Genomic DNA, 144,179 nt, shown 5'->3' on the forward strand with positions numbered 1-144,179 from the left:
GGACCGCCACAGGAAAGGAAGACCCAGAGGTACCTCTGCTGCAAAGTATACGTTCATTAAAGTTACCAGCCTCAAACATTGCAGCCCAAATAAATGCTTCACATAGTTCAATTAACAGACACATCTCAACATCAACTGCTCAGAGACTGCATGAATCAGGCCTTCATGGTTAAATTGCTGCAAAGAAACCACTACTAAAGGACACCAATAAGAAGAAGAGACTTGCTTGGGCCAAGAAACACGAGCAATGGACATTGGACCAATGGTCTGATGAATCAAAATTAGAGATTTTTGGTTAAAACCGCCATGCCTTTGTGAGCCAAAGAGTACGTGAACAGAAGATCTCTACGTGTGTGGTTCCCACTGTGAAGCATGAAAGAGGAGGTGTAATGGTGCTTTGCTGGTGACACTGTTGGTGATTTATTTAGAATTCAAGGTACAGTTAACAAGCATGGCTACCACAGCATTCTGCATCGATACGCCATCCCATCTGGTTTGCGCTTAGTGGGACTCATTTGTTTTTCAACAGGACAATGACCCAAGACACCTCCAGGCTGGGTAAGGGCTATTTGACCAAGAAGGAGAATGATGCAGTGCTGCATCAGATGACCTGGCCTCCACAATCACCCGACCTCAACCCAATTCAGATGGTTTGGGATGAGTTGGACCGTAGAGTTAAAGAAAAGCAGCCAACAAGTGCTCAACATATGTGGGAACTCCTTCAAGACTGTTCGAAAAGAATTACCGGTGAAACTGGTTGAGAGAATACCAAGATTGTGCAAAGGTGTTATCAAGGCAAAGGGTTGCTATTTTGAAGATAAAATAAATTATATAATATATTTTCATTTGTTTTAACCCTTTTTTTATTAGTACATGATTCCACATATGTTATTTCATAGTTTTGATGTCTTCACTATTATTCTACAATGTAGAAAATAGTAAAAATAATGAAAAAACATTGAATGAGTAGGTGTGTCCAAACCTTTGACTGGTGCTCTATATACACTACCGTTCCAAAGTTCCAAACTTAGATATGTCCTTGCTTTTGAAAGAAAAGCTTTTTTTTGTCCAGTAAAATAACATGAAATTGATCAGAAATACAGTGTAGACCTTGTTAATTTTGTAAATGACTGTTGTAGCTGGAAACGGCTGATTTTGAATGAAATGTCTACATACTGTAGGTGTACAGAGGCCCATTATCAGCAACCATCACTCCTGTGTTCCAATGGCACGTTGTGTTAGCTAATCCAAGGTTATCATTTTAAAAGGCTAATTGATCATTAGAAAACAATTTTGCAATTATGTTAGCACAGCTGAAAACTGTAGTTCTAATTAAAGAAGCAATAAAACTGACCTTCAGACTAGTTGAGTATCTGGAGCATCAGCATTTGTGGGTTCGAATACAGGCTCAAAATGACCACAAATAAACAACTTTCTTGTGAAACTTGTCAGTCTATTCTTGTTCTGAGAGATGAAGGCTATTCCATGTGAAAACTGCCAAGAAACTGAAGATCTCGTACAACACTGTGTACTACTCCCTTGACAGAACAGGGCAAACTGGCCCTAACCAGAATAGAAAGAGGAGTGTGAGGCCCCGGTGCACAACTGAGCAAGAGGACAAGTACATTAGAGTGTCTAGTTTGAGAAACAGACGCCTCACAAGTCATCAACTTGCAGCTTCATTAAATAGTACCAGCAAAACACCAGTCTCACCGTCAACAGTGAAGAGGCGACTCCAGGCAGCTGGCTTTTCATTCAAAAACAAGGACATTTCTAAGTGACCCCAAGCATTTGAACGGTAGTGTATTTTGTAATGTCATATGTTTAACCTGGACTTACTGGCCATCTGGGACAAACCGCTAGTAATCAGTGTGTGTGGCCCCTGTGACATCGATCAACTCTTGTTGTAATTAGACATTCTGAGGCATTTTGACCTTCTTCTTTTGGCCAAAAACTGTAAGGTAAACGTTTGTGTAAATGTTGTTACTCGTTATCATGGCAGACTGTGGGAATTCAGTTGTAGTCTTGACCTTGGGCATTGCTAATCTGTATCTACCAGTCCCAATGTGACAGACTTATGTATGAAGACTATTATGATGCCAATCCTAGTGAATTTAGAGAGGGTTTCCTTTCAACTGTGTAGTTATTTAACAGTAGTCTAATACATATGGATAGACAACAATAAGCTATTTCACAACTCTATTTCATTACCTCAGAGCTGGTGTTTTATGGTTAAAATATATTTTACAAATAAAAAAATATGTGGGCCAGGGCTGAGTAAACATATAATAAATAATTTACCAAGTTGAACTAAAAAGGTGGGGTCAAAGAGGATAGCTTTGACCTTGCGTGGGTGATCACATGATCAAAATAGAATGTGGAGATGGGAGTGGTCACAGTTTTTTTGTTTTGAGCCCTTATTGATTTAATTTTATAATCAAATTTACCAATCACATCTATCACATATGAGAGAATCTGCTTCTATGTTATGTCATACTAGTACATAGTCACTCAATGGTCTCTCTAGGTCACTTCCAGGCAGGCAGGCAGTCCTCAGCTCCCAGATCGAAAGGCCTAGTTAATGATTAACAATACCAGTCAGATTTATTGTGTACAGTGATGCTGTCAGGAAGCATTTCCTTCTCTAGCCTGTCCGGGAAACACACACTCTACAGACACACTCTCAGGCTCTCTGCCTGTCTACATCTACCATACCGACACTTCTTGCTCTAGATCAGACAGCTGCCAGATGAATCAGACCATGCAACCCTCCCACAGCTCTCATCCCAGGTAAGTCTTCTTTTCTCTGTGCATAAACAGAGGATCTATACCCTCTCCTCTACACACCACCCACTCACACACTGCAGAGACTGCTAGTGGATGTGTGGTTGGGTGATTCATGTGTGGGTGTCAGAAAATGTGGGTGCCTGGTACATAGACTGTAACGGTCTGATATTTTAGGATTTTCACGGTTAACTAGTTTGGGTACTTGGTATAGGGGAACATAATGGGGCATCTACAGTAGTATCTAGTTACTGGCTTTTATACAAAACTAACTAAACTTGCACTGGGTAGTTAGCCATAAGATCCCAGTTTTGATTCCAATTATTTTTTTGAAGTATTCAGACCTTTTACTCTGTACCTTGTTGAAGCACCTTTTGCAAGCCTCAAGTCTTCTTGGGCATGACGCTACAAGCTTGGCACGTGTATTTGGGGAGTTTCTCCCATTCTTCTCTGCAGATCCTCTCAAGCTCTGTCAGGTTGGATTGGGGAGGGTCGCTGCAAAGCTATTTTCAGGTCTTTCCAGAGCTGTTCGATCGGGTTCAAGCCGGGCTCTGGCTGTGCAACTCAAGGACATTCAGAGACTTGTCCCGAAGCCACTCCTGCGTTGTCTTGGCTGTGCTTAGGCTCGTTGTCCTGTTGGAAGGTGAACCAGGTTTTCATCAAGGATCTCTCTGTATTTGCTCCATTCATCTTTCCCTCGAATCTGACAAGTCTCCCAGTCCCTGCCGCTGAAAAACATCCCCACAGCATGATGCTACCACCACCATGCTTCACTGTAGGGATAGTGCCAGGTTTCCTCCAGACGTGACGCTTGGCATTCAGGCCAAAGAGTTCAATCTTGGTTTCATCAGACCTGAGAATCTTGCACTGTGGAGATTGTTGTTCTTTTGGAAGGTTCTCCTATCTCCACAGAGGAGCTCTGGAGCTCTGTCAGAGTGACCATCGGATTCTTGGTCACCTCCCTGATCAAGGCCCTTCTCCCCTGATTTCTCAGTTTGGCTGGGCTGCCAGCTCTAAGAAGAGTCTGGGTGGATCCAAACTTCTTCCATTCTTGAATGATGGAGGCCACTGTGCTGCAGACATTTTTTGGTACCCATCCCCAGATATGTATCTCGATGGCTTTGTTTTTGCTCTGACATGCACGGTCAACTGTGGGACCTTATACAGACAGGTGTGCGCCTTTCCAAATCATGTCCAATCAGTTTAATTTACCCCAGGTGGACTCCAATCAAGTTGTAGAATGTAGACATTTCATTCCTCGCTAAACTTCCTTCCGCGCTAAGGAGACGGCACAAATTCAGACTCATGGCCTCGTTGCGGCCAGACAGAGGCCCGCAATCTTCTGTCCAACATCTCAAGGATGATCAATGGAAACAGGATGCACCTGAGCTCAATTTTGAGTCTCATAGCAAACGGTCTGAATAGTAATGTAAATAAGGTATTTCGTTTTTTTGTTTGTAATACATTTGAAAAAATGTCTTAACCTGTTTTTTCGTATAGGGTATTGTGTGTAGAATTATTTAATCCATTTTAGAATAAGGCTGTAACGTAAAAAAAAATGGGGAAGGGGTCTTTGTAGGATTTTGAATTAATTTATTTGCAAATTATGGTGGAAAATAGGAATGAATAAGTATAAGTAAATGTATGTAAACAGACCATAAATGTCTCAGATTTTTGATTTCATATATAGCTGTGAGTGCTATTGTATGATACAATATCAGTACTTGTTGCATTTACAATTGACAACTAGTCCTATCATGAAATTATTTGAGCCAGTGCATGTATGCTTGTGGATTGACTGCATTGTTGGAATGTAATGTTGACATATTGTCAGTTAATTAAAAACATTTATGGAATCATTCCTCTAAAACTGCCTGGCTAGCTAGCTAACACACATACTGTACAGTGCAGATCAATTTTTCACATTCATTGTTTTACACAATATCTTATCACAGCACTGGCAAACTGTGGTAGACCAACTCCCTGACCAACTACTGACATTTGGACCATTAGAAAGATGTTAATGTTTGAGTATTCTCATTTCTAATTACATGGCCATACATGCCTTCAAACCACCATAAAACCCTTAAATGATGCACTTACCTAAGGAAATGTTTGAGAGGTTCGATGCAACACCCTTACACAATTCCCTTTGAGAAGGGGAAATTATACTTTAAGGTGAACCCTTAAAGGGAAATGTCAAAGATGTTCAACTTCATATTCATCATCTTCAGCACCAACATACTGTACATGAAAATAAGATGTTTCTATGTTTTGTAGTCAAAAAGAGAGGAAGATAAATGTTTCCAATGACATCACCAACTAACTTGTAGACAATACCCCCCCCCCCCTTGGAGTCATTAAATCTCGTTTTTCAACCTCTCCACAAATTTCTTGTTGTGCATCTACTTTGTGCATGACACAAGTCATTTTTCCAACAATTGTTTACAGGCAGATTTATAAACTAATAATTCATTGTATCACAATTCCAGTGGGTCAGAAGTTTACATAGACTAAGTTGACTGTGCTTTTAAACAGCTTGGACAATTCCATAAAATGATGTCATGGCTTTAGACGCTTCTGATAAGCTAATTGACATAATTTGAGTCATTTGGAGGTGTACCTGTGGATGTATTTGGATGTGTACCTGTTTCCTCCAGCATCTTCAAGTTCTACCTTCAAACTCAGTGCTTCTTTGCTTGACATCATGGGAAAATCAAAAGAAATTTAGCCAAGACCCCAGAAAATAATTGTACACCTCCACAAGTCTGGTTCATCCTTGGGAGCAATTTCAAAACGCCTGAAGGTAACACGTGAAGGTACCATCTGTATAAACAATAGTACGCAAGTATAAATACCATGGGACCACGCAGCCGTCATACCGCTCAGGAAGGAGACGCGTTCTGTCTCCTAGAGATTAATGTGCTTTGGTGCGAAAAGTGCAAAACGATCCCAGAACAACAGCAAAGGACCTTGTGAAGATGCTGGAGGAAACAGGTACAAAAGTATCTTTATCCACAGTAAAACGAGTCCTATATCGACATAACCTGAAAGGCCGCTCAGTAAGGAAGAAGGCACTGCTCCAAAACCGCCATAAAAAGACAGACTATGGTTTGCAACTGCACATGGGGACAAAGATCGTACTTTTCGGAGAAATGTCCTCTGGTCTGATGAAACAAAATATTACTGTTTGGCCATAATGACCATCATTATGTTTGGAGGAAAAAGGGGGATGCTTGCAAGCCGAAGAACACCATCCTAACCGTGAAGCACGGGGTGGCCGCATCATGTTGTGGGGGTGCATTGCTGCAGGAGGGACTGGTGCACTTCACAAAATAGATGGCGTCATGAGAAAGGAAATTTACGTGGATGTATTGAAGCGACATCTCAAGACATCATTAAGGAAGTTAAAGCTTGGTCGCAAATGGGTCTTCCAAGTGGACAATGACCCCAAGCATACTTCCAAAGTTGTGGCAAAATGGCTTAAGGACAACAAAGTCAAGGTATTGGAGTAGCCATGACAAAGCCCCAACCTTAATCCTATAGAAAATTTGTGGGCAGAACTGAAAAAGTGTGTGCGAGCAAGGAGGCAATAAACCTGACTTACAGGTTACACCAGCTCTGTCAGGAGGAATGGGCCAAAATTCACCCAACTTATTGTGGGAAGCTTGTGGAAGGCTACCCGAACCGTCTGACCCAAGACTAAACCATTTAAAGTCAATGCTACCAAATACTAGTTGATTGTATGTAAACTTCTGACCCACTGGGAATGAGATGAAAGAAATAAAAGCTGAATTAAATCATTCTCTCTACTATTATTCTGACATTTCACATTCTTATAAAAAGTGGGGGTCCTAACTGACCTAAGACAGGGAATTTTTACTAAGATTAAATGTCAGGAATTGTGAAAACTGAGTTTAAATGTATTTGGCTAAGATGTATGTAAACTTCGAACTTCAACTGTATGTTGATGTTGGGGTGGTGCTGGAGATTTTTTAAGTGTCCCTTTCTGGATAACACTTAAGATGTTTTATGCAAATGCCATGAAGGGTTCTAAGCCCTAATGTGACAACCAATACAATCACACGGCAGTGTCAATCAAAAGGTACAATAGACACTACAAGATGTTGATCATTTTTTGTACACTCAGTGCATATCCATTTAAAAGTGGCTACAATTCATGACATTTTGATGACGTTAGTATGATAAACTAACGGAAACGTACATTTTCATCAAAGTTTCTTCATTTTTATTTTTACTTTTTCTTAATACTAATATTAATGGACCAAAAAATCTCTAAATGAACTGATAACTCTTACTAATTCATGTTATTAGTAATGCTGAGAACAGAGGCAGTCTGGAGTGAAGGAGGAGATTGTAGAGCTCCATCCAGCTGGCAAGCTAACTTAGACCTTGATCATTTCAGAGCTGATATTTCCTTATGATGAGGTCCACTGTGATTTATAAGACATTGGCTTCATCTCTTCTCAGGTGTTTGTTTCTGTTATTGTCTTGCTATTCCAGGGGGGTGTATCTCATGTTCATGCGAGAATCTGTCTCCTCACCACGCGCTCTCACCACTGGTGTCCCCCAGGGCTCTGTTCTTGGCCCTCTCCTATTCTCGCTATACACCAAGTCACTTGGCTCTGTCATAACCTCACATGGTCTCTCTTATCATTGCTATGCAGACGACACACAATTAATCTTCTCCTTTCCCCCTTCTGATGACCAGGTGGCGAATCGCATCTCTGCATGTCTGGCAGACATATCAGTGTGGATGACGGATCACCACCTCAAGCTGAACCTCGGCAAGACGGAGCTGCTCTTCCTCCCGGGGAAGGACTGCCCGTTCCATGATCTCGCCATCACGGTTGACAACTCCATTGTGTCCTCCTCCCAGAGCGCCAAGAACCTTGGCGTGATCCTGGACAACACCCTGTCGTTCTCAACTAACATCAAGGCGGTGGCCCGTTCCTGTAGGTTCATGCTCTACAACATCCGCAGAGTACGACCCTGCCTCACACAGGAAGCGGCGCAGGTCCTGATCCAGGCACTTGTCATCTCCCGTCTGGATTACTGCAACTCGCTGTTGGCTGGGCTCCCTGCCTGTGCCATTAAACCCCTTCAACTCATCCAGAACGCCGCAGCCCGTCTGGTGTTCAACCTTCCCAAGTTCTCTCACGTCACCCCGCTCCTCCGTTCTCTCCACTGGCTTCCAGTTGAAGCTCGCATCCGCTACAAGACCATGGTGCTTGCCTACGGAGCTGTGAGGGGAACGGCACCTCAGTACCTCCAGGCTCTGATCAGGCCCTACACCCAAACAAGGGCACTGCGTTCATCCACCTCTGGCCTGCTCGCCTCCCTACCACTGAGGAAGTACAGCTCCCGCTCAGCCCAGTCAAAACTGTTCGCTGCCCTGGCCCCCCCAATGGTGGAACAAACTCCCTCACGACGCCAGGACAGCGGAGTCAATCACCACCTTCCGGAGACACCTGAAACCCCACCTCTTTAAGGAATACCTAGGATAGGTTAAGTAATCCCTCTCACCCCACCCCCCCCCTAAGTTTTAGATGCACTATTGTTAAGTGACTGTCCCACTGGATGTCATAAGGTGAATGCACCAATTTGTAAGTCGCTCTGGATAAGAGCGTCTGCTAAATGACTTAAATGTAAATGTAATGCATGAGGGCCACAGTGTCCAATCACTCTTTTGTGATCAATTAAGTGCAGAGGAGAAACAGAAACCTGTGTTATATTTATCTCTAACCGTACCAATGTACTCCTCTTTCTCAAGGACACCTCTCAGTTCTGTCCATCTGCGGGCCACAGAGACTGGCTCTGTCCTGTGTGTCTGCAAACTGCCAGCTTCTCTGTACAGACCAACTGGGGCCATGTATACTGTGGTAAGACAGAACCACACACCATCCCCCGAAACCAGAATTTGATCGGATTTATCTATGGGTCAAGAGAGACTTGTACAGATAGAAAGAGGTCTTCAGGGCCCAGAAGCTAGCATATTAACATTTACATCAAATCAAATCCAATCAAGCTTTATTTATCCAGCACAGTTCAGACATGGAATGCAACGCAATGTGCTTCCCAGGAAAATAAAAAAAATATTTATTTATTACACAACAAATGTAAGAGGATAAAAAACTAAAGAAAAACAATAAAGACTGAATGACTAAAAATCACGCTAAGGAAAAGCAAACCTAAAACGGTGTGTTTTAAGATCTGGTTTAAATATAGTATGTCCACAGTTTCAGCACCCCTCAGGTACGCTGTGCCAATTGTGCGTCGCCCTATGGGACTCCCGATCACGGCCGGTTGTGATACACAGCCCGTGATCGAACCTGGGTCTGTAGTGACACCTCTAGCACTGCGACGCAGTGCCTTAGACCGCTGCACACTCGGGAGGCCCACATCTGGCATTTCTAATTGCTATGAATGTGCCAAGTTGCTCTCAGAATATCATAATGGAGCTGCCACTGACTTTCTCCACTTCCGCTCTGCCTTTCTGCAATTTCTCTTGAATTGATTAGTTTCCTCACTCATCTAAGGTGCTGTCTGTTTGGATGTGGCCTTTTTCAACCTTACTGGAGCTATGGTATCAATGGTTGTACTTAATTTGCTACGAAAGTGATCAACTAAATCATCACAAGAGGAAGGCAGAGTAGGTGATCGAGTATTGTTCATACACTTAATAAAATCTGTAGCCTCTTCAGAGGTAAGATGGCGTTTCTAAATAATGTGTTCAGTAATACCCTGTGTTATGGGCAACAAGGTAGGACAAAATACACAGTGGAGATCAGATAAAGCAACATCAACTATAGAAGATATGTCAATAGAAATCCCCTTGGTAATAACAGGTCCAGAGTATGGCCACTGTTATGGTTATTCCCAGTAACATGTTGGATAAAGTCCATAAAGCTCAAAAGATGAAGAAATTCAATGGCTTTGGAGTCAGTGTCTTTGTCAACATGTCATTATTTTATCATTGTTCTCAAGCACAATAGACAATAGTTTAGAGAAATCAGTGAAGAAAGTGGGGCAGTGCTGTGGTGGACAGCACTGGTGGCTGACATTGAAACAGTATGGCATGATGCTCAAAAGACCCAAAGTCGCCAAACAAAATGCCCTTACAGCTGAGAGCAGTAGTTAAAATAGATAAATACTGTAAATACTGTAGTGCTGCTCTTATTGAAGCCTCCCCCTGGATTACAGCTGTTCCCCACCCTTTTCCCTTTTCTGACAGAGTATAAAAGCTGTAATCCAGGAGGAGGCTTCAATAAGAGCGGCACCACAGTCTGAAGACAGCCATGTTTCAGTGAGAAACATGCAATCAACTTTGAGCTCTGTAATGAGGTCATTCATGAGAAAGGTTTTACTAGTGATTGCTGGAACATTTAACAGCAACATATTCAATGAGTGTGGGCCACTCTGCCCCTGGGGGCAACTGCCTCAAGGTAACCAATGGAATAACAACCAAATTATTAACGTTTCAACCACATTTTCTGATAGTCTCCAATCTATCAGAATGGTAGGAGATGACAGTTTGCATAAACTCACTAGAAGGCAGAGTTAAGGGAACATGAATGAAGTTACTCAAAATAACCCTAGAGCCGTTTCTGCAGGAGTTGATGCTTTCCAAATCCTCTGTTCCTTATTCTGTCAGGGAGAACTAGAGCACTACCAGACCCTGTCGGTCTGTCTCTAAAACAGTTTGCAATGACGCTGGAAATATTCCTGGAACCCCTGCGGTTATATTAAAAAGTGCAGGGGTTCCCAAACTTTTTGAATCGGGGCCCCCCCTTCCAGCATTGGGGATCCACGTCTATTTCTATGAGCAAAAGCAGTGTTCATGACACAAACTGTTCATAGAATTTTGCAGGTTTAAAGCTTATTTCCTGCAATTCTACACATTTTATCATGGCGTGCAAAAATCATTTTGTAGTTTTTAAAGCACATTTTCTAATATGTATTTGAATGACTCAAAGATTACAACAATATCTTGACTACAGCAGCAGGTCAATCTCGTCTCCCTCTCCTTCACCATTGTCTGTGTCATCATCACGTGATGCAATAACTACTCCACCCGACCTGCCCCTCTTACCCATGCATCCCCCTAAGAGAGAGAGAGGAGCTGCACTTGGTTAATTAACATTCAGTAGACAAGGTCATGTCACTTGTACAAAAGCTTCTCATGCTGCCGTCAGCATTTTGCTCATACCCGCATTTTGCTCAATCCCACACTAACACATTACACTAACAATATGACAGTTTCCCTAATGGTGAATCATAATTTTTGGGGTACAAATATTAATGGAAAGAGTAGTGATTGAGTACTTATTTATGTTACCTTGTTTCTCTGTCTGCAGCTCCCTGTCTGATCTCGTACTGGAGACTTGGGTCCTGGCTGGATGCCATCAGCTGCCCTCTGTGTAGACAAAGGGTAAGAAAGACACACCCAACTGTAGAAACATCCATTATTACACTTGTTATCCGACAAGAAAAATAGCAAAATTATGTTGAATAAAAGTGACAAATAATGGTTCAGAATTGATTGAATGTAACTTGAATGGATTTTCTCTCTCTCTCTCTCTCTCTCTCTCTCTCTCTCTCTCTCTCTCTCTCTCTCTCTCTCTCTCTCTCTCTCTCTCTCTCTCTCTCTCTCTCTGGTCAGTGTCCTGTGTCGTCTATTTTGGCGAGGGTCGGTCAGACAGAAAGGAGAGGGAGGTTCTGGGAGAATTTACAGACTACAACAAACGTTACTCAGGAACCCCTCGAAGGGTCTGTACCACCATCGACCATATATTAATTACATTGTTCTATCTCTATGAGTACCACACACAACGCTTATTAAAACATGCTACAACCACACTACAACCTAGTAACACACAAAACCTTCAGATAATCTTTACCAATTAAACCATACAACACATTCTCAAGGGTCTTTCTGCAGGTATTTTTTGCACGCTAGACTAGAGCTTCATAACCTTTGTTATACTGTAGATAGCTTGACGTCTCTGGCGTTTTATGAACATATCAGGTTCTGTGATTGAATTTTGACCTTGAATGTGGCAGCAGATAAGATGGCAGTATTTACATGATAATAAAGGTGAGTTCCTTTCCCATCCCTCTGATAATGGTTTTGTAACTGGAATACTGCTTACGCAACCACCGCCTAGAGACTGTATTGTACGAGGACAATGGAAGGATATCACACTAAAGTAGAATACAATTCTCTCTCGCTCCTGTGGTTGATACTGTTGGGTACATCTCAATACTCTAAAGTGGCCACCTCTCCTCATTTTCTTTACTTCATCTGGACTGATCTAAAATAAGAAAACGTTACAAAACCTGTTGCTACATTATGCTCTAGTCAAGTGAACACGAGCCAGATCTCTATCCTACCTGAAGCCAGGTGAGGTGACCGTGACACCCTCTACTCACACCCTCTATTCACACCTGTGCCCCTGTCTTGTCTTCTGTCCCTAGGTGACAGACTACTTGTGAGACATGCCCCTGTTCCTGCAGCTGCTAGCTCGCGGGCCTGGGTGCTATGGGGGGGGGGCTTCTTTCTCAGAGTGGTGCTCTGCTGTCTTGGGGCCATGGTGTCCCTCTCCTCTGCCCCCCTGGACACTTCATCCTCCCTGTCTGGCCTCCTGGGGGTCCTGGATGTCCTGGTGGTGGTCTTCCTGCTGCTCACCTGTGTTATCAACATCAACCAGCAAATGGCGCCAGAGAGTGGGAACTCCTCAGCACACACAGCCACACAGGGAGTAGGTCTGCTCAGTAACTCGCCGTAGCAGCAGAGATGACAACCTGCAGTGATTTATTTAACCTTTGTTTCAACAGGAGATCTCAAGGTGAAGAAACTATTTTTTGATTGAGACCTGGCAAAATGTCAGCAGTGCCCATCTGCTGGTTTTCATCCTGATGTTAGCAGGTGATGAACTCACTGTAGCACTAGCATAGACAACCTTTAGGTTTACAGCTAATTACAGGCGAACAGCAGGCAGTCTAACCAGGGGCCCAGTTTATGCGTTGATGAATGTATGCTGACGTATGTGTCTCAACTGTCTCACACCTTGCCTTCTCTCTTTCCTTTATGACCAGTGATCTGGTGAGATGGTGAAAGCTACATGGTGGAACCTACACAACTAGTTTCACCATGCGGTGTAGGCCTACCAGTGGAGGCTGGTGGGAGGAGCTATAGGAGGACAGGCTCATTATAATGGCTGGAATGGAATGGTATCTAACATAATTCCATTCTAGCCATTACAACCAGCCTCCACTGAGTCCTACTCAACTCATTTGAGAGTGGGCATGTTTGATGGATTACGATGTAGCATTTTATTTTTTTATTTTTTGTGTAGTGGTTTTTTGTGTAGTATTTCTACTCCTACAGTATATACAGTACCTGTAGCCTTTATTTTGGAGACAGTTATGGTTATCACTGGCCTTCAGTGGTTCAGTGAGACCCGGGGTATGTTCAGGAAGGTGCAGATTAAATGTAGGCCTATTGTGTTGCACCCTACTGTAAAATTAAACTGGAAATACTTTATATTTTACCAAGGCGTTGTTGAATACTTGCTTCTGATTGGCATTCTAGAACGTGCATTATGGGATAATCAAGGGGGCTATGCTTTCTTTGGAAAATAATGAACACGTGGAAGGTGTGTTCCACGACACACCACTAGCAGAGTGGAACTGACCTTCCTTGGAGTTGTATTATTTTCTGGAGAACGCAAGTTGATTATCTCTTTTATACCATGGCTATAAATTAACATGTGTTCTTTGCTGGGAGAAATGTGCTTAACATACACTGAAGTAGCTAGCTAGCAACTTAACTAGATAGCTACAGTAGTTTCTGTGGTAACCGAACAAACAGACTTGCTAGTTTAGCTAACCAAACCATCAGTCCTAACTTGCTATTATGAATTTTGAATTCAACATTAGACTTTTGCTTTCAAAAGCAATGTTGTGGAAATTCTTACACAGGGACACTCAAAGTAAATCTTAAATGAATCATTGTTTATTGTCAGCTTGCTGGAGAGGTTCCAACCAACTCAATGCACCATAGTACACATGTCGATCAGGGTCTCTAATGTGGCAGTCCCGTTAGTTCTTTTATATACTTACACAGAAAGTAATACTTGCATGATTTAGCCTGTTCATTATTTATTTGCTATCATTCATGTGACAGATTGCTATCCTTCATGTGACCGACCAATACTGGTTCATACATGTGGCAGACCAATACCTCATGAGGCTTCTTCTCTCCAAGCTGAGACCTTGAAACTGGGGGTCTGGGCGTACTTCCAAATTTCAAATACTACAGTGAGGATTTCTCCCATGTATTCATTCAGTCACTTACATGAACACATAAATTGGTTATCAGAAAAGCACAAACAGAACACAGAAATGGATTATTTGAAAAGCACAAACATTTCCATCACAGCAGCTCAAACAAAACATGTGCAAATTCACTATAGCCATTGAACTCTACAGTGAAAATATACTGTGCGCTGTAGGGAAATAATGCACACTCTAGAATGCCCTTCAAGCCAATTAGAAAAGACTATTCAACAATTCCATGGTTTAGGCAATAAGACATGAGGGGTGTGGTATATGGCCAATATACTACGGCTAAGGGCTGTTCAAAGGCACAATGCAATGTTACCAACTGGTTACCAATGTAATTAGAGCAGGTAAAATAATGCTTTATCATATCTGTGGTATACTATGGCTGTCAGCCAATCAGCATTCAGGGCTTGAACCACCCAGTTTATAATTAAGTGATAATGCCAGAGAAGCATTGGAGGATATTTGGAGGATATATTGGCAGTGTTTGGAGGCTATATTGGCACGGGTGTTGTTAAGCCCGAGACTAAGTCTGTTCTCAATGTTCCATTGCCATACTGGCTGGCAACGTTCTTATCCCTTGCTTGCTAGCTGGCCAACTATGGCCAACTTACATTCACACCAAAAAGGTGCAGCCAAAGTAACTGCATTTGCATTTGTTTAAGCTGTTTTCTAAAGACCTTGAATGTGGATTCATCCATAACAATGAACTAATAATGTGCGATTTCGCCTGGCATAGAACATTTGCCCTCTCGCCAGGCCACTGTTCAGAATAGATAGCCAAATACACAGCTAACACAATCATTTCAAACTGAAGCTGAAATGAAAGCAAACGAGCTACATTTCGTGTTTTTATTTTCATTGTATATATCCAAAGAAATTATGCAGATTCATGATTTCGACTGGCTGAGAAAATCTGCAAGCCGGTCTTTCTCGAGACGTTCATTACCATAGGACAGCTGGAGATTGAATTTTATTACAAATCTCCGCTGTTGAAAGACAAATGCTAGTCTAAAAGAAATGGGAGATAATGTCTAGATGTTTTTTACAATGTAGATCTAGTAAATAAATGGCCTGGCTGAACTGATTATCCAGTCAGATGCACAGTCAGATGGAGTAAATAGGTATAGAATTAGCCTGTGGTCATTTGTGAATTATAAACTGGGAGGTTCGAGCCCTGAATGCTGATTGGCTGAAAGCCGTGTTATATCAGACCATATACCACGGGTATGAAAGCCCGCACACTGTTAAAGCTCCCAATTCACAGATTTATTGACAACGTTTCGATCTGAAACTAATCTTCGTCGGGTCAAATAAACTGAGTGCTCACATCCCAAAATATACACATTTCACCTCACATGAACATTGTGGACATGACGCATGGTGGGTGCAAAAACAATGTGTATCTCTAATCATTGAATAACAATAAGATGAGTACATGTAGTAGTTCCAGAAAATAATATATATTTACAAAATGACCAAGTGGGTAACCTGGAAGGAAAGGACAAATCAAAGTGACATATTCACTTTGATTTATCAAACTCTTGGTTCAGACCTCGAGGAGACATGGTACACAAATGTTGAATCCAGTACAATTCTCTTCTCAATAATAGATTATCAGTATCTCCCCCCCCCCCTTCTAGGAGTCTTAACATGTTCGATGCCAATGTGTCTCAAAGAGCTAATGTTGTGACAAGCTTCCACAAAATGCACAGCCACAGGGTTTCTCTGGTCAAGGGTCCTGATATTACTCCTGAATTCTGCTATCCTTGTTTTCAGAGCTCGTTTTGTTTTTCCTACATAGCATAGACCACAAATACACTTGATGTAATGATGCCCATATACTACACCCCCTCGTACCTGATTGCTTAAATAGACACCACCTGGAATGCGGTTTTAACCAATCAGCATCCAGGATTAGACCCACCCATTGTATAATTCCATATAATTTACAGTAGAATTCAATGGATATAGTTCATTCTTACATGTTAAGAGTGTCTTGATAAGATTGTCTGCTAAATTATAAAATGTTATACAGTATGTTTCAACTGCTTTTGCCAGCAGCATACCACCCTGCATTCCACTGCTAGCTTGCCTCTGAAGCTAAGTAGGGTTGTCCTGTCACCTGGTCGGTCCCTGTATGGGAGACCAGATGCTGCTGGAAGTGGTGAAGGAGGGCCAGTAGGGGGCACTCTTTCCTCTGGTCTAAAAAAATATCCCAATGCCTCAGAGCAGTGATCGGGGACATTGCCCTGTGTAAGGGTGCCATCTTTCGGATGGTACATTAAACGGGTGTCCTGACTCTCTGTGGTCACTAAAGATCTCATGGCACTTATCGTAAGAATAGGGGTGTTGTTAACCAAGGTATCCTGGCTAAATTTCAAATCTGGCCCTCATACCATCATGGCCACCTAATCATCCCCAGCTTCCAATTGGTTCATTCATCCCCCTCTCCCCCCTGTAACTATTTCCCAGGTCGTTGCTGTAAATGAGAATGTTTTCTCAGTCAACTTACCTGGTAAAATAAAGGTTAAAAAATAAACAAATAATTGAATGCCAATGTCAAATTGAAAGCATTGTTGAATTTGATTTTCAAAGTGGTGTTACGTACTTAAGTACAAATATTTAAAGTACTACTTAAGTTGATTTTTTTGGGTATCTGTACTTTACTATTTATATTTTACTTCACTACATTGCTAAAGAAAATAATGTACTTTTTACTCCATACATTTTCCCTGACACCCACAATTGTCCAATTCAGACTTTAAGAGAACATCCAAGGTCATCCCTACTGCCTCTGATCCGGCAGGCTAAATGAACACAAATGCTTTGTTTGTAAATTATGTCCGAGAGTTGGAGTGTGCCCCTTGCAATCCATCAATGTAAAACAAAAATCAAGAAAATTGTGCCGTCTGGTTTCCTTAATATAAGGAATTTGAAATGGTTTACTTTGACTTTTGATACTTAATATATTTGAGCAATTACATTTACTTTTGATACTAAAGGATACTCAAGTAGTATTTTACTAGGTGATTTAACACTTCTACTTGAGTTATTTTCTATTAAGCCATCTTTACTCAAGTATGACAATTGGGTACTTTTTCCACCTCTGGATGTTCATAATGTCAAGCCAGGTCCGATGGTTTGGGTACCACTGCAAGTATTGTAGCTATCTAGTAAACTTGTTAGCGTCTAAAGTAAATGTTAAATTATAGCCATGGTATTAAAAGGATAATCAACGCTCTTTCTCTGGAATATAATGCATCTCCCTGGAAGGTCAGAACACCTTTCAAGTAGCTTGTTATTTTCCATAGAACACCCCCACGTTGATTACCCCTTAACATTGTGAATACTTGTAAAACACTTATAATTCTATAAATGTTGTATTTATTGTTCTAAAACTTTGTTCCTTGTCCTTGAGTGTCAATTATTGCATCTCCACATGTATTTATTGAAATGTATTTATTTAGTTCTCCATTTGAAAGAACAGTTCATAAACCATTTGTCAATTTGTCAGTAAATTACACGATAACTAATCTTCCAATATAATTGAACAGTACCAGTGATAGACAGCGGACCAATCAAACTCTGTGTTAGTAGTAGAGTGAACATTGGAACGTTAAAGACAGCTCAAGTGATCTCCCGGGCTACGCATGTTGACTAGCACTGCTGCCTGGTGTAGTCATCAACAGTGAGAGTTAGCTAGACAATACAGCTCCCTCACACTGGAGTCCAACTTCGGCTTGGATGTCTTTTTCACTTCTGAAATGGTAAGAAACATTCATATTACTACCCCGCCCCACACTACATGTTACACTACTGTAGAATAATAGTGAAGACATCAAAACGATGAAATCACATATGGAACAAATCAAAATATATTTTAGATTCTTTAAAGCAGCCACCCTTAGCCTTCATGACACCTTTGCACTCTTGGCATTCTCTCAACCAGCTTCAACTGGAATGCTTTTCCAAAAGTCTTAAGAGTTCCCACATATGCTGAGCACTTGTTGGCAGCTTTTCCTTCACTCTGCAGTCCAACTCATCCCATATGTTTAATTTCATAGTTTTGATGTCCAATATTATTCTACAATGTAGAAATTAGTCAAATAAAGAACCACCCTGGAATGAGTAGGTACATCCAAACTTTTGACTGGTACCAACTAAATCTTAAAATATATAACATTCCACCATGGTCTCCATGGCATTAGAAGTAGCCCAAAAACCCACAACCAATACATTTTCACCTGCAACATTGTTTAAGCAGCCCAAATATTCTGGAAAACCGGACACTGGCACAACACTCTCCATCACACACTGACACTAGGAAGACTGCGCATGCATTACTTGTAGTGTAACCATTGCTGGTATGGCAAAAAATTTTTTTGATAAATTGTGTGATTATTCAGTGATGTAAATAAGATGACATAGCTCACAAACCCATCCATTCCAAGGTTTTCTAAATGCCCGAATCAGAACCTTTAATTGTGATCTTGAAAATGTTACTCTTCTTCGCTTTGGAAAATGAGAAAGATGACCATGAACATGTTGAATTAATACAGATTGGTGCCCTAGAACTGTAACAGATGTTTCATGTAACATGTTTTATTTACATTACATTAAAACACAGACCTAACATAGTGGCCAGTAGGAAGTGCCTGAAAGTGTTTAATGGACACATTCGCACACCAGAAGTGCCGTCTTAAGATATATTTAATAAATTAAAACAAAGTACAAAAAAGAAATAATGTACATTTTATCCCCCCCCTTCCCTCACCCACTCCTCCTCTCCTCTCTCAGTGACAAACATATTCCCAGACTGTACCCTTAGGCGTTGGATGAAGTCAACACTAGACACTGATCTAAAGTCAGTCTTGCATCTTCAGTCAGTAATGGTTAAGAGGATCCACGATCTGTGTCTAAGGCCAACTTCGACCCAGATAATTTTCTCAGTGTCACACTCACAGTATTTCACAATCACCCACCCCCTTACCACAAACACACACACATGCTACATGTCTGCAGGCACCTAGAGTGACAGAAAGAGAGAATGGACCCAGTTGATGTAATAAGGAACCAGGAAATAAACAAGGGAGCCGGCTGCACCAATCGTTTCATCCGTCTTAAATGGTACCCTATTCTGATCTCCATCTATTCTCAAAGTAGTGCACGTTGGTTTATTTTCAGACACAGTCTCAATTCCATTCACTGAGAGGAGTTCCATTTCATCTGGCGCCCAGTGCAAATATACTTCCTGAATAATCTTTCTGACATCAGTGACTACCCCCCTCCCTCTGGTTTCAGTCTAGGCAGGCAACCGGTTGGTTGATAAGACACTGGTTGACAGGCACCGGTTAAGAGCAGTATGGTGTGCGGTTTGTTCTACTGGTTTATAGATCATATGGATGAGTTCATCTAGTTGTTGGTTAGGACCGGTCAGTCAATCCAGGCCATGTGGAGGTTAGTGGACTGTTGTATTATTTTGGTCTGTGTGGCAAGCGGAGAACATTGAAGTAGAGTACTCGGGACATGTGCTGTATGTATGGGAGGACTAAGAGTGTCAAATGGGAGGGTGGGGTCTGTTTCTAAAGGGGGCGGCGCCATGGGGAGGGGGGGTTGGTATGTGAAAGGGATGTAGGTCCGATATAAGTGCACTCAATAAGTGGGGAGGCAGACATCTGCACACTTGCGCAAAAACATGCGCCCATACACACACGCACAGAAATGTTCAGTAATATGACTGTTAATACGCACAACATGATTAATAGAGTTGCACAATTACAGTGACTGTAGTCCACAGCTAGGACAACATACCCCTCTCCTACACACCCCCATCGATCCCCTCCCAACATTCATCATCTCTTCTACCTCTGTATCACTCTCTCCTGAACTAAATACATTCTAGATTCATGAGGAAACTACAGTTTTGTGACCGTGTGTGAGTGACTGGGTGGGTGTGTGTGTGTGACTGTGTGTGTGTGTGTATGGCAGGTGCAGGAGAGCAGAGTCTATAATCTTCTACTTAGTCAGTGGTTCAATCTTCAATCAATCCCCTCAAAATTTCCCCATCAAGGCAACTATCAAATACACAAAATAAAAGACTAGTTCACATGACGTTCCACAATAATTTTGGCAGACGTAAGAGCAATGGGGGTGCGCGAGTCAGTGTTGTACGATATACATTATGCTGAAAATGTGTCTATCCACAGAATGCTGTCCTGTCATTGGTCCCTCTCTCTTCCTGTTTAGCAGCAGAAGGACTGGCTGTGTTTCGTTACATTAGGTATTTATATGTGTGTGTGTGTTCATATATATATATGTTTAGATATATATTTATTTTGATTCTTTCCAAAGATACAAAGGACAACTAGCTAGCTACGTACGGTAGGTACAGTACCACTATCGTCTCAGATGCTAAACAACCAGGAAACAGCAGAGAAACAGCCTTGGAGCCATGGAAGATCGTAACCAAAAGTCAAAGCGAGACAAACAGAGGGCATGCTTGTAATTGAAGTCACAGAAATGGGGGGGGGGGGGGTTGAGCAACCTTCCTCAGACCGCTGTGGGGTGTGACATAGCTCCATCATTGGCAGACCTTTATGGGGAGCTGTTTTCTGTTCTAGGGGGGAGGGTCTTGTTTCTATCGTCCAATGGAAACTCCAGTTTTGAGGGGTTTATGGGTACTGTAGTAATGTGGCGTCCTGCCTGGGGGTCATGGCAAGGTCAGGGGTCAGAGGCAGTATTCAGCAGCATACTCCGTCCCGTGAAGACCTCTGCAGACTAGTGTAAACTCCTTCACTATGTCCTTCATCCTCCGCTTATTCACTCGCTCTCTAGAGTAGGAAGAAAAGGGAGGAGAGAGAAAGGGAGGAGAGAGAAAGGGAGGAGGGAGTCAGAAAGAGCCAGACAAAGACAGAAAACCAATGTGTGTATGCATGTCTGTGTCTATACGTGCATGTAGTACCTGAGTATCTGTTGGGTGAAGGTGTCTTTCTGTTCTGTGGTGACCCTAGTAGAGGGGAAGCCTTGTGCCTGCAGCGCCTCTTTCAGCCACACCGTGAGCAAAGGGAAACAGTGCTTATTGAGACTGAACAGCACCTCAGCAAACTGTTCCATCAGACTACGAGATGAACCTCCACCGATTGCCTGGGGGGGCGAGAGAGCGAGAAAGAGCGAGGGGGCAAAGACCAGTCAGTAAGGTGATATGTTTCAGTATACAGTAGGACAGGTAAAACACATTAGCGAGGATGTGAGTATGTAGGTTTTACCTCTAGTACGGCCTGCAGCAGTAGTTTTCCGTTCTCCTGCACCACTCTGGCCACTGGGGGCACATCTGAGCAGCGGGGCAACAACTCCGTCTATGGCACACACAGGGAATATCAGAACAAACCACAACACTAATATCACATCAACAAGATTCACCTCTGTTACCCTAAAATGTGTGTGTGTGTGTACTAGGGATGTGATGTTTAAACAATCATTTTTTACATTTTATAAATCATAGTGCAGTTATCACAAAACTACCATAAACAGGTCCCGGTCATTATCATCATCAAAAGGCAAAAATAAAAATGTAACAAATATCTAATGCAACAACGCTGCAAATAGGAGATATACGGAACAAAAATGTAAAAACAAAATGTAAAGCGTTGGTCTCATGTTTCATGAGCTGAAAGGAAATATTCCGTACGCAAAAGCGTATTTCTCCTGTGTTGGGGACAATAAAAGGCCACTCTAAAATGTGCGGCTTCGTCACACAATGCAATGCCACAGATGTCTCAAGATGAGGGAGCATGCAATTGGCTTGCTGACTGCAGGAATGTCCATTTGGCAGTACGTCCAATCGGCCTCACAAACGCAGACCAAGTGAAACCAGGCTAGCACCCCAACATCAGGCTTCTTCACTTGCAGGATCATCTGAGACCAGCCACCTGGACAGCTGATGAAACTGAGGAGTATTTCTGTCTGTAAGAAAGCCCTATTCTGGGGAAGAACTCATTCTGATTGGCTGGCCCTGGCTCCCCCAAGGCTGCACCTTTGCCCAGTCATGTAAAATCCATAGATTAGGGCCTAATGAATTAATTTCAATTGACTTATATGAACTGTAATGCAGTAGAATTGTTGAAATTGTTGCGTTTATATTTTTGTTTAATATATTTGCCACGGATATAAAGCGCGCCCCACGTCATCGTTGTTAACAGTAAGAAAAATGGCGAAAAAAAGCAAAGTCCTGTATGGCAATACTTTGAGAAGTTAAATGAGAAGCTAATGAGATACAAACTTTGCGAGGTGGAATTGAGCTACAGCGGCAGTACAGGTGCAATTCTGAAAGGAGGCACCGCGAGACCCAACCCATCGCTGGGCAGCAGTGCGATAAGGGACGGAGTGAGAAAATCACAGAGCTGATTATAGAAATCATTACAGTTGATATGCAGCCATTGTCAATTGGCTTATCTAGAACCAGACCACGAGATGCCATGTGAAAGAAATCTGACGGCCCTGATGGACGTATATGAACAAGCCGTCATAAATCACTGCGATGAGCTTTCACATTGATGAGGTACGCACTGACAACTAAGGACATGGAGGAGAGGCACACAACAGAGAACCTAAAATGGCATTAATACCATCGTTGCTGTGTGAGTGGGGGACAGCAGTAAGGTGAGCTGGGTTTCCACTAGTTACCACAGTCACAAAGTCAAAATGGGATATATTGTAAAAATTTTGAAAACAAAAATGATCTTTTAGTCTTAATTTAAGGTTAGCAGTGTGGTTGGGGTCTAGGTTAAGTTTAAAAATCACATTTTAAGAAGATAAATTGTAGAAATAGGCAGGCTTTATGACATTGTGGCTGTGGTAACTAGTGACGACAGGTAGCCAGGTTTCTCGTAGATTGAACTGCAATGCCCCCTAGCGGTCAAACGCAGTACCATATCAGGATATTTTATGAAAAAATAAATATATATTTAAACGCTAAAGAAAATAGCATTTTAAACGTTAAGAATATTTGTACATTTTTCACATCCCTAGTGTGTACACTCACAAAAAACAAGCAGGTAGACTTGACTGTTGGAGCCTCAGGGAATTTCAGTGACAATAGTCCTACAGAGAGGAGAGAGAGGGGGGAGGGGTATTAGAAACATCCAAATACACATTTCTATTTCAATACTAACACTTTTGCTCTTCCGATGTTTCCAGCACAATCTCTGTGGATCTCAGAGGCACGACAAAGTGTGTGTGTGTGTGTGTGTGTGTGTGTGTGTGCGTGCGTGTGTTAAGAGAAACGCGGCAACACATACAATGAGCAGTGTGTGTGTGCGGGAGCAAAGCAACACACACTTACCACAATGGAACACAGCTTTCACGTCAAGACTCTCAGACAAGAAGAGATCTGGCTTCCGTTTGAGGGCCTACAGTAGGAGGCAGACAGAGGCATGACACAGGGCAGGAGTCTATTCCCCTACTCCAGGGGTACACCCCAACTACTACCTCCCACCCCGGAAAATACTGAACCCCCCACTCTCCTAGCCTCGTAGACAGAACTGTGTCTGCTTTAGATAACTCATTTGTCATTGTCATGTTCAACTGTTTGCCCACAAGGTCAGGAAAAAAATTCTGGGACATAGATATGACAACAAAAGCCAAATACTGATTGTCCCCCTTCTCCCTGAAGTGCGATCTCGTTCACTCCCCCTTGGCGATTTAACAGTATTGGATTGGTATAGACAGTGTTTCTTACACCAATCCCAATGCTTTTCAATTCTTGAGAAGGAGGGAATGAGAACTGGGCTAAAGGAGTCATCTCAAGCAGATAAACAGTGGAGGCTACCAGGCTAGACTAACTGACTCCCTCCCTCTCTCTACGATAAACTATCACTCATACAGTACACAACTTTGCTCCAATGAAAACTCAGCAAGCAAACTGGAGGAAATCAAACAGAAATTATTTCAAACTTAAGTCAAACTAAAGGCAATGATGGTTCTGTAGCTGCTGTTTGTATCCATTTCATTCTGATACACAATTTTTTCTCCCTTTTTTTGGCCTGGTTGGATTGAATATGCAACATAAGGTACATGAACGGATAAATACAACTGATACTGTAATGAACTCATTCAGGATGGAGGAAAAGAGCGGGAGCGAGGGAAGAGGAGAGGAGAGATCAGCTCTATCCAAAGATAGAAATTAAAGGAAGAATGTAGAAGGAAGACAAAAACAAACAAAAAACAGAGGGCACCCAATTCGCCGGAATTGATTAATTAATGGAATATTAATTAATTTTGGCTTTGATTGGCTATGGGTTGGAATGACATCAGAAAAGGGGCGTGGCTAGGGGATTCTAACCATTGAGGTCACAGGGAACTACATCCCAGGGTCATGTTCAGAAGACAACCGAACATGAACATGTTTATTATTGGACACACATTCTGGTAGTCCCTCCTCATTACAAAGCATTTTGTCATGTTTTGTGCCTACTGGACAAGACCTTGGTGAACGCTGACCCTTACTCCCTCATCAGAATGGTTACAGCCCTGAGTATTGAAGGAGACAGAGTCCATCCTTCAATACCACCACCTACTGTCTATTCTCTGCCATGCCATTATGATGGGTCGCCCTCAGACCCTTTAACAAAGAACAAAGAGAAAGAGAGAGCTTGAGAGAGTGTGTGTGAGCGAGAGAGACAGACAGAGAGAGAGAGAGAACGAGAGAGAAACCCAAAGTGAATGAAATAAGAAACCAAAAACACACCTGAGCTTGGAGTTGCATAAATGAATCAACAATATCAGGATGATCCCTGGGTCCTAAAATATAATAAAGATGAAACTTAACAAATCATAAAGAATAAAGAGAATAATAATATACAAACAGCAACTCAACCGATTCAACAGTCATGTGGAAAGAAAAGAGAACAGAAAAGATCTCATTGAAATAATTGTCACACGTGAGTAAAGCACAAACAAAGGGGGATATAGAGGGAGGAGGGGCATGTGAAGCTTTGGAAGAGTCTTGGGAAAAACAGTGAGCGGTTGAACGAACAGAAAACAGGCAGAGAAAGAGGAGACATGGGTTCCATTTGGAGATAAAAAACGAAAGAATAACGAGATAAAAACAAAACCTAAAAATAACAAAAAAGTGGTTTTGGAGTGGGGAACCCAGGAGGCAACTGTTACTGTAATGCTTCAGAGAAAAGGGGCGTCAAGTCCCAAATCAATCCCTCGCCCCTTGGACTAGCCACCCAAAGCCCTAGGCATCTCCTAGACCCTAGGGGCTTGCTAATAGCTCCACCGTGTAATACGATAGGCAAGGTAATTTTTTTCTGTGTGGCTTACAACCACCTAGGGGATAGTACCACTGACCATTAACCACCCCCCAAAAAGATGAACACTTACGAGGCAACCCTTCCCTGTTCCTAGACTTCAAACAAAACCCATCCCTCAACTCCCCATACACACCCCCACCTTACAGGCTTATTCAGTGGGGCGCCACCCAGATAGAAATGCAACGAATAGAGCCCACACAATTCCCCGTTCTGTAAAAGACTGTTCTACACAATACATTTCTATATGAACGTTGTTCTGCAACCACATTCTCTTGTGTTTTGTAACATTGCACCATATTGTATAAGATACTGGCCACAGAGCAACATTGAAGGACACCTGCTCAGAAAGAAAGTAACAAAAAAGAAAAGGAGAGGCAGCCATTATCAAACACAGACAAAGCAGAAGAAGAGGGAGAAGGGTATGAGAGGAGAACTGAAAGGGGAGAAGAGCGGCAGACAGTATTCAGGTAAGACCCACTGGATATTATCAGCTTCAAAAACCAAAACGTTCTTGTGTAATTCTTCATAACGGCACAGGAGGACAGAGGATGCATTTCAACAGTCTAACGTGGCTTCCTCTCCTTATCTCCTCCCCTTCATCTGCCCTCATCTAAAAACACAGGGCAGGTGAAAGCAATATGAGAAGACAAGGACTTTAGACTATCGAGATGCAGCCATCCCGGTTTCCCCTTGTGTTATGCAGGTATTAGTTGACACACACAAATAGCATTTATCATGGAAGCCATGTTCATTCTCCATGTTCCTTGTTTTCCTGTGAAAGCAGGAGTGTGTGCAGGTTTGTCTGTCAATCAAAATCACCCAAAACAAAAACAGGCAGATATTACCCCCCCCCCCTCCCCTGCAGGACCCCCTACCTTGCTGGAAGATGGAGAGTGTTACTGAGGTGACCAGCTCAAATAGAGCCTTGATGGGAGGGAAGTGGTCCGTCTCTCTGGCAAATATATGGACCATCTGTCAAACACAACCACAGACGCTTTCACATCGGTGCGCCTCTGAATGTATGCATGTGAGTGTGTATGGTGTATGTGAGTGTTCTCAAGAGTGTGTGTGTGTGTGTATGTACCTGTCGTGTGAGGTCCAGTGCTGAGGCCTGTGGTATGGTACTGTACATCTGTCCTAGCATCTCACTGAGCTGAGACACCATGGGGGCAAAGTCATGGAGGAGAGTCTTCACTGACTTCTCAAAGATAGCACACACGGCCTGGGAGGACGGCGGGAGAGAGATGGGAGGGCAGGGAGCAGGGAGTGAAATGGGAGTAATTTCAGCTGGTTCAGGCTGGATTCTTTTAATGTTTCATGAACGTGCAGATCATGTATTGAAACTGTTGAGTCAACGCATCACTTGTTGTTGTTGTTGTGTGTTCATGTCTCACCTCCACCACCTGAGAGTCGTTGAGCCACTTGCTGAGGACCGTCTGAATGAGAGCAAAGACCTGCTGTAGGACCACCACCACCTAGAACACACAGGTTAGTTAAGACAACACTAGCTAAATGAGGAACAAATTATGAAAACTGGATGAACGTTCCCGTTAAAAGAGGTTGCATCAGTTCTGATGATGATAATAATGCTGATGAAGTTGCATCTCACCGGGTTAGGCCCTGGTGGGAGTGGGGCAGTTTTGACAGGGGGAGCAGTGCTCTCTCCTGATTCGTCCTCCTGTTTGCTAATGTCCAGCGTAGTGAAGAGATTGGACAGCAGACCTAGAATGTGGATTATCGCTAGTTTATTGGACGGGTTGGGCTGGAGAGGGAAAGAGGGACCGAGAGAGTAAGTCAATAGCTTATCTGTTGGTTTTTGTGAACGAGTTAACAAGTGAAGCAAAAAGACAGTGAAAGACAATTAAGGGAGGGATCAGTGAAAGACTGGAGTCTGTCTGTCTGTCTGTCTGTCTGTCTGTCTGTCTGTCTGTCTGTCTGTCTGTCTGTCTGTCTCTCTCTCTCTCTCTCTCTCTCTCTCTCTCTCTCTCTCTCTCTCTCTCTCTCTCTCTCTCTCTCTCTCTCTCTCTCTCTCTCTCTCTCTCTCTCTCTCTCTCTCTCTCTCTCTCTCTCTCTCTCTCTCTCTCTCTCTCTCTCTCTCTCTCTCTCTCTCTCTCTCTCTCTCTCTCTCTCTCTCTCTCTCTCTCTCTCTCTCTCTCTCTCTCTCTCTCTCTCTCTCTCTCTCTCTCTCTCTCTCTCTCTCTCTCTCTCTCTCTCTCTCTCTCTCTCTCTCTCTCTCTCTCTCTCTCTCTCTCTCTCTCTCTCTCTCTCTCTCTCTCTCTCTCTCTCTCTCTCTCTCTCTCTCTCTCTCTCTCTCTCTCTCTCTCTCTCTCTCTCTCTCTCTCTCTCTCTCTCTCTCTCTCTCTCTCTCTCTCTCTCTCTCTCTCTCTCTCTCTCTCTCTCTCTCTCTCTCTCTCTCTCTCTCTCTCTCTCTCTCTCTCTCTCTCTCTCTCTCTCTCTCTCTCTCTCTCTCTCTCTCTCTCTCTCTCTCTCTCTCTCTCTCTCTCTCTCTCTCTCTCTCTCTCTCTCTCTCTCTCTCTCTCTCTCTCTCTCTCTCTCTCTCTCTCTCTCTCTCTCTCTCTCTCTCTCTCTCTCTCTCTCTCTCTCTCTCTCTCTCTCTCTCTCTCTCTCTCTCTCTCTCTCTCTCTCTCTCTCCTCTCTCTCTCTCTCTCTCTCTCTCTCTCTCTCTCTCTCTCTCTCTCTCTCTGGAGCTGTGGAGTACAAGGGAGGAGTCATGTGGCTGGGCTGACGACCCTTCTCTTAATGAGCAACGGGTCATGTTGCAACTGAACACACGCTCATTTGAGATGGGTATGTTCAACTTGGATTTATGCCTTAATCATTCAGAGACATCAATGGGTGAACATTTTAGTGAAGAGCACTGTATTTAAGTCAGAATTACCACCCTAAATGCATAAAAACAGACATTGCTTGTAGCTAATTACATAGTGGAGGTGCAGTTTCATCTCTTGCCTTAGGGTGCCAGTGTTTGTTAGGCTACACAGACAACCCCGATTCCATAGTCTGATGTTATGGCTATACATCAGACAGAGCGTGTGAGAAAGTGAGCACAAGAGAGAAAAAGAGATGAAACTCTTCATTTGAACTGACATCTCTGTTCACCCAGACTCTCAGGTCTCTGCTGACTCCAGAACAGTAGATCAGGAGCTTCTTTTTTTTTGGAGAAAATGTCAAATCCTTATTTTTAGCTCCGATAAAGCTTGGATTCATTAGACCTGACATTTAATAAAGAACGTGGTGTGTGTGTGTGTGTTATGGCCCTGTGATTCAGTAACCAATGGTGTAGTGATGAAGCCAATCTGGTCCCACAGAGAAATGTTCAACTGCAGTGGAGTCACACAGATACAACGCCTGTTCATATGGACACAGTCCAACAGTGAGAGGGGGAAGAAACAAAAGAAAGAAAGAAAGAAGAGTGTGTGTGTCTGTGGACGCAAGCGTGTGTGTTAGTGTGTGGCGCATCCATGCAGACACACAGTCTGTTCATATGGCCGCAGTCCAACAGAGGAAAATATGTCACTGTAATAACACTGTTACCACAGTGTGTGTGTGTGTGTACCGTCTCATCAGCTAGTTTCTCAAGTTGTTGGATGTAGGGAGTGATGAGAGAGTGCAGGTTCCTCAGTATCTCCTCCACATGCAGAGCAGACAGCAGGAAGCCCAAGGCCTGCATCAGCCACATACACTGACTGGTCTGGAGAGAGAGAGGAAGGGAAGAGGAGGGAGGGGAGCAGGAAGAGGGAGGGGGAGCAGGAAGAGGGAGGGGGAGCAGGAAGAAGAGCGAGAGGAAGAGGAGACAACATTGTTACACATTTCCAGGACTTTTGAAAGGTTGACTCCTTGTGCTGACTCCTCACAAGCATTCCACTACACTCGCAATAACATCTGCTAACCATGTGTACGTGACCAATAAAATGTGATTTGATAAGTGGTCTTTTGCTAGCTACCATCCAGTCTTGTCACCAGCTCTTACCTTGCTTTCGTGACTGAATGGACTGACTGATTCTATGGTCTGATGTACTCCCTGTGGTTCATTTGAATGTAATGAATATGCTCATTGTTGCATGTACCAAATGCACAGGCAACACAGATTTTGAAAGTTTGACTCTGAATTTCACTACAAATTATTCTCCAGGATGTTGTAAACAGTAGAGTGGGTCCAGTGAGTCGGGACATTGGGGTTATGGCTTGCATCATCTCCAGACAAGACTGGGACTGACCTTGTGAATCTGTTTGCTCAGCACCTCCTGTGAAGAGAGAGGATAGCAGAAGCAGAAGAATAAAATATTGACATACATGTAATAATTTTATTCAGAAAACACTAATTTAGACAAAACATATACGGTACACGTACACGTGATACAGCCACTATATTGGAGGCATAGGGTGGCAGGTCGTATTTGCACTCTCGGCAGATCTTCTTGAGTGTGGAGACTGAGGAGATGGAGAGGTCTGGGTTCCCCAAGGCCTGGAGTACCAGAGGTAAAACACTACTCAACATCACCGGGTGGTCCGCCAACCACTCTGCTAAAGCTCCTACAGGGAGGAGGGAGAAGAAGAACACAGTGGATGAAAAGACTGAACACTTTATGCTACAGGAGACAAAGGAGACGCGTGCTTTTCCTGTTCTCTTGTACAATTAGTTTCTCTTCTTTTCCAGCTTATTATTTCCCTGGATGAACAACGCACAACAAAATGACAGGTATCACTGTATTAATACTAGAATTCGACCGATTATATTTTTTCAAAGCCGATATCGATTATTGGAGGACCAAAAAAGCCGGCACCGATTAATTGGCCGATTTTATTTTATTTTATTTTTTAAGTATTTGTAATAATGACAATTACAACAATTACTGAATGAACACTTATTTTAACTTAATATAATACATCAATAAAATCAATTTAGCCTCAAGTAGATAATGAAACATGTTCAATTTGGTTAAAATAATGCAAAAACAAAGTGTTGGAGAAGAAAGTAAAAGTGCAATATGTGCTATGTAAGAAATCTAACGTTTCAGTTCCTTGCTCAGAACATGAGAATATATGAAAGCTGGTGATTCCTTTTAACATGAGTCTTCAATATTCCCAGGTAAGAAGTTTTAGGTGGTAGTTATTATAGGACTATTTCCCTTGTATTTCATTAACCTTTGAAATTTGGATGTTCTTATAGGCACTTTAGTGTAACAGTATAGCCTCCGTCCCTCTCCTCGCTCCTCCTTGGGCTCGAACCAGCAACACAACGACAACAGCCACCACATCGAAGCAGCGTTACCCATGCAGAGCAAGGGAAACAACCACCCCAAGGCTCAGAGCGAGTGAAGTTTGAAACGCTATTAGCACGCTAACTAGCCAGCCATTTCACTTCTATCAACTCCCGAGATGAGGTTGGTGTGACCGGTTTGAAGTCATAAATAGCGCAATGCTTGACGCACAACGAAGAGCTGCTGGCAAAACGCACGAAAGTGCTGTTTGAATGAATGTTTACGTGCCTGCTTCTGCCTACCACCGCTCAGTCAGATACTTAGATACTTGTATTCTCAGTCGGATTATATGCAACACAGGACACACTAGATAATATCTAGTAATATCGTCAACCATGTGTAGTTAACTAGTGATTATGATTGATTGTTTTTTTATAAGATAAGTTTAATGCTAACTAGCAACTTACCTTGGCTTACTGCATTTGCGTAACTTGTGGAGTGCAACGAGGGAGAGGCAGGTCGTTATTGCATTGGACTAGTTAACTGTAAGGTTGCAAGATTGGATCCCTGAGATGACAAGGTGAAAATCTGTCTTTCTGCCCCTGAATGAGACAGTTAACCCACTGTTCCTAGGCCATAATTGAAAATAAGAATGTGTTCTTAACTGAATTGCCTAGTTAAATAAAGATTAAATAAAGGTGTAAAAAAAAGTAATATTATCACTATTTTATTTTTTTAAATTTAAAATTGGCAAATCGTGCAAAAATACAGATTTCCGATTGTTATGAAAACTTGAAATCGGCCCTAATTAATCAGCCATTCCGATTAAATGGGTCCACCTCTAATTAATACCTATCGTGAACACGTATGAGCGTATCAGTACCGATAGTGAACATGACGGTGTCGGCCAGTTGGACGTTGTTGATGTTGATTCTGAGGAGGAGTCCGATCAGGCCTGGGATGACATCAGAGTAGTTGACATCTATCGTCTCCGCTATAGACTGGAACCCATACAGCAATGCTTCTGTATGCTGGAGGAGACAATTAGAAGCTTCAGACAGTGTATTCAGTGTGTGTGTGTGTGTGTGTGTGTGTGTGTGTGTGTGTGTGTGTGTACCGTACCTGCCATGACGAGGCTTGTTCTGTGTTGGTCAATATTCGTCCTAGTTTCTCATACAGGTTACTGAGCAGCTCAGCTCCTAGCATCTCATACACATACATCAGAGTGTCTGAGATATCCACCCTGGGACACACAAATGTGTTAAGTCTTGGAATACAGGAGTGTAATGCATACCACCAACAGAAAGCAAGGTTTTGTTATAGAGGTGGAACAATCAATGCTGTTGGGGGGGGGGGGGGGGGGGGGGGGGGGGGGGGGGTCACAAGGTTCAGTTTTTGTGTTTACACCTCAGATCAAGTGAAATAGAAGGCGCCATTTAACTGTGGAGGGACGAACAGCAGGGCATCACTTTATAATGTACTGTTAGTAATGTGCTTCTGAGCATCTGATGACTCAAACATTATCATCCAAAATGTGTGCCCTCTCAGCTGCCACCTCACTTACAGGCTGTTACAACCACAAACACACCCAGCAACAGACCTGTCAGCATACTGCATTTCACTCGCTCACCAACACAACCCCAACTACACTCTTGTACCTGTAAATCCTGAACTGCTCCTTCTCATCTGAGGACCATGATGCGTACTCCTGGTCAGAGGGGAACTGGGCTTTATGCAGCAGAACATCCACCAGCTGGAAATACACGGGTCTATAAACCTGCAGATACACCGCCTGTCTCTCACAGTCAAACGACATGATGTCATCCTGGAGAGAGAGCGAGAGTGTGTACTGTTAAGTGTTGTTATTCTGAACAGGGTAGTTGGCTTTAGGGTGTAATGTTAAGTGTCCTGGGTTACAGTGTTAGGGTGTAGAGTGCATACCTGTAGTGTGTACCAGAAGGTGAGTGTGAGGGAGCTGGTCGTCTCGTTGACTGGATAGTGTCCTGGTATCCCAGTGCAGAACATGATCATGTTGACCAATGCGAGAAAGCCCTGCCAATGCTCTACCTGCTCCAGCAGAGCCCTGGGGGGGTTGAGATCAAGAGATGGAAAAGGAGAGAAAAGAAAAAGGGAGAGAGTAAGTGAAAGGGACACAGAGGCGGGAAAACTAGGTCAGTGCGCAGGAAGAGTGAGGTGAGGTGGGACAGGCAGGGCTTTTTCTCTAGATAGAGTGTGACAGTTGAAGGGTTCAGACTGGAGCCATTGACATACACAGGGAGACATGACGCCTCCGGAGACAGAAACACACAATAACAAACAGCTTGTTTACCAGGATGGGCCTGAGCTTGAAACTGAACACGTCATCTGATCTGATTATTTGTTGATTGGTTGTGTGAATGAACCCAGCAGCATCAACGTCGTCACCAAGCAGTGTGAGGCGGGGAAGTGAAAGGATTGATTGATGTGGGGACAGCGCACGCACCTGGAGTGGTTTTCGCCCAGCGCGACAGCGATGCGACAGATTCCGTGTGACGTCTCCATGTCTCCGTTCTGGACGGCCTCTCTTAGTTGTTCCTGCAGGGACAAGACCTGTGGCACCAGCTTCAGTAGCGTGTTCACATATCTACACACACAGACAGGGAGACATAAAGAGATGGGTTAGTTCACATACCAGGGGAAAAGTCTCTACTCAAACCTCCATGCGCGCACAGAAAAAAAAAAAAAACACTTTTTACCAGCTTCATCGCTCAGTTTCTTTGTTTCATTTCTCCAGTTCGCTTGAAGGCTGAAATTACCCTGGTCTGTTCTTCCTGCAGTCTCAGTCCTTTCTAATAAATCTATTGGCTTTTTCTCCAGAAGCACCAATACATCTCTCGTTTAGACACACAGACCCATTTAATATCGCCCCACATCTATCCGTCTGTCTGCATTATACATGTTCACACACGCTGTGGGTCTATCACTCTCTCTCCACCTCCATCTCTGAGGTATTTCAGGGTCGTTCATTGGGAAACTGGAACAGTAATGTCCATAAAATAATGTTTTTTATTTTACCCTCTAAGAGGGATATAGAGATTGGCTGGAGGTCGGACACAATGTGAACAGAATACAGAAGCAACACTCCCACGCATGTACACACACCCCTGTCCTCCTGTTCTGCTATTCTGATTAAGCTCAAACTGCCATTCTGTCATCTTACCCTACAATTGACACTGTGTATGATGCAGGTGTGTGTGTGTGTTCCCAGATCCGGACAACCTTCCAGTATCATTGGTTCTGACTTCTGAATATTTACAGTGCCTACATAAAGTATTCACACCCCTCAACTTTTTCCACAGATTTTGGTGTCACTGATCTACACACAACACCCCGTAATGTCAAAGTGGAATTTCGTTGGTAAAACATTTAAATGTATTAAACTTTAAAAGCTGAAAAGTCTGGAGTCAATGAGGATTCAACCGTTTTGTTACGGAAAGCCAAAAATAAGTTCAGGAGTAAAAATGTGCATAGTAAGTTGCATGGACTCATTCATTGTTCAATAATAGTGGTTAACATGGTTTTCGAATGACTCCCCAATCTCTGTACCCGCACACATACAATTATCTGTATGGTCCCTCAGTCAGGGAGTAAATTTCAAACACAGATCTAACCACAAAGACCAGAGAGGTTTTTCAATGCCTCGCAAAGAAGGGCACCGATTGGTAGATGAGTAAAAAATTAAAAGAGAGAGAGTGAACATCCCTTTGAGCAGAGTGAAGTTATTCATTACACTTTGGATGGTGTATCAATACACCCAGTCACTACAAAGATAAAGGCATCCTTCCTAACTCAGTTGCTGGAGATGAACGAACCTGCTCAGGGATTTCACTTTGTCATGAAACCAAAATTATAAAAACAATACCAGGCCAAGTATCATGTATTTGTATTTCATATACTTTTGACTATTGGATGTTCTTATAGGCACTTTAGTATTGCCAGTGTAACAGTATAGCTTCCGTCCCTCTCCTCACCCCTGCCTGGGCTCGAACCAGGAACACATCGACAACAGCCACCCTTGAAGCATCGTTACCCATCGCTCCACAAAAGCCGCGGCCGTTGCAGAGCAAGGGGAACAACTACTCCAAGTCCCAGAGCGAGTGACATCACCGATTGAAACGCTAACTAGCTAGCCATTTCACATCAGTTACACCAGCCTAATCTCGGGAGTTGATAGGCTTGAAATCATAAACAGCTCAATGCTTGAAGCATTGCAAAGAGCTGCTGGCAAAACACACGAAAGTGTTTATCTTAATTTACCGAGGTTAGCTAGCCAGCTATTTGTCGTCCTTAACGTAGGTGACTCTGCTAGCTAGCCAACTCTGCTAGCTAGCCAACAGCTAGCCAACGCTAGCCAACGTCTTCTGTATAGAACTCAACTACCTGGTCGCATTCACAGGTTGTATCACTTTTTCACTTCATTTCATTACAGTACAACGGTTTGATTTGTTTGATCGTAGCTAGCTACTTAGCTAGCTACATAGCCGTCTTTGTATCAAAGATAATTGTGTAGTCTAGAGCGATTTTCTAGGTTCGCTAGCCATCTATCGTCGTTCTTTTAACGCAACGTAACGTAAACAACACTGCTAGCTAGCCTGCTAGCCCCCGAATAGCAACACTGCAGAAACTATTACACTCAACGGAACGACTTGATTAGTGTAGTGTCAACAACGCACCCACTGCCAGCTGGCCTACTTCAGCAGTACTGTATCATTTTAATCATTTTAGTCAATAAGATTCTTGCTATGTAGCTTAACTTAACGTGTAGTCCACTTGTCATTCCAATCTCCTTTGCATTAGCGTAGCCTCTTCTGTAGCCTGTCAACTATGTGTCTGCTTATCCCTGTTCTCTCCTCTCTGCACAGACCATACAAACGCTCCACACCGCGTGGCCGCGGCCACCCTACTCTGGTGGTCCCAGCGCGCACGACCCACGTGGAGTTCCAGGTCTCCGGTAGCCTCTGGAACTGCCAATCTGCGGTCAACAAGGCAGAGTTCATCTCAGCCTATGCCTCCCTCCAGTCCCTCGACTTCTTGGCACTGACGGAAACATGGATCACCACAGACAACACTGCTACTCCTACTGCTCTCTCTTCGTCCGCCCACGTGTTCTCGCACACCCCGAGAGCGTCTGGTCAGCGGGGTGGTGGCACCGGGATCCTCATCTCTCCCAAGTGGTCATTCTCTCTTTCTCCCCTTACCCATCTGTCTATCGCCTCCTTTGAATTCCATGCTGTCACAGTTACTAGCCCTTTCAAGCTTAACATCCTTATCATTTATCGCCCTCCAGGTTCCCTCGGAGAGTTCATCAATGAGCTTGATGCCTTGATAAGCTCCTTTCCTGAGGACGGCTCACCTCTCACAGTTCTGGGCGACTTTAACCTCCCACGTCTACCTTTGACTCTTTCCTCTCTGCCTCCTTCTTTCCACTCCTCTCCTCTTTTGACCTCACCCTCTCACCTTCCCCCTACTCACAAGGCAGGCAATACGCTCGACCTCATCTTTACTAGATGCTGTTCTTCCACTAACCTCACTGCAACTCCCCTCCAAGTCTCCGACCACTGCCTTGTATCCTTTTCCCTCTCGCTCTCATCCAACACCTCCCACACTGCCCCTACTCGGATGGTATCGCGCCGTCCCAACCTTCGCTCTCTCTCCCCCGCTACTCTCTCCTCTTCCATCCTATCATCTCTTCCCTCCGCTCAAACCTTCTCCCACCTATCTCCTGATTCTGCCTCCTCAACCCTCCTCTCCTCCCTCTCTGCATCCCTTGACTCTCTATGTCCCCTATCCTCCAGGCCGGCTCGGTCCTCCCCTCCCGCTCCATGGCTCGATGACTCATTGCGAGCTCACAGAACAGGGCTCCGGGCAGCCGAGCGGAAATGGAGGAAAACTCGCCTCCCTGCGGACCTGGCATCCTTTCACTCCCTCCTCTCTACATTTTCCTCCTCTGTCTCTGCTGCTAAAGCCACTTTCTACCACGCTAAATTCCAAGCATCTGCCTCTAACCCTAGGAAGCTCTTTGCCACCTTCTCCTCCCTCCTGAATCCTCCGCCCCCTCCCCCCTCCTCCCTCTCTGCAGATGACTTCGTCAACCATTTTGAAAAGAAGGTCGACGACATCCGATCCTCGTTTGCTAAGTCAAACGACACCGCTGGTTCTGCTCACACTGCCCTACCCTGTGCTCTGACCTCTTTCTCCCCTCTCTCTCCAGATGAAATCTCGCGTCTTGTGACGGCCGGCCGCCCAACAACCTGCCCGCTTGACCCTATCCCCTCCTCTCTTCTCCAGACCATTTCCGGAGACCTTCTCCCTTACCTCACCTCGCTCATCAACTCATCCCTGACCGTTGGCTACGTCCCTTCCGTCTTCAAGAGAGCGAGAGTTGCACCCCTTCTGAAAAAACCTACACTCGATCCCTCCGATGTCAACAATTACAGACCAGTATCCCTTCTTTCTTTTCTCTCCAAAACTCTTGAACGTGCCGTCCTTGGCCAGCTCTCCCGCTATCTCTCTCTGAATGACCTTCTTGATCCAAATCAGTCAGGTTTCAAGACTAGTCATTCAACTGAGACTGCTCTCCTCTGTATCACGGAGGCGCTCCGCACTGCTAAAGCTAACTCTCTCTCCTCTGCTCTCATCCTTCTAGATCTATCAGCTGCCTTCGATACTGTGAACCATCAGATCCTCCTCTCCACCCTCTCCGGGTTGGGCATCTCCGGCGCAGCCCACGCTTGGATTGCGTCCTACCTGACAGGTCGCTCCTACCAGGTGGCGTGGCGAGAATCTGTCTCCTCACCACGCGCTCTCACCACTGGTGTCCCCCAGGGCTCTGTTCTTGGCCCTCTCCTATTCTCGCTATACACCAAGTCACTTGGCTCTGTCATAACCTCACATGGTCTCTCTTATCATTGCTATGCAGACGACACACAATTAATCTTCTCCTTTCCCCCTTCTGATGACCAGGTGGCGAATCGCATCTCTGCATGTCTGGCAGACATATCAGTGTGGATGACGGATCACCACCTCAAGCTGAACCTCGGCAAGACGGAGCTGCTCTTCCTCCCGGGGAAGGACTGCCCGTTCCATGATCTCGCCATCACGGTCGACAACTCCATTGTGTCCTCCTCCCAGAGCGCCAAGAACCTTGGCGTGATCCTGGACAACACCCTGCCGTTCTCTACTAACATCAAGGCGGTGGCCCGTTCCTGTAGGTTCATGCTCTACAACATCCGCAGAGTACGACCCTGCCTCACACAGGAAGCGGCGCAGGTCCTAATCCAGGCACTTGTCATCTCCCGTCTGGATTACTGCAACTCGCTGTTGGCTGGGCTCCCTGCCTGTGCCATTAAACCCCTTCAACTCATCCAGAACGCCGCAGCCCGTCTGGTGTTCAACCTTCCCAAGTTCTCTCACGTCACCCCGCTCCTCCGTTCTCTCCACTGGCTTCCAGTTGAAGCTCGCATCCGCTACAAGACCATGGTGCTTGCCTACGGAGCTGTGAGGGGAACGGCACCTCAGTACCTCCAGGCTCTGATCAGGCCCTACACCCAAACAAGGGCACTGCGTTCATCCACCTCTGGCCTGCTCGCCTCCCTACCACTGAGGAAGTACAGCTCCCGCTCAGCCCAGTCAAAACTGTTCGCTGCCCTGGCCCCCCCAATGGTGGAACAAACTCCCTCACGACGCCAGGACAGCGGAGTCAATCACCACCTTCCGGAGACACCTGAAACCCCACCTCTTTAAGGAATACCTAGGATAGGTTAAGTAATCCCTCTCACCCCACCCCCCCCTAAGTTTTAGATGCACTATTGTTAAGTGACTGTCCCACTGGATGTCATAAGGTGAATGCACCAATTTGTAAGTCGCTCTGGATAAGAGCGTCTGCTAAATGACTTAAATGTAATGTAATGTAAATGTAATGCTGTTTGAATGAATGCGTACGAGCCTGCTGCTGCTTACCATCGCTCAGTCAGACTGCTCTATCAAATATCAAATCAGACTTAATTATAACATAATAAAACACAGAAATACGAGCCTTAGGTCATTAATGTAGTCGAATCCGGAAACTATCTTTTTGAAAACAAAACGTTAATTCTTACAGTGAAATACAGAAGTGTTCCGTATTTTATCTAACGGATGGCATCCCTAAGTCTAAATAGTGCGGTTACATTGGACAACCTTCAATGTTATGTCATAATTATTTAAAATTCTGGCAAATTAATTACAGTCTTTGTTAGGTCTTTGTTAAATGGACTTCACACAGTTTGCAATGAGCTAGGCAGCCCAAACTGCTGCATATACCCTGACTCTGTTGCAAGAGAAGTGACACAATTTCCCTAATTATAAGAAATTCATGTTAGCAGGCAATATTAACTAAATATGCAGGTTTAAAAATCTATACTTGTGTATGGATTTTAAAGAAAGACATTGATATTGATGGTCAGGTTTGGTGCGACAACAGTGCTAAATCATCACCCGTTTGGCGAAGTAGGCTGTGATTCGATGAGAAATTAACAGGTATCGATTATATGCAACGCAGGACACGCTAGATAAACTAGTAATATCATCAGCCATGTGTAGTTAACTAGTGATTATGTGAAGATTGATTGTTTTTTTAAAATAAGTTTAATGCTAGCTAGCAACTTAACCTTGGTTTCTTGCTGCCCTCGCGTAACAGGTAGTAGGCTCCTTGTGGAGTGCAATGTAAGGCAGGTGGTTAGAGCGTTGGACTAGTAACCGGAAGGTTGCGAAAACAAATCCCCGAGCTGACAAGGTAAAAATCTGTCGTTCTGCCCCTGAACAAGGCAGTTAACCCACCGTTCCTAGGCCGTCATTGAAAATATGAATGTGTTCTTAACTGACTTGCCTAGTTAAAAAGGTTTAAAAATATATATTTAAAAAATTTAAAATTGTCCAAATCGGTGTCCAAATACTTATTTCCAATTGTTATGAAAACTTGAAAATCGGCCCTAATTAATCGGCCATTACAATTAATCAGTCAACCTCCACTTGGAATCATTGTTCTTCCTTTGTTAATCATGGTAACCTGCAAGGAAACAAGTGCCGTCATCATTGCTTTGCACAAAAAGGGCTTCACAGGCAAGGATATTCCTGCCAGTAAGATTGCACCTACATCAACCATTTATTGGATCATCAAAAACTTCAAGGAGAGCGGTTCAATTGTTGTGAAGGCTGCTTCAGGGCACCCAAGAAAGTCCAGCAAGAGCCAGGACTGTCTCCAAATGTTGACTCAGCTGCGGGATCGGGGCACCACCAGTAGTACAGAGCTTGCTCAGGAATGGCAGCAGGTAGGTGTGAGTGCATCTGCACACACAGTGAGGTGAAGACTTTTGTAGGATGGCCTGGTGTCAAGAAGGGCAGCAAAGAAGCCACTTATCTCCAGGAAAAACATCAGGGACAGACTGATATTCTGCAAAAGGTACAGGGATTAGACTGCTGAGGACTGGGGTAAACAACATTGATGAATACGCTGATTCGCTGAGCGAGTTTATTAGCAAGTGCATCGGCGATGCCGTACCCACAGCAACAACTAAAACATTCCCAAACCAGAAACCGTGGATTGGTGGCAGCATTCGAGCCAAAATGAAAGCACGAACCACTGCTTTTAACCAGGGCAAGGTTACTGGAAACATGACCGAATACAATGTAGCTATTCTCTCCGCAAGGCAATCAAACAAGCTACGAGTCAGTATAGAGACAAAGAGGTATGTGGCAGGGTCTACAGTCAATCACAGATAACAAAAAGAAAACCAGCCCCGTCGCGGACCAGGATGTCTTGCTCCCAGACACACTAAACAACTTCTTTGCTCGCTTTGAGGACAATACAGTGCCACTGACACGGCCCGCTACCAAAACCTGCGGACTCTCCTTCACTGCAGCCGAAGTGAGTAAAACATTTAAACGGGTTAACCCTCGCGAGGCTGCAGGCCCAGACGGCATCCCCAGCCGCGTCCTCAGAGCATGCGCAGACCAGCTGGCTGGTGTGTTTACGGACATATTAAATCAATCCCTATCCCAGTCTGCTGTTCCCACATGCTTCAAGAGGGCCACCATTGTTCCTGATCCCAAGAAAGCTTAGGTAACTGAGCTAAATGACTACCTGTCATCATGAAGTGCTTTGAGAGACTAGTCAAGGACCATATCACCTCTACCCTACCTGACACCCTAGACCCACTCCAATTTGCTTACCGCCCCAATAGGTCCACAGACGACGCAATCGCAACCACACTGCCCTAACCCATCTGGATAAGAGGAATACCTATGTGAGAATGCTGTTCATCGACTACAGCTCAGCATTTAGCACCATAGTACCCTCCAAACTCGTCATCAAGCTCGAGACCCTGGGTCTTGACCCCACCCTGTGCAACTGGGTACTGGACTTCCTGACGGGCCGCCCCCAGGTGGTGAGGGTAAGTAACAACATCTCCACCCCGCTGATCCTCAACACTGGGGCCCCACAATGGTGCGTTCTGAGCCCTGTCCTGTACTCTCAGTTCACCCACGACTGTGTGGCCATTCACGCCTCCAACTCAATCATCAAGTTTGTAGACGACACTACAGTGGTAGGCTTGATTACCAACAATGAGACTGCCTACAGGGAGGTGGTGAGGGCCCTCAGAGTGTGGTGTGAAGAAAATATCCTCACACTCCATGTCAACAAAACAAAGGAGATGATCGTGGACTTCAGGAAACAGCAGAGGGAGCAGCCCTCTATTCACATCAACGGGACAGTAGTGGAGAGGGTACTGCATACACATCACGGACAAACTGAATTGGTTCACCCACAGGCAGCGTCGTGAAGAAGGCGCAGTAGCGCCTCTTCAACATCAGGAGGCTGAAGAAATTTGGCTTGTCACCAAAAGCACTCAAACTTTTACAGATGCACAATCAAGAGTATCTTGTCTGGCTGTATCACAGACTGGTACGGCAACTGCTCCGCCCACAACCGTAAGGCTCTCCAGAGGGTACTGAGGTCTGCACAACGCATCACAGGGGGAAAACTACCTGCCCTCCAGGACACCTACACCACCAGATGTCACAGGAAGGCCATAAAGATCACCAAGGACAACAACCACCCGAGCCACTGCCTGTTCACCCTGCTATCATCCAGAAGGCGAGGTCAGTACAGGTGCATCAAAGCTGGGACCGAGAGACTGAAATCAGCTTCTATCTCAAGGCCATCAGACTGTTAAACAGCCACCACTTGAAAATAAAAGAGAGCCGCACACTCTTGGAGCTCAGATGCAAAAATGTAATACCAACGTTTCGACAGCCAAGCTGTCTTCATCAGGGTATAATCAAACACTGCGGGATGACTTGTTTATATAGTGTCAAAAGACACAGGTGTCTGTAATCATGGCCAAGAATGGCCTAATATCATTGGTTAATAATCAAATATTAAAATGTCATACAAAGAACAGCATACAAACAACAAATGGATAGCATACGATCATAGATTAATTTGACTACACAAGTTTACAAACAATTACAATAGCAAACAATTACAATAGCAGAGTCACAATAATCACAAGAATGGCTTAAGATCAAAGTCTACGTTGAGACCGAAGGGCGCAAGGGTCTTTAAATTAAAGATCCAGGCAGCCTCTCGTTTTAACAATAAATGATCAAGATCACCCCCTCTCCTAGGGAGGGTGACATGTTCTATGCCAATATAACGCAGAGACGAAATCGAGTGGCCTGCCTCCAAGAAGTGGGCCACAACTGGATAAGTAAAGTTTTTACACCTAATGGTGCTACGATGCTCTGAGATACGTACTTTCAATTTGCGCTCTGTTTCACCTACATAATTTTTACCACAAGGACAAGTTATAAGATAAATAACTGCCTTAGTGGAGCACGTAATAACACCTTTTATTGGGATCGATTTCCCTGTTTGTAGGTGTTTGAAGAATCTACATTTATAAGTACATTGGCACATCCTAAAATCCGATGATAGTCTCGGTAATGTGTTTTCGGACCTTCCCTTGGTCGTATTCTCGCGGGTCAGAAATCTCAGAGACCAATTGGTAAACTCTGATTTACCACCCCAAGATATTCCTGAACAACGTCTATTTGCACCCCTACTGGATGGAAATGACAAGTGTAATGGCTGTGCTCAATGCAATGGCACTTATAAATGTAGATCCTTCAAACACCCACAAACAGGGAAATCGATCCCAATAAAAGGTGTTATTACGTGCTTGAGTTGAATCATTAAATCACAGCACATATTTATGGGTACATTTCCTGCTTTTACTTCCAGCTTTGCTCCTATGGGTACACTAGCAATGTATGCCAGTCCAATCACTATGCCATCATTTACTTGAACGGTGCGCCCATTCCATGCATTCTATTTCTATGGCAGCACATGCTGTCAAGAGCCGAGGAAAGGAGAAAATGTGGGTAAAAAAAATGAAATGGGTTGCTATTCAAAACGGTTATTACAGAGACTGCGGTCATTTGGCTAGCCAATTACCGTTAGCCAAAATTCCAAGACCAACACAGCCCTGTGTGTGTACGCATGTTATTCAGGGGGTAATGAGTATTTGAGTGACTGTGCATTAAAGAGTGTGAGTGTCTATCAATGTTTCCAATAATTTTATGGGGTAACTGAGCAAATTTTAGGTCCTGTGAGTGGAAATTGAACATGGTGAGAATTTTGTGGAACTTCCAGCGAGTGTTTGTAGTGAACACTGAGGCTGTACCCTTACAGTTTTAGACAGTAGCCAATAGGCTATTGTGGATATCTGAGCATAATGTAGACCTACCAATAAAACCACTGGAGAAACTCCCATAACATTTTCACACAGAAATCAAAAGCTATTTCCATGATATATCCTAAAGTAGCCTATACAGTGCATTCGGAAAATATTCAAACCTCTTTTCTACATTTTGTTATATTACAGCCTTATTCTAAAATGGATTATAAATATAAATATTTCCCCTTATCTACTTAGAATATAACATAAAGACTAAATGAAAACAGGATTTTAGAATGTTTGCAGATTAGATAAAAATAAATTAAATAAATACCTTATTTACATACAGTTGAAGTCGGAAGTTTACATACACTTAGGTTGTTGTCATTAAAATGCGTTTTTTAACCACTCCACAAATTTCTTGTTGACAATCTATAGTTTTGGCAAATCGGTTAGGACATCTACTTTGTGCATGACACAAGTAATTTTTCCATCAATTGTTTACAGATAGATTATTTCACTTATAATTCACTGTATCACAATTCCAGTGGCTCAGAAGTTTACATACACTAAGTTGACTGTGCCTTTAAACAGCTTAAACAGCTTTAGAAACTTCTGATAAGCTAATTGACAATTTGAGTCATTTGGAGGTGGACCTGTGGATTACAGGTCGACCGATTAATTAGGGCTGATTTCAAGTTTCAGAACAAATCGGAAATCTGGATTTTTGGACACCAATCTATTTTTTTATACCTTTATTTAACTAGGCAAGTCAGTTAAGAACACATTCTTATTTTCAATGACGGCCATGGAACCGTGGGTTAACAGATTTTTACCATGTCAGCTCAGGGATTCAATCTTGCAACCTTACGGTTAACTAGTCCAACGCTCTAACCACCTGATTACGCTGTTACGTGAATGCAGTAAGAAGCCACGGTAAGTTGCTAGCTAGCATTAAACTTATCTTATAAAAAACAATCAATCTTCACATAATTAATTACTTAATATTGCCTGCTAACATTTCTTTTAACTAGAAAAATTGTGTCACTTATCTTGCAACAGAGTCAGGGTATATGCAGCAGTTTGGGCTGCCTAGCTCATTGCAAACTGTGTGAAGACTATTTCTTCCTAACAAAGACTTCCTAACAAAGACATTTGCGAAAAAAGCACAGTCATTGCATGACTGTACCTAACCATAAACATCAATGCCTTTCTTAAAATCAATACACAGAAGTATATTTTTAAACCTGCAAATTTAGCTAAAAGAAATCCAGGTTAGCCTCTTGAAGCTAGGGGGCACTATTTTTATGTTTGGAAAAATAACATTCCCAAAGTAAACGGCCTATTTCTCAGGACCAGATGCTAGAATATGCATATAATTGACAGATTCGGATAGAAATGTCTAGCCTCCATTTAAAGGGATATCAACCAGATTCCTTTTTCTCTGGCTTCCCTAAGGTGTCAACGGTCTTTAGACAGTTTCCGGCTTTTATTTTGAAAAAAAGAGCGTGAAGGATCGCATTGCGTAAGTGGAGAGGTGGGGGCTCTGAGTGAGTTTGTGCGCAATTCCCTAAAGCCGCCATTGTTTCTCCCGCTGTTACGGGAAAAAGCTACACACTCGGTTGATATATTATCGAATATATATTTTAAAAACAACCTGAAGATTGATTATAAAAAACGTTTGACATGTTTCTGTGGACATTGTAGATATGATTTGGAATATACGTCTGTGTTGTGGTGACCGCTCTTTCCTGTGGATTTCTGAACATAACGCGACAAACAAACGTTGGTATTTTGGGTATAAAAATCATCTTTATGGAACAAAAGGAACATTTGCTGTCTAACTGGGAGTCTCGTCAGTGAAAACATCCAAAGATCAAAAAAGGTACACGGTTAATTTGATTGCTTTTCTGATTTTCGTGACCAAGCGTCCTGATGCTAAGTGTACATAATGCTACGCTAGGCTATCGATAAACTTAAACGCTTGGATTGCTTTCGCTGTAAAGCATAATTTCCAAATCTGAGACGACAGGGTGATTAACAAAAGGCTAAGATGTGTTTCGCAATATTGCACTTGTGATTTCATGAATATGAATATTTGTTAGTAATATTATTTGACTGTTGTGCTATGTTATTCTGTGGTTGCTGACGAAAATGATCCCGCTACAGGGATGGGTAGCGTCAAGAAGTTAGCAGGCAATATTAACCAGGTGAAATTGTGTCACAGAGTCAGGGCATATGCAACAGTTTGGGCCAAACTAATTTGCCAGAATTTTAAGTAATTATGACATTATGAATATTTAGACTCATGAATGCCACCCGTTAGATAAAATACAGAACAGTTCTGTATTTCACTTAAAGATTGTTTCCGGATTTGACCATAATGACCTAAAGCTCGTATTTCTGTATGTTATTATGTTATAATTAAGTCTATGATTTGATATTTGATAGAGCAGTCTGACTGAGCAATGGTCGGCACCAGCAGGCTCGTAAGCATTAACTCAAACAGCACTTTGTGTTTTGCCAGCAGCTCTTCGTTATGCTTCAAGCATTGAGCTGTTTATGACTTCAATCAAGCCTATCAACTCCCGAGATTAGGCTGGTGTAACTAATGTGAAATGGCTAGCTGGTTAGCAGGGTGAGCGCTAATAGTGTTTCAAATCATTGTCATCACTCGCTCTGAGACTTGGAGTAGTTGTCCCTCTTGCTCTGCAAGGGCTGCGGCTTTTATGGAGCGATTATATCAAGTTAAAATTAGTGTTCATTCAGTATTGTAGTAATTGTCATCATTATTATTATTATTTATATATATTTTTTTTTCTTTTTTTAAATCAGCCAATTAAATCAGTATCGGATTTTTTGGTACTCCAATAAATCGGTATCGGCGTTGAAAAATCAGAATCGGTCGACCTCTACTCAAGACATCAGACAGGAAGTTAAAGCTTGGTCGCAAATCGGTCTTCCAAATGGACAATGACCCCTAAGCATGCAAGGACAACAAGGTCAAGGTATTGGAGTGGCCATCACAAAGCTCTGACCTCAAACTTCTAGACAAATTGTGGGCTGAACTGAAAAAGCATGTGCAAGCATGGAGACCTAGTTAACTGACTCAGTTACACCAGCTCTGTCAGAAGGAATGGGCCAAAATTCACCCAACTTATTGTGGGAAGCTTGTGGAAGGCTACCCAAAACATCTGACCCAAGTTAAACAATTTAAAGGCAACGCTACCAAATACTAATTGAGTGTATGTAACTTCTGACCCACTGGGAATGTGATGAAAGGCTGTAATAAATCATTATTCTGACATTTCACATTCTTAAAATAAAGTGGTGATCCTAACTGTCCTAAAACAGGGAATTTTTACAAGGATTATATTCAGGAATTGTGAAAAACTGAGTTGAAATGTATTTGGCTAAGGTGTATGTAAACTTCTGACTTCAACTGTAAGTATACAGGCCCTTTGCTATGAGACTCGAAAATTGAGCTCAGGTGCAACCTGTTTCCATTGATCATCCTTGAGATGTTTCTACAACTTGGAGTCCACCTGTGGTAAACTCAATTGATTGGAAATTATTTAGAAAAAGCACACACGTCTATGTAATGTCCCATAGTTGACAGTGCATGTCTGAGCAAAAACCAAGCCATGAGGTCCAAGGAATTGTCCGTAGAGCTCCGAGACAGGATCGTGTACCAAAACATTTCTGCAGCTTTGAAGGTCCCAAAAAACACAGTAGCCGCCATCATTCTTAAGTGGAAGAAGTTCGGAACCACCAAAACTCTTACTAAAGCTGGCCACATGGCTAAACTGAGCAATCGGGGGAGAAGGGTCTTGGTCAGGGATGTGATCAAGAACCTGATGGTCATTGACAGAGCTCCAGAGTTCCTCTGTAGAGATGGGAGAACCTTCCAGAAGGACACTCATCTCTGCAGCACTCCACCAAATCAGGCCTTTATGGTAGAGTGGCCAGATGGAAGCCACTCCTCAGTAAAAGGCACATGACAGCCCGCTTTGAGTTTGCCAAAATGCACCTAAAGGACTCTCAGACCAGATTCTCTGGTCTGATGATACCAAGATTGAACTCTTTAGCCTGAATGCCAAGCGTCACATCTGGTTGAAACCTGGCACCATCCTTATGGTGAAGCATGGTGGTGGCAGCATCATACTGTGGGAATGTTTTTCAGCGGCAGGGACTGGGAGACTAGTCAGGATCGAGGGAAAGAAGAATGGAGCAAAAAAGTACAGGGATATCCTGCTCCAGGGCGCTCAGGACCTCCGACTGGGGCAAAGGTTCACCTTCCAACATAACAACCCTAAGCACACAGCCAAGACAACGCAGGAGTGGCTTCGGGACAAGTCTCTGAATGTCCTTGAGTGGCCCAGCCAGAGCCCAGACTTGAACCCGATCGAATATCTCTGGAGAGACCTGAAAATAGCTGTGCAGCGATGCTCCCCATCCAACCTGACAGAGGTTGAGAGAATCTGCAGAGAAGAATGGGAGAAACTCCCCAAATCCAGGCGTGCTAAGCTTGTAGTGTCATACCAAAGAAGGCTCGAGGCTATAATCGCAGTGTAGATTGATGAGGGGGGAAAAATAATTTAATCAATTTTAGAATAAGGGTGTAACATAACAAAATGTGGTAAAAGTCAAGGAGGTCTGAATCCTTTCCGATTGCACTTTGTCGAGAAACGTGCCTATTTTCCTCGAAAGTAAGTAATGTGACGATTCCAGACCTACATAATTACAGATAGCAAGTTAACTACACCATACATAAATCGGGAAAAGATTTGTAATGTTTTACTTCTCGTTGATGAAATCCGTGCTAATGTTGGATTTCTGAGCCAGCGCCCAATAGACTCCCTTTCATTCCTCGAAGGAGAACGTTCCTTGTCCCAAAATCGCCCAGAATGCACCGACCGTGCAGCCCATTGACATATGAAACGTTGCCCATGCTCTCCCCTCAAAAGTATATCAGCCATTGTGAATGCCAGACTCTACTCTGAGGCAAATTGATCTGGAGGTTGAACATATTGATATTGTAGACTCTTAAATTGATAGTGCAGTTTGTTTAGTCAATTTTACAGCCAACTAGCTACTTTTTTCTTATTATTGTGTGGAGCTGTTTGCTTGCTAGCTAGCTACCTAGCCCATCGAGGGAGAATTGCACTGTAGATTTTGTTGTCGACATGAGCAGCAACAGATTTCCACAACGATTTCCCATGTTGCTACCAACCTTTTTATAATGCTAAAATGAAAAATATTGTTCTCAGTGTTATTTAACAATGTAAACGAAAAGGAATGAGTGGTTTTGGGTGGATTTTTCTTTTAAAAGCACCTAATTTCACCTCCCTCTTTTCCTCCCTTTCCCTCCGTTTAAACACATTACAGTGAAGTCATTTGGGAGGATGCTATTGGTCCACCGGTCTTGTTGCCAGGCAACTAATTTCCCCTGTCCAGTAATTAAGTAGGAGGAAAGTGGGTGAAAAGGGTTATGACAGAGGAAAGGGAGAGAAAGAGAAACATTGCACACGAAGGAAAGAGGAAGGAATGACAAACAAACACATACAAAAATGTACACAACCATCAAATGTTGAGTGTTTCTGCCTCAGGTTGGATGACACTATGATTGAGAAATATGAGGTTCATATTCATTCCTCCTACAGTCATACTGGCCTTACTTATAGATCAATAAAAACAACATGCATGATGAGGAGACTTGAGAAGTTGAACAGAGCAGTAATGTGTGCTGTGAGTGTGAGAACAGGCCTGTCAGCAGAGTAATCATAGCTCCAACCTGCCGGGTGGATGTTGCACCTCTTCCTCCCTTGCTCATCTTTCTTTCCCTCCCCGTCTCTTGGGAGGGGGTACTGGGTGCCTGCCATCGGAGCCAATCGGAGCATGATGACATCGCTCCCCAGCTTTGTAACCATGGCAACACCAACCAGCCCGAGAAATGCCCCTCCCTTCCTGGCAGTCAACTTTCCATGTACTCCCTCCGTTCTCTCCCCCAGTAAACCTATTTCCTTTCATCCTCCCCTCAGCTGTCAACTCTCCCATGCCTGTATTTCTCTCTGCATCCCTATTTCCCCTACCCTCTCTCAGATGCCCTTCCCATACCCGCACTGTCCTCTTGGCTGTCATCTCTCCCTGGATGTCTTTCTTGCTCCCGTCCCATCTCTTTGGTTGGAAATCCCGCTCAATCGCTCACGAAGCGGAGCTTGCGCATCGCTTCGGTACTACATGTCCTTTCCAACACCTCCACTAAAAACCACTCCACGCTCACAATGGAAAAAAACTGCTGCTCCAAATTCACTCCATTCATTAAAATCACAATTTAACCACACAATTATTTGTGTGACTTCCTGGACCTACCAAACATATGGATTTGAATGAAAAGTATTTGAATAAACATTAAAAGGTGAATGTAAGAAGCCCAGATCATAAAAAAAAGGCTACATGACATATTAAAACATCATATAAACACTAAATAGGTCAGTAGCCTAAGACTGAGCAAAAATGAAGGCTATATTGTTTTAATTATTTCAAGGCCTACAAATAAATACATTGTGAAGCATTTGAGAGTGTGACATAATAGGCTGGTAGGAACATAAAGCGCTCAGCATTTAAACATTTTGTTGTATTAAAATCATTATAGTCTATAAAATGCGCATATCTGCTGTGATTTACTTAGAATTAAACACAAATTAAACAAAAAATGACCTCCGTGCCTTTGAAACATGAGTTTGGCCAGTCTGTGGCTTCAGGCTCATGTGATGTGCCTTGAGAGCAAGTCAGCAGCGAAGAACATCCTCTCCACACTCGCAGAGCAACTGGGAATTCTAAACACCCTTTTGGCCACTTTTGCCAGGCTGGGGAGATGCAGAGTTGTTTTTTCTCTCTCTTGTATTAGGTAAGCCTAAAGCCTAAACGTTTTTAGGCAAAATAACCCAATAAAAACGTAAAGCTCGTTGGACGTGGGAATATGCCAGGTCTATTGGGCCAAAATCAATTATGGCCTATTGTACAGGTAATAGGGAAAAAAACGAGACAGTTATCTACCCACCTCGTTCCTTTCTTCTAGCATGTGCACATAGTAAGTGCACCTTCATGCAGTCGGGATACATGTCTTTTCAGATTCAACAATGATTCTTTAGTTGTGGACACTACATCACCACACTCCCTCTCTTACTCACCTTGATTTTGCACCTGTGTGCTTGGTCAGTTTCTTTATGGAAATATTTAGTTAACTCCATGACAGTAGCTAGAGCAAGGGGCTATAGCAGAACACAAGTAGATGCAAATGCATGTTGGGCCTGGCATGCCCTGAGCTCGTGAAGTGAGCGCTACTGGAGTGAAATTAGAGCAGGCGAGAAGGCCGACGCTCCAGCCTTTTGACTGGAGCGCGGGGCAAGATTCCCATTGGGCACACAAACTCGCTCCACTCACATACTCTGGATGACACACCCACTCACACACCCACTCAACCTCCCCCTGGCCCAGACACACCTCTGGGAGTCGGGTTGTGATATGGCGTTGACAATAGCCTCCACAGCGGTATCAAACAGCTCGGGGTCTGGTAGAGCAGTGAAACAGTCCTCTACCAGTCCTTCACTCTCACTGAGAGGGACGTCCAGCAACACCCAGGAGGACAGACAGCGCAGGACACGAGCCTTCACTGCCCCGGGACTGTCCCCTTGACGCAGCAGCTGCTGCAGCAGTGGACACACTGACCCCCACTCACGACCCAGAGCACCTCGCACCTACAGACAGAGAGACACAAAGTTACAGGAAATACTAACCCGGCCCCCACTTGTCCTTTTGTGTGTGCATTGGTGTGCCCGTCTGACCTTTTTGTTGTCCCCATTGGCACTATTCAGTCTCCAGCACCCCCTCACCTGTCCCTTGCGGTACTGCGGCATGCGGCTGGTCTGGAACTCTTCAGGCAGGACGGTCAGAAGCTCCAGCAGGGCCAGACATCTGGCCCGGCCATCCACCCCCCCTCCCTCCTCTTGGAACACACGCACCATTTCTGGCACGGCGCCCGGCCACACCTCTGGCATGGTGTTCAGGGCCAAGGAGGCCAGCGCCACACACAGACGCGTTAGCACCTTGGAAACAGGACCACAACATCTTGTAAGTAAACGACTTTACAATTGTGTTTATGCTTGATGGTTTTTAAGGCACGTAGCTACCGCCAGTTATATGTGTTTTTTAGGGATGTAGGATATATCGGAATCGGATGATATTAGCTAAAAATGCCACCGTTGATATTGGCCCGATGTCTACTTTAACGCCAATGTGAAAAATGTCAACGTTGACATGCATACCTACATAGGGTACATGACGTAATGACGCCACGTAAAACTTAGAGCTAAACATGCAACACAGCATTCCTAACCTAGCCCACAATGTCTGCAGTGTGGATCGAACAGTCAACAAGTCGAGCAGTCATTTGAAAGAGTATGAATTTCAGCGAGACAACTCAAAGGCGAAATCCATTGCCCTTGACAATCAACCGTTCCCTGTCGTGGGTGATGTTGGCTTTCGTGACTGGTCGAGTACCGGTACATACTAACGTTACCAAGTGCGCTATTGTTCAGATGTTGCCCTACCGGAGTTATGCAGTAATAGCATCACTGCTATTAGCTTCACAACATACTATTGAACGCCGTTTGGGCCTTTGGGTGTCAAAAAAACACTATTTGACACATCAAATAACGCAGTTCTATTACAGAATGTTGTGTGTTCTGAATTTGCACGTGCAAGCCAAAGCACCACGACTATTATCAGTCGCACTGTCAAAGCTGTACAAAAATGTCTGCAAACACCGGCCTTGAACGGTGTGTTTACAATACCGCGTTGGTAATAAATCATTTTGACAGCATCTTCTGGGGGTAGCTAGCTAGCTTTAGCTTGGTACTTAGCTAGTACCAATACAACCAGCCGATGATTTAGGAATCCTTGCGAGTAAGTATTAGCAGGTAGCCACTTGTTGTTCGCCTATTGAAATTTAACTTCAGTTCATGAAAATAAATTGCTAGCCAGCTACTTAACCCTGTTGGCCAAAGTTAACGTTATAAGCAGCCAGCTAGCTTCATCTGGCTAGTGAGGCTCGACCTGACCGGGTTGTGTTGTTAAGTCAGCCACAATAGTGGAATTTGCGGTTTGCCTTCAAAATAAAAGTACCTCTTTGAAAGTGATGCAGACGGTTTCAATTGGTGGAATCATGCCACATTTAGACTAGATAATGTTAAACAAGGTTGGAATGGGAAGCAATGAGATGGGGTATCAGTCTACTCAGTGACACCCACAGAACACAGCTGTGAAGAGATTACGCAAAAATTAGCATTGTAGCTCTTAACGCGGAACTGTGAAATCACCTCCCCAATCAGCCTATTGGGTGTATTGACATTCATATTCCACTTTACAGCTTTACCTAAGAATTGGAGATGAATGAAATGGGGTAACAGTCTACTCAAAACCCAATATATCTTTTCCCAACGTCCTCAGAGTTATCAGACTCCAAAACATACACGCAGTATTGATTTTCTTCAGGAATAGTGTTCAATACACAAGGTGACAATAAATGTGGCTCAATTCACAGCTGTTTCAGAGTCCTGCAATAAGAGCTATGATGCTGTTGGAATCGGCTAAACTTTGAACATTGAGATGTTAAATAAATGAGACGAAGCCTTGAGTATAAAGAATCTGTAGCAACCCAGAAGGCTTTGGAATGTGATTGAGTGTGTAGGTGACGGAGGGGTTGAGGTCAGGATGTGAGGGGTGAGGTCAGTTCCCCTTAAGGGAGTAATCAGGGTTAGTATCTGGTTACCTTCTTTTTCTTGGGCATAAACTAAGGATGGAGAGAGGGAGTGTCTTAAGTAGGATGTATATAACTGTGATGTCTAAAATGTTTTGCTGTCTGATTACAGCTGTACAGAACCTTTGGGAATGATTAAACTTGGTTAACGCTTCTCTAGTGTCTGTGATTTATTTACTTAACAATCAGAACCTAACAATGCTAATGTTCTCTGGGTGTCACTGAGTAGACTGATAACTCATGTCATTGATCCACTATCCATAGGTAGGGCTGTATGGTGAAATAAGTATGCCCCCAATGCAATTCTAAATTACACTGCTCAAAAAAAATAAAGGGAACACTAAAATAACACATCCTAGATCTGAATGAATGAAATATTCTTAAATACTTTTTTCTTTACATAGTTGAATGTGCTGACAACAAAATCACACAAATGATCAATGGAAATCAAATTTATCAACCCATGGAGGTCTGGATTTGGAGTCACACTCAAAATTAAAGTGGAAAACCACACTACAGGCTGATCCAACTTTGATGTAATGTCCTTAAAACAAGTCAAAATGAGGCTCAGTAGTGTGTGTGGCCTCCACGTGCCTGTTTGACCTCCCTACAATGCCTGGGCATGCTCCTGATGAGGTGGCGGATTGTCTCCTGAGGGATCTCCTCCCAGACCTGGACTAAAGCATCCGCCAACTCCTGGACAGTCTGTGGTGCAAAGTAGCGTTGGTGGATGGAGCGAGACATGATGTCCCAGATGTGCTCAATTGGATTCAGGTCTGGGGAACGGATGGGCCAGTCCATAGCATCAACGCCTTCCTCTTGCAGGAACTGGAATTTGCCAATCTTGGTGTTCTCTGGCAAATGCCAAACGTCCTGCACAGTGTTGGGCTGTAAGCACAAGCCCCAACTGTGGACGTCGGGCCCTCAAACACCATCATGGAGTCTGTTTTTGACCGTTTGAGCAGACATGCACATTTGTGGCCTGCTGGAGGTGATTTTACAGGGCTCTGGCGGTCCTGCTGCTGGGTTGTTGCCCTCCTACGGCCTCCTCCACGTCTCCTGATGTACTGGCCTGTCTCCTGGTAGCACCTCCATGCTCTGGACACAACGCTGACAGACACAGCAAGCCTTCTTGCCACAGCTCACATTGATGTGCCATCCTGGATGAGCTGCACTACCTGAACCACTTGTGTGGGTTGTAGACTCCGTCTCATGCTACCACTAGAGTGAAAGCACCGCCAGCATTCAAAAGTGACCAAAACATCAGCCAGGAAGCATAGGAACTGAGAAGTGGTCACCACCTGCAGAACCACTCCTTTATTGGGGGAGTCTTGCTAATTACCTATAGTTGTCTATTCCATTTGCACAACAGCATGTGAAATTTATTGTCAATCAGTGTTGCTTCCTAAGTGGCCAGTTTGATTTCACAGAAGTGTGATTGACTTGGAGTTACATTGTGTTGTTTCAGTGTTCACTTAATTTTTTTGAGCAGTGTATATATATATACATCAAGTGTGATTTCAGATATTTGTCAAATTGACAAATTAGTCTTTTGTTGATTCCATATAACATTCCAACCTCATTTAGCATGATCTATTAAATTATGACATAACTCTACTAGCTGTATTCATTTGCGTCACTGTCAATGACATACTTTTATTTTGAAGGCTAACTGCAAAGTCTACTATTTTTGGCTAATCCTTATCATGGCTAGCTTCACATAGATTGGTTGACCACCATTATTCAAGTAAGAACTCTTATAAATTAGGGTTATTTTAGATGACACCTAGCTATATAGTTAGCTAGCTAACGATAGCTACTGAAATAGATTGTTTGCATCCATGAGCTAGCTAGCTTTCTTAATGACCAGAACTGTAGGTGCGCGAGACAACTTTACCAGCATCATAGCATACGTATCGATGAATCGGTGTGACATACAAAATACGAGTGATAGTGTAATAACTGTGTAAAACATGTATGAACGCGTTCATTTATTATGTGACATATCATATTCAGGACCTGATTAGTGAACATGCTTATTTGACGTGTATCTTTTTTGACACGCAAAGACCCAAACGGCGTTCCATAGAAATCCTGGTTGAGAATGAAATGACTGAACAAACGAACAACGAAACAGCACAGCAAGTAAGTGAAAGAAATTGATTTTGATTAGGTTTTACTGGTAATGGGGACATATGTAAACGCCAACAAAATTACTTTTTGGTCAGTGTGGTGTGTAAGCTTTATTTAACTCGGCAAGTCAGTTAAGAACAAATTCTTATTTACAATGACGGCCTACCCCGGCCAAACCCGGACGACGCTGGGCCAATTGTGCGCCCCCCTATGGGACTCCCAATCACAGCCGGATGTGATACAGCCTGGATTCGAACCAGGGACTGTAGTGACACCTCTTGCGCTGAGATGCAGTGCCTTAGACCGCTGCGTCCGTGTGTGATTTAAATATTTAACTGCACTAGAATGCTTAAAAGACCTCTAAAATGTTAAATAATCGATTTTTGGTATCAGGTCATTTGGCAAAGAACATATCTGATATCGGTATTGGCCAAAATTATAATAATATCGGTGCATCACTAGTATTTGTATTGATCTAATAAATCCAACTGTCCATCCATTTACCCACCATCTTGGATCCGGAGGAGAAGCAGGCGATCTGGGAGAAGAGTTGAGTCTTCAGGGTCTCATACTGGTCAGAAGGGATATCAGACCAGTAGCGGGATATCTTAGTGTGGAGGGCACTAGCCCCAAAGTACTGGATTTCAGGAACCTAGGAAGAGAGAGAGAGGGTTATGTATAGGTGTGTGTATTTGCATGTGTGCGAGCGCATGTGGGAATTTCATACCTTGTCAGGGCTGAGCAGAGCCCAGCAGAACTGCCAGGCCTGAGGGGAGACCTGAGCCTGCATCAACCACTTCTGGGCCAGGTTCTTATTCTCAATGTTAGGGTCATAGTACAACTGGTGGAGCCCCTATAGATAGCGAGAGAGAGATAGAGATGGGAGGGAGAGTCAGTATAATTCCTGCAATGCAATTATATGTCATTTAGAACAGGAACGTTGTTTCGAGACTCTTGTATGACTGACTGCTGTTAAAGAACACCATCAATAGAGACAGTATCAAGAGGCTCTCCAGTGCTGGTATGTAGATCAACCCTAGCGCCCTGACCAAGAGCTCGTGTGGTGGGTGGCTAGTTGACACATTGTCTAATGGAAAGACATGTCTGTGCAGGGTCCCTTTGTTTCCTTTTGAAATCACCTCCTAGAGTGGAAACACACACAGTATGAATAGGTTCAGGTTGTGTGTGTCATATGGTAGAGATCACAGCCTGAATCATATTCCAGGAAGGCCATAAAGATAATCAAGGACAACAACCACCCGAGCCACTGCCTGTTCACCCCGCTATCATCCAGAAGGCGAGGTCAGTACAGGTGCATCAAAGATGGGGCCGAGAGACTGAAAAACAGCTTCTATCTCAAGGCCATCAGACTGTTAAACAGCCACCACTAACATTGAGTGGCTGCTGCCAACACACTGACTCAACTCCAGCCACTTTAATAATGGGAATGGATGGGAAATTATGTAAAATATATCACTAGCCACTTTAAACAATGCTACCTAATATGTTTACATACCCTACATTATTAATCTCATATGTATACGTATATACTGTACTCTATATCATCTACTGCATCTTTATGTAATACATGTATCTCTAGCCACTTTAACTATGCCACTTTGTTTACATACTCATCTCATATGTATATACTGTACTTGATACCATCTACTGTATCTTGCCTACGCCGCTCTGTACCATCACTCATTCATATATCTTTATGTACATATTCTTTATCCCCTTACACTTGTGTATAAGACAGTAGTTTTGGAATTGTTAGTTAGATTACATGTTGGTTATTACTGCATTGTCGGAACTAGAAGCACAAGCATTTCGCTACACTCGCATTAACATCTGCTAACCATGTGTATGTGACAAATAGAATTTGATTCCTCGGTTGTTCCTTATTGAAACGTCTGTCTGTCTGTCTGCGTCTGTCACACAAATGCTTTTGTTATTAAAGTCTAACAGTGTATCTGCCCAGCTCAGGAAAACCCCCTTCACAGAGGCAGCAGGTACGCTAGGGGTTAGAGAGGTGTTGCCAGTTCAAATCCCGGGTCCGACAGGAAAAATATCTGTCAGGAAGTGAGCTGGCAACCAGAGGGTTTGCTGGTATAAAATCCTAGATGCCATTGCCTGCTGTTATGCCCATGAGCAAGACACTTAACCCCATACAACAGCAGCTCCCTGGGCACCCAGTGTGGCAGCAACCACACACCTCCCAATAATACACTGCTCAAAAAAATAAAGGGAACACTTAAACAACACAATGTAACTCCAAGTCAATCACACTTCTGTGAAATCAAACTGTCCACTTCGGAAGCAACACTGATTGACCATAAATTTCACATGCTGTTGTGCAAATGGAATAGACAACAGGTGGAAATTATAGGCAATTAGCAAGACACCCCCAATAAAGGAGTGGTTCTGCAGGTGGTGACCACAGACCACTTCTCAGTTCCTATGCTTCCTAGCTGATATTTTGGTCACTTTTGAAAGCTGGCGGTGCTTTCACTTTAGTGGTAGCATGAGACGGAGTCTACAACCCACACAAGTGGCTCAGGTAATGCAGCTCATCCAGGATGGGCTGCACTACCGGCAGGGTAGCCTAGTGATTAGAGCGTTGGACTAGTAACCGGAAGGTTCAAACCCCCGAGCTGACAAGGTACAAATCTGTCATTCTGCCCCTGAACAGGCAGTTAACCCACTGTTCCTAGGCCGTCATTGAAAATAAGAATTTGTTATTAACTGACTTGCCTGGTTAAATAAAGGTAGAATAAAATAAATCAATGCGAGTTGTGGCAAGAAAGTTTGATGTGTCTGTCAGCGTAGTGTCCATACCATGGAGGCGCTACCAGGAGACAGGCCAGTACATCAGGAGACGTGGAGGAGGCCGTAGGATGGCAACAACCCAGCAACAGGACCGCTACCTCTGCCTTTGTGCAAGGAGGAGCAGGAGGAGCACTGCCAGAGCCCTGCAAAATGACCTCCAGCAGGCCAGAAATGTGCATGTGTCTGCTCAAACGGTCAGAAACACACTCCATGGTGGTATGAGGGCCCGACGTCCACAGCTGGGGATTGTGCTTACAGCCCAATACTGTGCAGGACATTAGGCATTTGCCAGAGAACACCAAGATTGGCAAATTCACCACTGGCGCCCTGTGCTCTTCACAGATGAAAGCAGGTTCACACGGAGCACGTTGACAGACGTGACAGAGTCTGGAGACGCCGTGGAGAACGTTCTGCTGCCTGCAACATCCTCCAGCATGACCGGTTAGGCGGTGGGTCAGTCATGGTGTGGGGTGGCATTTCTTTGGGGGGGCTGCATAGCCCTCCATGTGCTCGCCAGAGGTAGCCTGACTGCCATTAGGTACCGAGATGAGATCCTCAGACCACTTGTGAGACCATATGCTGGTGCGGTTGGCCCTGGGTTCCTCCTAATGCAAGACAATGCTAGACCTCATGTGGCTGGAGTGTGTCAGCAGTTCCTGCAAGAGGAAGGCATTGATGCTATGGACTGGCCCGCCCATTCCCCAGACCTGAATCCAATTGAGCACATCTGGGACATCATGTCTCGCTCCATCCACCAACGCCACGTTACACCACAGACTGTCCAGGAGTTGGCGGATGCTTTAGTCCAGGTCTGGGAGGAGATCCCTCAGGAGACAATCCGCCACCTCATCAGGAGCATGCCCAGGCATTGTAGGGAGGTCATACAGGCACGTGGAGGCCACACACACTACTGAGCCTCATTTTGACTTGTTTTAAGGACATTACATCAAAGTTGGATCAGCCTGTAGTGTGGTTTTCCACTTTAAATTTTGAGTGTGACTCCAAATCCAGACCTCCATGGGTTGATAAATTTGATTTCCATTGATCATTTGTGTGATTTTGTTGTCAGCACATTCAACTATGTAAAGAAAAAAGTATAAGAATATTTCATTCATTCAGATCTAGGATGTATTATTTTAGTGTTCCCTTTATTTTTTTGAGCAGTGTAAGTATATGTTTGTGTATATGTATGCATGTGTGTCTTTCGAAGGGTGCAATTAACCAATAAAGTGATTTTTACTGAGGAGCGGTGTCTTTACTGAAGTGTCTTTACTGAAATGTCTCCCTCCAAGAATATGATTTCCCAGAGTTCAAACCAGGTCATTACCTCTGTCCACCGTGTGATCTAAGGAGACTTCTCTTCCCGAGACACACTCCAGACTGAGCAAAACCTGGGGTGTGAGACCCATCTCACTACAGTCAGCCAAATGCAAATCAACTAACAGCTCAAATGTTTCATTTGCCACCAGAGATCAGATATCCTTTCTGTTCAGGGCAACTAGTGAAACTGCTGTGGCTGTAATGTGCCAGCCTACTGCTGAGCTGAACAACCTCCCTACCTGCAACTGTGGACCATGTTGGAGCTCCTGGTATTGTATTTTGTATTTATTAAGGATCCCCATAAGCAGATCCTCTTCCTGGGGTCCAGTAACATTACCCCAAAATACACCAAGTTGTATCAAGTTGGCTGGATGTCCTTTGGGTGGTGGACCATTTTTGATACACATGGGAAACTGTTGAGTGAGACAAGTTTTATCATCATAACAGTGTTGTGCTTTTAAGTGTTTGATGTGAGTTTCGATTTAATTTGCATTGACGTCAGAGTGGTTAGAGCAGGCCTGGGCAATTATTTTCCATGGGGGGCCACATTAGAATATATATTTGACATCACAGGCCAGAATCATATTACAGGATTATATCTACTGTAAATCACATACAGATATGCTACTTCTTTTACTTTAACATGCACAGAAATAAACCACATCCATGTTCTTTTTTTGGTAGGTATTTTCATTATTAAACATGCAATGAACTACACGGAGGGAAAAGTACAGAAATCTTAACAGGTATGCACAAAACAAAACAAGAAAGAGGGCTCAACATAACATTTAAACTACTCAATCAGTTTGAGGAGTGAAGTCTCTGATTGGCATTGTCTAGAGCAGTGAAGTCAGGTATAGTTTCTGACATCGCTATGCGCAGGATTGCTGAGAGGTGAGAGTCAGTAAGAGATTATCTGTGTCTTGACTTGTTATATTTCATCACTGAAAATGTCTGTTCACATACATAGATTAACCCAAACAGTACAAAAACATCTTCTGAGCATGACTCCTAATCTTTGGAAAGTTTTGTTCATCGAGAGATGCATAGAACCTCAGTGACATTGTTTTGAATAGTTCTCAAATCACTGCATCAGACTGAAGATCGATAAGCTCAAGTTGCAGGTCAGTGGGAGCGTTATCCACATTGAAGGTGAAAGTGTCATTTCCCAACACTTTAAAATACTCAAACCGACGAGAAAACTCACAGTTCAAAGCACGCAGCAACGATGTATACTTCTTCCGCGGGTCATCTGATAGGGAACAGACTAGTAGTATCATCTGATAGGGAACAGACTAGTAGTGTCGGAAGGTGGGTGAGATTGTTGGCTTCTACTTGGCAAGTCAAGGAGTAATTTTCCCTTGAATGCTTTGACAAGGCTGTACATCTGATGTGCAAAAAGGCCCTTCCCTTGCAGTTGGTAATTCAGTTCAATCATGAGGGCCATGATGTCCACGGTGAAGGCAAAATCAGACAACCATTCTTTAGGTTGCAGTTGAGGGAAATCCACATATTTTCCTTTGATTTGCAAAAACTCAGCCATCTCCGACTTCAGGTCTCACGCCCTTTTAAGCACCTTCCCCAAACTCAGCCATCTCACGTTTGTGTGGTAGGGGAGAGCTGTATGATCTGAATGTCTCTTCTAACAGTGAGACAAACTGCCGGTGGTTAAAAGATTTTGCTCTTATGAAGAAGTTTACCACTTTAGTGACTGTATCCACAACACGGCTCATTTTCAGAACACTTCCTGATGAATAATGCAATGCAGAAAAATTATTTTGTGGTATCCAATTACTAGTTACAGTCGTCTCATCGCTGCAACTCCCGTATGGCCTCGTGAGAGGCTAAGGTTGAGAGCTGTGCGTCCTCCGAAACACAACCACGCCGCATTGCTTCTTGACACAATGCCCGCTTAACCCGGAAGCCAGCCACAACAATGTGTCGGAGGAAACACCATACACCTGGCGATACATCTTGCTGGAACACCCTACAAATCAGTCTAGTTTCCTTTTCTTGTAAATATTTGAGAAATTGCGCAATTTCTAGCTAGCTACCATTTGTAACTGTGACGTGTGTGTGTGTGTGTGTGTGTGTGTGTGTGTGTGTGTGTGTGTGTGTGTGTGTGTGTGTGTGTGTGTGTGTGTGTGTGTGTCAGCCTGTCAGTCACGGTCTGTCCTCTTGCAGTTGCTATTTATACGTGCCTTCAAAATAAATCTTCCACAAGCGGTGGGAGTTAAATTATTACACAAAGGCGAGTATTCATTGGGCTTTTCATTTGAATAACAAATACATTTTTCATAACTTTACTATGGCAAATTCTATGTGATCTGAGCCTGATTCCGCGGGCCATATTGAATTAGGTCACGGGCCGCATACGGCTCCCAGGCCAGCCTTTGCCCAGGCCTGCCTTAGAGGGACAAAAGAGCACTGAGCACCAGGCCATTAGAGACCTGATGGTTGCTCGATAGTTGGGTACTACTGACTCATGTCCAGACTACATAAAAGGAGATTACCATGACTCAACTGTCACATGGACTTTTACTGCTGTCATGACTCATGACTGCTGTTTTGGCATCAATGTGGTCACCGCAATAGCCCTAGATGTGATTCCATTGTGGGATCAGAGACTGTAGCATCTGCAAGGTCCTCTAGAAGTGTCGGTCCTGTCCCATTTTCCACAGACAGGGGATCCTTCCCTGGTAAGAGGCCCTGGTGAAGCACTGGCCAGTCAGTCAAAGAGTGCTGACAGGGCGGTGATACTCCCCATATCGGGATGACATCCAGCCTGATGTGTAGAAAAGGAGAAGATAGGTGGTCCTAGTAGTTTGCCTTCCATTGGGTGCTCCCTCTGGGGAGCAGTATGCAAATACTGCGCAGGTGTAACCAGCCACATAGTAAATCTGCTCCTAACTCTGGTACTGTGAGGGTACCAGATAGCTGACAGGATACTAACTGAACATCATTATTGATTAGATCCATGTCCTCTTATATCATAACTGTTCATATTAATATTCATGATGTGAAATGTAGATTAAATAACAAGCAGAGGAAGTAGGAGATTTGATGAATGAAGCGGGGACAGTATGTGTGTGTGTGCGCGCGCATGTGTGTGTAGGGTCGTTTGTAGGGGCGTGGGTGGTTGTTGACTGTCTGCGCAGAGATATAAAAAACAAATACTAATCCCATGTTACCAATTTAGACAGAAAACCATGACAGTTCACACTCTCGTCAGCAACAATAAAACAACCTGTCATCACACACACACACACACACACACACACACACACACTGAATGATCATCATGTGGTTGCCATCGAGAAGATTGATGACATCAGATATGAGATAAGGTACTAGCCCCAGGCACTAAAATAAGAAACAATCGATAAGGGAAAGAGAACTGACGCCGTGCCTTATTCTGTCAACTGGAAGTGCTCTACCTCTCATATCAGTCATGTCTGAAATAGCCTCGAGTCTCTCCAGTGTTTCCCACAAGTACATAGAGCAGCTAACCAAATAGAAAAAGCAGTAGTGGAAAAAGTACCCAATTTTAATACTTGAGTAAAAGTAAAGATACGTTGACCTAAGTCATTTAAGTTAAGTCACCTAGTAAAATCCTACTTGAGTGAAAGTCTAAAAGTATATGGTTTTAAATGTTAAGTATCAAAAGTATTTAAAATGTCTTATATATATTTTAAGCAAACCAGACCATTTTTGTTTGTTTTTTAAATGTATTTATTTACGGATAGCCAGAGGCACAGTTCAACACTCAGACATTTACAAATGTTTAGTGAGTCTGCCAGATCAGAGGCAGTAGGGATGACAAGGGATGTTCTCTTGATAATTGTGTGAATTAGACCATTTTCCTGTCCTAATTAGCATTCAAAATGTAACGAGTACTTTTGGGTGTTAGGGAAAATGTAAGGAGTAAAAAGTACATTATTGTCTTTAGAAATGGAGTGGAGTAAAAGTAAAAGTAGTCAAAAATATAAAAAGTACAGGTACCCCAAAAAACAACCTAAGTAGTACTTTCAAGTATTTTTACTTTACACCACTGAGAAAAAATATCCAGATCCCAAGGATTCAACAATTTTTGCTGAAGAGCTCAATTTGGGGGGGGTCAATACAGTTACATATAGAGTTGTCAAGATACCAACATTTTACTAACGATACGATACCAGGCCAGGTATTGCGTTATGCGCATGTTCTGCACAAAGAAACTGTCACTGATTTTCACATTTCGACTCAACACATTGAATTTACCTTCACACTGTTCACTATAATAGAATAATACATAGTATGGCATATTTGCTCATATTTGCAAAGGCCTACCTGTGATTTGGAATGAATAGGAGGAATGAATATACATGGTCATGATTGGCATGTCACTGTTGCAATAAGGGGAAAACAGTATAAAACCTTTACTCTTCAGTTCTAACACACACAAACACCACTCTCCCACGGTCTCCCTCTATCACAAACACACACCACTCTCTCCAACAAACACACACACTGCTCAACGTTTAAAACATGAGGCAGCAAACAGAACGTAAGAAGCACCAGAAAGATATAGATTTTTGATATAGTTTAGGCTTACATTAGGCCTGTATGAATCCTACCTTTAAAATAATATCAGCAGACACATTTCCTTTCTTCCAGTGCCAATCAAATTTCCCTAGACCTACTGTCAAGTTACTAGATTGTTAGCTAGATAGGCAACATGACTGAACAACCTAGTTTGGTATCAAACCATAATTATCGGCCGGGGATTCGTTTAAAAACGGCCAGCGACATGGTTTGTGAAATTATATCAAATCCACAGGAAGAAAAAAGGTAGCTTGTATAGTTCGGATTTTTAAAAACCATTTGAGGTAGAGATGTTTTCTGTAAAGGTGCACGCATGCCTGTCGTGAAGCTGTCTTTCCTCTCGGCAATGCTGCGTGACAGTGAACTTGCAAAGCCTACTGGCCTGTGCACTTGTTATGCCAGGGATGAAATTATATTAAGGCCGACCTCATTTAGTCGACTGTTTGGTCAATAGGCTGTTGGTCGACCGAGAGTTATTTAGTTGAGCAGGAGCAAAACACAATAATAATTATGGTGTACAAGACAACTGTCTAAAACTTGTCTGTCAGAATGGACTAATCCATTGTGGAGGCTGTGGGGGTGGCACAGTCCAGCCGTCTAAGACATGAAATTGTATATAGTTATATTATGTAGGAACAATAGTGCAACACCAATAAAAACTATATTATATAACAGACACTCTTTCTCGCTTGTTGGATAGCGGTCGCTGTCCTGAAACACATCAGTGCGCTGTTGAATTGATGCCTTTTCCTAAACCATGTTGCAACGTGCATAATAGCAACGTTAACCAGCATATTGGTGTTGAGAACAAATCGGCGGAGACGGCAGCAGATTTAGAAAATGAAAACAGCCCTTGCCTTAATTGTCTAAGAAAAATGAGGAGAGAGGAAAACAAATTAATTAGGTCTATAATCAATAGCGTAACTGTTAAATGTGCCTGGCTTTATAAACCCTCAAATACATCTACAGAAATAAGAAAGCTCCTGTTGCCCGTTTGACTGTTTAATAAGCCTACTGATTCCATGAGCTTCAAGCCTGACGCAACCACATGTCGGAGAAAACATTTCACAAACTCGGCAGTTGTAATAAAGGCTTTACACTTCATTTGGTATTATTTAGAGATTATTTACAGTTTTCCAAACAATAACCCTTATTTTTCTAGATCTCTCTATTGTTATTATTATGACTATTATTATGATCCTCATTATTATAATAAGTAATGTCATTATCATTTGTAGTACTATAGCAGCCTTGTATAACCACCATACGTAGAATGTATGCACACATGACTGTAAGCATAAAAGCCTTGGCATATATTATTATTATTATTATTACCATCAACCGGTAGGCCTAGGAGTGCAGGCTATTTAGTTTTAATACCATAACTTATTTAGGCCTATACTTCAATACCTACAATGCAATCGGAAAGTATTCAGAACACCTCACTTCCTACATATGTAGTTACGTTACAGCCTTATTTCAAAATTGGATTAAATGCAATTATTTCCTCAATCTACACACAATACCCCATAATGACAAAGCAAAAACAGGTTAAGACATTTTAGCAAATGTATTAAAAATAAAAAATAACAGAATTACCTTGTTTACATACATTTTCAGACCCCTTGCTATGAGACTCAAAATTGAGCTCACGTGCATCCTGTTTCCATTAATCATCCTTGAAATGTTCCAACACCTTTATTGGAGTCCACCTGTGGTAAAGTCAATTGATTGGACATGATTTGGAAAGGCACACACCTGTCTGTATAAGGTCCCACAGTTGACAGAGTATGTCAGAGCAAAAGTCAAGCCATGAGGTCGAAGGAATTGTCTGTAGAGCTCAGAGACAGGATTGTGTCGAGGCATAGGTCTGGGGAAGGCTACCAAAAAATGTATGCAGCATTGAAGGTCCCCAAGAACACAGTGGACTACATCATTCTTAAATAGAAGAACTTTGGAGCCACCAAGACTCCTCCTTTCGCTGGCCGCCCAGTCAAACAGAGCAATCGTGGGAGAAGGGCCTTGGTCAGGGAGGTGACCAAGAACCCGATGGTCACTGACAGAGCTCCTCTGTGGAGATGGTTGTGATTCTGAAAGGTCCTCCCATCTCTGCAGAACTCCACCAATCAGACCTTTATGGTAGAGTGGCCAGACAGATGCCACTCATCAGTAAAAACGGCACATAACAGCCCACTTGGAGTTTGCCAAAAAAGCACCTAAAGGACTCACAGACCATGAGAAGCAAGATTCTCTGGTCTGATTAAACCAAAATGTAACGCTTTGGCCTTAATGCCAAGCATCACGTCTAGAGGAAACCAGGCACCGCTCATCACCTGACCAATACCATCCTTTCGGTGAAGCATAGTGGTGGCAGCATCATGCTGTGGGGATGTTTTTCAGCGGCAGGGACTGGGAGACTAGTCAGGAAGGATGAACGGAACAAAGTACAGAGAGATCCTTGATGAAAACCTGCTTCAGAGCGCTCAGGACCTGACTGGGGGGCGAAGGTTCACAACGCAGGAGTGGCTTCTGGTAAAGTCTCTGAATGTCCTTGAGTGACCCAGCCAGAACTGAAAATTCACAAGCATCATGGTCTCTCCCTCCACCACGTAAAGAAATTAGATTGCAACCAACCACATTCCACCACCCTCCTCGCCTGGAGTGCTTTTATACATAAAAATATATATATGCCCAGATGTACACACAGTCAGGAGGACAAAGGGATTGTGCTAGGAACATACAGTTAGGAAAAAGGCTATTGTACTGCTGGTACCAAGATAGAGCCATGGACCAACCTCTCCATGACACGGACGCTGCTTAACCACTTATGGGTAGCACAATTTAGCTTTAGGACACTAAAGAGATGTTTGCATGTGCGTTGAACTCTGCTAATAGTTACGTACTGGGGGACAAGGTATATACCTGAACAGCTCTCCCTCCGGACAACGACTTCGCTTTCACCTTTCTATTTATCCCTATTCAGAGCAGATAAAAGGAGAGGAGACAATGAGAGGATGGTGAGGAGACTAGGAGACCAATAGAGGAAGCTACAACACAATTATTGACACTAGCTTTAAAATAGTGTGAAACAGACAAAACTAATGATAAGGGGCCACCAGCATCTATTTAAAAACACCTTTATTCCTCTCCCTCCCTCACCCTCGTCATCTGTGTTCTATCAAGGAAAAGCCATTTCCCCTGCACTTCCCATCCTCCCTGCTTTACCGTCAGTGTTACAGACACTATAACCCCCCCTATCCTCCAGCTCATCACGTCATCTCTGCTTCTATGCAGCAACAGCTTTTTTTCCTCTGTCTCACCCAACCCCATCTCCCCTCCAACATCCCCCCTCTCCTCTGGTGCTGGTCACTGGCTAAGCTTGGGCGGTATTCAGAATGGCATACCTTCATACTGACCTTGAAACATTCGGTAATACCGGCATAGAACATAAGGAGTGCTATTTTCCATCCCCACTGAGGATCTGAGATACAAAGGTTAGCAATTCTAACAAATAAAAGTTAGATCTGTCACTGAAACTACAGTATTTGCAGGACAGACATCCCAACTCATAGTTATACAAGTAACTCAAAATGCTGCTCACAGTTTCCTGCACAGACAACAATTACACAGCAAGGCTCTTGATCCAGAAGGGGATTCTCTCCTGTTACCAAGCAAAGCTTGATTTTGCAAGAATCTAAGCACTTAGCTAGATTAGGGCTGAGCGATATGGACTACATATCAAGGAATAAAAATAAGTTCTACATTTGCTTTATGAGTAGTGCGTGACCCTAGGGTGGCAAGACATACATTGTAAGTGATTTCAATGAGTCTTTCTCCATTCTGATTGAAGTTTAATTAAAACATCATAAAAAAAGTAAAAATTCCAGCAATTTCTGCACTCATTTGAGATCATTTCCACATAGGACTGCACGATATAGGACACCAATCTAGTCATTTTTTTTTTTAACCCAATGTGTCCGACCGGCTCAATATCGGTCTTATGTAGCAAAATTTGAAGTTTTATTTTATATTTTTTTAAATATTTTTTACATTGGATAAAAGTAGAGGCTCAGAGACACAAAATTGAATATTATACACTACTACAGTTGAGGAACAATGGGAAAGTAATTTTGCTTAGAATGTTGATAAACGTGTAAACTCACTTTTGAGAAAATGGCCTATGAAAGTTTTGGTACTACTATCGGAGAGACCTTTGTCTACACCCATTTAGCATCGTTCACACCCTCTTAAGCCACAACCATCTCTTTAAAGGTTGACCCGAAATGTACTAACAGCAGTCAAGCACCCAAGCTAACTTGCTAGCTACTTCCAGACTAGAGGTCGACGGATTAATCGGAATGGCCCATGAATTAGGGCCGATTTCAAGTTTTCATAACAATCGGAAATCGGAATTTTGGGGCGCCAATTTGTGATTTAATTTTTTATATTTTTTATATACACCTTTATTTAACTAGGCAAGTCAGATAAGAACACATTCTTATTTTCAATGACGGCCTAGGGACGGTGGGTTAACTGCCTTGTTCAGGGGCAAAACGACAGATTTTCATCTTGTCTGCTCAGGGGATCCAATCTTGCAACCGTACAGTTAACTAGTCCAACGCTCTAACCTTTGCACTCCACGAGGAGCCTGCCTGTTACGCGAATGCAGTAGAAGCCTAGGTAAATTGCTAGCTAGCATTAAACGTATCTTATAAAAAACAATCAATCATAATCACTAGTTATAACTACTAATCCAGTTTAGCCGGCAATATTAACCAGGTGAAATTGTGTCACTTCTCTTGCGTTCATTGCACGCAGAGTCAGGGTATATGCAACAGTTTGGGCTGCTTGGCTCATTGCGAACTAATTTGCCAGAATTTTACGTAATTATGACATAACATTGAAGGTTGTGCCTTGTAACAAGAATATTTAGACTTGGGGATGCCATCCGTTAGATAAAATACTGAACGGTTACGTACTCCATTGAAATAATAAACGTTTTGTTTTCGAAATTATAGTTTCCGGATTCGACCATATTAATGACCAAAGGCTTCGTATTTCAGTGTGTTATTATGTTACAATTAAGTCTGATTTGATAGAGCAGTCTGACTGAGCAGCAGCAGGTCCGTAATCATTCATTCAAACAGCACTTTTGTGCGTTTTGCCAGCAGCTCTTCGCAAGCACAGCGCCGTTTATGACTTCAAGCCTATCAGCCTAATGGCTGGTGTAACCAATGTGAAATGGCTAGCTAGTTAGCTGGGTGTGCGCTAATATCGTTTCAAACGTCACTCACTTTTAGATTTGGAGTAGTTATTCCCCTTGCGATGCAAGGGCCGCGGCTTTTGTGGAGCGATGGGTAACGATGCTTCGAGTGTGGCTGTTGTCAATGTGTTCCTGGTTCGAGCCCAGGTAGGGGCGAGGAGAGGGACGGAAGCTATACTGTTACACTGGCAATACTAGTGCCTATAAGAACATCCAATAGTCAAAGGTATATGAAATACAAATGGTATAGAGAGGAATAGTCCTATAAATACTATATTAACTACAACCTAAAACCTCTTACCTTGGAATATTGAAGTCTCATGTTAAAAGGAACCACCAGCTTTCATATGGTCTCATGTTCTGAGCAAGGAACTTACGTTAGTTTTTTTACATGGCACATACTGCACTTTTCCTTTCTTCTCCAACACTTCGTTTTTGCATTATTTAAACCAAATTGAACATGTTTCATGTATTATTTTAGGTTAAAATAAGTGTTCATTCAGCATTATTGTAATTGTCATTATTACAAATAAATAACACTTTTTAAAATATTTTTTAAAACGGCCAATTAATTAATTGGTATCGGCTTTTTTGGTCCTGCAATAATTGGTATCAGCGTTGAAAAATCATAATCAGTCAACCTCTATTCCAGACATCTAAGTGAGCGAGAACAGCTCACTGATTACTACTCATCCTAGCAGAGCTGGTTAGGCTGTTATGTTATCCAGAGCGTTGGTGATTGCAACTGTGCTGTCAGATTGTCTGTTCGTAAATTCAGAGCATTTTGCATTCAGAGCGCACAGTGGACGCCCTGGCCGATGAGATCATTGACACCAGCCATATTCAACAGGTGTTGAGCGTTCATAAATTCATTTATTCTGAGCTCTCTGGCACACTCAGACGAGAGTGCTCTGAAATCGGAGGAGACGGCCATACAATTTCCGAATGCACCCGAAATGGTTCCACAGTAGACTCTTTTGTTAAGACATGTAGCTAGCTAGATAAACAATGAACCATAATCACAACGTTACTACCCTGCATAAATCTGCAGGTAGCTAACCAACTAGGTTCAATGTTATCTAACTAACATTAAGCTATAGTTAGCCAAGTAAATGGTTCTGTCAACAATAGAAACATGTAATATCTGATAATGTAGCTAGCCTGACTATCTTACCCAAAACATCATTCATGGTTGCCCTTAGTTTGAAGATGTAATCCTGAAGCTATCATACTCGAATTCCACTGATGAGTTCAAAACTCAGTCCTCCAGAAACTGGAGAGCATCACTTATGCAGTTTTAATACACAGCATCTTTAAAAAAGCTACGTTAGACAGGATTACCTAGACATACTGACCAGCTCAAATAGACAGAAGCATGCTATATGGCAGACCAATCCAAACTCATCTGTCGGCATTTCCAGCCCACTCGCCCGCCTATCCTGTGAGATCGTGACCTGCGACATACGCCTAGTTTCCTGAAATGGGGCACCGTTGTTATAATTTTGATTTGACTTCCGATTTAGCTCAAAACACTTGGAATAATAGAAATAGAATGATTATTCTAATTCATAGTTCGAATATAATAGTGGGCACTTTGAATACAGTGTTGTTTGACATGACAATGGATGAAAATGCCAGGGAGGAGTTATTGTAACAGGGTTAGAACCAAAGTGTTGTTTCCTGTGGGACACTAATCTTTGGCTACATTGAATATTCTCTCTTAGCTACTTCATGTAGCTAACATATTCACAATTTGCATATTCCTCTTTGATTTAGAAGATACTGTTGCACACACATGCTGATTTAGCGCTACACCATCACTGGTATAAGCTGCCTGTATAGCTAATTAGCTAGCCAGCGATAACAAGATTTAGGACCAACTTGTAAAGAAAAGACTATCGGTTTGCAGATGTAAGAAACAAACTAACAGTGGAATTACAGAACGCTAGTGGATTTATATTAAGAAGCAAAGTGAAGACAGGATCATTGTCATCAACATTGTTGCATGTGCTGTATTGACCATGCAGACTGAATGCAAGTGTCTCGTGGTCCGGGAACAACAAATGCGCTCCTTAAGAGACATGGGCGGGGCTAGGTCTGTGTGGAAAGCGGCATGAGAGAGAGCGAGAAAGCGCGATGACTCAAGTAGCAAAGTAAACTATAAAAATGGATGTTAGACACGGTGTATTACATTTAACAAACCAAACATTAAAATACTGTTAAAGCAGGTAAAAACCCAAACTGGTCAGTGCATCAATACCGGTATATCAGAAAATACGGTATACCCCCCAGCCCTAAGCTAGATAGCCAACTAGCTACTAAATAAGCAAACCAAATGCACAACAGCAGAGCATTTAGCCGAGTGGCACAGCGGTATAATGCACAGCATTTCAGTGCAAGAAGCATCACTGCAGTCCCTGGTTTGAAACCAGGCTGCATCACATCTGGCTGTGATTGAGAGTCCCATAGGGCGGCACACAATTGGCCCAGCGTCGCCTGGGTTTGGCCGGAGTAGGCCATCATTATAAATAAGAATGTTCTCAAATGACTTGCCTAGTTAAATAAAGGTTAAATAAAAATAACACACTTCAGACAGTTAATGTAATAGTTGTACGATATCTAGCTGGCAAACATTTAGCTGTGAATTCCATACTGTAACTAGATCACCTGGTATGTGCTGCACAACAGTGAGTTACTCAAGTCTCCGGTCTCTGTTGTAGTTTTAAACAAACACCACGTGACCGGACTACCGGTAAACTTCATTATGAAAAAGTGTGTGACAGGTAAGATGAAGAACAATCTTTTCATCTAACATATTGCACAAGTTGACAGGTATTTACTTAAAAAGTAGTTATAAATATTCAATTTTTTGTTTAAATACCCCGATACAGTATACTGCCCAAGCCTATCCCTGGCCACCCAGCAACATGGAGATTCATTACAGAAACCTGTCAGACTCAGACACACACGTTAGCTCAGAATTCTGCATTTCTCACGCAGAAAAAAAAAGATAAGTGCGCATTACAAATATCTTACTTCTTTTTGTAAACGCAGATCTAAGATGCCTCTCATTTCTGCTCCGCATGGGAATAATTGTGCTTCAGTTGCACTTCTTCACTCTGATTCACGAATGAGCATTTTATCAGCAGACAGCGCTCTGACTGTGTAGCTACATTTCTCCTGTACTTTTCTATTCTCTGGTAACAAGATTAACTTCCAGCAAAAAAATGGGAAAATGCTACATTCTTTCTATGACAAACATTTGAAATATGACGGCCATATATCACTTTTGCAAAAACTCCCTTGCCTTTTCATTATAAGCTCATTTACTTGTGTGGCTGCTAGCCAAATAGTGTTTGGGTTTTCCCCTCATCAATCTACACACAATGCCGCATAAGGAAAAAGCAAAAACAAGTTTTTAGAAATGAAAAATGAAATGAAGAATCATATTTACATCAGTATTCAGACCCTTTACTCAGTACTTTGAGATAAATCCAAATAGTTCAATATTGGTTTCATCAGACCTCAGAATCTTGTTACTCATAGGGCACCTAAGTGTCCTTTAGGTGCCCTTTGGAAAACTCCAAGCGGGATGTCATGTGCCTTTTACTGAGGAATGGCTTCCGTCTGGCCATTCTACCATAAAGGTCTGATTGGTGGAGTGCTGCAGAGATGGGAGAACCTTCCAGAAGGACAACCATCTCCACAGAGGAACTCTATCAGAGTGACCATCAGGTTCTTGGTCACCTCCCTGACCAAGGCCCTTCTCCCACGATTGCTCAGTTTGGCTGGGCGCCCAGCTCTAGGAAGAGTCTTGGTAGTTCCAAACTTCTTCCATTTAAGAATGATGGAGGCCACTGTGTTCTTGGGGAACTTCAATGCTGCAGACATTTTTTGGTAGCCTTCCCCAGACCTATGCCTCGACACAATCCTGTCTCGGAACTCTACGGACAATTCCTTCGACCTCATTGCTTGGTTTTTCCTCTGACATGCACTGTCAATTACGGGACCTTATATAGACAGGCGTGAGCTCAATTTCGAGTCTCATAGCAAAGGGTCTGAATACTTATGCAAATAAGGCATCTGTTTTTATTTTTAATACATTTGACAATTTCTAAAAACCTGTTTCACTTTGTCAGTATGGGGTATTGTGTGTACATTGATGAAGATTTAAAAAAATATATATTTAATCCATTTTAGAGTAAGGCTGTAATGTAACAAAATGTGGGAAAAGTTGAGGGGTCTGAATACTTTCCGAATGCACTAACAGCAAAAAACATGCATATTGTGCAAAAAGTGTATTTTTTATGGTCTGCTTTTTGAAAATGCTGATTTCTCAACTCTAACGCCACCCTTGCACACATGCACACCTTAGAAGACAGATGGAGAAAGTTGGCTGGTGGCTATAATGACCTCCAGTATCAGAATAGTCTGCATATTTCTCTCTCCCCCTCCGCCCCCCTCTGACAACTCTTAGCCCAGCCGACTAGTCATTAGCTGAGACTTTCACTGCACAGCAGTTAGCCAGTAATGGACTGTAACACACACACACATTTTATATTTCTCATTAGGACAGACGAGAGAGACACAGACGAGAGAGGCACAGGCGAGAGAGGCACAGGCGAGAGAGGCACAGGCGAGAGAGGCACAGGCGAGAGAGGCACAGACGAGAGAGGCACAGACGAGAGAGGCACAGACGAGAGAGGCACAGACGAGAGAGGCACAGACGAGAGACACAGACAGTTGGCTGGTGGCATAATATTGTGTGAAAATCACAGCAGCAGGTCTGTCTACACTTAAAAGAACAAAAATAATCACACAAAAAAATAAGAACTGAGTGAGGGAAGGAAAATAATAGCACAATTCTGAGTACAACACATTTGTCATCCCTGGATTAATGGTACGTTTTCCAAGCCATTATCTTTTGTGTCCTAATCTACACAGGAAGCCTGTCCGTCACTAGTGCAGCTGTAAGCAAGCGAGTCGGACCTGCCAGCTACTGTTAATCGAGCCTATCAAAACCGGGTGCTCCCTGTGGTGGAATATACAGTCGGACCACACACACACACACACACACACACAAGCCTCTGTGCATTCATTAAAACAGCTTTTAGATTTTCAAAAATAGGCTACTGATGATGATTCCTACCACTTGTCAGTCAGTGAAAGATGAAGAGGAATGGATAGTGTGTGTATGAGACGTTAGGAAGATGTAACACTACATAGGCTACTAGAAATGACATTATCAGAGAAATTACATTTCATTGATTTAAAACATTGTGATGGTTTCCCATGTCTCATTCTCTGACAAAGACCACACTGAAACACCTCATGTCAGAAATAAAAGGCATTTCAAACACTATGAAGAGTGCCTTGCTTCTCCTTCTGATTCCCATTCTAGACTTCTAAACCAAAGACCACAGTTTCAGATCTACTGTTGTTTTGATATTCTGCAGTATATTCACAAAACACTCCACAACACCCTTCTCTTCTAGACTACATTCGATCACAACAACCTTATTAAGACTCGAGAGTGGTTTGGATGATGTAGTGTCTCACACAGACGGGTCAGAGGATGGATGTATTATCCTTACAGTCAACAACACAGAGAGACAACAATTAAGCCCTCCAGTCATATTGGTTTAGATTAGTCAGGGTAATAGCAAGCAAGGACAGAACGCAGACTTGCTAATTGTGAAATATTCAGCTGCAGGGACAAAATACAACGCGTTTGTGGCACCACTGTTAAGTAGCTTTCTATCTAGTAGCTGTTAATTCACGTCATGATACACAGTATGTTGTAGCTAGACCCGCCACCATCATAGCTAACGTTACCCCATATAAATACATTAGAGACCCACATAGGATACACACACATTTGATATTGTGATTATTAGTATGATTCTACATGCTTGATTGGAGAATGTGTCCATACACTAAGATTCTTACCTTCTCTACGTTTTCCACTGTGAAGTCGAGGGCGTCTGGCGTGGTTGCTATTCTCCCCGATGTCTCCATGTTAGCCCAACCGGCCGGTCTGTCAATAAATGAAAGACGTGCTTCTTTAGCTAGCTAGCTGTCTGTCTCTCAAGCTAGCTAGCTACAGAATGCGGTACTAATCAATTGTCCACGATTTGGATGGCTGGCTATTCTGTGTTAGCTTCCGTAGCAAAACACTGTTAGCAAGCTGACTGACCGGCCTCAGTGAGCCCCGATTCTTCTGTATGTCTGGGGGTCACAATTTATGGCTTGATGACATTAGCTAGTTAGCATCTCGATACCCTATTGGAAATGTATTTGTAAAAACAACCTAGCTAGCTAAACCTGTCCTTAGCTGACGATATAAGTCATTAACATCCAAACATGCGATAGCATAAGAAATTGGTGGTAGCTATTTGTTGCTAGATATCCAGTATATAGTCGCGGTGTCTTTGCTACGACGCTGGTATAAATTATCTTCTTCTTCTATAGTTATGGCGGTCCGCAAAAAAATGTGAAAGGTGTATGCTGCCACCTACTGTGCAATCCATATTCCGTGGTGATGGTTTAAAAAGATCTTTGGTCATACAAAATTGAGAAAAATGAATAGCCCTCATTAAAAAAAAAACACTACCGCCATTCCACTATTTAATCCTACACCAGGACGGCGGCCAGCGGCCTGGGAGGACAGAACACTACCACTCAACACTCTTTGGAACTCTTCTACAGTAAAACTTAAAAATCCCAAGTATCTCTCTCCCACTGCCACCACAACCTCTATGTTCAGTGACTTATGTCCCATTTCAGTAGTACAGTTGACAACTATAGCTATGAATGCGAAGCAACCCACCTTACTGAATCACATTATTATTCCTATCACTCTCTATTGGCCTCTGCCTGCTCACATGGATCCTCTCAGGATCCCTCACCCTGTACCGATCTCCCTCTACTACTCTCTTCACTGCCTCAGCATACAATACATTCTGTACTACTCTGATCCTGGCAACCTCAACCTGCGTTTCTCTCACCGGACACCTCTGATCTCCAGCACCACGGGCACTTCCACAGCTAACACACCAGTTGCTGTGCTTGGGTAAAATCACTGAGGAAGCCAAGCCAGGGAGGAACGGCCATATTACAACCTATGTGTTGTGATAATTGCATTGTTTGCTCTTTAACCTGTTAGTTCATATGCCTTGCCACCGTGATATATAGGCCTAAAGGCCGAGACAATAAGAAGAAACAGTGGCAGCATAAATTCAACCACACCTTTGTTTCATCACAAAACCGGAGAGCAACATCGGTCCAGTGGAGTCCACAAAGCATATTGCATGTAACAAAGAGTTACATGACCTACAGAATAGTCAATCAAGTTAATGTTTCCGATATTTTCCGACTACTAAACAACTATTGATGTAGAGCCCCGAGAGTTACCACAAGTCACAAAGAAAACAGGAGCTGACTCCATTATTCCAGCACCATTTCAACTTCAATATTTCATCATCATCAAATCACCTATGCTTAGTCTAATACAGTGACAACTATGTTCCTAAAACAATTTAGTCCAATCCATGTAAGTTAAATATCATGTGACTGTCCATAGTACTAATTTCTGTGTGTGCGCGTAAGTAGAAAAAACATGTTGACTCACTACTTGTAGAGAAATGCAAATGTCATCCTCCTCTCATTCATGTTGCCGAAACGGTCTATGACTGTCATACAAAACACGCTTTTATTTTTTGTTGTCCTAGACTACCTGGCTAAAATGCTTACTCGCTAGCCTAACTTCCTTTTCAGGGGCAACGATTAGCCAGCTAGTTAACATTAGCCTTCTACATCTAGCTACATATTGAACTTCCATCCTCAGGCCAGGGGCACAATGTATGAATTTATGGTTGGATCAGAATCGCCGTTATAATCATTGGCCAGTACAGAGAATGAAGTAAAACCACATGTCCAAATCCCTATCTCCATCCATGGCTAATTTAGGAAATTAACCATTTTAGCTAGCTAGCCACCGGTGGACAAAAATACAAAGTACTGTTTGTTGCAAGTTACAATAGTAGAATACTGAAGGTGCAATTTCAAATTGTTATTGTGCATCAGCAATTAGCCAATGTCAGCTAACAGTTTTTAGATTGTTAAGTTATTTTAGCGACCCAGCTATCTAAACGTGTTATCATGGTCGAATTACTGGCTGGGGTCCCCATTGATTTTATTAACTTATATCTGGCAATTCAACCTATCCGACGTTGCTTGCATTTGGCAAGCCGAGAGGTTGATGGGGTTCTTAGTCTATTTGTTCTCGTCGCTTTGTAGACTGGTTTTACAGTGCAACGTTGCCTCCTTGGGGCTGTTTGAAAACATTGCATACATTTTTATTACAGTAAAACGCTCTGCTATGTCATCGCAAAAAATATGGATATACTGACAAGTTTACATGTCTCTCCGCCCTAACAATGCGAGGCACCGCAGGCTGTCTTGCTCCCACATATGCTTTATTTGGATTGGTCGATACATCTCATTATTGTAATACTATATTGAATATTCGATTAGGGTTGTTAACGTCATCCACCTGTATTCAATGGAGAGAGACGCTATGCTGGCCTCAGAGTATGAATATGCATACCATCTCGAGAAAACTCTGATATAGCCTTTTTTTCTCCAAAGTTGCCGGGATGTCACGTGTCCTATTAACATCAGTACACTCGAAACAACTTAAGCATTACGAATCTTCTATTGGATCACATAAACCTCACGTAGCAAATAAGCCATTCATTTTTTGGTTGACCAAATTCGACACTCTCTCACTGACCTTCATGCAAAAACTCCTTGCTCCTTTCAACGAAAAACTGCCACCTGCTGGAGGGATATAGATATATATATATATACACTACCATTCAAAAGTGTGGGGTCACTTAGCAATGTCCTTGTTTTTGAAAGAAAAATCACATTTTCTTGTCAATTAAAATAACATCAAATTGACCAGAAATACAGTGTAGACATTGTTAACGTTGTAAATGACTATTGTAGCTGGAAACGGCAGATTGTTAATGGAATACCTACAGTATATCACAAAAGTGAGTTCACCACTGACATTTTTGTAAATATTTGAGTATATCTTTTCATGTGACAACACTGAAGAAATGACACTTTGCTACAATAAAAAGTAGTGAGTGTACAGCTTGTTTAACAGTGTACATTTGCTGTCCCCTCAAAATAACTCAACACACAGCCATTAATGTCTAAAGCGCTGGCAACAAAAGTGAGTACACCCCTAAGTGAAAATGGTAGATTTTATGCCTACTGGATAACTTATTGGTATTGCTTTTAATCTTTTTAAATGAATTTATCTTATTAACACTTTGTTCTAGCTAGCTATTTGTGTAGGTAGCTATCAAGTAAACGCAATGATAATAGCTTTTTCCACCACTGGTCTTTGGGGACCATTGTTGCACTGGACTGTCAGTTGACTAACTGTAGCCCATCTGTTGCTTTGCACAATTTGTCAACCTCCTTTGTCCTCTTTCATCAATGACCCATTTTCAACCACTGGCCTGTCGTTGGCTAGATGTCCTTTGGGTGGTGAACCATTCCTAATACACACAGGAAACTGTTGAGCATGAAAAATCCAGCAGCTTTGCAGTTCTTGGTACACTCAAACCTGTGTGCCTGGCACCTACTACCATACCCCATTCAAAGGCGCTTAAATATTTTGTCTTGCCAATTCACCCTCTGAATAGCAAGCATACACAATCCATGTCTTAATTGTCTCAAGGCTTAAAAATCCTTCTTTAACCGGTCTCCTCCCCTTCATCTACACTGATTCAAGGGAATTTAACAGGTGATAGACGAGGGTTCACCTTGTCTATGTCAGGTGTTCATAAATATTTTTCCAAATATATATTGTATTTTTTTCCTGTAATTTCTCTTATTCTGTAGATTGTTAGAATATTGTGCAGAACATAAATGCTTCTCTGCCATGCTTCTCCTCAATTCATATAACTCTGCAATACCATATAAGGGGTGCACTCAATATTGTACAAATCATATGTCCCCTATTTCTGTCACAGACTATGATAAATCTGCTGTATTCGTTATTATAATTTCAGGGCATCTCTGTCTCTCTGCCCCTCCCTCCCGTCTCTCTGAATAGCCACCACTAGTCCCATGTTTCATGAGCTGAAATAAAAAATCCCAATAAATGTTCTATATGCACACAAATCTTATTTCTCTCAAATGTTTTGCACAGATTTGTTTATATACCTGTTAGTGAGCATTTCTCCTTTGCCACGATAATCCATCCACCCGACAGGTGTGGCATATCAAGAAGCTGATTAAACAGCATGATCATTACACAGCTGCACCTTGTGCTAGGGACACTAAAAGGACACTTTAAAACGTGCAGTTTTGTCACACAACACAATGCCACAGATGTCTCAAGTTTTGAGGGAGCATGCAAAAGGCATGCTAAATGCAGGAATGTCCACCAGAGCTTTTGCCAGAGACTTGAATGTTAATTTCCTCTACCATAAACTGCCTCCAACGTCATTTTAGAGAATTTGACAGTACGTCCAACCGGCCTCACAACCACAGACCACGTGAAACCACGCCAGCCCAGAACCTCCACATCCAGCATTTTCACCTGTGGGATCGTCTGAGGGGGTGCTAAGGAGTATTTCTGTCTGGGGTGCAGCCATGGGTGGTCCTGGATGCCAAGTGGGTGGGCCTATGCCCTAACAAGCCCACCCATGGCCGCATATATTAGGGCCTAATTTATTTATTTAAATTGACTGATTTCCTTATATGAACTGTAACTCAGTAAAATCGTTTAAATTGTTGCATGTTGCATTTACATTTTTGTTCAGTATACCTTTATAGTTTTTATTTCACAGCATGGGGTGTATTTCATTGTTGGAGCTTGGATCTTAACATTTTCACTGTACACTGTAATTACATCTGCAGCCATGTACATGTGACTATTAAATGTCTAATCTAATCTAATCCATCACGCCCCTTCTATTGGCACTAGTGGTACACGCCGTACTGGCACTGGCGAATACATCCTTTCTGACCAAAGACTAATAGTATATGGACCATTCTAGCCAATGTGAGGGCAGATAAGCGTGTGAAAGACAGGCACAAAGGTTTCCACTAGTTACCACAGCCACAAAGCTTTTTCATAAATTAATGAAAATAAAATATTTGCTTTTGGGTTTTGATTTTCAGGTTAGAGTTAGGCACAAGGTTAGTGTGGTTAAGGTTAGGGTTGGGCTCTCCACTGATCGGTCGTGCATGCAGTTATTTATAGTTGAGAGGGCCACAAAGAACTAACAGATCTCTGTTGCTATCAGGAACAGAAGAGCGAAAAGAGGAGAAGGCGAACAGCCTTTTAATAGTTACTGGCGAGAGCGATAGAAACCAAAATCCACGTCATGGTCTGTGCTCTAGTGACACTCAACTTGAGTTGGAATGTAGAAGGTGAGAAGCTCTGTGATTTTCACTTCTGTGCTTTCTGTGGCAGTTTAAGAGGTTGTTATAATACATATAGACAGAATACATTTTAGTCCTCTCAGATCCATTTTGGGGTTTGTTACATCATGTTCCTGTGGGTTGGAGAGGAATTGGACTGGAGACTGCATGACCGGAGACGGCATGGATCAACTGTGCCCTGTTTGAATATCAAAGTCTGTGTGATTTATTTACAGTATGTCGATGTCTATGTGTGTGCATCAGTTTCTAATTAGCTGTTACAGTTCTGACTTTAGCAATTATTTAAGTTAGTTTACTACTCCTCTTCTCTCTAATCCCAACGGGTCTTATATTCGTTCTCTGTTAGTTTGTAGGTCTGCACTGCCTCTCATTCTCTGTCTCACAGGCATAGTAAAGACTTAGGAGCATGTGAGAGATGTAGGTTATGACACTGTTAATAAGTGGTATAGGCTTACCATGATAATTTTAACTACTTCTGAATCTGTTATCTCTATTAATTTTTATTAAGGGTTTCTAAGCAAGCACTTCAAAGACTACACCCGTTGTATGTGAAAAATACAATTGTATTTTATTTTATGGAGCAATAACAGTCACTAAAAGGCTGTCTTGTTGGTCTGCTGAAATGAACAGAGATGTTATTCACAGACAGCTCAGCATATATGCTAGTTCACACACACACAGTCATCTTCTGAGGACAAACATGGGGTGTGGTAGGGTTGGACCCTGGTTACCATGGTGTTGTTCTATCTGTATGGTGCAGATGAAGGAAATGAGGGATGGAAGCTGCCTTTGACCAGTGTTCCTTTGCCCCCTCCTGTAGAAGGGACCTACCTGATTAAACTAATCAAGAGCAAATAGGTGTGCTGGGCAGGAACTAAAATGTGCAGCCACGGCCACTGGGGGTACCCCAGGACGCTGTCTAGTATCTTGAGAGGCACCCACTTATATCTGTTTCCTCAAACCACAAAGGGAAGATGCAGGCCATCTGGGTGTGTTCTTAGTTCCTAAATAGTTCCTAGACCGTAAGGTTTCCTACATACGCCATGTGTGTCTGCCATGGCTCCAAGATGTCAAGCATGCTTTCTAACCAAAGCATAGTGAATTCAGGCCCAAACCAGAGCCTCTGGTTGCAAGGCAAGCACTGTATCCTATTGTACCAAGGATTGCTACAGTTTTGTGTGTCCAATATCCATACTCTCTCTCTCTCTCTTTCTCTGTATGTGTTCAGCAGGAGAGGGACTGAGTAGGTTAAGGAACAATCAGTTATTTATGTCGCTGCTGCACTCTTGTCTAGCTGTCGCCACCTCTCGCTCTCAACTCTCCTCTCATGCTTCTCTCTTTCACTCACATCTCTGCCTCTATCATCTTTCTCACTCACCCATCCTTCTTTTAGCCATCTTACATTCTCTCTCTTTCTCTTTTTCAGCTCTATTTAGCAGAGTGTATAGTCTACAGTCGCTAAGTAAGGAAAGCACAGTTTGACATTTGAAAAAGTTTTATTGCAGCACAATGCTGTCAAGTTCTACAAGTTGGAAATCAAATGAACAAGGAAATAGCAGAGTCACAGGGTGACGTTTGCTGCTGGTACATGAGTGTGGAAACGCAGTTGAATGGCAAAGCCTGCAGTGGGCTGCATATGCTGTCAACAGGTCACTAAAGTGATACTGTCACTGAAGTGACATCCAGTCAATCTATAGCGACATCCAGTCAATCTATAGCAGGGCTTCTTAAACCTTTTCAGCCTGGGATCCAAGCTAAAATTAGAAATTCTTTGTTTTCCTGGGACCCAAGCTTAGGAAAATATGCAACTATACGTAAATATCGATACATTTCATTATGCCAAAAAAAATGCAATATAGACAAAAACAAATAACAATGAAATACCCATAAATATATTTTAATGTTTATTTTTCCTTATTAAAAACACTCTTACATTCCTGTCTAGGTTGGAACTGTTGCTGTTAAAATACAAAATATAATTGAATTCTGAACTGGAATAAACTGATTGATCACATCACACAGATGTAGACCAGAAAACACACACACATACACACAGTCCTAATGAGAGGTGTGTGGCTGGTTGAAGTTTTCAACCAGCATGTCTATTCTCGGATCAGTTTTTGACAGTGCAACACTGTGGTCATGCTCAGCATTGACACGGTTTCTGTACTTGAGAACCCTGACTTGCATAGATAGGTATGTGGTGCCAAACTGGATCAGAACATCTACTGCTTTCTCAGTCAGGCAGGAGGCAACTTCCTGCTGCAGATGAGCAACCCAGAACTGTGTGAGTATTTGCCTCAAAAAGCATCTTGCTTCAATCAGTTTATTCCAGTTCAGAATAAAAAAAAATCATTACTTTTAACAGCAACAGTTACAGCCTTTACTTGTTTTCAACAATAATTTCTACTGTAACATGTACAGTAGACCTGATCACGTTTCATCTTCATCTGTACTGTTTCTTTGGGTTGCACTATCAGTAGCTAGTTAGCTTGCTTTGGCTAACGTTAGCTATTAGCTGTGTAACTACAATGCCAGGGGATTGTTTGAAAGAGAAACTCACATTTAACGTTGCTACTATGAGATAGTACTCCCTTATTTATGCTTATCATCACCTGCTATAAAATGAAAACAATGACTTGCTAGTTGACTTACTTTTCCACTTTCGAAAGCACTGTTTCCTGAAGCATTCTGCCCTGTTCTGACAGAACTCTCAGGGTGTACGGTCATGTTGTGCCTGGATGTTTGATCAGGACGTGTCGTTTTATAAATGTGTTCGTTTTGAGAGACTTATTACTAAGCACTTCCCCACACAAAACAAATTGTGGGCGCTCCTCATTATTTCTCAAAGTTTTTAAGAAAGAGACAAAAAAATCATCACTGTATTTGCGTTTCATGACGATTGAGCTCAGTCAGAATTTGTGATTGGAGTCCATTTGATGATAGCGGTGAGTGATGGCGAGTGGGGTGGGAATGACAAGTCAGTGGCTTGAACCACAGCCCTACAGCGTGTGGGTCGCGGAGTGATCTTCAAGAAAACTGCAGAAAAAAGATCCGATAAACCGCGATGCACACGTGCATCAAAAATCTCTGAAACTGGAAACACTTATCTCCCTCACTAGCTTTAAGCACCAACTGTCAGAGCATTTTACAGATTACTGCACCTGTACATAGCCCACCTATAATTTAGCCCAAACAACTACCTCTTTCCCAACTGTATTTATTTTATTTATTTATTTAGCTCCTTTGCACCCCATTATTTTTATTTCTACTTTTGCACTTTCTTCCATTGCAAAACTACCATTCCAGTGTTTTACTTGCTATATTGTATTTACTTTGCCACCATGGCCTTTTTTGCCTTTACCTCCCTTCTCACCTAATTTGCTCACATTGTATATAGACTTGTTTATACTGTATTATTGACTGTATGTTTGTTTTACTCCATGGGTAACTCTGTGTCGTTGTATCTGTCGAACTGCTTTGCTTTATCTTGGCCAGGTCGCAATTGTAAATGAGAACTTGTTCTCAACTTGCCTACCTGGTTAAATAAAGGTGAAATAAAAATAAAAAAAAATAAAAAAATCTCCCTCTCCCATACACGCAGCTGCCAAACTGAGCAGGGTCCGCTCTGCTAAGCAGAGAGCGCACTGAACCGAGTTCGAAGTTGCACTTGTCCAAATCAATTCTAGTAATTATAGGTAATAGTTATACATTTACGTCGCGGCCGACCATGAACAAGTCCGCGACCGCCCATACTTTAAGAAACGATGTTCTATAGTCATCTAGTCAACTTGTATTTTCTTCCAAGCTTGGCTATATAAAATTGAAGGGGAAGAGAAAAGAGGAGACGAGGTTTGAGGGAGGAGGAACATAGAAAATTGATGGGGAGGAGAGGGGGATTCAGATTCAGAAAACTAAGGACCTCGGAGAGACAATTAATTGTGCAGTAGTCAAAAAACATACAAATTAAATCACATGTTTAAAATAAAATAAAAAGAGCAAATAGCAAATAATGTTTATAAGCAAGTGGGCTGGGTAAGTGCAATTTCATAATAAATATGTCAAAACCAGGTAGATGTGCTAAAGTGCAAGTAGTCCAAGATTTTGTTAAGTTGCAGAATTGCATTCGGAGTAAAAGAGTACTTGGCCCTAGTTCTTATAACCTTAGGTAGTCTGTACCTGCAGCCAGAAGGGAGGAGCTCGAATTTGGGGTGGGTGGGAAGAGTCAACCACTATTTTATTCGCCTTCTGGGGGGCTCTGACCAGGTAAAGAGATTACAGTTTTTGCTGTTGCTGCAAAGTCATGACTGTCTTGCCCAACATATTTTTCAGTACAACCTGATATTCCCAAACCAGCAGGTTAAGCAGAAGGAGGATATATAAAAGAGAACCATGATGGTTAGGTCAACATTAAAAAGTGTTGTGAAATGCCCTTCCAGGCAGACAGAGAGTCTCCCTGTGACAGTGTCTGTTGCACCTTATCCTTGTACTGGCATATCGCCTTTTTAATCTCTTTGTTAACCTCTCGCTGTACCTCTTTTCTTTCGATTAGATTCCCGGAGGCAAACACTTGTTTCTTCTTCTTAAGCACCACTTTCATTTCTTTGGTCACCCATGGTTTGTTGTTAGGAAGTACTTTGGTCATGTAGTGTATGTGGACACCTGTATGGACCTTGCTTTGTGCACGGGGGCATTGTCATGCTGAAACAGGAAAGGGCCTTCCTCAAACTGTTTCCACAAAGTTGGAAGCACAGAATCGTCTAGAATGTCATTGTATGCTGTCATGTTGTCACGCCCTGACCTTAGAGAGCCTTTTTATTTCTCTATTTGGGTAGGTCAGGGTGTGATTTGGGTGGGCATTCTAGTTTGTCTGTTTCTTTGTTGGCCGGGTAGGGTTCCCAATCAGAGGCACCTGTCTATCATTGTCTCTGATTGTGAATCATACTTAGGCAGCCTTTTTCTCACCTGTGTTTGTGGGTAATTATTTGTTTTCTGTGAGTGTTTGTGTGCTCCACTTTCGGTTTCTGATTACCTGTCTTTTTTTTAAGGTTTCACTTCGGTTAAAGATGTGGAATTACATGCACACTGCACCTTGGCTCATTTATTACAGGGAGTTTGAAGACAGTGAACACGTTAAGATTTCCCTTCACTGGAACTAAGGAGCCTAGCCCAAATCATGAAAATCAGCCCTAGAACATTTTCCTCCTCCACCAAACTTTACAGTTGGCACTATGCATTAGGGCAGGTAGCATTCTCCCCAGATTTGTCCATTGGCCTGCCAAATGATGAAGCTTGCAGCTGCTCGGGCCATTGAAACCCATTTCATGAAGCTCCCGACGAACAGTTCTTGGTTGAGCCATTGTTGCACCTAGATGTTTTCAGTTCACAATAACAGCACTTACAGTTGACTGGGGCAGCTCTAGCAGGGCAGATATTTTATGAACTGACTTGTTGGAAAGGTGGCATCATATGACGGTGCCACGTTGAAAGTCACAGAGCTCTTCAGTAAGGCCAATGTTTGTCTATGGAAATTGCATGGCTGGTTGCTCAATTTGATATACCTGTCAGCAACAGGTGTGGCTGAAATAGACACATCCACTCATTTGAAGGGGTGTCCACTTTTGGACATATTGTGTATCTTACATGTTTTTGGGGGATCACCGAATCAACACAGAATTTAATATAGCCAAATATTAAGTCAGTCATCTTGTTCAGTTCAGCTGATGATTCTTCAAATGCACTCCAGGTAGTACAATCAAAGCATCCTTGCAATTGATCAATACTGTCATTGTCCCACACCTGTATTTGTAAGTTGGTCTGAGAAGAACAGTGTTATGATCTGATCCACCCAGTGGAGGTCTGGCCAAGGTCTGGCCCAAGGTCAATTTTCATTTATTTTCCCTTGTTAGACAAGTCACATGCTGAGTGTAAGTACTCAAAGTGCGCTTGAGAGAAATCCCCCAAGATAAATTTGGGCACATCAGGGGAAATCGCATCAAGCTCTTGAGTGATGTAAAAAATTTGCTGCAATGGCAGTGCATCTTTCTGTGGTGGTGGGGCAGCCAGCGGAAATACAAAGCATAGGGGTTGTTAATGTTCTCTAGTTGTGCCTTGATTGGGTCAGTGTTCTGTCACTCATGGGGACACTACGTCACTGCAAAATCTACGGGGAGATCTCGAAAAATGAAGCCCCTTGTGTGCTGCCATAGAGTTACATTAGAAGTGCCCATCCAAGAAGGCTCAAGGTCGTTGGCCACAGATAAAATGATGTCAAATCACATATCTAAGGTAGCTTTGATTGGACTGATCATGTCAACAACATACTTCTTCTAGCAGTCATCATGAATCAAGTCAACAATCAAGTCGACAATCTACTGGCAAATCCTTTTCAACCCTTGTCATATGAAGAGAAATTAGAGATAAAACGTCTCGGTGCTCATTGGCCATTGAACAAAAACATTACACAACAAGTCGGAAATTTCAAATACAACAATGAGTGGTTTGGAAGGAATCAGTGGCTAACTGCAAACATCTCAAAGCTATCACTATTTTGCTTCCCCTGCCTGCTATTCAGTGGAGAGGGTGTGTTGTCCAAGTATGGGTTCAAGGATTTAAAACATCTGGCATATAGGCTACATCCGTCTCAGCTCGCTCATGTCTTAATCAAACCGCTTTATCATCAAATATATGCCATAGTTTGTACATCTGCATTGTTATATTGCTTATATAAGTCTATCTCATTAGTGTCTTATTCATAATTTTAGGCAATGTTAGAATGATGCATGTAATTGTTTTTCTTAGTTTGTGTGTTATAATTAGCTCTGATTTCTCCACAAGGAGGGTGGTAAAGTTACCCAACATCATGATATTGTCACGACTTCTGCTGAAGTCGTTGCCTCTCCTTGTTCGGGCGGTGCTCGGTGTTCGACGTCACCGGTCTTCTAGCCATCATTGATCCATTTTTTATTTTCCATTGGTTTTGTCTTGTCTTCCCACACACCTGTTTTCAATCCCATTCATTACCTGTTGTGTATTTAACCCTCTGTTTCTCCTCATGTCTTTGTTAGAGATTGTTTATTGTCAGTGTAGTGTTGTTTGTTGTATAGGTGTGCGACGGGTCTTCGTACCCATATTTTGTTTATGTTCTTTTCCTGTTTAGTGTTATGGAGCATGTTACTAGGACATTATTAAAAGACTCCATTTTACACTCCGTTTGACTCTCCTGCGCCTGACTTCCCTGCCACCTATACACATATGCCTGACAGATATTATAGTATCCCCTCCTCGTAACCATGTTTGCCTGTGACAGTCAATTCCAGTTCAGTAATAGACCCATGTAATTCCAGTTCATATTGCGATTGTTGTTTTGTTTGCAGAATGCGCTGTCAGTGAATCTGTATATTATCTATAAAAGTGGATCCTCGTGATTGTATTGTTTCTTTTTAGACCACATAGGCCTAATAAAATACTTCAAATGGTAGAGAGCGAAATGACAGTCATGAAGGTCAGACAATTTAGAAAATTTCAAGAACATTAAAAGTTTTCAAATGCAGTCGCAAAAACCATCAAGTGCTATGATTAAACTGGCTCTCATGAGGACCGCCACAGGAAAGGAAGACGCAGTTACCTCTGCAGCAAAGGATAATTTCATTAGCGTTAACTGCCCCTCAGATTGCAGCCCAAATAATTGCTTCACAGAGTTCAAGTAACAGACACATCTCAACATCAGCTGTTCAGAGGAGACTGCGTGAATCAGGCCTTCTTGGTCGAATTGCTGCAAAGAAACCACTACTAAAGGACACCAATAAGAATGAGACTTGCTTGGGCCAAGAAATATGAGCAATGGACATTAGAACAGTGGAAATCTGTCCTTTGGTCTGATTAATCCACATTTGAGATGTTTTGGTCTTTGTGAGACGCAGAGTAGATGAACAGATGATCTCTGTTCCCACCGTGAAGCATGGAGGAGGAGGTGTGTTTGTGTGGGGTTGCTTTGCTATTGACACCATCTGATTTATTTAGAATTCAAGGCACACTTAACCAGCATGGTCATCACAGCATTCTGTAGTGATATGCCATCACATCCTGTTAACGCTTAGTGGGACTATCATTTGTTTTCCCAACAGGACAATGACCCAACACCTCCAGGCAGTGTAAGGGCTATTAGACCAAGAAAGAGAGTGATGGAGGGCTGCATCAGATGACCTGTTCTTCACAGTCACCCGACCTCAACCCAATTGAGATGGTTTGGGATGAGTTAGACCGCAGAGTGAAGGAAAGGCAGCCAACAAGTGCTCCGCAGTTGTGGGAACTCCTTCAAGACTGTTGGAAAAGCATTCCTGGTGAAGCTGGTTGAGAGAATGCCAAGAGTGTGCAAAGCTGTCAAGGCAAGGGTGGCTACTTTGAAGAATATAAGATAGAAAATATGTTTTTCTTACTACATGATTCCATATGTGTTATTTCATAGTTTTGATGTCTTTTATTATTCTACAATGTAGAAAATAGTAAAAAAATTAAGAAAACCCTTGAACGAGTAGGTGTGTCCAAACTTTTGACTGGTAATGCATGTAAATGTAAAATTTCTAAAAATCTGTTTTTGCTTTGTCTTTAGGCAGTATTGTGTGTAGATTGATGAGAAAAAAAATTAAAATCAATTTTAGAAAAAGGCTGTAACGGAACAATATGTGGAAAAGTCAAGGGGTCTGAATACTTTCCGAATGCACTGTATAGACGCTTAGCTTTCATTTGACACCAAATGTGATATATTCACTCCTATACATTTCACATGTTGGTGCTCATGGTTCCCTTTACATGGAAATTACCATATGCATATTACATATTTTCCATGATGGCAGTCCTCCTTTAAAATTTAACTGAATCTGATTATCAGCATGTCCCCCATGTCAAATTTTTTAGCAGACATAGACTTGTGTTGAATAATACATGTTACATCTATTCTCCCTTACCATCTATTTCAGTAGACCATCAATTGTCTCTGTCTGCACTTCTTTAAAAATAGAGGAGTCAGAGGAAATTGTCCTAACTGGTCCTGAAGGGATTTAATGGATCTGTCAGTCTTCTGGAAAACGAGGACCATCTGACATCAGAAATGCATAACTCACAGATGGGTTTATTTCAGAGAATGTGAACATATTGTTTAATGTCAGGAACTTGGTCTCTCTCTGCAGCTGCATTTGTACCACTCTCAAACGCAATTGGACCTGCACTTGATGTCATACAACCAAAATCTCAAACTATTGAATTACTTTGTGTCGAAAGACTCGTTTTATTCACAATGGTGCTAGCTCCACCAAGTCCTCACGCATTGGGCAACTGAGATATATTGTTATGCTTTTATTGTTCATCTCTGGTAATGTGCGACCAAATCCTGGGCCAGTAGATACCACGTAATCCCTACAGACTCCCTATGATTTTTAAAACAGAGCAGGTTTTGGCCTCATGCATGTAAATGTCAGAAGTCTATTTCCAAAAATAGACATGATTAGAATATGGGCCGAAACGATAAAATGCAGACGTAAATGTTTTATCAGAAACTTGCCTAAAGAAATCTGTGTCAAATAACTCAATTTCTATTGATGGGTATACAGTTTTTTTTAGAGCGGATCAGATGAGTAAAGGAGGGGTTGCAATTTATGTGAAATCTGAGTTTAACACCTCTGAAATTCTCTAGATTACCAAAGCCAAACATTTGGAATTGCTTGCGGTTAAAGTGAATATGTATAAGGACTCCCATATCACTGTAGTCGGCTGCTACAGACCGCCCTCGGCTTCGGGATACGCACTTAACTCCCTTTCTGATGATGTCCTACACAAGCTAAATGAATTGTTTTATGAGATTTGAACTGGGACATGCTTACATCTGTATCGGACTCTTTTGAAGAACTATGTGACTGAATCTCGCTCAATTAATTAATGTGCCTATGTAACGGATGTAAAACGGCTAGCTTAGTTAGCGGTGTGCGCTAAATAGCGTTTCAATCGGTTACGTCACTTGCTCTGAGACCTTGAAGTAGTATTTCCCCTTGCTCTGCAAGGGCCGCGGCTTTTGTGGAGCGATGGGTAACGATGCTTCGTGGGTGACTGTTGTTGATGTGTGCAGAAGGTCCCTGTTACACCTACAAGACAGAATCACAGAGCACCTAACAAATCAACGCCATTGGACATTATTCTAACGCATACACCTCACAAATACACATCGACTGGGATATTCTGTAATGTCAGTGATCACTGTGCAATTGCTTGTGTTAGAAATACAAAAATGACCAAAGCCAAACACCGTTGTATTTTAATTAAAGACATTTTAGACAGTTTGATGAGCAAGCGTTCTTACATGATCTGTACCATAATATTGACAGAGTAAATCTGATTCCTGATGTTGACACTGCCTGGGACGATTTTTATATTACATTTGTGTGATAAGCATGCCCCTATGAAGAAATGTTGAATCAGTAGAAGGGACAATCCCTGGTTTTCAGATAACAGGGCAGAATTTATCAGAAAAATAAATATCTCTTGGGCTCAAGCTAGACAATGCTCCTGTTGACTGGGCCTCCGTCAGGGTCAGGGCGCTAAAGAAACAAATGCACAAGATTGATCAGGAAGTCCAAATCAGATTCATATTTAAATGCAGTCACAGAGAACCTAAACAACCCTACCAAGTTCTGGAAGCTAATCAAATCAGTGTCTGGTTCTAATGTCTCCTCTGGCCTTCCTGGCCATTTAATGATGGATTCTAATGAAGTGAAGGATAAAGCCGATATTGTCAGATATTGTCAGGGGTTTTAACAAGCACTTCATATCTGCTAGTTCAGTATTTGATAATGGTGGTGCCTAGGCCTCTAATGTAAGCTCTGTTACTGTCAACTATGATATAGGCCCTTTAGTTAACCATTTTAACTTTGAGCCTGTTTCTTATCCTGAGGTCTATAAAGCACTAAAGGCAATAGACACTAAAAAGTCTGCAGGTCCAGACAACACGGACCCCTACATCTTAAAGATAGCAGCTGGTATTATTACTGAATCTGTGGCTCACATTTTCAACTTGAGTCTCTTTACCAATTCCATACCCAGCATTTGGAAATCAGCTCATGTCCTCCCACTGTTAAAGGGTGGAGATCCCTCAGATGCTAATAACTAGAGGCTGTTCACCTACTAAGCTCACTGCAATTTCTCTCCAGGTCTCTGATCACTAATTTCCTTTTCTGTCTCCCATTGCGCCAACCCTTGGCGCACAGCCCCTACCCAGATGGTAATGTGCTGTCACAATCTTTGCTCTCTCTCTCTCCCACTACTCTCTCCTCTTCTATCCTATCATCTCTCTCTTCTGCTAAATTCTTCTCCCTCCTGTCACCGAATTCTGCCTTTTCAACCCTTCTCTCCTCCCTTTCCGCATCCTATGACTCGCACTGTCCTCTTTGCTCGGCCCTCTCCTAAAAATTGAGGGAAATTAATCTTTCCATACTTCCACTCAATCCTCTCTGACTTCTCTTCCTCTGTATCCACTGCGAAAGCCACTTTCTATCACTCATGATGTCAAGCTTCTGCCTCTAACCCCAACTTCTCCTCCCTCATTAATCTTCCATCCCCTCCTCCTCCCTCTCTACAGAAGACTTTGTCAACCACTTTGAAAAGGTTGACGACATCTGCTCCTCATTCACTCAGCCTATTGAGTCCACTGATCCCACTCACACAGACCTACCCTATGCCTTGACCTCTTTCTCCCCTCTCTCTCCAGATGAAATCCTGCGACTAGTGAGGTCTGGCTGCCCGACAACCTGTCTGCTCAACCTCATCCCCTCCTCCCTTCTTCAGACCTTAGGCCATTCCTCACTTCCCTCATCTCATCTCTGACCACTGGTTGCATCCACTCGTTGCATTCCCTGTCTTCAAAATGTCCCAAGTCGCTCCCCTCCTCAAGAAACCAAGACTTAACTTCTTTGATGTCAAACTACAGAACGGTATCTCTTCTTAAAAAAAAATCCCAAATACTTGAGTTTGCTGTCTCTGACCAACTAACTATTTTGCTATTTTCCTCAAAATGATCTTCTTGACCCTAACCAGTCAGGCTTCAAGACGGGTTACTCAACCCGAGACTGCTCTTCTCTGTGTCACGGAGGCTCTCCTCACTGCCAAAGCTAAATCTCATCCTCCTAGATCTGCAGTACAAATGAGATGAGCAAAGCAGTATGTAAACATTATTAAACGTAATGAAATATAGTACGTTCTATGTATGGTCTTAAACAGCAGTAATTTATGACTGAGAGTATATGACCATGACTGGGCATTTAAACATATCTGTATCCATTCATCATCAATAGTGTCTCTCAGGACTTACTCACATTTTGTTTCATGTTTTGTGTAATTGGGAAAATTCTCAACCCTTGATACAGTTTGGAAATCATCTTTAGAGGTTTTGTCAGACTGCCTTAAAATGGTTTCTATCCTTGACACTTCTGGCTTGTCTAGTGTTTGCTGCACAGAAGTAAAAAAGTGTTATAAAGTGTTGTTCCCCTCAGCTCTGTCACAGACTGATTCATCATGGCTGCCTGACCCTTCTGAGACCCCTGTCACCATCTAATCCTGCTAAGATGAGGCATGACAAAGACTTACCTTGGTGTACATTTATATATTATATTATCCAATAATAGAATCAACAGTTCAATAATTTTAATGACCATTATTCCCAGATCCCAGACTGTAGCCTACTGTACCCATCAACTCAATATGGAACTTTGTATCCATTCCCTGATTGTTATAATATACTGCTAAATTCACCTGAGCTCTGTAGACTGGTCTTCCCTGGCTGTCTGACCCTGCAGGGACACTTGTCACCATCTTATCCTGCTAAAACATGATGAGCATAGTGTTGTGTGCTGACTGCGCACCATGACAGTGAAGCTTGTAGAGCTGTTTATACCGTGCCAGTGTAAAAAGTAGGGAATTAGCTAGAGAAGCTGACAGATCAATAACTTTACATTGCAATACTGACTCTAATAAAAACTCACATTGCGATGTCAAAAAATGTCCGAATATCGGTCTTCAATTGTTTGGCCGCTGGTTTCGTCATTTGATTCAGTTCTAGTGTGATTGAGGCAAAAAGTATATCTAAAGTTAGTGAGCAAACTAGCTAACGTTAGGCAACTTTTGGATATCAATTCAATTGGATATCAATTCATATCAATTCAATTTCATCAATTTCATCTTTCATATCTCTAATGCTACATCAACTGGCAAAGACTAGCCAAGTTAATTTACTTCTGTTGAACAGGACAAAACAAAGGCTACAAAACATTTCCATACACACAACAGCTGTTAGATACTGCTACCTGACATATAGCTAGAGGCTAGAGCTGAACTGGCTGTGGTAGCTAGTGCTAGCTAGCTAGCTAGCTAGTCCATTTGCTTCACACAGAACCTCAGTCTAGAGGGGATGAAACATTAGCTAACGTTACATGTCAGTTACACTACTAGCTCAGCACTGGGAATAAATACCTTTTTTATCTATAAAGTCTAACCACAGTTATATTGCCAGCTACATCAGTAAAATAAAGAGTAGCCAGTTTCTGCTTGCTTTTACAACTCAGAGAAAAACATTCAACACACACAGACAGCAGCTGTCTCTGTTCATCTCTCCCGTCCCGGTCCTATTGAGTACCACAGTATGAGTCATAATACCCATAAAATCTAGTGGTCAAACATGGAAATGATTCAAATAGTTTTTTCCACAGGGTATTTTAGAACAACTTCATATAAGGTCTGTGTTTTTGTGTGCTTACCCTTGCTTGACGTTTTGATAACCACGTAAATCTCTCTCGGACAAGGTAACTTTTATCAATATATTTGCCTGTAATTACGCTTCAAAAATGGAACGCTAATTAGCCACTAATGTGCCTATCATACAGAACCAGACATCCTGGTGCAAGCTTTGACATCACTTGAGGTAGTGTTGCAGGGTTGGGAAAAGCCTACATTTCTCCACGCAAACTCTCAGCAACAAGTTGCAAGGAACCTAACAAGTGAAGTAAAATAGAATAACTAGTAATAATAGCCTTTTTGTAGTTTCTAATTTAAATAATTGATATCTTATATTTCTTGTGTATTGTTGTTTAGCATCTTTCAAATGACCTACCTTCAGAATTTTTGAATTACTAGAATTGTTTTAATTACCTTGACCTTTGTAGCTAGCTATTGTTAGCTAACCTTAGGTCTCTCCGTTGATCAGAAGCAATGATTGTTCTGTGCTTTGTACAAGATTGTAACCACTATTCTGATAAGCACACGTTCATTTGATTGTGTTCTGACCTCTGTAAACGAGAGGCATTGCTGGAGCCGTGTCATAAGGTAAGCCATGTTTGCTAGCTGCTAACAAGCTATTTTGATAAGGCCAAAGATCTGTGGTTAACTAGGTGCTTATGAAAATTAGCTAGATAACCATTGACTGTCATTACGCGTACAATGCATGTTACAAGGAAAAAGAAAACGAGCACAGGCTAGCATAATGGCTGTTGTGACCTTTTTATTTACACTTTTTTTGTGAGCTAGCCAAATAATTAACTTAAACTCCCGGTTTGTGTAGTCATACTTTTTCACGTGGTGACATGCTAGCTAGCATTATCCCAACGTTTACCACCGTTCGTGTAGTCAGACTTTCTAGCTAACATTAGGCCGGCACCATGGCAAGGATAATTGGTTAACTAGCATGTCACCACTTTTAAAAGTCTGATTACACGAACAGTGAGCTAATGTTAACTAGTTAGCTAGTTAAATATTCACCTGGTGGGTTAAGTACCTTGGTTGGCTAGTTTGCTAACGTAAACTCACCCCATTCCGTACAAATGTGCGCAACCGCAACATTCAAACGAGGCTACAAAGAAAACTAATGGGACTGTAGCGAATGTGTTGACTTCCAAATCAGGGGTGTGAACTAGGTTTCTATTCAAGCGTCGATCGACATGGTAATGGCTCTATAGTATTGGAGAAAAGTTTTAAAAATGGACCCTCCGTTACATCGTGGCGTGTCATGTCGTAACATACAGCACGCATAAAGCAACTATTTCTGTCTTACAATCTCTCTCCACCAGGTGTAGCACTTCTCTCATCCTCTAAAAACAAGAAATGGACAGTGACGGGGGTTAAGGGGGATACCTAGTCATTTTTTGCGTCATCATTGCATGCGATCATCATTCTCAAAGCCGCTGTTTACTTCTAAGATCACTTTAGCACCACCCTAAAAACCTGATTCAAATTTGACACAAACCTTCAAATAGGTATGTAATGACACATTATATTAACTCTTTATAGTGTTTTATTTATATTTTAGAGTCGATAAGGTGATAAATTGGACAGATTGAGTGAAAAAAAGCAATTTTCCCACACAACATTCTCCTTCTCACTATCACGCATTAGTTTTGTTTCCCCACCCGCCATTTTTTAAAGACCCGACGGGGCTCATTGTATTCTTGAATTATGCAGAAACGGATAGCGTTTGGGTCATGTAATTGATTTTGTTGGAAAGGGGAGAAATTGTGCTTTACAATGGTATTGACATTACAGTTGATCTGGAAGTAGTATGTTTTTGGGGCGCTAAAATTTGGTCAATTGTACGGACCAAGGCGATGTACAAAAGTGAGTGAGTTTACATTATATAGGTAAAAATTGTTTTGTCGTTTTGCCCCTGAACAAGGCAGTTAACCCACTGTTCCCCGGTAGGCCATCATTGTAAATAAGAATTTGTTCTTAACTGACCCAGTATTTACCAGAAAAGGTAGCTCATCCACCATGGCAACAGAGGAAGATCCAGACACATCCACCAAGGCAGAAGACTAATATCCCGACATATCCACATGGCAGACGACATTCCTCGGCCGAGGAAGAATGTAGGAGGTTGTTGTCTGCCCTGTTGCATAATGTTCTCACTGAGGTGTATCTTGAGGAAACATTAGCGCAGGTGAAGGTTCTACAGGAGATTATATATTCATCACAGCTGTCTGATAAAAATACTTAGATTGGAAACAGGGCTTACAGACAAAGACATGTTTAACATTGTTGTTGAATAGTTGGAAGGTTACAAGGACTGCATTTTCTACTTTGCCAAGTGGAGGGTTGAGGTGCTGTCATTTGAGGATAAAGTGTTTTTGGTGCTTAATCAAGATGCGTTACAGCTACACCAACTTGCACCTGACTCAACTATTCTGTTGTAGTGCAAGCAATGTCAGCAATGCTACCATCACTTTCATTCACGTGATCTACAAGCTTTTTTTCAGTAGCATCATGAAGACTGTTCCAAGTCGGAAGAAGAACCGAACGTCTTTTCAGGGGTCCAGCAGAAACTGCAGGATGGTCATTGACTGTACTGACATAGAAGTTGTTACTCCAAGTCAGATGGATCTACAGAAGCATCTTCAGATCTTCAGATCTGGAGACATGATTTTGGCAGACAAAGGACACAAAAGACATTGCAAGAAACAGGATCCATGTTGCGAGGGCAAATGCCTGACTAAAAGATTTCAAAATCCTGAGATTCATCCCACCTTACCTGTGTTGTTGTAGTAATGGGCTGGTGCAGACTTGCTGTGCACTTTTAAACTTCCAAGACTCACTCATCAGAGAAGTAGCTGTTGATTGGGAAACAAGAACAAACAATGAGGCATGAGAATTGGGTGTTGAGGGACCACTTGTCACATTGTCCAAGGTCGGTTTGCACTATGATAAACAATGCATTTCCTGTCCATTTCCAGATGACATGGCTTTGAAAAAGACCCACCACTGACCAAATGTCTTTGTTTTCCAGTACAACAGGAGTGCATCCCTCAGGCCATCCGGTGCATGGACATCCTGTACCAGTGTGTGTGCCCTCAGGCCGCTACTCCACCACTACCACATATCTACAGTTCACATATCTACCACATATCTACAGTATGTTATCGTGTGTGTATGGATGTGTCTGTGCCTATCGTTGTGTTGCTTCACAGTCCCCTCTGTTCCATAAGGTGTATTTTCTGTGAAGAGACCTCTGGTGGCATGTCTTGTGGGGTATGCATGGGTGTCGGAGCTGCGCGCCAGTAGTTCAAACAGAGCTCGGTGCATTCAATATGCCAATACCTCTCATAACCCTGTTCTGAGCTAACTGCAATTTATGTTAGGAGGCTTCCATTAAAGAACACCCTCTGTGTTCTGTTAGACAGGTAATTCTTTATGCACAATATAGCAGGGAGTGTAAAGCCATAACACAAGTTTTCCAGTATAAGACTATGATCGATAATGTCAAAAGCCACAGTGTCTAACAAAACAGCCCACACAATCATTTTATCATCATTAACTCTCAGCCAATCATCAGTGTAAGTGCTGTGCTTGTTGAATGTCCTTCCCTACAGTATAATCATGCTGAAAATGTGTTTGTTTACTGTAAAATAGCATTGTATATGGTCAAACACATTTTTTCCCAAAAGTTTACTAATGGGTTGGTAACAGGCTGATTGGTGTGCTATTTGAGCCAGTAAAGGGGGCTTCACTATTCTTAGGGAGCGGAATGACTTTAGCTTCCCTCCAAGCCTAGGGGAACACACTTTCTAGTAGGCTTAAATTGAAAATATATCAACTAGAAATGGCAATATTGTCTGCTATTATCCTCAGTAATTTTCTGTCAAAGTTATCAGACCCCGGTGGTTTGTCATTGTTGATAGACAACAATAATTGTTTCACCTCTTCCACACTCTACAGAATTCAAAATTGCAATGCTTGTCTTTCAAAATTTGGTCAGATTTACTTGGATGTGTAGTGTCAATGTTTGTTGCTGGCATGTCATGCCTAAGTTTGCTAATCTAGTCAATGAAAAAAATCATTAAAGTAGTTGGCAATATCAGTTGGTTTTGTGATGAATCTGATTCAATGAATGATGGAGCTGAATTAGTTTTTTTTCCCAAAAAATGTCATTTTAAGGTGCTCCAAAACGTTTTACTATCATTCTTTCTAATTTATCTTTGTTTCATTGTGTAGTTTCTTCTTTTTATTCAAGTTTAGTCACGTGATTTCTCAATTTGCAATATGTTTGCCAATCTGTTGTGCAGCCAGACTTATTTGCCTTTCCTTTTGCCTCATCGCTCTCAACCACACAACTTTTCAATTCCTCATCAATCCACGGGGATTTAACACTTTTTACAGTCATTTTCATAAGGTGCATGCTTATTAGTAACTGTAATAAGAAATGTTGTAAATTTCAGGCAGTGTCTGTTTGCTCCTCATTACACACAAACAAACACATATTATTTACATCAACAACATAGGAATCACTACAAAATTAATTGTTACACACCATCAACAAACAAATATTATTTACATCAACAACATAGGAATCACTACAAAATTAATTGTATGACCTCTTACACAGTATATTAGACCCAGCCTTTGGAACTTTGATTTTCCTAAATATGGCTACTATGTTGTGATCACAACATCCGATGGATCTGGATAATGCTTTCAAGCAAATTTCTGCAGCATTAGTAAAGATGTGATCATTACATGTTGTTGATTTTATTCTGTGGTGGTTAATTTGTATTATCAAATGAGGAGAGACAAACTTATCACACAAGTCAGAGTTATACTTAAACTAAATCTTTATTAGTGAGAGCTTTGCAGTAGCAATGTTTTGTTGAGACCCCCGAGACAAAAGTACAAAGGTCTTTTATAGCCAAGATACACCCCTTTCAACCTACATGACGAACAACAGATAAATAGAATGGGTCACAAGGTTAAGATCTGTATGAAAGATACCTATAATACATAGCAGACAGTATCTGCTGTGTCAACAGTTTTCATTGTATAGACCAGTGTCTGGCCCTCCGACTCCAAACTGGAACCATCTCTCCCTGGTACGGTATAAACAGAAAACATTAACCCATGCTCTGGAATGCTCTTTAGGTGTTATCACCCAAGTAACATGGTAAATCTCCTGTCAGTGTTATCTCCCAGAGGCCCATCCTCAGTAGAACACACACAATAGTTAAGAATACTCTATTCTGTTGAAATAAAACAACCATTTGATGCAATAAAAGTATTATAACATAATCTTGCTCTCACAATTCCTAGGCTGTTTATTCCTGTGCTGTTTAACTACCCTGGTAGGTTGACTGATAACCTGAACAAGGTTGCAGCCACTGGTTACAGTTTGAAGCTTTTTCTTGAGTGGGCAGCTTAATGAAAGGCAGTCAATATTTAAATCACCCATAAAATAGATCTCTGTTGATATAAAATATATTATCAAGTATTTCACACATATTATCCACATACTGATTGTTAGCACTTGGCGGTCTATAGCAGCTTCCTAACCAGAATGTGCTTAAGGTGAGACAGATGAACCTGTAGCCATATTACTTCAACAGTATTTAACATGAGATCCTCTCTAATCTTTACAGGAATATAGTTCTGAATATAAACAGCAACACCTCCAACATTGGCATTTCTATATTTTCTGTAAATGTTATAACCTTGTATTGCTACAACTGTATGGTCAAAGGTATTATCTAAGTGAGTTCCAGAGATCAGAATAGGAATGTCATCGGTTACAAGCAAGTTATTGATTTCATGGACCTTGTTTCTTAAGCTACATATGTTAACTTTTGGATGCTTATTTTTCTTGCTTTACTGGGAACATTAAACAGATTTAGATATGCTCATATTATTTGTGTGAGGACATTCAGGACAGTTAGAGGGACGTTGTGTCGACCAACACCCCTGGGGTAATGTACATTTGCTGAAGCATTATGACAACAATGTGTCACAATGGTAGGTATTAACTGAGCTGGGCTTGGGTCATTGATAAGTCATTGTCTCAACGCAGCCTTATAATGCCGTGAAAGGATCCAGGATCTTAAATGATCTGGGTGGATCCCACCCTCCTTATGAAACATGTTTTGTTTCCAAAAGGTATCGAAATTGTCAACAAAAGTTACACCCATTGAGCTGAAATAATCACGTAGCCAGCTGTGAAGAGAAAGAATCTTGCTAATGCGTTCAATACCACGATCCAAAGTGGACACAGGGACTCTCTCCTTTTAACGCTCTTATGCTCATCCTTGGAAAAATGTCATACGGTTTGAAATAGACACCAAAGTTGACATACTTTACAAACAATTATCTAGGCTAAGTATAACAAAATACCTTTTTTGATCTACTGCTCTGCTCACTAGCTAGCTAGTGTAGTCAGTGGCGAGCTAAAATAGAGAAAGGGAACGTAAGAAGTTCAACACTTTATTCAATTACTTTCAATACAGCGCATGGATACATGATGGATTGGGCATAAAAGGTCTCTGATAGCGCACTGGTATATGGTAGCTGACCGTGTCGGCTGGAGATGACATGCAGGAGCTGCCTGCCGGAATTTGTAGTCTTGAGAAATCCTTCACCTTGTCAGTCTGTCATGAAAAGAGCAGGTGTTCCTTATGTTTTATACACTCAATGTATGTTGTACTGTATATGTGCGTGTATATACAGTATAGTATATGTTCCCCTAACCCCAGCAGGGGAGCCATTAAACTGCAATGACGGGCTGAGTTCTACACGCTCCAGGACCTGCCTATGGTGAGACAGTAGAACACAAGTGGTTAGGTGAAGAGCTAGTGTAACGCTTAACAGTAATGAGACCTGAAGACTTGTGAGAGCCTTAGTCTTGTTTTGTGAGCTATTACACTAAGTAGGCATTGTTAGCATTTACTTCACTCACCGACTGTCACCTGGACCAGTGCTAACCGTTCAGCGTTTACTCGTGTTCCTACTGATATCCTGTTGCGTTTTCCCCTGTTTAAGATGATATGATGGAGGATACTCCCCTGTCCATGTGCAGCTTCTGATGGAGACAGAGGTGACACAGTCTGACCTGATGGAACAGCCAAACGGACCCCCCCAGACCCTCTGCCTCTGACCAGGTGGAACAGCTAGAACCCCACAGACCCTCTCTTTCTGAACTGGGGCTGCGTATCTATAGTCCAACCTGATCTATTCACCTTCTCCCCTGTCCTTGTCTCCTTTCCTTTATCTGCACTGACATGAGAGAAATGGACTGGTGAAAGCCAGTCCCTGGTAGGCATCCTCCATATTGCTTATATTGAGCCTGTGATTTCAGATCAGTGCAGATGGAGAATTGGGTAGAGGGAGGCGCCATTTTAGACCATTGAGATGCAACCTTGGCGTTCCTTCTCCACCTTTGTGTCCGTGCGCAACAGTAGGGTTCTGAGTGTGAACAGCTCTCCTCTTGATCTGTGTGGATCCCAGGTTCCATCATAAGCACTCCCACTTTTACATTCTGCATTCTAGGGTGCACTTTCAGTCAGCTGTGGTTTGGTTGAGTGGTCAGTAACGAAGGATCATCTCTCAACACCAGTTAGAGCCTGGTAGGCTCCTTGTGGCTGGCTATAGTGTCATACAGTACGGTTGCACGAGTACCTCTCTAAAGCTCCTGCTTGTTATTGTTCATTTTTTAAATATTCTCTTGTTTATTTATTGGGAGACATGTCTCTGGTGCTTTTAGCTCAGTGGGCTAACACAGCCTTGTGGCGTGCAGACAGCCTGGGTTCAAACCTGGTCAGTCACACTTGTAAAAGGGGGAGGGGTCTTTGTCTGAGTATCTTTAGTACCTTTTATAGAGCTTTAATGGACTCTCTTCATCGCCACCAGAGATACAGACAGAGTGCAAGTCAATACAAGGGAAACTCCTCCATGTCAGCTCAAAACATGTCATGCTAGTTAAAATTCTACATTTCAAAGCAAGCGTTCTTAACTCTGGGACTGGGTTGTCCATCACTGTAGTTCTCACAGCCAGGCCCAGACCCAGATCTATGCTCTTACATGTCTGGGTCTTAGTCAGGAAGAGCCTTGGGAAGATTCAACGGAAGAGACTTCACTGGTGACATGACTGTTTCCAGCTGAATTTGAGCAGTTGTCTTTCAATACAATTCACTCCTTGTTTTAATCATGTAACCTCATCGCACGAGGTTAACTTGTTGCCCAATATGTTAAGTCAGTCAGTGCTGGCCACTACCATTAGTAGTCCTTTTACTGTCTCAAGGGAAGGGAACTTCATGAACACAGACATGGTAAATGTATCACACAAGTTCAGAGAGAAACTCTTATGTAAAGCTTTTATGAGGATAATGCTCTATTAATGTGAAGATAATACTGTGTGTGTGTGTGTGTGTGTGTGTGTGTGTGTGTGTGTGTGTGTGTGTGTGTGTGTGTGTGTGTGTGTGTGTGTGTGTGTGTGTGTGTGTGTGTGTGTGTGTGTGTGTGTGTGTGTGTGTGTGTGTGTGTGTGTGTGTGTGTGTGTGTGTGTGTGTTAGACACAAAGGAAAGAAGAACACCCCCACACATTCCTTCCTTCCCTACCCCCACCTTATTGGGGAGACTAGCTGTATGTGTCACAATGCAGGATCAAAGAGAGCCAGAAAACTATTCTAAATATTCTGAAATAACTTCATATTTCGGACTTCATAAAGATACTGGTAGATAAACCTTGGACAGGTGGATACTGATAGATAGAAATAGACATGGTTTAACTGACTCAACACTCACAACAGCACGTACAAGTTGACCTTTTTTGAACTAATTAGCAATAGTTATTTCTATTTCTGAATGTTTATCAAAGTTAGCTAACTTAGAGTTCCTGCTTGGGATACCGCCCTGTAGTTGACAGATTTGTTGGTTGCAGACCAACAGGTCAAGGGGTTTGTTGTCGTGCCACTCATCTGTATAAACGGGACTAAAGTCATAGTTGAAACCAAGTGGTTCTATTTGAGTTGAGTTGAATGGTAGTTCATTTGCACCCCTGTATTAGTAGCTCCATATATGAAGTGCTAAAAAGCAGGTTAAAGAGAAACAGAGGGTTAAACCACTCAGGTGAGTTTGTGTGTTTGTATTTTGCCTGCTGTGCATGTTGTAAAAGTAGGTATGTTGTCTCTCCTTGAGAATCAGACTCCTGATCTCATCCTTCAGCTCTGATACAGATGCCCTGCAGGACACAGAGATAGCATTATTACACACGCACACACACACCTGATCTTCTCAGAGTGTGTATATTGAAAGACAGTTGGTCAGGTCAAAGCTGTGGTTTCTGTAGCTCTGAAAGTTCCTCTAGTGTCTGGCGAAAGATACTTTTTAGAGGTTAGGGGTCGGGAGTCACTCAAATTACCTTCATCCATTCTTTTATTATTAATTTGTTCAATCATTCATACCTTGCAGCTGCATTTATACTGCCCCCTCAACTCTTTGGCCTCCGACTGCTAAAGAAACATGTCCTCCTCATGCCTCCCTGTCACACGCATACTGTAAGATGAAACAGAAGGAGTAGGTGTAAGCAAGACTGTGCTTGCCCTCCTTACAGAGACCAGCGCTGAGTCTGAGATGTGTAGTCCTGCAGAAACAACCTGAGAACAGAGTTTGAGTGTGTCCACCTCTCTCCTCAGATGATTCAACTACTCCCTTTGCAGTTTAGATGTGGTGTTGGAGGGCCAGTAGGAGGCACCCTTTCCTCTGGTCAATTTTAAAAAAAAATCCCAATGCCCCAGGGCAGTGATTGTGGACATTGCCCTGTGCAGGGTGCTGTCTTTCGGATGGGACGTTAAACAGATGTCCTGACTCTCTGTGGTCACTAAAGATTCCATGGCACTTATCGTAAGAGTGGCGGTGTTAAACCCGGTGTCCTGGCTAAGTTCCCAATATGCTCTTCATACTGTACCGTCATGGCCACCTAATCATCCCCAGCTTCCAATTGGCTGATTCATCCACCCTCCTCTCCCCTGTAACTGTTCCCCAGGTCATTGCTGTAAATGAGAAAGTGTTCTCAGTCAACTTACCTGGTAAAATAAATAAAATAAAAAGAGCTGAAACTGAAAATGACAACGATCAACGAAATGGTATGGTTCCACACGAAGGGCTAATGGTTGATTTAGGATTGGGTCGGGGTACATATCACCTTTCTTCCAGGTTACCTAGTGGGCTCTGGTGATATGCCTTCTCAAAGTGCTGAGCTCACGGCCCACCTCTCTCCTCCATTGCTCTCTCCTCCTTCTCTCCACTCCCCAACTCACCGGCCCTGACCGTCTCCTCTCTCCATCCTGCTCTTTCTCCGTCGCCTGCTCTCACAGCCAGTGAATCTCGACTGTGAGAGATAAATGAATAACACATCTACAATATTCATTCAATAAATCTATTAATATTGGTTGCTATATTCCTGTGTTGTCATTTATAGGTACCTTGTAAGGCCTGTATGTGGCACTGCTGAGTCTCTCTGTCCATGTCATGAAGACTCTTGAGTTAGAGACTCTATTCTAGGGCATGGAAACCATTACAACAGGAAGAAGAGGAAGAATAAATTACTTCAAATGTATTGCTATTTAGGCACCTTTTAACTATGTAATAAAAAGGATTATTTTATGTAAATATATACACTCGCATGCACATACAACACACACACACGGACCTGGATCTGCAGTTGTGATTGGACGGCTGCCAGGCCTGCCCACTGCATCACGGAGGGTGAGAACAGAGGTGGAGGGATGGGGGAGACTAGAGATATATAATGCCAAGTACAGTACGTATAATTATGTTATAGTGCCATCTACTGGTTACTCACCCTCATCTTGGCCATGCTGCCATCAGCTGCTGAGAGAATGGAACTCAGCTGGTTGTCCCAGTTCATCTCATGGCTGCTCTACACAAACCATAGGACAATGGTACCAAGAGGTCCGAGCCTTTATGGCACAGGAGTTAGTGCACTTATCCTCTAGCTCCAGGCTCACTGGTAGCCTGGCTCATGTGACTCACAGGGCAGGAGAGCTGTGAACACACTGGTCTAGAAAGGATGATGTTTGTCAAGCAATATTCGCTCAGAAATTGTGTGCCGGGTTTTGATTGGCTCTCTCATATTTATTCCCCCTTGGGTGTTGATACCTCTCGTTGTTTGGATTTGAAAATCCAACCATTTTAATGGAACGGGGCAGCGCTCTGGGCTGGTGTGTGGCTGTGCTTGTGGATGTTTGAATGAGAAAGACAGAGACGACAACCAGTAAAAGGACAGCCTCCTACAGTAGTGACGCATTTGACATCATCAAAGAGCCATTCCAGACTCTGAAGTCAGGAGGACTTCAAGAGTTAGGTGTTAGCCACACTAGGCTCTCTGGTTCATGCTCTGCTCAAACTGTCCCTCTAAATCACTGCACTCTCATGTATTCATATATGTGCCCACATTTTCAAAGAATTTGGGGACATAGGACAAAGGGGGAGGCTTGAAGCCAAAGAACACCATCCCAACCGTGAAGCACGGTGTGGCAGCATCATGTTGTGGGGGTGCTTTGCTGCAGAAGGGACTGATGCACTTCACAAAATAGATGGCATCATGAGGAAAGGAAAATGATGTGGATATATTGAAGCAACACCTCAAGACATCAGTTAGGAAGCTAAAGCTTGGTTGCAAATGGGTCTTCCAAATGGACAATGACCCCAAGCATACTTCCAAAGTTGTGGCAAAATGACTTAAGGACAACAAAGTCAAAGTATTGGAGTGGCCATCACAAAGCCCTGTCCTCAATCCTATAGAAGAATTGTGGGCAGAACTGAAAAAGCGTGTGTGAGCAAGGAGGCCTACAAACCTGACTCAGTTACACCAGCTCTATCAGGAGGAATGGGCCAAAATTCACCCAACTTATTGTGGGAAGATTGTGGAAGGCTCTTTGAAACGTTTGACCCAAGTTAAACAATTTAAAGGCAATGCTACCAAATACTAATTGAGTGTATGCAAACTTCTGACCCACTGGGAATGTGATGAAAGAAATCAAAGCTGAAAAAAAAAATTCTACTATTGTTCTGACATTTCACATTCTTAAAATAAAGTGGTGATCCTAACTGACCTAAGACAGGGAATATCTACTAGGATTAAATGTCATGAATTGTGAAAAATCGAGTTTAAATGTATTTGGCTAAGGTGTATGTAAATTTAAGACTTCAACTTAAACGAATGTGTTGGCATTTAGCAGTCACTTCTTTTAAACCTGAAATGGGGCTATGTCTAAATGTTGTGCAGCGAAAACAGCCAATACTGCATAATCAAATCGGACTTTAGTAACGACATCGTGGGCCTGTTACAATACATCAGGGGTAGGCAACCTTGTTCCTAGAGTGCCTCAGGTACTGCAGGATTTTGTTCCAACTAGACACCATACCTGACCAACTGATCTATCTGAACAGTTTTATGATTCCCTAAATTCAACACACCTGGTCTTCCATCTTGGTTAAATCAAAAAACATTAAGTGCCTGCGGGGCTTCAGGACCAGGGTTGCCTATCCCTGCAATACATGACGGATTTGATAAATATCCACTTTGTCAGATTAGATTTGTTGAATGTGCGCCAATCCGCCGTCTTTCTTTTATCCCCCACGGTCTGCGTTCCATTGACCTCTCTACCGCGCCTATGGTTTGATGAGCATGGAAACAATTTACTGTAAACCATATGCCATGGGTAAATGGGTAAATCAAACCTGACCAAAACAATATAATTGATATGGAAATGCTTGGGGGAAGGATCCTGAATCTCCTCATTGCCCCCAGTAAAATGTGAAGACATTTCATCTTTTTTTATATGTGTATTTCACACTATTTTGAGGTAAAAATATGAGTATACTGCTTGTATGGAAGTCAACTCCACATTGTTGGCCTGTTACAATACATCAATCATGACGTATTTGAGGTACACTACCATTCAAAAGTCTGGGGTCACTTAGAAATACCCTTGTATTTGAAAGAAAAGCACACAAAAAAAACATTTTAATAACATCAAATTGATCAGAAATACAGTGTAGACATTATTAATGTTGTAAATGACTATTGTAGCTGGAAACGGCTGATTTTTAATGGAATATCTACATAGGCGTACAGAAGCCCATTATCAGCAACCATCACTCCTGTGTTCCAATGGCATGTTGTGTTAGCTAATCCAAGTTTATCATTTTAAAAGGCTAATTGATCATTAGAAAACCCTTTTGCAATTATGTTAGCACAGCTGAAAACTGTAGTTCTGATTAAAGAAGCAATAAAACTGGCCTTTTTAGACTAGTTGAGAGTCTGGAGCATCAGCATTTGTGGGTTCGATTATATGCTTAAAATGGCCAGGAACAAAGAACTTTCTTCTGAAACTCGTCAGTCTATTCTTGCTCTGAGAAATTAAGGCTATTCCATGCGAGAAATTGCCAAAAAACTGAATATCTCGTACAATGCTGTGTACTACTCCCTTCACAGAACAGCGCAAACTGGCTTTAGTTGAACATTCATCTGTGTGACCTACAAATACAGCGAATTCAGAAATATTGGTAATATTTCCAAATACATAACCAATATTGAGTAGGTGATTGACTTGAAAACCAGGTGTGCAGGAAACAAGACAAAACAAATGGCTACATGAAAAATGTAGCAGCGATGGCTTGAGAGCCGGTCACGTCTACCGCCGAACGCCCCCAGAACAAGGAGAGGAGCCGACTTTGGTGGAAGTCGTGACAATTATTGACGTTTGTATATTTACCACCCGATGTAAAGTTGGGATATATAAGATACTGTACGCCGTAAGAGCGTTCATGCAAAACCTGATGCAATGCAAGAAGTGTAAAAACTTTGTCCATGTGTCAAGTGTTTGCAGACAGAAGGAATATGTTATTGAAGAGTATGAATGTAAAATGTTGCAACTGTGGTGGGGATTATATTTCCAAATTCCCTGAGTGTCCTGTTAGGGTAAAAGAGGTTGAGGTGTCAAGGATCAGGGCTGTACAGCAAATCTCATATGTGGAGGTGGTGAAGAGCGTTGAAGGGGCAAGAGGCCACAGTTCTGAAGAAGATATGGTGGTGGATGCACCACAACCAGTTGCCAGTGTTATACGCCAATCAAATGATCTGGATACACTTATTGTTAAGAAGGTGGATTTTGTAGCATTTATAGCCACAGTTATTAATTGTACAAGTGTCCAAGAAGCTGGACATCTCTGCAGCCGAGAAGTTTTTGGGCCTCCAAGACTTAACAGCAGAAGCACTGCAAGGACTGTCGCCAGGAGTCCTTCTGAGTCAGAAAAGGAGGCTGATTTACTTTCATTAACATTTTGTTACTGATAGTTTGTATGATATTTTTTATTCATTTATTTACCACAAATGTTTTTCATTTTTGGATCCTTATTATCCAGGTCGCAGTTGTAAATGAGAACCTGTTCTCAACTGGCCTACCTGGTTAAATAAAGGTTAAATAAATTAAAACATTAATTAAAAATTATCCACCTGTACAGTAGGTGGCGGAATGCACAAATATTTGTTGCGAACCCCATTATACAAAAGAAGAAGAAAGGGCAGTACGTTTAGTTTTTTCTACTGAACGTAACTTCCTTTTACATAAGGAAGCAAGGCGGAAGTACTGGACAGAACACGTGAAAGAATATACATTTAGCTGACAACATGGACGTCGTAGAAGAGCATGACATACAGGATAAACCCACGAAAAAGAAGACTAAGAAGCCAAAGAAACAGCCAAAGCCTCCACATGAAAATGGTAACGATAGCATGATTGAGAAAACAGAGCCAGAACATGTGGATGCGCCGGCAGAATTCTCGTTTCCCCCCACATTCAGTGTGTCTGAAATAAAAAATAAACAACGCAGACACCTCATGTTCATGAAGCTGAAGCAGGAGAAACGGAAGGTAATGAACGTTTAGCATGCATGTGTTCCCACTTCATAATTCTTTAAAGTTCTCTATTTACTTCTTTAGTCGGGTCATCTCCGAAAATAGTGTATTTCCAGTCCCCGCCGTAACCACCACTAAGAACCCGTAACCACCCACTAAGTCCCTCAATTACATGTCACTGGTGTTACCCTTTTGTAAAAATATAAACACCTCTTTGAAATGCAACATTCATTGGAGAAAGGGCTGTTTTTTGATGATTCATTTGGTAATTTCATGCGGAACCTTAAGATATCACAGGTGTTAGGCAGTTTATAGTAGGGGGAAATGTTATTGCAATAATTGATCAAATCCCGTGATTTATTTACAATTTATTAACAAGTGTGGTTTGAGCAAATGTGTCCGCCATATTAGCTATGCCATCTTGCCTGCAGACTTGCCACTGGTGTTACTGTCATTTTTGTTACCGTCCCTGGTGTTACACAATATAACTTTACACATACCTAATTTTAAAGTAAATTATTACTAATCAAAATATTTTCTTAATATTATCGTTAACATTTTCTCTTTGATTAAATATACTAATTAAATGGTCAAATGCTATTTTGGAAAGCCTAAATTGTCATCTAAAATATAGGTAACACCAGTGACAAAATAATGCAAGCATATAAAAAATGTAATGTTGTAAAAATATCAAAGTGCATAGATTAGTAATCATTTACTAGTAGTAGCACATTTTTGCAGGACACGCTCTATTTTGGTGGCCTCTGGAACGTTCTAATGCCTTGATTCCATCAGAAATAAACAGTGAAATTATTGAATACTTTATAGCGTTTACCTCCCAGATTGGTAAATGTATTATGTATAAATACATGACTGAAAATGTATGAATTCAGTGTATTGTTAGTTCTTTTGGATATTCTCTAGGCCTATATGATCAGGACTATTTTCAAATCAAATTTTCTAAGTGGAGAACATGAAACCTTTTTTTAACATTAAATCTGCCTTATTTACAGTTTTACTGCAAGATCTGAATTGCCACAGTGATGTTTGTTCTTCAAATTATATATATTATTAAAACAGAAATGAAATGGGGCACATTATCTTGAAAAATAAATGTAAAGGTTAAATTGAAGAAGAAAAACGACCTATTGTTCCTGCAGTGAAGATTCACAATCTTCCAAACAAAGGGATTTCATCATTTTTCTGCAGGTCATCGCCAAAAATGAAAACACAAAGCAGATCTCACTCATTGGTCTTTTAAAAACCTGCTGTATGTAAAATATTGTGTGCTTTAGCTTGGAAAATAAATCAAATGTGACTCTTGATTATGACAATGATGTGTGTTTCAAACATATGTCGGATTTCCTAAAGAAGTTCAATCCGCTTCGTGTTTTGTTTCCTTGGCACAATACTAACGTGTCTCACGATACTTGTTTCTTCACGACCTTAATAACCACGTTGCCATTCATAAGCCATACAAAGGAAAATAGGAGATTAACTTTATTCAGTCAGTTCGACACTTTTTATAAACGAGTTATTTGCTTTTCGGTCGTCAATCAAAGCACAGTACCATGCTTTCCCTCCTCCAGCTAAAGAAATTTAGACTGTAACCAACCACAGCGTACACACATCACACTGGTACCGGGAGGTGGGGCAGACAGCAGTTGCTCTGTCATCGCTCGCTTTGTGACTGACCGGCACCTGTCCTGTCCATAGATCGATAGAAGATGCATATCCTTCATTCAAACGGGAGGTGGCTCGGCTGACTTTTCTGACTAATGAATTTAAACTTTTAAATGAAAAGCATCAGTTTGTTATTATTTTTTTAAGTAGCCGGCTGAAAATAAGTTAACGGCTGTTTGGATGATGGCCGGTGCTTAGGGAAAACACTTGAACAACCCAGTCCTCAAAATAATAACAATTGGGTGCGTCCTTATGTCTTGTTTATACAAGTGTGTAATGGAAATGTGCATTTTAAATATTCCAACTCCCCCTGAGACACCGGTAGGGAATTGGATCACGGCAAGGGTCACCATTGTCCAGCACTGCTGGAGCATTTGGGGTTAAGGGCACAATAACAGGTTTTCACCTTGTCGGCTCCGGGATTCAAACTAGCGACCTTTCGGTAACTGGCCCAACACTCTAACCTCGACGCAAAACCTTCCGCCCCATTACAAAGTCTTACCAGTGGGAACTGGACGAGAGTATCTATTCCGGTCTTTTAGTGTAGCCATGTAACATGGTGTTTTTTAAAATTTAATTTCAGCAAAAGGTGGCAATGAAGAAGAAAAAGAAAAAAGAGAGGGATGCTCTAGGTGACAAGGTAAGTAGGTTGGATGCTGCACTTATGACATCACTTGGTCCCACTGATCTGTAAATGAATAGAGACAACTGTTAGAGCCCTCTGTGAGCAGAAAGACTATAAGAGTAGTCTGTTATTGACAGACCAAATAATTCCAAGATGTAGGCCGAAACATAGTTGATATTAAGATGACTCTTCTTACCTTTCAAATGTAGGCTCCCCCAAAGGAAGTTCCAAAGACGATAGAAAACCAGAGGGTATACGACGAAACTACTGTTAACCCTGAAGATGAAGAGGTACTGTCTTTCTGCAGAGCTGTTTGATGTCATCTCGTGCATTTACAGTATAGTGTGTTGATGTCTTCTCATGCATTTACAGTATAGTGTTTTGATGTCATCTCGTGCATTTACAGTATAGTGTTTTGATGTTATCTCGTGCATTTACAGTATAGTGTTTTGATGTCATCTCGTGCATTTACAGTATAGTGTTTTGATGTCATCTCGTGCATTTACAGTATAGTGTTTTGATGTCATCTCGTGCATTTACAGTATAGTGTTTTGATGTTGCATATTACTCCGATACTCTCCATTGCAGGTGGCCTTTGATGAGGGAACTGATGAGTTTTCGGCCTATTTCAACCGGCTGACCAACCCCAAAGTCCTCATTACCACATCTGACAGACCTAGAGGGGTGAGTGGACTAAAACAGCACCCGGAGACGGTGCTGTTATTTATTTCAGTCCTGCTGTGAATCTCAGAAGATTGATATCACGGGGATGATACCTTCTGCCAGCTTTTGCTCTAAAGGTGCTTACACTCCAGAAAATAAAATGCAGCCGCCTCCATTGGTTTCTATATAAAGCCGGCGTCAAATTTGCCTCACACCCCTGCAGCAACGGCACCGGGAAGGACAGCAGTTGTCAACCACACGCACAAGCGGAGTCCAGTCCAGTTAAACACATTTGAACTTTTTCCCCTGGCTGCTGGACCGCTTTCTTTAACAATATCTTTTTAATCAACTGTAGAAGGCTTGGCTGGTGTTTTCCGCTCCCTTGCTGTAGGCTTCTTAATGCTGATCTAGCATATCTGCTGGTTCAGGTGTCAATACATGGGGGGGGCTGTGTACCTGGTAGCTCTCCAGGAAGAGGGTTGGCCACTCCTGCTTTATCATATTAAAGTAACTACCCAGTGAAAATCTCACTTTTAAAAGTTCATATTCTGTTAATGTTGTTGACTCATTTGTGGCCAAAGCATAAATTAGAGAGAGAACCTGTATATAAAACAGATCTTTTAAAAAACGTTCATAGAATATGACCTCATGTTGCCTCATTGGATGATCTGGCATACTCACGGTAATATTTTTTAATGACTAGTATATGCCCATACCATTCAAACACATAAAAGCTACTTTTTAACATATTTAATTTAAACATTTAGGAAGGAAAACTATCTAACTCTCTTTACTATCTAACTCTCGAAACACTGGTAAGTTTAATATTATTTATGAAATGTTCTTCTCCAGGTGTCTGCAAATCAACTTTATTTGCCATATGCACATGATACACATGGTGTACAACCCAGTACAGGGAAATGCTTATGAATATGACCTCAAACGTGCCTGACTTATTGGTTCATGAGGTGGAACATGCCCGACTTGTGTGTTTGTGGCTGTCTGAGCCGGGGCTCTGCACAGCTGACCTGTAAATCACCTAAAATTCCAAACAAAGGGAAGAAATCCTTCTAAAGATTAGACCGACAGGATCTAGCTCAGGCTGATATCTGTAGACAAGAAGGTTGATGGTTATTGATGCACTGGAATGTAGGAGACTAATACTGTATGTAGGGCTGGGCGATCATTAGTCACTTAATATTCTCAAAAAAATAATCAGATATACAGTAACATTTTATGGTAGTTATTACAAAACGGTCTGCTTTCTGCTTTGTCTTTCAGAGGACAGTGAGGTTTTGCAACCAGCTGGCCACAGTCATCCCCGACGCACACGTGTACTACAGAAGAGGCTTGGCACTAAAGAAGGTCATTCCCCAGTGTATAGCCAGAGGTTTCACATACCTCATGGTCATCAATGAAGATCGTAAGGTGCCCAGTATCCTTTGGTTGACTGACGGAAAGAGGGACATTGCAACTGTTAATATGTTGACTGCTTATGATACTCTAATGCTGTTGTTGGTCTGCATTTTGTTATTACATGCACTCGCTTTGAAGTCACAGACCAGGCTTCAGTATCACAATCCTAACAGCCTGGCACACAGTTAAGTCCTGTTTCAAGTTGGACCGCCCACCTTGAGGTGTGGAGTTGCAGTTGGAGTCAGTAATAATGCAAAGTCCCTTGTAGATGTCTGTTTCCTTCACCACAACACTAAGATGGTATGGTTCTCTGCCACCTCCCTGATGGGCCTACTGCACACTTCAAAGTCAGCAGTGTCCGACTGCGGAAGGAGATGAAGGCAAGACATTTCAAAACTGTTCTAACAGACATGTTAATGTCTCACTTAGAGCTACAGTATGTCATTTGAAAAACAACAGACCTGATGCTCTGCCACTTATTTTGATATATAGCTGAGGGATAATAATAACATTCTCTAGGGATGGGGCTGGGTAAATGTAACCTCTCAATTTTATAAACGGCACACTAGATATGATAGATACAAGAACTGACAGTCCATGTGTTTTTTACAATGACTTTGTTCTGATAGGGTAAGACAGTTGTACTAAGCTCATGAGTTATTTCCAGGTTTTATTTTAATAATGAATAGCTATAATTTGTTTAAAATTCCCAAAATGTATCAATCCCAGACTGAATGTTTTAGTGTTGTATCTATGTGCTTTATTCAAATGAGTCTGGCATTCTTCAAGCAGAAACTCAGCTCACTTCGGGGATGGATCTGGAAAATGTATACATTGTGAGAATATAAATACTGAAAGAAAACCCTTTTACAGAGGCGAGGGAAGGACCCGACAGAACACTCCCCAGAGGTGATCCTCAACAATTTCACCACCCGCCTGGGCCACAGCATGGGACGACTCTTTGCTGCCCTTTTCCCTCACGACCCCCAGTTTGTGGGACGCCAAGTCGCCACTTTCCACAACCAGAGAGACTTCATCTTTTTCAGATTCCACAGGTGAATGTTCATTAGAATGCCTAGAAATCATTTGCATAATGATAGCCCAATGTTTTTGCATGATGTATGAAGGATACATTGGGAAAATACAGTTTAGACATCGTTTGCTAACTGGCAAGACGTCTAGCAGATGTATTTTCAATATCTGCATTGTAAATTCGACACTTACGTAATTTATACGTCTCGGCGAGGTCTTCCCAATGGTCAAATACTCTCCAAACTACGAATGTGACGTGCTCTATCATTTTCAGTCGCGCTAGTTCATAAGCATAAAAAAATTCACATTTTGTCAAATTATTGGCATGGTGCGTTTTTGGATTAAAACAGAATTCTCTAAAACATGTTTTCTAGCTAACCCTAATTGTTTAAATGTCTCCGATGACAAGATCCACATTTCAAAACGAGTCATTGGCTAGCTAACAATCAACTGACAAGCTTGCTAGCACACCCACAAACTCATTTGTAAACATATTAACCAACTAGCTAGCGCACAATCTTGTCAAACTGTTCACTTGCAGCTTCCTTGTTAATCATTTATGCCAAATAAGACATAATGTCTTCTGCAGTGACACCTGCGTTACGACGTCCAGCATGCAAACGGCGCTGCGCTAAAACTAACAGACTTCAGGGGTGTAATTTCTCTGAACAGCTGATCAGGGATACCTCTGTTGTAATTAGCTCTGCTGCGCAAAAATGTAAGGATTGATACACAAGTTATGCATCATTTTAAAGCTAATAGTCTTCTCTTTTCAACAATGTATAGAGCTAAACTGTATGTCCGGATCAATGCGACTGGAGCAAGTCACATATTCCCTACACAATTTGATACGTCGGCCAAAGGTGTGCGTGTTTGCTGCTCTCTTCGCGTAGAGTATTGTTGTCAGGCCATCGTTGTTTCCCATTCTAATGAGATCTGAATGATGGGGGTTATAGAGTGGTCCACAACATGTCAATGCCCTTGTACTTTCCAAAGGTACATCTTTAAGAACGAGAAGAGGGTCGGCATTCAAGAGCTGGGACCACGCTTCACTCTGAAACTCCGATCATTACAGAAGGGGACCTTTGACTCCAAGTTCGGGGAATATGAGTGGGTTCTCAAGGTGAGTTCAGTCCTGTTTTTTTCTTTGATTGTGGAACAATTGAAACTGTTAGTGACTGCTCGTTTATCAAGAGCAGTAGAACAGTATACGTTTTACAATAGTAGTGTTACTTTACAATGTTTACCCACTTTAAAATAAAAATGTTTTATCACTGATTTGCGATATTGGACTAGTGTGAATGGCAGAATCAGGGCAGATCCTCTTTGGTAGCTAAATAATACCTACATTTGCTTTTACACTTTTCAGCGACATGAAAATGACGTCTGCAGAAGAAGGTTCAACCTTTGAGTGAAACATATGGACCTTCCCACGACATCATCTACATGAGACATTTTCTACAATGCATACCAGTTTGTCAGATTGTGTCCAGGCAAAAATTGCAGTCGTGCCTTTGGCCATGCAAGTCTCTTAAAATGTGACAACTTGTCGTAGGTTGTCATTTTAATTTGATGGCATCTTGTTCACATTTGATAGACAGTCATTGTGAAAGAGCAAAGCAGTCTGATTTATAGATTCTGGCTTTGTTAACACTTGTGTTATCTTCGTGCTTTTAGACAAAACAATCTGTACCTGTAAATGGTATTTCATATTTTCAAGTAAAACATGTATGTACTCTGAAATGTTAGTAATTTATTATCAAATACATGTAAAATGTTGTACAAGCAAGAGGTATGCAATTTCCCTGACTTTAGTGTCTAAGGGGCACCACAAGATGCGTAGCATGTCTCGTTGAAGAACAAAGGAGCTGATTCACTGACAATGCCATTCCAAAATGGCTGCGGTGTCTACTGCTTGCTAGTATGAGGACAAAAAAGGGCAGTTTTCTGGAAAACTAGCAGTGTTTCAATCTTTTCGATGGCGTAGTATGAATGAAGGTAAAATTAGGAGGACAATGGCATATCCCATCCCTGCATTGTGGTATGTTTTCCGACCCTTATCTCGGGCCGGCTCCATGTCTTAATGTAACCATGATTGCGTTGCGACCTCAATACAGCTCGGTGTAAAAGGCGTTACTGTATAGTGTATCTTCTGGCTCCTCTTTATCTACTCTGAAGGCCCGGCAGTAGAGCAAATCATTTGGATGGGCCTTTGATTTCCATAGGCGGGCATGTTTTTTTCCCCCATGGGGTTTACAATTTATCCTACCATTTCTACCGACCTGCCTACGAGTTTTGATAATTTTTATATGCACTTTCATGGAACAGTTTAATTTGACTAACGTTTTTGTTTCTTCAAAATCATTGTCACGTGGTTAATCTAAATTAAAAATGATAAATCTAAAAGTAAAGATTAAACTAAGGTGAGAGCACCATCCTCTACCATATGGAGACATTGATGGTCTACACTGTGATCCCATTGGCGGCTAAAGAAATGAGCGCATGGAGCTAAGCTATAAATAGGCCAGAGCAGCAGTAGGCCTATAGCTTCCATTGTCAACTAAGTAAAATACATAGGCCTAAAGCTGACAAAATAAAAACAGAAAATAATATGATGAAAATTCCAGTTCTTTCAAATAACATTAATCCCTCTACGCCGCGTTCCTTCCTAGAGTTGCCAGACAGCTGTTTCCACTGGATATATGGGCTCTTGATGATAGGTTTGTCACCGAGGCTTGGTGATTATCGAGGCCGGGAGGGTGTTGGAAAGATTTTTCAAATACTGTGAAGATCTATTCGCAAAGGATTTATTTTTATTTTTAAGATACTTGACTCACTGTGAGGTGAAGAGAAAAAAATGAATGAGAAACTCTGCTAGTGGTGGATGTTGTGAGTTAAGACAATCAGAAATCCCACATCCCAAATGGCCACTTTCCTACATATGCACGCAACAGGTCTGGTAGGTCTACTTCTATCCATCCTCAGGCGTGCAAGCTCCCTCTATGTTCCTAGAGAGAAACCAGACTTGTGCTCACATGGGGCACTCCAAGCAAATGAAAATGACAACTCAAATGATTATGAAATGAACCATAACTTGTTTCTCACAACTAGCAGGTTGTGAACTTCTGCAAACAAAGTTTCCACTCTGATAATGAGAATGGTAGGCTAAATAACTAATACATGCATTAACCTATATTAATGTAACCAAATGACAGGGGAGTAGCGGTACATTTACTAGGCCTACTGGTGACATTGATAACAAATATACAATCAAAGCGCAATAATTTGTGGGCGACAGCTGAAGAGCTGAGTGCATTCTGGAGAGAGAGGTGGCATATCTTCGCCACACACCCTCCCCTTCTTGTCTCAACATTTAAAATTATACTAAAGACCTGTTATCTTTACTAATTTTAGATGCTTTTTACAGACAGCCGCAACTTAATCAGCTAGGCCTATTCCCACAATCTCTGCCTAAATTGCGGGCTTCCCAAATAGTCATAGGGCTATGCACTAGTGATTTGAAACAATCCACAGAAATATTATATATAAGAAGCTAATGATCCTCTTGCTAAGTCATGCTCTCTGGGGAAGTATTTTGAAAGTAGTCATTTAATTTTGGAAAAACATAAATTTACTTTAGGGGAAGCCAACTGTCAATTCACATGAGGCTGAAACCAGAAATCTGTATATAATGACGAGATGCTCATGTCTCCGCCCTAACAATTTGTATTTTTTAAAACTTTTATTTAACTAGGCAAGTCAGTTAAGAACAAATTCTTATTTTCAAAGATGGCCTAGGAACAGTGAACTGCCTGTTCAGGGGCAGAACGACAGCTTTGTACCTTGTCAGCTCGGGTGTTTGAACTTGCAACCTTCCGGTTACTAGTCCAACGCTCTAACTACTAGGCTACCCTGCCGCCCAAATGGCAGTTGTTGTCCCAAAGGCAGGCTATAAGCTTCGGTCTGCATTATATGCCCCCCAAAAATGCATTAGGCGTATTGTGGACAGATTTGGGCGAGGGTGAGGCAATCTCTTCATCGGAGAAAGCATTCAAGCATCGCCCCTCTGTCTTACTACATGTATCTGATCCTGAAAAGCCAGAAACAATATGACATGCCATACCCTTTTTGTCCAGACGGCATCAGTGGTCTACACATACTGAGACAGAGGGATACTGTTTCACTCGATCGGATGCTTTATCTGAGATTGATGCCCTTACTTTCTTTTGGCGCGCATTTCGGTCAAATACATATTTTTATTTGGAAGGGCAAGGAAGATTACGGTAGGGTGGGCCATGCCCCCTAAAGCCTACCCACAACGCGGGCCCAGGTAAATGCCCTCATGGAAAGATTAGAAATCTACATCAAATGTTATTGGTCACATACACATGGTTAGCAGATGTTAATGCGTGTAGCTAAATGCTTGTTGATGCACAACGAATGATGTTGATGCACAACATCCGGGATTAGCATTTAGCCACTCGTGGTGGAAAATAGTGTTTGATAAGGAAAGTTACGAATATTTTAGCTAACTATCTAAACAGTTAACATCAAAAGAAGGATGGTATTACACATGTGCATTTAAAATACTTACTTTTTTAATGTACAGTTGAAAGTCAGAAGTTTACATACACCTTAGCCAAATACATTCAACTCAGTTTTCACAATTCCTGACATTTAATCCCAGTAAAAAATTCCCTGTTTTAGGTCAGTTAGGATCTCTACTTTATTTAAAAAATGTGAAATGTCAGAATAATAATAGAAAGAATGATTTATTTCAGCTTGTATTTCTTTCATCACTTTCCCAGCGGGTCAGAAGTTTACATACACTCAATTAGTATTTGGTAGCATAGCCTATTGTTTAACTTGGGTCAAATGTTTTGGGTAGCCTTCCACAATCTTCCCACAATTAGTTGGGTGAATTTTGGCCCATTCCTCCAGACAGAGCTGGTGTAACTGAGTCAGGTTTATAGGCCTCCTTTCTTCGCATATGATTTTTCAGTTCGACCCACAAATGTTCTATAGGTTTGAGGACAAGGCTTTGTCATGGCCACTCCAATACCTTGACTTTGTTGTCCTTAAGCCATTTTGCCACAACTTTGTAAGGATGCTTGGGGTCATTGTCCATTTGGAAGACCCATTTGCGACCAAGCTTTAACTGATGTCTTGAGAAGTTGCTTCAATATATTCACATAATTTTCTTTCCTCATGATGCCATCTATTTTGTGAAGTGCACCAGTCCCTCCTGCAGCAAAGCACCCTCACAACATGATGCTGCCACCCTCGTGCTTCACAGTTGGGATGGTGTCTTTGGCTTGTAGGCCTCCTCCTTTTTCCTCCAAACATAATGATGGTCATTATGGCCAAACAGTTCTATTTTTGTTTCATCAGACCAGAGGACATTTCTCCAAAAAGTATGATCTTTGTCCCCATGTTCAGTTGCAATCCATAGTCTGGCTTTTTTATGGCGGTTTTGAACAATGGCTTTTTCCCTGCTGAGCGGCCTTTCAGGTTATGTCGAAATAGGACTTGTTTTGTTTCCTCCAGCATCTTCACAAGGTCCTTTGCTGCTGTTCTGGGATTGATTTGCACTTTTCGCACCGAAGTACGTTCATCTCCAGGAGACAGAATGCATCTCCTTCATGAGAGGTAAGATGGCTGTGTGGTCCCATGGTGTTTATACTTGCGTACTATTGTTTGTTCAGATGAACGTGGTACCTTCAGGCATTTGGAAATTGCTACCAAGGATGAACCAGACTTGTGGTCTACAATTTTTTTTCTGAGGTCTTGGCTGATTTCTTTTGATTTTCCCATGATGTCAAGCAAAGAGGCACTGAGTTTGAAGGTAGGCCTTGAAATATATCTACAGGTACACCTCCAATTGACTCAAATTATGTCAATTAGCCTATCAGAAGCATCTAAAGCCATGACATAATTGGAATTTTCTAAGCTGTTTAAAGGCACTGTCAACTTAGTGTATGTAAACATCTGACCCACTGGAATTGGGATACATTGAGTTATAAGTGAAATAATCTGTAAACAATTGTTGGAACAATTACTTGTGTCATGCACAAAGTAGATGTGCTAACCGACTTGCCAAAACTAAAAACTAGTTTTAATGGCTCCAAACTAAGCGTACGTAAACTTCCGACTTCAACGGAATGCTGATGATTCAACCATATACGCATCAGCAACCACAGATAATGAAGCCACTGAAACCCTTAATTACGGATAGGCGTCCCGTCAATGGGACAGTTGTAAATCATGCAGCACCCTGTGTCACTATCGCAGATTTTAGAGAAACAACAAATGTCGGTACATATACAGTGCCTTGCGAAAGTATTCGGCCCCCTTGAACTTTGCGACCTTTTGCCACATTTCAGGCTTCAAACATAAAGATATAAAACTTTATTTTTTTGTGAAGAATCAACAACAAGTGGGACACAATCATAAATGGAACGACATTTATTGGATATTTCAAACTTTTTTAACAAATCAAAAACTTAAATTGGGCGTGCAAAATTATTCGGCCCCCTTAAGTTAATACTTTGTAGCGCCACCTTTTGCTGCGATTACAGCTGTAAGTCGCTTGGGGTATGTCTCTATCAGTTTTGCACATCGAGAGACTGACATTTTTTCCCATTCCTCCTTGCAAAACAGCTCGAGCTCAGTGGGGTTGGATGGAGAGCATTTGTGAACAGCAGTTTTCAGTTCTTTCCACAGATTCTCGATTGGATTCAGGTCTGGACTTGGCCATTCTAACACCTGGATATGTTTATTTTTGAACCATTCCATTGTAGATTTTGCTTTATGTTTTGGATCATTGTCTTGTTGGAAGACAAATCTCCGTCCCAGTCTCAGGTCTTTTGCAGACTCCATCAGGTTTTCTTCCAGAATGGTCCTGTATTTGGCTCCATCCATCTTCCCATCAATTTTAACCATCTTCCCTGTCCCTGCTGAAGAAATGCAGGCCCAAACCATGATGCTGCCACCACCATGTTTGACAGTGGGGATGGTGTGTTCAGTGTGATGAGCTGTGTTGCTTTTACGCCAAACATAACGTTTTGCATTTTTGCCAAAAAGTTCAATTTTGGTTTCATCTGACCAGATCACCTTCTTCCACATGTTTGGTGTGTCTCCCAGGTGGCTTGTGGCAAACTTTAAACAACACTTTTTATGGCTATCTTTAAGAAATGGCTTTCTTCTTGCCACTCTTCCATAAAGGCCAATTTTGTCCAATATACGACTGATTGTTGTCCTATGGACAGAGTCTCCCACCTTAGCTGTAGATCTCTGCAGTTCATCCAGAGTGATCATGGGCCTCTTGGCTGCATCTCTGATCAGTCTTCTCCTTGTATGAGCTGAAAGTTTAGAGGGACGGCCAGGTCTTGGTAGATTTGCAGTGGTCTGATACTCCTTCCATTTCAATATTTTCGCTTACACAGTGCTCCTTGGGATGTTTAAAGCTTGGGAAATCTTTTTGTATCCAAATCCGACTTTAAACTTCTTCACAACAGTATCTCGGACCTGCCTTGTGTGTTCCTTGTTCTTCATGATGCTCTCTGTGTAACGTCGTTCGTCTGTTGAATGAAGAGAGTCAGACCGAAATGCAGCGTGTAGGTTACTCATGACTTTAATGAAAGTATCGCGGTACATGAAATAACTGAACTAAATACAAAAAACAACAAACGGAACGTGAAACCTAATTACAGGCTATCTGGTGAACACTACACAGAGACAGGAACAAACACCCACAAAATACAACGCGAACTCAGGCTACCTAAATACGGTTCCCAATCCGAGACAACGAGAATCACCTGACTCCAATTGAGAATCGCCTCAGGCAGCCAAGCCTAACTAGACACACCACTAATCATACACAATCCCAATTAATACAAACCCCAATACGAAACACAACATATAAACCCATGTCACACCCTGGCCTACCCAAACATATACCAAAAACACAAAATACAATGACCAAGGCGTGACAGAACCCCACCCCTAAGGTGCGGACTCCCGGACGCACCTCAAGAGCATAGGGAGGGTCCGGGTGGGCGTCTGTCCATGGTGGTGGTTCTGGCTCGGGACGTGGACCCCACTCCATAAATGTCCTAGTTCCTCCCCTTCGCGTCCTGGGATCATCCACCTTCTCCGCCGACCATGGCCTAATAGTCCTCACCCAGATCCCCACATAACTGAAGAGCAGCTCGGGACAGAGGGGCAGCTCGGGACAGAGGGGCAGTTCGGGACAGAGGGGCAGCTCGGGACAGAGGGGCAGCTCGGGACAGAGGGGCATCTCGGGACAGAGGGGCAGCCCGGGACAGAGGGGCAGCCCGGGACAGAGGGGCAGCCCGGGACAGAGGGGCAGCCCGGGACAGAGGGGCAGCCCGGGACAGAGGGGCAGCCCGGGACAGAGGGGCAGCCCGGGACAGAGGGGCAGCTTGGGACAGAAGCAGCCTGGTACTGAGAGGAAGCTCAGTACTGAGAGGAAGCTCAGGCAGGTAGTAGGCTCCGGTAAATCCTGGCTGGCTGGTGGAACTGGATGATTCAGGTTGTCTGGCCGATCTAGAAGATCTTGGCAGACTGGCACTTCTGGCGGATCCTGGCAGACTGGCGACGCTGGACCGACTGGCGGCGCTGGCGGCGCTGGGCAGACTGGCGGCGTTGGGCAGACTGGGAGCACTGGGCAGACTGGGAACACTGGCGGCGCTGGGCAGACTTGGAGTACTGGGCAGACTGGGAGCACTGGCGGCGCTGGGCAGACTGGGAGCACTGGCCGCGCTGGGCAGACTTGGAGCACTGGGCAGACTGGGAGTACTGGGCAGACTGGGAGCACTGGCCGCGCTGGGCAGACTGGGAGCACTGGCCGCGCTGGGCAGACTGGGAGCACTGGCCGCGCTGGGCAGACTGGGAGCACTGGGTAGACTGGGAGTACTGAGCAGACTGGGAGCACTGGCGGCGCTGGGCAGACTGGGGGCACTGGCCGCGCTGGGCAGACTGGGAGCACTGGCCGCGCTGGGCAGACTGGGAGCACTGGCCGCGCTGGGCCGACTGGGAGCACTGGCCGCGCTGGGCCGACTGGGAGCACTGGCCGCGCTGGGCAGACTGGAGACTCCGGCAGCGCAGGAGAGGAGAAAGGCTCTGGCTGCGCTAAACAGGCGGGAGACTCCGGCAGCGCAGGAGAGGAGAAAAGCGCTGGCTGCGCTGAACAGGCGAGGCGCACTGGAGGCCTGGTGTGTGGTGCTGGAACTGGTGGTACTGGCGCGAGGACATGCACAGGAAGCCTGGTGCGGGGAGCTGCTACCGGAGGACTGGTGTGTAGAGGTGGCTCTGGATAGACCGGACCGTGCAGGCGCACTGGAGCTCTTGAGCACCGAGCCTGCCCAAGCTTACCTGGCTCGATGCCCACTCTAGCCCGGCCAATAGGAAGGGCTGGTATGTGCCGCAGCTGGCTCTGCACCCGCACTGGAAACACCATGCGCTCCATAGCATAACACGGTGCCTGTGTAACGGATGTGAAACGGCTAGCTTAGTTAGCGGTGTGCACTAAATAGCGTTTCAATCGGTTACGTCACTTGCTCTGAGACCTTGAAGTAGTAGTTCCCCTTGCTCTGCAAGGGCCGCAGCTTTTGTGGAGCGATGGGTAACGATGCTTCGAGGGTGACTGTTGTTGATGTGTGCAGAAGGTCCCTGGTTCGCGCCCGGGTATGGGCGAGCGGACGGTTTAAAATTATACTGTTACATTGATGCTGTTGACCCGGATGACTGGTTGCTGCGGGAAAAAAAGGAAGGTCAAAAGGGGGGTGAGTGTAACGGATGTGAAACGGCTAGCTTAGTTAGCGGTGTGCGCTAAATAGCGTTTCAATCGGTTACGTCACTTGCTCTGAGACCTTGAAGTAGTAGTTCCCCTTGCTCTGCAAGGACGGAGCGATGGGTAACGATGCTTCGTGGGTGACTGTTGTCGAGGTGTGCAGAGGGTCCCTGGTTCGTGCCCGGGTATGGGCGAGGGGACGGACGTAAAGTTATTCTGTTACACCTGCCCGGTCTCTCTAGCCCAACGGTGAGCACAGGGAGTATGCGCAGGTCTCCTACCTGGCATAACTATTCTCCCTTCTAGCCCCCCCCCAATAATTTTTTGGGGCTGTTTTTCCGGCTTCCAACCGCGTCGCCGTGCTGCCTCCTCATACCTGCGCCTCTCCGCTTTAGCTGCTTCTATTTCCTCCTTGGGACGGCGATATTCTCCCAGCTGCGCCCAGGGTCCTTTTCCGTCTAATTCCTCCTCCCATGTCCAAATCTCCAAGTGGTGCAGCCTCTCCCACTGCAACTGCTCTTCACGATTAACAGGGAGAGTAGGCTCAGGTCTGACTCCTGACTCAGCCACTCTCTCTCTGCGCTCTCCCCCGTTACTTTCGGTTTTCACTCTGCGTCGCCGTGCTTTCCTTTTCGACTCCATTCGTCTATAGCCCTCTTCGCATTGCTGTGGGGAATCCCAGGCGGGCTCCTGCACTCTCTCCGGGTCAGCCGCCCACCTGTCGATTTCTTCCCACGTCGTATAATCCATGCCTCTACCGTCCATAACGTCCTCCTTTAGATCCTGCCAGTTTACACACTGCTCGGTCTGTGAGTGGTGGGTGTTTCTGTAACGTCGTTCGTCTGTTGAATGAAGAGTCAGACTGAAATGCAGCGTGTAGGTTACTCATGACTTTAATGAAAGTATCGCGGTACATGAAATAACTGAACTAAATACAAAAAACAACAAACGGAACGTGAAACCTATTACAGGCTATCTGGTGAACACTACACAGAGACAGGAACAAACACCCACAAAATACAACGCGAACTCAGGCTACCTAAATACGGTTCCCAATCCGAGACAACGAGAATCACCTGACTCCAATTGAGAATCGCCTCAGGCAGCCAAGCCTAACTAGACACACCCCTAATCATACACAATCCCAATTAATACAAACCCCAATACGAAACACAACATATAAACCCATGTCACACCCTGGCCTACCCAAACATATACCAAAAACACAAAATACAATGACCAAGGCGTGACACTCTGCGCTTTTAACGGACCTCTGAGACTATCACAGTGCAGGTGCATTTATACGGAGACTTGATTACACACAGGTGGATTGTATTTATCATCATCAGTCATTTAGGTCAACATTGGATCATTCAGAGATCCTCACTGAACTTCTGGAGAGAGTTTGCTGCACTGAAAGTAAAGGGGCTGAATAATTTTGCACGCCCAATTTTTCCGTTTTTGGTTTGTTAAAAAAGTTTGAAATATCCAATAAATGTCGTTCCACTTCATGATTGTGTCCCACTTGTTGTTGATTCTTCACAAAAAATACAGTTTTATATCTTTATGTTTGAAGCCTGAAATGTGGCAAAAGGTCGCAAAGTTCAAGGGGGCCGAATACTTTCGCAAGGCACTTTAAGTGTCTTATCGGCTGAAAGCTTACATTCTTGTTAATATAACTGCACTGTCCAATTTGCATCAGCTATTACTGCGAATAAATGCCATGCTATTGTTTAAGGAGAGCTCCTAACAACAAATCACTTTTTTCACCGCGATAGGTTTGATAAATTCACCTCTGAAGGTGAAATGTGTACTTAAATTCTGAAATCTTGCTCTGATTTATCATCCAAAGGGTCCCAGAAATAACATGAAGTGTTGTTTTGTTAGATAAAATCCTGTTTCATATCCTAAAATCGTCCATATAGCATGCACAATCGATTTTGTATTTCCACTCGTTCAATTTGCAAAGAAAGGAGTCTAACCCTAAACTTTGTTTCAACCAGTCAAATCACGGTCGTATGTATTCCTCAGAGATCCTAGAACGTAACCAGACTTCACTATATCATTAGGGGTGTAGTATATCCTATAGGACAACAAATTTGGTCAGAGAGCGACGCCTTCATGGCACGCCGATTCACTTGGTCAACTGTAACTTTGTCAAATAAGCACCAATCGGGGTCAAACAGAGCTATAGATAGCCAATGAGCCAAAATATAGCTGCTAATCTTGTGCGACAGCCAGCCTTTTCGTTTTGGACAAAAATTACAAGAATATGGAGAGTTATGAAAACAGTTTTTTTTTTTTTGCAAATGTTGAACTTATAATATGGCTGCTAATACTGGAAAAACTCAATCGAAGTCTGAGTATACAGATTTGATTATATTCTTGCAGAAAAATGTAACATGAATGTAAATGTCTCCTTCACGATTTGCCCACACTCATTGTCATGTAGTTTGCTCATACTTCAAGTTATCCGTCTGAAACTCTGCACATACTCTGCTGCCATATTGTGGGCACCATCAGAATTCCAAAGAAGAGTGATGGTGGGACCTTTCTGTTGCATTTCAAAGGTTGTGGTAGGGGGGAAAATAACGTTTTTTTTTCTTTTGGATTTTTTTAATATCATGTCTATTGTGTTATTATCCTACATTCAATTCCCATTTACACTAACTTCAAAGTGTTTCCTTTCAAATGGTACCAAAAATATGCATATCATTGCTTCAGGGCCTGAGCTACAGGCAATCCCTCAAAGAGTTGCAGTCTGTTTTGGAATGGGTGGCCAGTAATAAACTGGTCCTGAACATCTCTAAAACTAAGAGCATTGTATTTGATACAAATCATTCCCTACTGTAAGTTCTAGACCTCGGCTGAATCTGGTAATGAATGGTGTGGCTGTTGATCAAGTTGATGAGACTAAATTACTTGGCTTTACCTTTAATTGTAAACTGTCATGATCAAAACATGTAGATTCAATGGTTGTAACGATGGTGAGAGGTCTGTCCTTAATAAAGAGATGCTCTGCTTTTTTGACACCACACTCCAAAAAGCAAGTCCTGCAGGCTCTAGATTTGTCTTATTTTGATTATTGTCCAGTCGTGTGGTCGAGTGCTGCAAGGAAAGACCTAGTTAAGCTGCAGCTGGCCCAGAACAGAGTGGCACGTCTTGCTCTTCCTTTTAATCAGAGGGCTGATAGAAGTACTATGCTTGCTAGTCTCTCTTGGCTAAGAGTTGTGCAGAGACAGATTGCACCACTTCTTCTTTTTATAAGAAACATTAATGTGTTGAAAATTCCAAGTTATTTGCATAGTCAATTTACACACAGCTCTGAGGTGGGTCTTTTCACAGTAAGCAAAAACAAATTCAAGAAAGCATACAGTATTCTATTATTTTCCCAGTCCCCATGAACAAACTCCAGAAAGCATACAGTATTCTATTATTTTCCCAGTCCCCATGAACAAACTCCAGAAAGCGTACAGAGCCAATATTGCATGGAACTCCGTTCCATCTCACATTGCTCAAGTGAACTGCGAACATGGTTAAAAAATACTAATAAAGCAACACCTGACAACGCCTCTCCCCAATTTGAGCTAGATATTTTGTGTGCGTGTGCCTTGTGTAAAAAAATATACATATATATTGTTCTGTTCTTGAGCTGTTGTCCATTAATGTTCTGTATTATGTCATGTTTCATGTTTAGTGTGGACCCCAGAAAGAGTAGCTGCTGCTTTTGCAACAGCTAATGGGGATCCTAATAAAATACCAAAATACCAGGTCACTTGATATCCACCACAAGTGGGAGAGAAGAGAAAAGGGAGAGGGACAGAGAGGGACGGAGAGGGCGAGGAGACCCAACTTAACTCAAGCAAAACTGTCTATTGTACAGCAGAGCATATGTCCAACTCCAAACCCCCACAACTAAATAGAGAAGAGCGTATCATGAGTGCACTGCGAGCTCTCCATGCAGAATGGGCCACATTTATAAATATCCCATGTTTGTTTCTCTCACCTACCCCAATCGTATTATAATGTATATAAATAATGCAACAGAAAAATAGTTCAATAGTTTTTTATTGCAAAACAAATTCTTAGGGGGTGCTGCAGCACCTTCAGCACCCGTACTTACAGCAGCTATGCAAAACCCCAGCCTTTTGAGGGCCCTAAGTGAAAAATATATATATATACTTTTTTATTAAATGTATTATTATTATTTTTTATTCACGGCCTGTAGGCCACCAGTTGCTCGTCCCTGATGTAAATTATTGTAAATGAATAAAATCTAAAGTGGCCAAATACTCTTGAGTAATCCATTGTTTTACCAAGAGATCGTAAATGTTGCCTTGGTTTTATTTGGATTTTTGTTGTTCTTTTCACTAATGAAGGGTGTTTTAATATTTATTTTGGGATACTTGCATTAATTAATAACATGTCACATTTGCAAGACTTTATTTCTCTAACTCAGGATATCCTGTGATAGTGTGTTATGCAGGTGAGTGAGGACCCAAAAGCGGTTTAACAGAAACAGAGTATTTTAATGTCCAAACACAGGGAAGACATATATCCTCTTCAGATGTATCGATTGACAAAATAGACAACCCGCAGAGAGGGCGAAAAATAAATCCTAAAGTCCTCTGATCTTTACAGAAGAGTCCCCTTCTAGCAGCAGAGGAGAATAGCAGGGTTAGCGGCAACAGACTGCTGGTCTCTCCGGGTAGGCGCGGGTTGTAGAGGACAGAGGTACCTGATCACACGTAGCATCTGATGAGGAGGCAGATTACGACAGGACGGGACAAGGGTGAAGCAAACGAGAATCTGTCAAAGACAGAAGCAGAAACAGAGAGAGAAATAGAGACCTAATCAGAGGGAAAAAAGGGAACAGGTGGGAGAGGGTAAACGAGGTAGTTAGAGGAGATGAGGAACAGCTGGGGGAAGGAAAGGAAGAGAAGGTAACCTAATACGACCTGCAGAGGGAGACAGAGTGAAGAGAAAGAACAGGAACAAGACATAATATGACAATACATGACAATACATGACATAGTGGGCAGTTAAGATGATAAATTGTTCACTTTTTTGATAAAAGCACCAAATTTGAAAGAGATTTAGATATGGAGCCAACCCAGATTTGGCCCTTGGGGGGCATGGCAGCCATTGTTCAGGATGACCCAGACTGTAACACTATTCTACAATTCAGAAGGACTGCTTTGAGATAAAAGCACCATATTTGTCACATAGTTAGAATAATGGTCCCTGGAAAGATTTAGATATGGAGCCACTGCAGATTTGGCCCCTGGAGGCCATGGCTGCCGACAGTAGTGCTAGTTATCTGTTCAGATAGACTTTTTCGAAACAGTCACACCAAATTTGACACTGAGGTAGATATATGTAGCCTGAAAACATTTAGATATGGAGCCACCATACAGTTGGACCCTGGGAGCCGTGGCAGCCATCTTACAAAGTGACCACTGTCGGTAAATACAATGTTACTGTTCTGAAGGACATTTTTGAGATAACCACACCAAATTTGGCACCGAGGTAGTTGTATTTACCCTGAAAGGAGTTAGATATGGAGTCAACACAGATTTGGCCCCTGGGAGCCATGGCAGCCATCTTGCTAAATAGCTGCAGACTACCAGTATTTTACAAACCTTTAATCTACAATTATCTACAAAAATTCATGGCCTACACTTCTTTGACTTTTAAAAGTCATGACCTTGGCCTGGATATCCTTTGAACCAAACGGTTTAACAGTTACACACAGTATATAGGTCCAGTCACAAACAGATGGTCATTTTCAAAGATGGCTGCCATTGTCCCCAGGGGCCAAATCTGTGTTGGCTCCTTTTCAAAATCTGTGTTGGCCCCCCATCATAAATAAATCTAACTCTGTGCCAAATTTGGTAAGTTTATCTAGAAAACTAAATCTAGCTCTACTGCAACTAATTTGGTGTCTTTACCTGAAAGCAGTTCTTCTAAATTGTAAAATAGTGTTTGTCGGGGGCCATTTTGAAAAATGCCTCCCAATGTTTGTCATTTATTGTCATGTCTTGTCCCTGTGCTCCCCAAATCCTTCTCTCTCCCCTCCCTCTCTCACTCTCTCGCTCTCTCTTCTCTCTGTCGTTCCGTTCCTGCTCCCAGCTGTTCCTATTCCCCTAATCATCATTTAGTCTTCCCACACCTGTTCCCGATCCTTTCCCCTGATTAGACTCCCTATTTATTCCTTTGTGATCCGTTCCTGTGCCGTCGGTTCCTTGTTTTGTATTCTATGCTGTAATTGCGTTTCGCCCTGTCCTGTCGTGTTTTTGCCGTGATTGTGTATCACCCTGTCCTGTCGTGTTTTGTGCCTTCTTCAGACGCTGCGTGTTGTCTCAGTTGACTACGGCCTGCGCCTACCCGAAACCTGCAGTCTGTGGCCGCTTCTCCAGTTGTTTTCCCCTCTACTATCTAGAGGATTTCAGTTATTCGGTTTTGAGCATTAATAAACTCTGTTTCTGTTAAGTCGCGTTTGGGTCCTCCTTCACCCGCATGACAGAAGGAACCGACCAAGGAATGGACCCAGCGACTTCAGACGCTCGTTACACTGCCGTCGAGTTCCAAGGAGCCATGCTCGGCAGACACGAGCAGGAATTGTCTGCTGCTTGCCGTGGAGAACCTGGCCGCTCAGGTTTCCGACCTCTCTGGACAGTTCCAGAGTCTACGTCTCGTGCCACCTGTTACTCCCTGGCCTGCCGAGCCTCCAGAACCCAGGGTTAATAACCCACCTTGCTACTCCGGGCAGCCCACTGAGTGCCGCTCCTTTCTCACGCAGTGTGAGATTGTGTTCTCTCTCCAACCCCACACATACTCTAGAGAGAGCTCGGGTTGCTTACGTCATTTCACTCCTTACTGGCCGGGCTCGAGTGGGGCACAGCTATCTGGGAGGCAAGGGCTGATTGCTCTAACAGATTCCAGAACTTTAAAGAGGAGATGATTCGGGTTTTTGACCGTTCAGTTTTTGGTGAGGAGGCTTCTAGGGCCCTGGCTTCCTTATGCCAAGGTGAACGGTCCATAACGGATTATTCCATTGAGTTTCGCACTCTTGCTGCCTCTAGTGAGTGGAACGAGCCGGCGCTGCTCGCTCGTTTTCTGGAGGGACTCCACGCAGTGGTTAAGGATGAGATTCTCTCCCGGGAGGTTCCTTCAGATGTGGACTCTTTGATTGCTCTCGCCATCCGCATAGAACGACGGGTAGATCTTCGTCACCGGGCTCGTGGAAGAGAGCTCGCATCAACGGTGTTTCCCTGCTCCGCATCGCAACCATCTCCCCCTCTGGCTTTGAGACTGAGCCCATGCAGCTGGGAGGGATTCGCATCTCGATAAGGAGAGGGAACGGAGGATCACCAACCGCCTGTGCCTCTATTATGGAGTTGCTGGACATTTTGTTAATTCATGTCCAGTAAGAGGCCAGAGCCCATCAGTAAGCTACTGGTGAGCGCTACTACTCAGTCCTCTTCATCTAGATCTTGTACTACTATGTCGGTCCATCTACGCTGACCGGTTCGGGTGCTACATGCAGCCTTGATTGACTCTGGGGCTGAAGGTTGTTTCATGGACGAAGCATGGGTTCGGAAACATAACATTCCTTTCAGACCGTTAGACAAGCCTACGCCCATGTTTGCCTTAGATGGTAGTCATCTTCCCAGTATCAAATTTGAGACACTACCTTTAACTCTCACAGTATCTGGTAACCACAGTGAGACTATTTCTTTTTGATTTTCCGTTCACCGTTTACACCTGTTGTTTTGGGTCATCCCTGGCTAGTATGTCATAATCCTTCTATTAATTGGTCTAGTAATTCTATCCTATCCTGGAACGTTTCTTGTCATGTGAAGTGTTTAATGTCTGCCATCCCTCCCGTTTCTTCTCTCCCTACTTCTCAGGAGGAACCTGGCGATTTGACAGGAGTGCCGGAGGAATATCATGATCTGCGCACGGTCTTCAGTCGGTCCCGAGCCAACTCCCTTCCTCCTCACCGGTCGTATGATTGTAGTATTGATCTCCTTCCAGGGACCACGCTCCTCGAGGTAGACTATACTTCTGTCGGCTCCCGAACGTAAGGCTCTCGAGGATTATTTGTCTGTGTCTCTTGACGCCGGTACCATAGTGCCTTCTTCTTCTCCGGCCGGGGCGGGGTTCTTTTTTGTTAAGAAGAAGGACGGTACTTGCGCCCCTGCGTGGATTTCGAGGGCTGAATGACATAACGGTTAAGAATCGTTATCCGCTTCCCTTATGTCATCAGCCTTCGAGATTCTGCAGGGAGCCAGGTGCTTTACTAAGTTTACCATCTCGTGCGCATCAGAGAGGGGGACGAGTGGAAAACGGCGTTTAACACTTTAGGGCATTTTGAGTACCGGGTTCTGCCGTTCGGTCTCGCCAATGCGCCAGCTGTTTTTCAGGCATTAGTTAATGATGTTCTGAGAGACATGCTGAATATTTTTGTTTTTGTCTATCTTGACGATATCCTGATTTTTTCTCCGTCACTCGAGATTCATGTTCAGCACGTTCGACGTTTCTACAGCGCCTTTTAGAGAATTGTCTCTACGTAAAGGCTGAGAAGTGCTATGTCTCCTCCGTTACCTTTCTCGGTTCCGTTATTTCCGCTGAAGGCATTCAGATGGATTCCGCTAAGGTCCATCACGTGTCGATTTTTTGGTTTCGCTAATTTCTTTTAATTTCGGTCAGCTGCCCCTCTCACAGCTCTTACTTCTGTCAAGACGTGTTTTAAGTGGTCCGGTTCCGCCCAGGGAGCTTTTGATCTTCTAAAAGAACGTTTACGTCCGCTCCTATCCTCGTTCCTGACGTCACTAGACAATTTATTGTCGAGGTTGACGCTTCAGAGGTAGGCGTGGGAGCCATTCTATCCCAGCTTCCAGTCTGACGATAAGGTTCATCCTTGCGCTTATTTTCTCATCGCCTGTCGCCATCTGAGCGCAACTATGATGTGGGTAACCGTGAACTGCTCGCCATCCGCTTAGCCCTAGGCGAATGGCGACAGTGGTTGGAGGGGGCGACCGTTCCTTTGTCGTTTGGACAGACCATAAGAACCTTGAGTACATCCGTTTAATGCCCGTCAAAGAAATTTCTTACCGTCCGGGTAGCAAGAACACCAAGCCTGATGCCTTATCCCGTCTGTTTAGTTCTTCTGTGGCTTCTACTGATCTCGAGGGATTCTTCCTTATGGGCGTGTTGTCGGGTTGACAGTCTGGGGAATTGAAAGACAGGTTACAAGCACTCACGCACACTGCGTCACCTAGTAACCTCCTTTTCGTTCCTGTTTCCACTCGTCTGGCTGTTCTTCAGTGGGCTCACTCTGCCAAGTTAGCTGGTCATCCCGGTGTTCGAGGCACTCTTGCGTCTATTCGCCAGCGCTTTTGGTGGCCGACTCAGGAGCGTGACACGCGCCGTTTCGTGGCTGCGTGTTCAGACTGCGCGCAGAAGAAGTCTGGTAATTTTTTTCTGCTTCTGCTCCTGGTCTTGCTGGGTCTCAGTCTGTTCCCTGCCATCGCATCTCTCCTGTTCTTGTCCCTGCCCTTGCTGTGTCTCAGTCTGTCCCTAGTTCTCATTTTTTTTAGAGTAGTACAGTTTCCCTTTTTAACGGTCCTGAGGAGAGGAGTTGGGTTCTTTCTCGGGACGTGCTGGACCGTTTGATCTATGATTTCAGTGTTCCTCCTCGAGAGCGCCAGGAGGCGCTCGGTGAACTGTCATGTTTGTCATTTATTGTCATGTCTTGTCCCTGTGCTCCCCATGCTATTCGTTTCCCTCTGCTGGTCTTGTTTGGTTCTATCCTTCTCTCTCCCCTCCCTCTCTCACTTTCCTGCTCCCAGCTGTTCCTATTCCCCTAATCATCATTTAGTCTTCCCACACCTGTTCCCGATCCTTTCCCCTGATTAGACTCCCTATTTATTCCTTTGTGATCCGTTCCTGTGCCGTCGGTTCCTTGTTTTGTATTCTATGCTGTAATTGCGTTTCGCCCTGTCCTGTCGTGTTTTTTGCCGTGATTGTGTATCACCCTGTCCTGTCGTGTTTTGTGCCTTCTTCAGACGCTGCGTGTGAGCAGGTGTCTCAGTTGACTACGGCCTGCGCCTACCACGACCTGCAGTCTGTGGCCGCTTCTCCAGTTGTTTTCCCTCTACTATCTAGAGGATTTCAGTTATTCGGTTTTGAGCATTAATAAACTCTGTTTCTGTTAAGTCGCGTTTGGGTCCTCCTTCACCTGCATAACACAAGGGGCCAAATCTGAGGTGACTCCATATGTAAATCTTTTCAGGATACAGAAATTTACCTTTGTATCAAATTGGTGCTTTTATCACAAAGTGAAAAATGTTGTCAAATTTGTCAGCTTAGCCACTCGACTATGATGCTTCAAGCCTGTGGCATGAAGACCCTTCTGTTTTAGAATGCATAGAATACAGAGTGGTTATTCTTGTCAACAAGTGCCATCTAACAGTGACATCACAATATCACATGTCATTGCATAAAAATTGGAATGGCTATTTTGTGTTCAAAATGCATTTTGCATTCAGACTGCTATTTCCACCACTGGTGTTGCTTGCATTGGTCGATTATATAGCTCTTATTTCAGCTTTTTATCTGATTTTTTGTCCAGTTTTCTGTACAGAAAGTGTGGTGGTTAATTTCTTTACTATCAAATGAGGAGAGAAAACTTATCACACAAGTCACAGTTATACTTAAACTATTTTAAAAAAACGTATTAATAAGGGAGCAGGTCAATACAACACACACATATGAAGTGAATTGATTGAGTGCTTCGCATTAATGATGGCTGTTCGACGAGTCACTATCAGATGATTCGTTGAGAGCCCTGAGACAAAAGTACAAAGGTCTTTTATAGCCAAGATACACCACATACCACATACTAGTCATAACCTTGTGACCCATTCATTACATCTGTTGTTTGTCATGTAGACACATGACAAACAACAGATGTAATGATTGGGTCACAAGGTTATGTATGACTAGCATGAAAGATACTTAGAAATCACAACAGACAGTATCTCATTGTGTAGAGACCAAGGTCTGGCCCTGGGGTCATCTCTCCCTGGTACCTTATAGAACAGAAACATTAACTCATGCTCTGGAATGCGGTATCACCCAAAGACATCGTAAATCTTACAGAGCTGCATCTTCAATAGAACACACACAGATGAGCATTCTAACAACCCCTTATTCTGTTGCATAAAACAACCATTTGATGCAATAACAGCATTATAACATCATCTTGTAATTTCTCCACCATAATAGCTTTTCTGGTTGTTTACTGGTCTCCTGGTGATCCAAAGATAATTTTAGGTAGAGTGGTACATTGATGAGCAGGTACATTTGTCATTATACAGTAGCTCGCATGTTTATAAGCATCTATTTTGGACCTCTTTAGTATTGAATTAATGTTGTGCCCTAAAGTAACCAACCACATCCATCTGTTTCAATAAATGGTCTGATCGCTCTCTTTTCCCTGGTTCCAGACCGAAAGATGGCCTGTCGTACAGAGGAATAGATTAATAGATAAAGCTGTGGGAGCCTGAAGCAAATTACAATGTTCGAATGGGCACAACATTTGTTGTGGATGTTTGTATTTGTAAACAAAGGCTCCTTCTGTGTGTACAGATGTTGAAGGTGAAGGGTAGCCATAGACTCCGTGAGATTTGAGCAGCGAGTTCATAGAGAGCTAAGAGTAACACAATGCCACTGTCACCAGTCCTCAGGAGAGGTATAATCATATTGTTCCATTTCCTAAAAGACAGTACACCAGTGCTCCCCACCAGTGCTCCCGTCCACCAGTGCTCCCGTCCACCAGTGGAGGCTGCTATGTGGAGTACTGCTTCTAATAATGGCTGGAACAGAGCAAATGGAATGGCATCAAACACATAGAAACCACATGTTTGATACCATTCCACCTTATTTCGCTCCAGCCATTGCCACAAGACCGTCCTCCCCAATTAAGGTGCCACCAAGCTCCTGTGCCATCCACATAGACTGTTTATTCATCTGTTGTTACACCTTTAGTTCACAAAGGAACACTATGTCTTCTACTAATGTCTTCTTCCTCTCGTCCATCTGAAGGTAACCATGGTGGGCCAGCCTGAGATCACATCAGAGGAGATGCTCCAGGTGGAGGTCATCAGCCAAATCCAGGTGGAGATTTCACAGGAAGTCAGGGAGGTCGTGGAGAGCCTGGTGGACAATTTAACTTTGATTTATTCAGGAAAATCCATTGAGACCAGGGTCGCATTTCCAATGGTGCCCCGAGGACAACAATGCATCCAATTCAAAAGGATCAATAAGAACTCAAATAAACTACACATTACAGAATCAACACGACAGCTTCAAAAACCAAAAATACAAGTATTTACATTCTATCCGAACAGTTGCATTTCTCATTAAATGTAGTCAACATCAAAGTCTTAAACTGCCCTAGAGGCACCAGAGTCGAGCTGTAGGGAGTTTGGTAGGCTATTCCAAAAATGTGGGGCATTAAAACTGAAGGTAGATTTACCAGAATCGGTACATACTAGTAGAACCTCCAGAGTTAATCCCTGTGAACAGGTTGGTTTCTCATGTTTGTTTCATTTGAACCATGAAGTGAGGAAGGTCAGAAGCTTGTGTAGTAAAGCTTTGTAAACATAAATGTTGTAATGCAGTGATCTACCGGACTTTAATGAGGACCAGCCAACCTTTTGATACAACCTTTTGAGACAAGGTAGTGGATGGAGAAGACCATGAGATGAAGGCTCAGGACCTTGAGGCAAACCTTATCCCCTCTCCCTACTTATCCACAGCAGTGGAAATCATGGAGGTCCCAGAGAGAATGACTGGGTCTGCTTGTGACTTTTTGCTGTTTAATAGAACTATATCTGTATATTTATTAAGATATACACTACAATACATATGGACGGCTGCTTTCAACTGTAGTAAAGACACCACAGGTGTACATGGAGCTAACATTACAATGCCTCTCTTTCTCTTCCATGTGAAGAAAAGGCCCTCCCAGATATTGAGGCCATGGTGAAGTCCAGGATGAAGATAAAGATCATGCCAAAACAGCTTGAAGCACTTGGTTTCAAAGTGAAGCATGGTTGCTTTCTCAAGTAGATCACCAAGCCTTTCAGGAGGAAGTCTATTTGGAGACACCTGCTATCGTCGACGACACCCAAAATCTTCTGTGGTCAATTCACTGGGTCCAAGTCACTGAGAAGGAGGGGCTGTCTAACACTCAGCAGTCCATTGATGCCTACAAGGTGGCCAACGCTGTCATCAACAACTTGGAGCAGGTGTTAGGCCCAAAACCAGTGCTGGGAATCGGGTCCCTGCTGGTCTGTGACTGTGGCAAACCAATTCACTTTTTGTTCAGAAAACAAAGTGTTATGTCTGGGGCAAGTACAATACAGCACATTACTTAATGCCACTCCCCATATTTGCAAGAATAGTGGTGGCTGCATCATGTTATGGGTATGCTTGTGATCGTTAAGGACTGGGGAGTTTTTCAGGATAAAATATCAACCAAATTATGCTAAGCACAGGCAAAATCCTAGAGGAAAACCTGGTTCAGACTGCTTTACACCAGACACTGGGAGAGGATTTTACCTTTCATCAGGACGATAACCTAAAACACAAGGCTAAATCTATACTGGAGTTGCTTACCAGGAAGACAGTGAATGTTCCTGAGTGACAGTTTTGACTTAAGTTTTGATAAGTTTGACAGTTTTGACTTAATTCTGCTTGAAAATCTATGGCAAGACTTAAATGGTTTTCTAGCAATGATCAACAACCAATTTGACAGAGCTTGAAGAATTTTTCAAATAATAATTGGCAAATATTGTACAATCCAAGTGTGCAAAGCTCTTAGTGACTTACCTAGAAAGACTCACAGCTGTAATCACTGCAAAGGTGATTCTAACATGTATTGACTCATGGGTGTGAATACTTATGTAAATGAGATATTTCTGTATATAATGTTTAAATTAGCAAAAATGTGTAAAAACATGTTTTCACTTTGTCATTATGGGGTATTATGTGTTGATGAGGGAGAAGTTTAAAAACATTTTTAATACATTTGAGTTTCTGTCTGTAACACAACATAAATGTGGATTAAGTCAATGGGTATGAATACTTTCTGAGGCAATGTATATCATTAATATACAGGATAGTAAGTAGGTGGATTGAAGATATGCCTCTAGTGGTGTGGGGGCTGTGCTTTGGCAAAGTGAGTGGGGTTATATCCGGCCTGTTTGGCCCTGTCCGGGGGTACCGTCGGACGTGGCCACGGTGTATCCTGACCCCTCCTGTCTCAGCCTCCAGTATTTATGCTGCAATAGTTTGTGTCGGGCGGCTAGGGTCTGTTATATCTGGAGTATTTCTCCTGTCTTATCCTGTGTCCTGTGTGAATTTAAGTATGCTCCCTCTAATTCTCTCTCCCTCCCCTCCAGGAGGAACTGAGGCTTGGGACCATGCCTTAGGACTACTTGGCCTGTTGACTCCTTGCTGTCCCCAGTCCGCCTGGTCATGCTGCTGCTCCGGTTTCAACTGTTCTGCCTGCGGCTATGGAACCCTGACCTGTTCACCGGATGTGTTACCTTGTCCCGGACCTGCTGTTTTCAACTCTCTCTCTCTACCGCACCTGCTGTCTCTAACGCGGAATGTTCGGCTATGAAAAGCTAACTGACATTGACTCCTGAGGTGCTGACCTGTTCCACCCTCTACAACCATTGTGATTATTATTATTTGACCCAGCTGGTCATCTATGAACGTTTGAACATCTTGGCCATGTACTGTTATAATCTCCACCCAGCACATCCAGAAGAGGACTGGCCACCCCTCAGAGCCTGGTTCCTCTCTTGGTTTCTTCCTAGGTTCCTGCCTTTCTAGGGTGTTTTTCCTAGCCACTGTGCTTCTACATCAGCATTGCTTGCTGTTTGGGGTTATAGGCTGGGTTTCTGTTACAGCACTTTGTGACATCAGCTGATGTAAAAAAGGGCTTTATAAATACATTTGATTGATAGTATCAGAACACTTGGATGGTGTCTTTCCTGTCCTGTTCTGATCTGCAGCTTCAAATCAAATCAAATCAAATCAAATCAAATTGTGATAAAAGGTTACAAAAATCAAATAAAAAGATAGCTGCCTGCTGTTTCTCCCCCTTAGCAGCTCTGGAGGGCAATGATGGAGGAGGAAAAGAGGAAAAAGGAGAAGTGCTGCTGCTGGTTCTGCAGACTGTTTGTCGGTAAGAAGAGAACTGTGAATGACTACTGGATGAAGGACATGCGCAAGTGCGGAATTGTGTCTGTTATAGTCTAGGATGGCATTCAGACAAACCGAGCTTATTGATGCACACACAATTACAGTACAACATAGCCTACCTCAGACCACAAACACAAGACATGTGTAACCTTCCTAATTCATGTCCATTGAAGAAATGTACTTAAAGTGTAGTCCCTAGGCCACAACAGACTATGTTTTGTCATTTCTTTCTCTGTTGACCTGCATTTTACTTATGTAAACATATAAACATGTAAAAGTTTGCACTGATAAAATCACAAAACCTACCTAAATACAGTGCACCTGACCTAGGTAGCATCTAACCAGGCCCTGTTTACACAGAACACGAATAAAAAACAACTTCTAATAAATGGGCCTCCTTTGTCTTTGTTGCGCAATCATAACATGCTTTATTGTTCTGTATAAATGTCTGATTAAAATAAGACACACAGTAAAATGCGCCTCACAAAATGATTGATGTCCTCGAACATGGGGAATGATCAACTTAACCCTGCATACTTAAAAACTACCAAAACGTTTGCCAATGGTGAACCTGAACAATCCAAATAAAATAGATTGTAAGCCCCGTTCAGTAGGTACAGTAGAAGTCGGAAGTTTACATACACTTGTTATGCAGGTGAATGAGGACCCAAAAGCGACTTGGCGAAAACAGAGTTTTTAATCCAGTAAAGATACTTTACAAAACAAAAGGCATAATACTACTCGTAAAGACGAGAACAGACTGGAGACTTGATCAAGAACTGCAGGTTGCCTCGGGAAGGCACTTGAACCTAGCAGACTCAGACACCTGCTCACCACGCAGCATCTGAGGGAAACACGACACGACAGGGCAAAACATAGACACAGCACGGTGAATTCTAGACAAGGATCCGACAGGGCAGGAACGGAAAACAAGGAGAGAAATAGGGACTCTAATCAGGGAAAAGGATCGGGAACAGGTGTGGGAAGACTAAATGATTGATTAGGGGAATAGGAACAGCTGGGAGCAGGAACGGAACGATAGAGAGAAGAGAGAGCGAGAGAGTGAGAGAGGGAGGGGGAGAGAGAGGGATAGAAAGAGGGAAAGAACCTAATAAGACCAGCAGAGGGAAACGAATAGAAGGGGAAGCACAGGGACAAGACATGATAATCAATGACAAAACATGACAACACTTAGGTTGGAGTCATTAAAACTCATTTTTCAACCTCCACAAATTTCTTGTTAACAAACTATAGTTTTGGCAAGTTGGTTAGGACATCTACTTTGTGCATGACACAAGTCATTTTTCCAACAATTGTTTACAGACAGATTACTTATAATTCACTGCATCACAATTCCAGTGGGTCAGAAGTTTACATACATTAAGTTGACTGCTCCTTTAAACAGCTTGGAAAATTCCATAAAATGATGTCATGGCTGTAGAAGCTTCTGATAGGCTAATTGACATCATTTGAGTCAATAGGAGGTGTACCTGTAGATGTATTTCAAGGCCCACCTTCAAACTCAGTGCCTCTTTGCTTGACATCATGGGAAAATCAAAACAAATCAGCCAAGACCTAAACATTTCTTTTGTAGACCTCCACAAGTCTGGTTCATCCTTGGGAGCAATTTCCAAACGCCTGAAGTTACCACGTTCATCTGTACAAACAATAGTACGCAAGTATAAACACCATGGGACCACACAGCCGTCATACCTCTCAGGAAGGAGACACTTTCTGTCTCCTAGAGATGAATGTACTTTAGTGTGAAAAGTGCAAATCAATCCCAGAACAACAGCAAAGGGGCCTTTTGAAGATGCTGGAGGAAACGGGTACATAAGTGTCTATATCCACAGTAAAACGAGTCCTATATCGACATAACCTGAAAGGCCACTCGGCAAGGAAGAAGGCACTGCTCCAAAACTGCCATAAAATAGCCAGACTATGGTTTTCAACTGCACATGGGGACAAAGATTGTACTCTTTGGAGAAATGTCCTCTGGTCTGATGAAACAAAAATAGAACTGTTTGCCCATAATGACCATTGTTATGTTTGGAGGATAAAGGGGGAGGCTTGCAAGCTGAAGAACACCATCTCAGCCGTGAAGCACGAGGGTGGCAGCATCATGTTGTGGGGGTGCTTTGCTGCAGGAGGGACTGGTGCACGTCACAAAATAGATGGCATCATGAGAAAAGAAAATGATGTGGATCTATTGAAGCAAAATCTCAAGACATCAGTCAGGAAGTTAAAGCTTGGTCGCAAATGGGTCTTCCAAATAGACAATGACCCCAAGCATACTTCCAAAGTTGTGGCAAAATGGCTCAAGGACAAAAAGTCAAGGTATTGGAGTGGTCATCACAAAGCCCTGACCTCAATCCTATAGAACACTTGTGGGCAGAACTGAAAGGCTGTGGAAGTCTATCTGAAACATTTGACCCAAGTTAAACAATTTAAAGGCAACGCTACAAATACTAATTGAGTGTATGTAAACTTATGACCCACTGGGAATGTGATGAAAGAAATAAAAGCAGAAATAAATAATTCTCTCTACTATTATTCTGACATTTCACATTCTTAAAATAAAGTGGTGATCCTAACTGACCTAAAACATGGATTTTTTTACTAGGATTAAATGTCAGGAATTGTGAAAAAATGAGTTTAAATGTATTTGGCTAAGGTGTATGTAAACTTCTCACTTCAACTGTAGCCAATAGCCAGATGAGACCCACTGGGCACAGATGTCATTTCGTAAATTTGATATTTTTTTAAATGATGTTTTAAGAATTTTGATTGAACCAGTTTTTGCCACGTGGGGACAACTAGTTGTCTCTGGGAGTTTACTTTAATTTCCGGTAAAAAAATATTTTCAACATCGCATAGTCATAAATAAAAATAACCCAGCAAATGACATAGGTTGTCACTGAACTAATAAAGTGTAATCTTACCATGCAAGATCAGGAACAGGCCACCGACCTGCGTTGGTCAGCACGCACAGCAGTTTGACAAGGCTACTGATATTCCCTGAGGTTGTTCAGCATGCAAAATAACTATCAACAGTTACATGCTTAGTTCGACACTGAAGTAGAGAGGACACATCAGCTGTCACAAAATATGAGGTATTTTTGGGAAGTAGAAAGAAACTTACATGAGCAAAACATTTGAGTGAATCAGCAATTCAAAATGTTTGAATTGATTTCTTGACCGATGCATGCTACGTTTGGATAATTAGGGTCTGCAGACAGATGTATCTTCGTTACTTCCCTACCTGACCTTCTGCATTATATTCATGACATTTCTTTTTTGTCATTATGTTACTTTAAATTCACTCTATTACTTTTCTGTATGTCATTAATGTTATTTTTTTGATCATTCAGTCATTATAATTGCTTTGTGTGTAATTTATGAAGTGCGTTGTGATGTGTGTTTAAAGTACTGAGAGTCTTAGTCATGGTGGATGAGTGAAGTGGCTGTTTTTAGGAGTTGAAGCTGAGTGTTGAATCTCACACCCTACTGGTCAATCCCAAGCCTCTGACCACACACACAGACACAAACCACTGTCTGTCGAGCTCTGGACTTGAGTGAGTACTGCAGAAAGTGTGTGATACGCGCATGTGTACTTAACTCTCCTTGCAGGGTAACCCAGTGGAAATCTTCAGTGAATCTGAGGAGGATCATTGGTTTGGGTGGCGTTGGTTTCGGTGTGTATTTCTTCTCTTTTGTCCTAGTGAACTTCTGTGTGTGTGTGTGTGTGTGTAATGTGCGTCTGAAGGGAAAACTGAGACTGACATTTGATATGTGTGCATACGTCTTTGAGCGCGTTTGTCGTGTTTGTGTCTGTGCGTGCATGCATACGTCTATGTGTGTGTGTTCGTTTCCTTCTGTGTGTGTGTGTGTGTGTGTGTGTGTGTGTGTGTGTGTGTGTGTGTGTGTGTGTGTGTGTGTGTGTGTGTGTGTGTGTGTGTGTGTGTGTGTGTGTGTGTGTGTGTGTGTGTGTGTGTGTGTGTGTGTGTGTGTGTGTGTGTGCGTGCATTGAAGTGTGTGTGTGTTTCTGTGACACTGATCTTAATGTCC

The 144,179-nt window shown here is 42.7% G+C and overlaps 2 protein-coding genes and 1 long non-coding RNA gene across 4 annotated transcripts; 2 read left to right on the forward strand and 1 right to left on the reverse strand.

Moving 5' to 3' along the window:
- Positions 1–2,636: 2,636 nt before the first annotated feature.
- Positions 2,637–17,556, forward strand: LOC124037804. 2 transcript variants are annotated; one of them, XR_006839235.1, is made up of 5 exons: positions 2,637–2,790; positions 8,579–8,687; positions 11,163–11,236; positions 11,468–11,574; positions 12,283–17,556. It is a non-coding gene; the product is annotated as an uncharacterized LOC124037804 (long non-coding RNA). The 2 variants fall into 2 exon arrangements; XR_006839234.1 differs by lacking the exon at positions 2,637–2,790 and having other exon boundaries at positions 8,344–8,687.
- A 983-nt stretch (positions 17,557–18,539) lies between these two features.
- LOC124037803 (importin-13-like) lies at positions 18,540–77,207 on the reverse strand. The gene is made up of 24 exons (XM_046352876.1): positions 77,029–77,207; positions 75,348–75,435; positions 56,130–56,255; positions 55,911–56,054; positions 51,345–51,557; positions 50,956–51,209; positions 33,174–33,314; positions 32,633–32,774; positions 32,350–32,516; positions 31,814–31,934; positions 31,575–31,722; positions 29,842–30,023; positions 29,708–29,734; positions 29,047–29,181; positions 27,079–27,231; positions 26,864–26,944; positions 26,554–26,691; positions 26,345–26,441; positions 24,899–24,951; positions 23,495–23,561; positions 23,195–23,253; positions 21,420–21,509; positions 21,116–21,297; positions 18,540–20,984 (listed from the first exon to the last, which is right to left on the reverse strand). Exons 2-24 carry the CDS (start codon positions 75,414–75,416, stop codon positions 20,882–20,884), a joined length of 2,892 nt encoding a protein of 963 aa, XP_046208832.1. The 5' UTR covers positions 75,417–75,435; positions 77,029–77,207; the 3' UTR covers positions 18,540–20,881.
- Positions 77,208–109,305: 32,098 nt separating this feature from the next.
- rpf1 (ribosome production factor 1 homolog) lies at positions 109,306–116,752 on the forward strand. The gene is made up of 9 exons (XM_046351723.1): positions 109,306–109,605; positions 111,857–111,913; positions 112,108–112,188; positions 112,487–112,582; positions 113,843–113,996; positions 114,275–114,357; positions 114,851–115,032; positions 116,006–116,132; positions 116,379–116,752. The coding sequence occupies exons 1-9, from the start codon at positions 109,363–109,365 to the stop codon at positions 116,418–116,420; spliced, it is 1,065 nt and encodes a 354-aa protein (XP_046207679.1). The 5' UTR covers positions 109,306–109,362; the 3' UTR covers positions 116,421–116,752.
- The last annotated feature ends 27,427 nt before the right edge of the window (positions 116,753–144,179 follow it).

The sequence above is a fragment of the Oncorhynchus gorbuscha genome, linkage group LG06, assembly GCF_021184085.1.
Source record: "Oncorhynchus gorbuscha isolate QuinsamMale2020 ecotype Even-year linkage group LG06, OgorEven_v1.0, whole genome shotgun sequence".
Lineage (NCBI taxonomy): Eukaryota > Metazoa > Chordata > Actinopteri > Salmoniformes > Salmonidae > Oncorhynchus > Oncorhynchus gorbuscha.

What these genes read in the sequence shown, in the direction of transcription:
- LOC124037803 (XM_046352876.1), bottom strand. Translation starts at nt 75,416, where the DNA reads ATGGAGACATCGGGGAGAATAGCAACCACGCCAGACGCCCTCGACTTC. An exon ending in TCACAACCCGACTCCCAGAG is followed by an intron (nt 33,315 to 50,955) that starts GTGTGTCTGGGC and finishes CTGTGTGTGTAG; the next exon opens with ATATGTGAACACGCTACTGA. An exon ending in ATATAGTGGCTGTATCACGT is followed by an intron (nt 29,735 to 29,841) that starts GTACGTGTACCG and finishes CTCTCTTCACAG; the next exon opens with GAGGTGCTGAGCAAACAGAT.
- rpf1 (XM_046351723.1), top strand. Translation starts at nt 109,363, where the DNA reads ATGGACGTCGTAGAAGAGCATGACATACAGGATAAACCCACGAAAAAG. An exon ending in CATCTGACAGACCTAGAGGG is followed by an intron (nt 112,583 to 113,842) that starts GTGAGTGGACTA and finishes TTTGTCTTTCAG; the next exon opens with AGGACAGTGAGGTTTTGCAA. An exon ending in TGAAGATCGTAAGGTGCCCA is followed by an intron (nt 113,997 to 114,274) that starts GTATCCTTTGGT and finishes CACAACACTAAG; the next exon opens with ATGGTATGGTTCTCTGCCAC.